Source organism: Buteo buteo, chromosome 2 (genome assembly GCF_964188355.1).
Source record: "Buteo buteo chromosome 2, bButBut1.hap1.1, whole genome shotgun sequence".
NCBI lineage: Eukaryota > Metazoa > Chordata > Aves > Accipitriformes > Accipitridae > Buteo > Buteo buteo.
In genome coordinates this window covers 68336772-68473701 of record NC_134172.1, presented here as the reverse complement: position 1 = coordinate 68473701, position 136930 = coordinate 68336772, and the positions used below count along the sequence as shown (strand labels likewise).

At 54.6% G+C, this 136930-nt stretch overlaps 7 protein-coding genes and 1 long non-coding RNA gene across 18 annotated transcripts in view; 5 read left to right on the top strand and 3 right to left on the bottom strand.

Annotated features, from left to right (window-relative positions):
* The first annotated feature begins 15525 nt into the window (after positions 1–15525).
* Positions 15526–16843, top strand: LOC142028705 (uncharacterized). The gene is made up of 3 exons (XR_012649664.1): positions 15526–15626; positions 16455–16592; positions 16749–16843. It is a non-coding gene; the product is annotated as an uncharacterized LOC142028705 (long non-coding RNA).
* Positions 16844–33681: 16838 nt separating this feature from the next.
* Positions 33682–41077, top strand: DBNDD2 (dysbindin domain containing 2). Its single transcript, XM_075018318.1, has 4 exons — positions 33682–34171; positions 38923–39081; positions 39553–39696; positions 40485–41077. Exons 1-4 carry the CDS (start codon positions 33697–33699, stop codon positions 40691–40693), a joined length of 987 nt encoding a protein of 328 aa, XP_074874419.1. The 5' UTR covers positions 33682–33696; the 3' UTR covers positions 40694–41077.
* Positions 41078–41275: 198 nt separating this feature from the next.
* Positions 41276–48127, top strand: PIGT (phosphatidylinositol glycan anchor biosynthesis class T). The gene is made up of 12 exons (XM_075018305.1): positions 41276–42835; positions 43207–43384; positions 44264–44391; positions 44872–44972; positions 45128–45214; positions 45477–45564; positions 45653–45750; positions 46049–46214; positions 46319–46519; positions 47054–47219; positions 47356–47439; positions 47575–48127. The coding sequence occupies exons 1-12, from the start codon at positions 42031–42033 to the stop codon at positions 47825–47827; spliced, it is 2355 nt and encodes a 784-aa protein (XP_074874406.1). The 5' UTR covers positions 41276–42030; the 3' UTR covers positions 47828–48127.
* Positions 48128–51255: 3128 nt separating this feature from the next.
* On the top strand, positions 51256–59844 carry BLCAP (BLCAP apoptosis inducing factor). Of its 6 annotated transcripts, none has more exons than XM_075018249.1 (2): positions 51256–51409; positions 58147–59844. In XM_075018249.1, exon 2 carries the CDS (start codon positions 58235–58237, stop codon positions 58496–58498), a length of 264 nt encoding a protein of 87 aa, XP_074874350.1. In that variant the 5' UTR covers positions 51256–51409; positions 58147–58234; the 3' UTR covers positions 58499–59844. The 6 variants fall into 6 exon arrangements, with proteins under 6 accessions (XP_074874350.1, XP_074874384.1, XP_074874377.1 ...); XM_075018283.1 differs by lacking the exon at positions 51256–51409 and adding an exon at positions 52496–52961; XM_075018276.1 differs by lacking the exon at positions 51256–51409 and adding an exon at positions 53325–54724.
* A 5236-nt stretch (positions 59845–65080) lies between these two features.
* SRC (SRC proto-oncogene, non-receptor tyrosine kinase) lies at positions 65081–96424 on the bottom strand. Of its 3 annotated transcripts, XM_075018213.1 has the most exons (14): positions 96219–96424; positions 81813–81888; positions 77734–77983; positions 77384–77483; positions 76898–76915; positions 73230–73328; positions 72377–72480; positions 70668–70817; positions 70237–70392; positions 69895–70074; positions 69738–69814; positions 69201–69354; positions 68853–68984; positions 65081–68391 (listed from the first exon to the last, which is right to left on the bottom strand). In XM_075018213.1, exons 3-14 carry the CDS (start codon positions 77972–77974, stop codon positions 68183–68185), a joined length of 1620 nt encoding a protein of 539 aa, XP_074874314.1. In that variant the 5' UTR covers positions 77975–77983; positions 81813–81888; positions 96219–96424; the 3' UTR covers positions 65081–68182. The 3 variants fall into 3 exon arrangements, with proteins under 3 accessions (XP_074874314.1, XP_074874324.1, XP_074874335.1); XM_075018223.1 differs by lacking the exon at positions 81813–81888; XM_075018234.1 differs by lacking the exon at positions 76898–76915 and having other exon boundaries at positions 96219–96423.
* An 8376-nt stretch (positions 96425–104800) lies between these two features.
* On the bottom strand, positions 104801–113930 carry MANBAL (mannosidase beta like). Of its 3 annotated transcripts, none has more exons than XM_075059481.1 (4): positions 113882–113930; positions 110462–110541; positions 109907–110104; positions 104801–107317 (listed from the first exon to the last, which is right to left on the bottom strand). In XM_075059481.1, the coding sequence occupies exons 3-4, from the start codon at positions 110054–110056 to the stop codon at positions 107210–107212; spliced, it is 258 nt and encodes an 85-aa protein (XP_074915582.1). In that variant the 5' UTR covers positions 110057–110104; positions 110462–110541; positions 113882–113930; the 3' UTR covers positions 104801–107209. The 3 variants fall into 3 exon arrangements, with proteins under 3 accessions (XP_074915582.1, XP_074915601.1, XP_074915591.1); XM_075059500.1 differs by having other exon boundaries at positions 113874–113895; XM_075059490.1 differs by lacking the exon at positions 113882–113930 and adding an exon at positions 112499–112653.
* Positions 113931–120991: 7061 nt separating this feature from the next.
* Positions 120992–127551, top strand: GHRH (growth hormone releasing hormone). The gene is made up of 6 exons (XM_075022550.1): positions 120992–121070; positions 124365–124464; positions 125289–125420; positions 126328–126432; positions 127043–127180; positions 127488–127551. Exons 2-6 carry the CDS (start codon positions 124385–124387, stop codon positions 127549–127551), a joined length of 519 nt encoding a protein of 172 aa, XP_074878651.1. The 5' UTR covers positions 120992–121070; positions 124365–124384.
* A 4207-nt stretch (positions 127552–131758) lies between these two features.
* Positions 131759–136930, bottom strand: part of RPN2 (ribophorin II) — a 20130-nt gene continuing 14958 nt past the window's right edge. The window contains exons 16-18 of one of the 2 annotated variants that reach the window (XM_075059460.1): positions 136055–136184; positions 134134–134219; positions 131759–132108 (exon numbers count right to left, since the gene is read on the bottom strand). In XM_075059460.1, the coding sequence (XP_074915561.1) occupies positions 134168–134219; positions 136055–136184 (182 nt within the window). In that variant the 3' untranslated portion in view covers positions 131759–132108; positions 134134–134167. The remainder of the gene's footprint in view (positions 132109–134133; positions 134220–136054; positions 136185–136930) is intronic. The other variant, XM_075059470.1, reaches the window with a different exon arrangement.

Genomic DNA, 136930 nt, shown 5'->3' with positions numbered 1-136930 from the left:
TGGGGAAGACCGTGGTGAGGCAGGCTGTCCCCCCGCAGCCCATGGAGGTCCACGGTGGAGCAGATCTCCACCTGCAGCCCGGGGAGGACCCCACGCCGGAGCAGGGGGGTTCCCGAAGGAGGCTGTGACCCCGTGGGAACCCCGCGCTGGAGCAGGCTCCTGGCAGGACCTGCGGATCTGTGGAGAGAGGAGCCCACGGAGCAGGTTTTCTGGCAGGACTTGTGAGCCCGTGGGGGACCCACGCGGGAGCAGTGTGCTCCTGAAGGACTGCACGCTGTGGAAAGGACCCACGCTGGAGCAGTTTGTGCAGGACTGTAGCCCGTGGGAAGGACCCACGTTGGAGAAGTTCGTGGAGGACTGTCTCCCGTGGGTGGGACCCCACGTTGGAGCAGGGGAAGAGTGTGATGAGCCCTCTCCCTGAGGAGGATGAAGCGGCAGAAAATAACGTGTGATGACCGTAAACCCCATTCCCCATCCCCCTGTGCCGCTGGGGGGGTTTGGCAGAGAATCCGGGAGTGAAGTTGTGCCCGGGAAGAAGGGAGGGGTGGAGGGAAGGTGTTCTGAGATTTGGTTTTATTTCTCATTACCCTACTCTGGTTGATTTGTAATAAATTGAGTTAATTTTCCCCAAACTGAGTCTGTTTTGCCCCTGACAGTAATTGGTGAGTGATCTCTCCTGTCCTTATCACGACCCACAAGCTCTTTGTTATATTTTCTCTCCCCTGTCCACTTGAGGAGGGGGAGTGATAGAACGGCTTTGGTGGGCACCTGGCATCTAGCCAGGGTCAACTCACCACAACTTAATATACTGAAATCACAATATAGTGAAATGACAACAGAAAAAGAACGGAGGGATGGTATTATACAGCTGCATCAGAAGGCAAATATGATTCCCATTACCTATCATCTCTCCACGCTTAGCGCCAGGATGCTGGGTGTCCCCAGTTGCCTGGCAGGAGTACATGGGTTGAGCTAAGGGCCATTTCTCTCTTCCAAGTACATTTTTCTGTGTGTACTGTAAAATTTTCTGGTACTGTAAAATACTGTCTTCCAAAGAGAAATTTAAAATCTTCCGTCTTTTTTTTTTTTTTTATGACTAGCTGACAAATGAATAGCTGACATGACAGCTGAAGCAGCGCGTATGCCAAAGACAGAGAAGAACAGTGGCTCAAGCAAAATCTGTTTTCACTGCATGCTGCGATCCCTCGAGCTGCTTGCTGAGGAGCATGAAAGCAGTCTTACAGCAAACCTCCACGCACGGGCATCTGTCCACAGACCTGGTCGGGGAAAGCCGAAACATGGTTCTTTTGGCACTAGTCCAGGCTGCGGTCTTCTCCTTACTTCATGGCCTCAGAGGTTCAGGGAACGTGGATGATCTGACGGAGTCACTGGGAACCGTGCTATCCACCGAGAAATGTGAAAATGGCCGAGGTTTTCCTGGATCACGTAATTCAGACGGAGAGCCCCACAGTCAGTGGAAGAACGTGCAGTGGCTGGCGACTTCAGGACTTTCTTTCCTTATTTTTTTCCTTCTTTCTTTCCTTCTTTTTTTCCTTCTTTCCTTCCTTCTTTCCTTCCTTCTTTCCTTCTTTCTTTCCTTCTTTCCTTCCTTCTTTCCTTCTTTCTTTCTTTCCTTCTTTCCTTCCTTCTTTCTTTCTTTCTTTCCGTCTTTCCTTCCTTCTTTCCTTCTGTCTTCCTTTCCTTCTTTCTTTCCTTCTTTCTTTCTTTCTTTCCTTCTTTCCTTCTTTCCTTTCTTCTTTCCTTCTTTCCTTCTTTCTTTCTTTCCTTCTTTCCTTCCTTCTTTCCTTCTTTCCTTCTTTCTTTCTTTCTTTCCTTCTTTCCTTCTTTCTTTCCTTCTTAGTTTCTTTCTTTCTCTCTTTCCTTCTTTCTTTCTCTCTTTCCTTCTTTCTTTCTTTCCTTCTTTCCTTCTTTCCTTCTTTCCTTTCTTCTTTCCTTCTTTCTTTCTTCTTTCCTTCTTTCCTACTTTCCTTCTTTCCTTCTTTCCTTCTTTCTGTCTTTCCTTTTTTCTTTCCTTCTTTCTGTCTTTCCTTCTTTCTTGCCTTCTTTCCTTCCTTGTTTCTTTCTCTCCTTCTTTCTTTCTTTCTTTCCTTCTTTCCTTCTTTCTTTCCTTCTTAGTTTCTTTCCTTCTTTCCTTCTTTCTTTCTTTCTCTCTTTCCTTCTTTCTTTCTTTCCTTCTTTCCTTCTTTCCTTCCTTCTTTCCTTCTTTCTTTCCTTCTTAGTTTCTTTCCTTCTTTCATTCTTTCCTTCTGTCTTTCTTTCTTTCTTTCTCTCCTTCTTTCCTTCTTTCTTTCCTTCTTTCTTTCCTTCTTTCTTTCCTTCTTTCCTTCTTTCTTTCTTTCTTCCTTTCTTTCTTTCATTCTTTCTTTCTGCCTTTCTGTCTTTCTGTCTTTCTTTCTTTCTTTCTGTCTGCTTTCCCGGCCACTCACAGTTATCTGCGTTAGTGTTTAGACAGCTTTGTGTGTAAAATAAGACACATAATGGGTTGTGTGATGAGAACAGTCTAATATGCTTTAACCCTGTCTGTTCCCTTCCAGCCGTGGCCCTCATGGTCGGAATAATGGATCCTTACCCTACAAGTCCAGAGGCAGCCCACTTGCTTCCCGTGAAAAGCACCCTTTGTCAACACTGTGCAAAGAACAGCCGAGTCCTGCTAACATCTGTCAGAATTTTGGGGCTTCTTCAGCCAGCAGCGGCAACTCAGCCTCGTGCAAAGGAAGCGGCAGCGGTCCAGCGATGAGGCTAGTCTTGATTTCAGCATCCCCGGGTCCAGCACACTGACTTATCTTTTCCGCACTGTAATGTGGCATCAGCTGTCTGGGTTGCCGAGCGGGTCACTGTGCTTCTCAGCATAGGTGTGACTCCTCGTATTGGTGGCTCGACAGTCAGCAGCGTGCTCCAACCCATGCAAAAACCTTTCTTGTTTCAGCACTGTGAAATTCAAGGTTACTTCTAGTCAAAGCCCTTTGTAGTTGGTTTTCGCTCCAAGGCAGCAAGCTCCTTCCTGTGGTTTCACGCCATCAGTTCTCGTGTGGATTTACTGGTTCTTTCGTATGAGGGTCCTTTCACTTTGGAGAGAGTTGGGTGGGGGAGTATAGAAAATATTACACATTCGGGTGAAACCGACCCTGCCCAGCCATAGGCACCTCCCTGTGCAGTTTCCCGTGCAGGAAAGAAAACCCGCCAGAGCACGCGACACATATTGCGGAGAAGAAATTGCCTCCACGCTGCTGCTGTTTCCCTCTCTCGGGCAAGTCAACAGCCAAGGCCGTCAGATACGCACCTAAAGCGAGGTAGGGTGAACCTAGGTGTCAGGGTGCTCAGCCTCATGACTCACGCGTGGAGCTGAACTCACTCCGTACGCTACCTCCCGTGGCTGTGTCTGCAGCCGGGCCACTGGCTGAGGCAAACCTGCGCTCCTCTTCTCCTCTGGCTAATGAAGCCTGGTCCCTGTCCCCAGCGGCTCTTAATGAATCCAGTGGCTTTAAATGTAAAGGTCCAAGGAGGCACCCTCAGACCCTGTACAGGGTTGGGCTTTTCTTGTTCCTCTGTGTCTCCTTCCCCCAAGAGTGGGGCTTTAAGGTTAGGCTTAGTCTTCCTCAGCCTCTTCAGAAGAGGCCTGACCCTGTTTATCAGACTGGTGGTTTTCTGCTTGTGGATTCTGAGACGGAGTTCATGGATTGTCAGCTTGTCAGCAGATGCTCTGGAGGCAAAGATTAACTGAGCAGCAGCACCGGTGCTGGAGGGCAGCCGTCCCAGACTATCATCTCCCTCCTCTTCTGGAGGTTTCTCCACTGGTTTTCTCTCCCTCTGCTGCACCGTTTCCCCAGAGGCGGACACCGCAGTCCCTCCCTGTGCTTTTTGCTGGTTTTCCCTTCCTACGGCCGCCTCGCCTGGTCCCAGCGGTCACTGCTCACAGCCCCCCCCGAGCCATGGGACCAGCGACGGCAGTGTCTCTGTCTCTACACCCGCCTGCCCCTCCCGGTGCCGGTGCTCTCCGCAGAGCAGCCCTGGACAGGCAGGGTCCCCGGCAGCAACAGGCACCATCAGGGGTGTGGGGGGGACACCCACGCTCGCGGCCCCACCAGTGGTGGTGGTGGAGCAGTGCCAGAACCCACAAGAACCCCGCAACCTCGGGGGCCGTGGGGCAAAGGGGCCACAGGACCGCAGGGCTGTGACGTGAGCGAGGCACACGCAGGGGGATCTGGTTATAAGGGGAAAAATACCGACCAGAAGAAGATGTTTGCGGAAATACCGGCAGGGACAATGCCTGCCAGCCTGGGAACCGTGATCCTGTGCACGCCGCTGGGGACGAGAAGCATCCTTGAGCAGCGCGGCTGGTATCTCTGAAGCGCAGCTCAGCACCGAGAAACCAAAGGCATCCTGGCATACTTTAATAGTGAGTCCAGCCATCCTCAGGGTACTCCGCCCCCTGAGCTGGAAGGCGAGGATGAAGAGCAGAACATACCCCCCTCAATCCAGGAGGAATTAGTTAGGGACCTGCTACGCCATCTGGACACTCACAAATCTGTGGGACCTGATGGGATCCATCCAAGAGTACTGAGGGAACTGGCAGAGGTCCTTGCCAAGCCACTCTCTGTCGTCTATCAGCGATCCTGGTCAGCAGGGGAGGTCCCAGAGGACTGGAGGCTTGCCAGCGTGACGCCCATTTATAAGAAGGGTCGGAGGGAGGATCCGGGGAACTACAGGCCTGTCAGCCTGACCTCGGTGCCGGGGAAGATTATGGAACGGTTTGTCTTGAGAGCGCTCACATGGCAAGCCCAGGATAAGGAGGGGATCAGGCCCAGTCAGCCTGGGTTTACGACAGGCAGGTCCTGCTTGACCGGCCTGATCTCCTTCTGTGACCAGGTGACCCGCCTAGTGGATGAGGGAAAGGCTGTGGATGTTGTCTACCTCGACTTCAGCAAGGCCTTTGACACTGTCTCTCATGGCACACTCCTTGAGCAGCTGGCGTCTCGCGGCCTGGACAAGTGCACCCTTCACTGGCTGAAAAACTGGCTGGCTGGCCGGGCCCAGAGGGTTGTGGTGAATGGGGTGAAATCCAGTGGGCGGCGGGTCACAAGTGGTGTTCCTCAGGGCTCGGTGTTAGGCCCCGTTCCGTTTAATATCTCTATCGATGATTTGGACGAGGGGATCGAGGGCACCCTCAGCAAGTTTGCAGACGACACCAAGCTGGGAGGCAGGGTCGATCTGCTGGAGGGTAGGGAGGCCCTACAGAGAGACCTGGACAGGCTGGATCGATGGGCCGAGGCCAACTGTATGAGGTTCAAGAGGGCCAAGTGCCGGGTCCTGCACTTGGGTCACGGCAACCCCGTGCAGCGCTACGGGCTTGGGGAAGAGCGGCTGGAAAGCTGCCCGGCAGAGAAAGACCTGGGGGTGCTGGTTGGCAGCCGGCCGAATGTGAGCCAGCAGTGTGCCCGGGTGGCCAAGGAGGCCAACGGCCTCCTGGCCTGCATCAGAAATAGTGTGGCCAGCCGGAGCAGGGAGGTGGTTGTTCCCCTGTACTGGGCACTGGTGAGGCCGCCCCTCGAGTCCTGTGTTCAGTTTTGGGCCCCTCACTACAGGAAAGACGTGGAGGTGCTGGAGCGTGTCCAGAGGAGGGCAACCAAGCTGGTGAGGGGCCTGGAGCACAAGTCTGATGAGGAGCGGCTGAGGGAGCCGGGGCTGTTGAGTCTGGAGAAAAGGAGGCTGAGGGGAGACCTGATCGCTCCCTACAACTACCTGCAGGGGGGCTGTAGTGAGGTGGGTGCTGGTCTCTTCTGTCAGGTGGCTGGAGATAGGACGAGAGGAAATGGCCTCAAGGTGAGGCAAGGGAGATTTAGGTTAGATATGAGGAAAAAATTTTTTACTGAGGGGGTTGTCAAACGTTGGAATGGGCTGCCCAGGGAAGTGGTTGAGTCACCATCCCTGAAGATATTGAAAAAGCGAGCGGACAGGGTACTTCAGGACATGGTTTAGGGGGCATGGTTGATGGTTGGACTCGGTGATCTTGAAGGCCTTTTCCAGCCTAAATGATTCTATGATTCTGTACTATCAATAAGCACAAAACCAAGGAACTGTGACGGTAACTTTATCATCTGAAAAGGTGAAAAATAGTCTGGAAAAAGGGGAAAAACATCCCGAGATAAAAACAGTGCTTGCAACTTGATTTTGCTCAAGTATTGCTGGGTTTCTCCTGGTCAAGGCACTGCCATGACATCAGCGCTCTGCTCAGCTTTAGGAAAGGCTTCCTTAGTGTTGCAGAAGTCCGGGCATAGCAGAATTACCAAACCCACCTCGGCTCACGACAGCCAACGGTCCTCGCTGTCTAAGCCCTTCTCTCCACGCCCAGGTGTGGACACATATTTAGCTAACGGTCGCAAGAGCATTCCACACGCCTTTAGAAGGCCTCGAACAGAATAAACAAGAAGACAAAAAAAGAAAGATGCCAATTAGAAGAACACAGGTGCGCATTCCACGATAAAGGGAACTTGGCACAAAGAACCTCAATTCGGCAGTTTGTCTTGACCAATTAGACTGAGACAAGTTTCGCATGTTTTAGTAAGCATAACCAATTATGTCTCATGTTTATGTGCGTGTACAGTGTGGATATAACCAATCACTAAGTGTAACTAGGCACGTGGACAGCGCATGGAGAATGTGTGTAACCAATAGTAAAATAGCTAAACGCATGTACGGATGTAAACAATGTATAAAATGATGTCTGATGCTCTAGTAAAGGGTCTTCAACTATGATCATATTGATCTGTCCTTGACTCCACGATTATGCTCTCGCACCCAGGCCTGTGTGGGTAAAGGCAATGACGTGCTGGCTGCTATAATGTGCTGTGGTTGGAAACATGCACGTTAGCAGTGGCGCTGGCAAGGTTGTGACCGATATATCCTTCTGTTTTGGTGTTTTTGCCAGCTTCGAGCTGGCGTTCTGTTCTAGACTGTCCTCATTCTGTTCTAGACAGGGGAGAGTGGCGCTCGATGTTCTCTCTGCTGATCAGCTTTGTCTCAGCCTACCATTTTCTATCCTAATATAGAGGGAAAAGACACCTTTAGGGAGAGAGAGAGAGACGGCGTCATTTGCCTGGACCAAAATTACATCAGTGATTATCAACGGAAAGGTGTCTGCAGGGAAAAGGGGGAGGTCTCCCGCAGGTAACACAGAAGAATAGCAGCTCCTGGAGCGAACCCAGCCGCTATCAGAAAGGAACGAGCAGGGATTTAAAGTATTGATGAGTAACCACAACTCCAGCTAAACTCGGTGGGAAGTGGCAGCTACTCTTTCCCCCGAGCCCACAAAGGGCTGCAGTGACACGGGGCCAGGGGCCATGCTGCGGGGCCCTGCAGCGCAGGGTTTCCCCGTTCCCTACGGCTTGAATTTGCCTGTAGCCCGCAAATGGTTTTGAGCAATAGCTTTCTCGAAAGGCCCATCCTCGCCCCGGGTCCGTGCTGTTCCCCCTTGCAGGGACCCAAGGTGAAGTGTTGTCTGAGGGACAGCCGGGTTACGTGATGATGTCACAATGTTCGGTTCTGATGTTCCATTCTGATGTTGCGGCTCCAGCGTCCCTCCCTGGGCCAGTTGCTCCCAGCTTTCACAGGAGGAAGACCTGGAGAGACCAGTCTGTCCATCCAGGGAATCCTGCTGCGATGAGGAGGCTGAGAGTGCTTGAAGGTGAGGGGCTGGCAGGGGGCTAAAGCACGCTGGAGGCAGGACCCATCGCGGTGGTCTGCGGTGGACCGAGTCCCCTCGAGGTTTGAGCATCTCCAAGGACGGAGAGCCCACCGGTGGCCTCGCTGGCCTCTCGTGACTCTTGCTGCAAATGTCCGCCCTGGATGTCTAATGGGGATTGACCTCCAGCTTGTCTCCATCCACGCCGTCGCCGGGCCCCTCCGAAAGCTGTTGGATTCTTCCCTTCCAGGTTGCTGCCCGTGTGTAGGTCCCCCGTCAAGACCTACGCATCCCGGGGGCAGAAGCAGGGCGATGGGTTCCCTCCCTGCGGCTGGCCCCACCGTTGCTGCCGTTGCGACTTCTCTGTTGGAGCGTCTACAGGACAACGAGGTGAGACGGGGGCATCCCACTGTGCTGCCAGAGGCTTGAGGGCTTCCCCCCCCGAGCCCTGCCTTCCCTGCCCAGGAGAGGGCAAGTGCCGCACGTCCCGCGTGCGAACGTTCCCTCTGGCGCTGGGCTGTGTCCATAGGAGTGGTGGGTTTGGGGAGGACCTGGCCTGGCGTCGGTATGACCTCGGGTTGGGTGGCTGGTGCTCGGACACCGTCTGCAGGGCAGCTGCTCCCTCCGCTCCTTTCTGTCGCAGACACGAGCTGGGGGCACGAGGCCATGGTGCCGTTCGCAGGCTCTCCGGAGAGCAAGGGCTGGCAGCTCGCAGCTCCCCGGGAACGAGGGCAAAGTAAGTCTTAATTTCTCCCTTCCGTGGTCTGTCCTCAGGGTGACCGAGTGCAGAATTACCGCCAGCTGGAGAGCGCCTTGCAGGGAGGTGACGGCCGTTTGCCGAGCGGTCTCTTGAACCGCCTGATAGCTGAAGCGTCTGGCGACGTAAGAGCCGCCCAGGTGAGCTTGTTCTCTTTGAAGACGGAGGTTCCCCAATGCCCCTGTGAGAGCTCCTTCTCCTGGGGAGCCCTCCCCGTAGAGGAGAGACCGTATCCAGTTCCGCGCTGGGGTGCGTGTAGAGCCAGCGAGCCCCTCTGTGCGAGGCGACTGATGAGCCGTGCTTGGAGGATGGAGCTGGGACACACAGGCTCCCAATTCCAGCTGCTGGCAAGTCTTGGCTTAGGGAGAGGCTCTGGGGACTCGTTCTTGTGGGGCACTTGGTGAGGGCCTGTCGAGAGCGCCGGAGAGGGGCGGACGTGGTCTGCCTGGGGAGAGTTGGGTTCAAGTCTCTGTTGCCCGCCCTGCTCGCCTTCCCCGGGGCACAAAAAGCGGCAGATGCCTGGCCTGGGGCGCAGAGGTCCCCGTGGGGTCTTGCTGGGGAGACGGGACTGTCTCTCGGCTAGCCCTGAGGTCATTGCTGGCCGGTTTATCCCCGTCCGAGCGCCTCAGCCTTTTTCCCGCGGAGCGTTTCACCTATGGTGCTTTTTTAGGGTGTGAGCGATGACGTGAGGACAGCCGCTAGTGACATCCTGGTGGCGCTGGCTGGCTCCCACTTCCATTTCGTGATGTCCGAGCTGCAGGGACACCTGAAAGCCGTGGGGGGAACCTCCGAGGAATTCCTCTTTGTCACCCTGGGCAAACTGGCCAGCAGCTATGGTATGGAACCCTGGCCTCCTGCTTTGAGTGATGGTCCGTGATAACCGGGAGAGGGATCCTTCCCCTCCCAGATGCTGTGTCCCGAACCGGAGGGCTATGGGCTTGCGGTGCCTCCTTGCCAGGCTCCATTGCCAGGGCTGGGGCTGAGCGGGAGCTCTGCCTCACAGCCTCAATCGTGGTGCTCTGAGGGCAGGAACGTGTCAGGGACCAAACCTTCAGGGGCTCTGCCCCACACCATCCTCCCCATGCCCGCCAAAGCCCTTCCCTGCTCCCTCTCAGGAAAGCAGGAGCCCTCCCCATTGTCGGGGGCCTCCCCCATCCCTCAGATATCACTCATGTCCCCCTGGCCCTGCAGCACGTCCCCCCCATCCCAACACTCCTGGCCCTCCTGCTGGGCAGTGCCGTTGAGGGCTGGACCCCAGGCCCCCCCACGGCTCCGGCTGACTGCGTCCACGCTCTAGCCCTCTGCCCTGCCCTCTCTGCAGCCCTGCGATGCATCCCTTTTGCCGGAATGACGCTGCTCGCCCTCCGCGCCGTCCTGAGCCGAGTGGGGAGCGGACCGGTCCGGCGTGCCGTCTGCGGTGGTGAGTGTCGGACCCTCAGCCGTGGCCCTGAAGGCAGGGGAAGGGTACGGGCTGGCTCGCTCCGATCTCGGCGCGTCCGAGCCCGACCTCGCTATTTCGGCAATGCCAAACCGCCGTGAGCGTGTAGGAACGGCGGGTGAAGCGTCAGAGGTTTCTGGTGGGCAGGACGTGGAGACGCTGGGTACCTGCACAGAGGAACTCAGGGGTGCCTTTGGGCTGCCTGGTCCTGAGCCTTTCGACCGGCTTCACGTGCCTGTGCTGAAGGGCAAATATTTGGGCAGGGGAGGGCGAGGGATGCAGCGGGTATAGGCTGGAGGGGAACAGGCACGTGAGGAGGAGAAGCTGTGGTGGGGAGGAGAAGAGAAAGAGTGCAGACACCTCGAGCGCAGGGTTTGCGCCCCTGAATCCAGATGTGGCCTCAAGCCAAAAGCTGGCAAGCTGGGGGCTGTGCTGAAAGCAGGCTTGGGTGAGAGTGCGAGGTACCCTTCCCGCCGCAGGCGCCCACGTGCCCCTTTTTCCCTTCTTTTGGTGCAGTTCTGGAGCAATGGTCGGAAGGGGTGAAGACTTACTTCTGCTCCTGGGACAAATGCCCCTTCCCTCGCGTCAGGGAAGCGCAGCTCTGCAAACACGTTTACCCCCTCTATTGCTACGTGGTGCAAAACTGGCTGGGCTGCGAGGAGGAAGAGGTGAGGGCAGCTGCCTTTCCAGCCCAGGGACTGAGAAAGCCCCCCCCCAGGCCAGGAGTCTGCCAGTACCATGCCCAGGGCTGGTAGTATTTGGCTGACAAGAAGCAGCCAAATCCTGGGACCTTTTAGCAGCGGGGCGTTGGGTGCCAGCACGGGGAATTGCTTTTCGTCCTCCGGAGTGAGCCCTTCTCTCTGGGAGGGGTAGGACTCGTGGGCAGGGCTTGCTGAGCGCTCGGCAGATCTTCAGCCCTCCCTTCCCTCTCCAGGACAAGCAAGCTGTCCTCAGGGCGGTGGCTGCCATGATTGGCGTCCTCCTGCGCGAGGAGCAGCACCGGGAATATGCCTGGGATCAGCTCCTCCTGCACCAAGACGTGTTCTGGGCGACCAAGGTCAGGCATGGCCGTGGGGTCTGTGCAAGTACCGCAAGGTGTCGGGGAGCTGCTGGGTGCCAGAGGAGCTAGGGAGCCTTTACTGAAGGAACAGGGAGAGCAGAGGAGCCCTGAGGCTTCTTTCAGGCAAGAGAAGAGCAACCCAGGAGGGAGCCAAGAGGCACTGGGGCTTCTCTCCTGTGGAGGGGATGCTCTGCCATCTCCCTGGGGCTCTGGTGTGCCTGAGAAGCTCTGCCCTGGTGCCCAGGGCCATGTCCAGCCCTGTCAGACACGGGGAGAGGTCTCACGGGTGGGAAGCCACGGCAGGTGATGAGGGCAGTTCTGGATTTCCTCAAGGAGCTGCTCAGCGCCAGTGCCTGCGGCCGCTCAGCGTGGGATATACATGTGCTGCCTGTCTGCTCTGGGCCCACAAAACATGACCAGCCCCGCCAGTAGAAGCGTGCAAGCGTTTCTACGCAGGTCTGGCAGCAGAGCCTGTCCCCCGCAAAAAGCCTGTCCCCACCGCCCACTTTGTGTGTGTCTCTTGAACTTGCAGGAAGAGACAATGGAGGAGCCCTGGGACTCTGCGGTGTCCCAACTGTTTCTCGGTCTGGTGCAGTTGAGGTAAGGTCCTCAGCCCAGACCCTCAGACTCACTCTGTTTCCCCACCCAGAGCCCTGTGACCTTAACCGTAGTTCTGGGAGTAGCAGGGTCTGCGGGGTGGGACGGCGTTTCCCGTTTCTGATGTCTCTCCATGAGGACAAACCCAGTTGTCATTTGAGCCGCTCTGGAGACAGCTAGTGAGTCCCCATGTTGTTTTTCTCTTCCTTTTTTTTCTCTGGCCAGGATGCTGAAGCCATCTTTGAGCAGGAAGGAAAGTTGCAGCCTGCTGGCTGAGTGCTGCCTCATCTTCTTGTCCTTTCCTTCCAAGGAGGAGATGGAAGGGAGAGGGAAGATAGCGAGGCAAACTGGGAACATACAGGTACCCGCCATCCTGGCGCTGCCCACCTCTTGGCCAGGATCCCCCCTCAGCGTGCCCTGGCAGCCCCCCGTGGTGCCAAACCTCAGTCCTCCTTGTCTTGCTTTCAGACCCTGCACACGCTGTGCTTGGAAGGTCTGGGCCGGATTTTAGCAGTCCTTCTCGAGGCGGAGGTGACCTCTACCTTCTTCAAGGATGTGGTCCATGTGAGCAGCCATGGGGTGATGGGGAAAGAGTCGCTCCGAAGCTGGGGCGGAGATTTGGGGGGGCTTAGAGAGCGGGGCTGCGAAGGCAGCACTGCCAGTGCTCGGTGGGTCTGGGGGCCGTGCCGAGCCACAGGGCAGGCTGTCGAGGAAGGGTCCAGAGGAGGGAGACGGAGGGATGTCGGGGAGAGAAAGATGCTCGTCATGAGACAGGATAACCCCCTGCGCCAGGTCCTGCAGTGCTGGCTCACCTCGGCCAAAGCGTGGGAGCGGGAGAGGGCCTTGCAGGTCTGCGCCCAGCTGCTGGGTGACTGCGAGGAGCGATTCGAGGTCACGGTGAGTAGGGAGCTCCTGTGTGCCCCATGCCTCTCCCAGAAGAGAGCCCTGCTTGGCTGGGCGCTGGGTTTCAGGTCTTGCGGAGTGGCAGGGCAGCACCCCTGCCCTCTCCTCTGCCCGATCCCTGCTCCGGGCAGCATGGCCGGGAGAGGTGAGCGGGCACCGGGTCTCCCTGCGACCCTTTTGCCGCCTCTTGCCCCCGCAGAGAGGATGCGCTTGCAAGCAGTTTGGCTTCTTGGTGGGGCTGCTGGGACCTCTGACTACCGAATCCCTGGCCACGTCCCGCCGCTGGGCAGGGGTCTGCCTGGGTCACCTTCTGCAAATGCAAGGTGAGGACAGAGGGGGCTTGCCAGGCTTGGTCAGGAAAATCTGCCCAGGACCAGAGGGGAAATCAGTTAGCTGCCCAGAGTTTTGGAGCAGGGACTTCAGCTGCTGGCCCAGAGCGTGAGGTTGGGGAGGGGGTTCTGGTTAAACCCCTCTCCAGCCAGCCAAGAAATGCTCTCCGCAAGGGAGGAAGGTTGTAGACGGGGTGTTCTGTGGCCGTACAAAATCACTGTCCCCGCAAAGAAACTGGTTAGAAGTGAGTTCTTGCCTGCGCTTCAGGGAGCAGCATCCCTCTGTGCTGAGGACGTTTCCTCCCTCCCAGAGCCATCCCCGTCACATCCCGCTGCGCCGAATTCCTGGCCCTTGCTGCCCCAACCCCGGGTCCTGCTTTTTCGATAGCTGGGGCTGATGGTTGGGTTCCTGTAAATGTGACTCTCCTTTTTACCTGGTGCTTCTCCCAGCCAAGACCAGGAAGGTGGCACCCGAGGCGGGTGACATTGCGTGCCTGCGTAAAGGGCTGGACACCACCGACGACGTGCCTCTGCTGGAGACCTCTTACGAAATAGCAAAGGTAACCGGCCCCGGTACGGGGCTTGGCGACTGGGCTCCTGCACATCCCCCTGCTCCCTCCAGGCTCCCACGCCATTTCCAGAGGGAGCTGTCATGCCAGCACCTCCGTTGTTGGCAAGTGGCAGGAGGCTCCGAGACGTGCCTGGCCTTTAGGCACGCTGTCAAAGGAGCGGATACCACGGCGTGTTTGTGTGTGTGTGTGTGTGCACGAGAGAGTGCTGTTGTCGGAAGACGAGCTTTGCAGATAAGCAAACGTGAGGGGAGGCACTTCTAAATCTCTTGGCTCCATAAAACAGAAATGGCAGGAGTGTACTGTGATTGCCCCTTCCATGACAGGCGACCCGCTGAACTTAAGAGTCCCTTCAAGGCTCCTTCCCGTTCTGCAGAGATGCAGAGTTGTGACCGGGTCTCTCCTCTTTCTGATTTCACTCCAGACTGTCTGCAAGTATTTCCCCCCACCAGAGGCCGCAGACTTCATGAGCACCATCACGGAAGGCCTGACGTGTACCAGAGAGGAGTGTGCATGGGCCGCTGAGATGTGGATGATAACCTTTCTGGAAAAATGTGGACAGCGAATATATCAGGAGGTAAGAGGGACATTTTTTGCGGCTCGGCTTTGACTTTTCTCTGTGGGCTGTTGCGCTACACCTCGCACAGTTGACGCAAGCTAAAGAAACGCAGCCTGTGTGCCGAGACGAAGGGTATCACCGGTCCGAGCTGCGTGTTAGCACCTCCTGCCACATTCTGCTCTGTGGAGCGGGGGGGCATGGGCACGGGCAGTCCAAAGTCTCCTGCTGGAGCAGGTCCTTGCCGTGAGACAGTTACCCCTGGGATGCACCGACCTTCCCGTTCCTGTCCTTTCACTGTGAGGCTTCTTCATGGGCTTGGAGCGTGGTTTTGGTTTTGATCTTGCATTGCCACAGCCCGCTGGGCGGTCAGGGTTACCCAGGCTGTTCGGTGAGAAACTTCTCCATCTCTTGGGTGTACGCAAAGTGCTCAGCCCCTGGCACTGCTGGGCCCAGGCAAGTGCAGCAACCGAGGGCACGTGCGTGTTTGCGTGCCAAGGGCACGCTCGCCCCGACCTGTGAGCCAGGGCTTGGGCAGAGCGGCACGGTGAAGTTTAGGAAGTTTAGGACTAGACCCTGACAGCGTGTCAAGGGAGCAGGCATTGCTCGTGAACTAATTGACCGTGCTTGCGTTCTGTAGAAGTACGGGGAAAGGACGCGTTGTGGCATTCTTTCTCGTCTTCTTCCTTTCAGGTGCCAGAAGTCCTGCACGTCCTTTACAGCCGCATGCAGACCGTGAAAAAGGACACCCACAGGCGCCTCCTGCTCCACGCAGTGTATCTCCTGGCCTGCTTTCACCACGAGCCTGTGGTCGAGAGCCTCCTCCAGAAGCGTCTGCCCATGGACAGGTCCGTGCACTCCCATCTTGCCCCTCTGTGATTAAACGTGGCTTGCCCGTGTTAAGAGGAATCCAAAGAAGAACAAAAAGTCGCTCGTCTCCCAAAAGGTCTGAGCATTGCAAGGCCATGTGCTCCCATCTCTGGAAAAAACCAGGCATCATAAGCCCCACTGCTGACAAGGAGAGAGTCTGGGCTCTGGTGAGGGCACCGCAGGTACCAAGGGCATGAGCTCAAGGGTGAATGTCTCTTGCCCTGCAGGGACACGATGGAGCTGTGGAGGATCCTGGGGAGAAGCAGCCTTGGGGTTCAGGTCCTGAAGTACTTAACACAGAAGTTGGAGGCAGCGGGAGAGAACAGCCCTGGGCCCCACTCCTCCGCTCACGAACCGGACCACAGCCAGGCTGCTCTGGAGCCCCTCATGGTACGCTCGATGGCAGAGGCGTTCCTGCAGCTTTGTGTCTGCTTTCAAGCAAATGCCTGGGGAGACTGCACAGGGGTAACGTGCTGGGGCATCTCAGCATTGGGGCTGTGAGGGGCCGGGACACATTTTTCTGGTCCTGGACCGCAAGGCTGTCCCTGGCATGAGACCTGCAGGCAGCAAAAGCTCCCCAAGGGAGGCAGCGGGAGTGCACTGGTGGGCAAAGCCCTTGTTTAATGGGTGTTTCTTGGCCGAATTTCCCTGCAGCTCCCCTGTGCCATCTCCGAGGTGGTGTTTGTGCTGCCAGCCAAGGAAAGGGTCCAGTGCCTGCTTCCCCGTCTGCTTCCTGGCCTCCTGGGTGAGATCAGCAAGGCGCTGGGTGAGGTGATGCTGCCTGCCCCTCTCAGATACCAGAGAGGGCTCTTCTTCAGCGCATCAAGGAGGGAAGACAAGCTGCGCAGGTAAGGAGCAGGAGGGGCAGGGAAGTTGGGGAGCTTTACTTCCCCAGCCAGCTGTGTTCATTTGTGGCGCTGAGGGAGCGCTTGGGCCTGCCCTGTTTCCTACGCGTGGCAGCAGGTTGCCAGGGCTGGCTCGACTTCTCTTCTTTCCTGGAGAAATGTCCGTTCCCAGAGAGGAAGGAGTCACGGGGTTGGCATCGCCGGTTGCTCTCGTCCTGCCTGGTGTGCAACCCCGGTGGCAGGGCGTCCTTCTTCTCCCTCCGCGGACTGGGGAGAGACCCTGCGTGGGAATGGTCGGGCCGAGCAGCCTGCGGATGGGGGAGAAGACCCTTCCCGGCCCGGGGGCTGTGGCCCAGCTCTGGCCATGGCCGTCTGTGGTTTGGCATGGTGGAGACTTAGCTCGTGTAATCTGTGGCCTGGCAGCGTGTGGCCGCAGGGCTTGGCTGCAGCAGTGGTGTTCCTGCCTTTAAAATTTATAGGCGGACGGAGCCGTTGTGTCGCGTCCTCGTAGCGCCAGGCAGGCTCTGCCCCTGCTCCTGGTCCTCCAGGGTTGGGGGAAACTGGGGCTGTCTCATAGAATGCTGGTAAGAAGAGCCCTTAGGGAGCACCTTGGGCATCTGGCATCGAGGGAGCACGGGGACCCTGGGTTTCCTCCTGCTGTCAGTGGCCTGAGGCATGGCAAAGGATGAAAATGTCCATTTTCATGGGCGTGGAGTTTGGGATGAGTGAACCAACACCTGCCGAGGCAGCGGAGCCTTTTAGCTCTGCTACAGACAAATCTTCCCTGGACGTGCTGCAACCTGAGATGTCTTTGGGCTTGCTTTTTCCCAGCCCTTACTGTGAGGCTCTAGAGCTGGTGCTGAGCAGATGCATGGAGAAGAGATGGCTGCTGCTGCTATGGAGGCAGGGAGCGTGGGTATTCCTCAGAAACCCACAGGCTCACGCTGATGGCGTGTGTCTCCTGACGAGGTGAGGTCCTCTTCTTGCGTCTCACCTTCTTGTGGGTGTCTGTGCCCGGGGAAATGGCTGCCAGGGCCATTCCCATGTGTGCAGGGAGCTGGGGAAGTTTGGGGTCGTGGCCGGCGTCCTTGCCGCGTGACCGTGAGTTGCCTTCTCTGTGTGCAGTGTCCTGCTTCGCAACCAGCTGGTCACAAGGGGTGTGATATGGGCCCTCTCCCAGTGGCTGAACTCCCCCTCGGAAAACCTGCAGCTCACAGCGACAGCTTTCTTTGCTGAGGTGAGGCAACAGGAGGGGAAGGAAGGGTGCAGAGGGCTTCTCTCAGAAAACTGCTGCTTGGGACGCCTCTTTCTGAAGGAAGAAGGTGCCAGAAGAGAGCGTCACCATCCAAGGGATCCAACGGATCCTCGTTTCTACGAAGCCCGTTCGCGTGGAGTGCCTCGACTTAGGTGGCACTCACGGGCATATTGCTTTATTGCAGCTGATGGAGGATCCGGCAGTCATGGAGAAGTCGTCCCTGGAAAGGGTCCTAGGTGTCTTGCTGGAGAAATCCCAGCACGGAATCGGCGCCGTGCGGCAGATGGCAGTGAGAGGCCTGGGCAACGCCGTCAGGGGAGCACCCAAGGAGGTGAGACCAACTTTTGCCCTTTCTGACTGCAGCCCCTCACCGGCAAGAGCCTGGTGAAGAGCGGCAAGGGGCTTCGGCAGCTTGGGCAGGCTAGTAAAGGCAAACGGGGCTCTTTCCTGAGACCACACTCCTTCGCCTGATGTCAACAGGGTGGCAAGGGGGAAACCTGGTGCCCAACAAGGCTTGCTGGGCTGAGATGGCCTCTGAGCGGGTTTCTAGCCACTGCAGCCCTTGGCTGCTGAAGGGATCCTGACCAAAGCCCATTGCCCGCCGAGGAGTTTAGAGAGCCACCTAACAGTTGACCTGAGGAGACCCAAGCCTGTGCTGCTCTGTGCACATCCCGTCCCTTGGCCTCAGGAGGAGCTTAGCAAGCTCGCTGCGACCGAGGAGCCTGCGGGCAGCTCCCCCATGTACCAGCGACTATGCCGCCTGCATGGCCTCGTAGGAAAATCCTGTAACAGCTCAAATGGCCAAAATGGCCTTACCCTTCCCATAGGCGGTGTCTGCACAGCACCCTGCGTCGGGATTGGAGGGGCATTCGGTGCTGTTTTGCAGGGTTCCTAGCATCTGAAGGGACTATCTATATTAGTCTTTCTTTCTAGCGCTAGCTCTGATAAATATCGATGTTGAGAGGTATTTCACAGAGTCTGAGTGCCTTTGTGAGGGGCTCATGACGGGACAGCACCTCCTGGTGCAAAACATCAGCCATGGTAAAGAGAAGCCATTCGGGTCAGGACTAGCGAGAAGCCTGTGGGTGTCTTTGGCTTTGCAGGTGCAGAAGCACAAGGCGGCCATCCTGGAGGTGCTGCAGAGGGGCCTGGAGAACACCACGTGTCCTGTGGTGGCTGCCGAGAGCATGCTGGCGCTGGCGGAGGCGGTGAGGAAGCTGAAGGCAGAGGGCTTGGGGTCTGCCTTCAAAGATATTGCCAGGTCCACCAAGATGTTCTTTGAGGCGGTGAGTGAAATAACTTTCTCCTGCTTGTCTGAGAGGTAGTGGGGTGGGCTGGGACCTCCCCATGCTGCGGGGAGGGTCTCTGCTGGCGGAATGTCTGCTTCGAGCCTTTTTCCCCAGTGTTGCGCGGGTAGGGTGGGTTGTGCTGTGAAGTGCCCGTGTTTCCCCCAGGACAACAGGGTCTCTCACGTGCCCCTGTGGTTTCTCGGGCTTTAGACAGCTCCCCTGCCAGAAAGGATGCTCGGGTGCCCTGAGACTCCCCGTAGATTGGGAGTCACACTCGGACTCACGACCTACGTGGCAGGGAAGGAGTCTGGATGAGGCAACCTTCTTTCCAAACCTGGGTCCCGAAACATAGTTTTCCAAAGAACTGTATTCAAGCGCACTGACTTAGTGATCAGTGATTCTTGTTTCGGTTCTTTACATACTGGCTTCTTGAGGGTGGGAATGCGCGGACGACAGCTATTTCTTGGGCTGCCATCCGCCACGGGCAGCGCGCGATTGTTGATGTGGTAGGAGGTGCCCTCGTTACCCAGCTGACAGATGGGGTCTGTGAATTGCAGGAGCCAGATGTCCTTCGCTTCTCAGCCTTCAGCCTCTACGCTGCCCTGGCCGCCGCCGCCTCCGCCTCCGGGAGAAGATCCTTCTTCACCAGAGAAGTGGGGGAAACCTGGGTCAGCCTTCTCTTGCACCTCCGGGATCCCGTCCCTGAAGTTTCCAATGTAAGAGCCGCCAGCTCTTCTTTGCAAAACTGTCGAAAGCCACAGAAAGCTGCCTGGCGAACTGCTGCAGGCAGTGCCCTCCCCGCCTGGAGACTGCGCCTGGGGCAGCCCCCTCTGCTAGGGAGAGCTCAGCAGCGCTCGGCTGGATGAGCTTCCTGGGAAGGACCCCGGCCACTCCAGCGGGGGAGGAACAACGTGGCACGACTCTCTTTTTTCAGGTGTGCAGGACCACCCTCTACCTCTGCGCTCCGTTCCTGGTGCCGGCGCAGGTGCAGGAGACCGTCGTCACCTCCATCGGGCTGAGCGCAGCCCAGCTGCAGGACGAGGTTGGCCATTGCCTGGTGAGTGAGCTGTGTCCCGGGGGGGAGACGTCGCAGCCGCAGGGCTGTTCCCCCGAACCGAGAAGGGAGCGTGAGGTGACACGCCAAGGGTGGGCAGGATGGGAGCCGGGCAGGATGGGAGCCGGGCAGCTGGTGCTGAGACACGGCCTGCCCTCCTGGCTACCTGCTCGCTCTTTCTCCTTCCCCTCGTGGCCGAGCCAGCTCGACCGGCCGTGGGTCAGCGGAGCGACCTTTTTGGCCAGCGAAGAAATCGTGCCGCTTTGCTTCCCCCAAGGTCAGAGATGCCCCTGCTATGTTGGAGAGGCTCCACGGCATCGCCAGGAGCCGCCGCCTGGAGAACGGCCGAGCGCTGCACTCTGCCGCCAGCGCAGTCCTAGGTGAGAGTCAGGGCTGGAGCCCGAAGCTGCGCTCCCCGCAGAGACAGCCGCAGGGGACTGCGCTTTCCCCGTCCGCCCAGGGAGACCGGGGCCAGCCTTGGCAGGGCAGCCGCAGAAGGGTTCGCTCAGGGCTCGGCGCGAGCGGAGGAGAAGGCGACAGCGTGCAGAGCCGGCGCCGGTGGGGTGGCCGGGCCCCGCACGAAGCGATGCTCGGCTCTGCCTGCTGCTACGTCCCGACTGTAAAGTTCTGATCTTTCCAGCCTTCCCCTCCAGCTCCCCGAGCATGTCCCAGGCGTAGGGGAGGGCCGCGAGACAGGGCTGGAGGGCAACGCTCTGACCTTTGCCTCTTTGCCTTAGGAGACATCCTGGAAAAAACAAGAGGCTTTGGCGGCTCTTGGCAGCAGCAGCAGGAATGAGGCTCCTCTCCTCAGGTAGGTTGGAGCGGAGCTGAGCTCTGGCTCTGCAGGTCAGGGAGGAGGTCAGAGGCTTGGCAGCCAAAAGCCTGGCTTGGAGCAGAAGGGGAGCACGCAGCAAGGCCAGCTCCTCATCACCCCTCCTGTGTCACTGCAGCTTTCCATCATCGCCTGCGGCCGGGGGCAGACAGCATCTTCTGCGACTGCGGACCACGACGGGCACGGGGTTCTGGTGGCAATAAATTTGCTTTCACGGTCACACCGATGGAGAGTTGATCTTTCTTTCCTAGAGACGGGGGGGCCGGGATGGGGCCATGCCAAGGCCTGAGGGCATCCACCCACGGGTGCTGAGGGAGCTGGCTGACGGGACCATGAGGCTGCTCTCAATGATCTCGGAAGTGTTGCAGCAATGGGGAAAGGTTCCCGAGGACTGGGAGAAAGCAAATGTGGCTCCTGTCTTGGGGAAGGGCCAGAAAGGAGATCGGAGGCAGCACAGGCTGGTCGGCCTTGCTTTGGTCCTTTGGAAGAGGATGGAGCAGAACATGCTGGGAACAGGGGAGACCAAAGGATGTTGTTTACTTTGGGTTTAGTTAGCATTTTGACACCATCTCCCATTAACGCCCTGGCTGACGAGGTGACAAAGACTGAGTCCAATAAGAGGCTGCAGAGGGCCACCGAAAACAGTTCTCATGCCTGCTGTATTGGCTTTGTGTGGCAAGGTTTTGGTAGTGGGGGGGGGTTACAGGGGTGGCTTCTGGAAGAAGCTGCTGGAAGCTTCCCCTGTGTTCGAGAGAGAGCCCATACCAGCCGGCTCTAAGACGGACCCGCTGCCGGCCAAGGCCGAGCCCATCAGCGATAGTGGTAACGCCTCTGTGATAACATTTTTAAGAAGGAAAAAAAACGTTGGGACAGACGGAAAACGGCAGCCGGAGAGAGGAGTGAGAACATGTAAGAGAAACAACCCTGCGGACACCAAGGTCAGTGCAGAAGGAGGGGGAGGAGATGCTCCAGGTGCCGGAGCAGAGATTCCCCTGCAGCCCGTGGGGAAGACCGTGGTGAGGCAGGCTGTCCCCCCGCAGCCCATGGAGGTCCACGGTGGAGCAGATCTCCACCTGCAGCCCGGGGAGGACCCCACGCCGGAGCAGGGGGGTTCCCGAAGGAGGCTGTGACCCCGTGGGAACCCCGCGCTGGAGCAGGCTCCTGGCAGGACCTGCGGATCTGTGGAGAGAGGAGCCCACGGAGCAGGTTTTCTGGCAGGACTTGTGAGCCCGTGGGGGACCCACGCGGGAGCAGTGTGCTCCTGAAGGACTGCACGCTGTGGAAAGGACCCACGCTGGAGCAGTTTGTGCAGGACTGTAGCCCGTGGGAAGGACCCACGTTGGAGAAGTTCGTGGAGGACTGTCTCCCGTGGGTGGGACCCCACGTTGGAGCAGGGGAAGAGTGTGATGAGCCCTCTCCCTGAGGAGGATGAAGCGGCAGAAAATAACGTGTGATGACCGTAAACCCCATTCCCCATCCCCCTGTGCCGCTGGGGGGGTTTGGCAGAGAATCCGGGAGTGAAGTTGTGCCCGGGAAGAAGGGAGGGGTGGAGGGAAGGTGTTCTGAGATTTGGTTTTATTTCTCATTACCCTACTCTGGTTGATTTGTAATAAATTGAGTTAATTTTCCCCAAACTGAGTCTGTTTTGCCCCTGACAGTAATTGGTGAGTGATCTCTCCTGTCCTTATCACGACCCACAAGCTCTTTGTTATATTTTCTCTCCCCTGTCCACTTGAGGAGGGGGAGTGATAGAATGGCTTTGGTGGGCACCTGGCATCTGGCCAGGGTCACCCCATCACACGGCGGCAGCAATCCGGGCAGGGAAAGGATTGCCTTGCTTTCCGTCTAGTCTCTCTCCGTGCACCCACGCTTTCCACACTCCTGACGGCGCGGGGCAGAGCGAAGCAGGACACCAAACAAAGCCCTGAGAGGGTGTAGGTTCGTTCAAAGCCTCCGAGATCTTGCGCTTTACGGCCTGACCCTGGCTCTTACCCCGGGAGTCCCTTTTCTTTTCCTCCGGCAGGAAGGGGAGCAGAAGGGCTCCCACCTGCTTTGGTGGCATCGCTGCAGGGGTCGGTCACCTCCGAGCTCACTCTTTGCTGGGGACAGCTTTGCTGCTTCCTGGTGACACCGCTCTCCACCAGCCCCTGAACCTCCTTGGTGCCCAGTGCCGTGACCCCCGTGAGTGGGAGGGACCCCCTCTCTACACAGGTACCCCCTGCCCCCGGGGCGGCCGTGCCAGCAGCCCCAGCCGCCTCCAGCCCTGGGAACCCAGTGCAAGCGGAAACTGCAGCTCTGCAGATGCCACCTGTGCCCAAAGCAAAGAAAGGCAAAGAGAGCTGGGGTCTGAAAGACCTAAGTAAAACTCTTTATTCACAAAACAGCGGCTCGCTACAACAAACTATGAATCTTTCTCTCGCACGCTGCCCTCCAGCCCCGCCAAGCCCCACATCTCCGTTGGGGAGAGCAGGACTCTGCCGCCAGGGTTAAGCCCTGGCTGGGGCTGGGGGCCGGGCACTACCCGGTGAGGCTTGGGTTGCCCGGCCCAAAGAAAGCGCAGGGCAGCGCGGTGGTGGCGGTTGTGCCGCCGGGACAAGGGGACCAGGCGCCGAGTCCCTGCAGCGGGGCCCCCCAGCCCCAGCCCGGCAGCAGGCAGCCCACGGTGACTGCGGGCAGTGGGTGGGGAGCAGGTGCCTGTCCTGCTGCTGGTGGGTCCGTCGCTGCCTCCCACTCCATCTCCTCCTCCATCTCTGCCTCCGCTTCCACGCTGCTGGCAGCCGGCTCCAGAGCCTCCAGCGCGAGGCGGAAAAGCCTAAGGCAAAAGCCAAGCAGAACAGTGCGTTGGTCCTGCCCTGGCCAGCCGAGCGGACCCGTGGGACGGGGCTCTCGGCACCCCTGCCCCCTCTCACCGCCTGGGGAGAGCCGTGGGGCGATGGGGCCCCTGGGCACGTCCCCAGCGGGAGCTGGCTGGAGGCTGGGCAGCTCCTTCGCCACCAGCACCCACCAGCACTGACGGGCCAGCGCTCGCAGCCGGACCATCCTGCGCTTCACACCCTTCAGCAGCTTGGGAAGCGGCAACGTCCTCTGGATCTGCCGGAGCAGAGAGGGCAGGGGTGAGCGGCCCTGCTCCCTGCTCCCTGCCCCGTGGGGCCCCAGGCACAGACCCCAGCCCCGTGCCTGCCTCGGCACCCAGAAGCTCCTTACTCTGCGCAGACGGCTTTTCGGCTCCGTGCCGCTCCATGGGCAGGGCTGAGCTCCCTTGGCTCCAGCCTGGAAAGGGGCAGAGGAGGCACCGGCTCAGGCTCCGGGCAGGACCCGGCTGCTCCCGGCCAGCATCTCTCCCTCCGGCAGGAGCCCAGGGTGCTCGCTCGGGCCTCCCCTGCTGACATGTCCCCCCAGGCAGGGATGCTCGATGATTTCAGCAGGGGACGAGCAGCCCAGAAGGACTTCTCCCAGCCCTTGGCCTTGCAGGGAGGGGTGGCAAGGGCAAGCCAAGCTCCCGGCCCCCCGAGCTTCCCACAGCGGGGTCCCCAGCCCACACCACCCCCGCAGTGCCTGCTCCAGCCTGCCCAGGCAGTGCGGGGCTGCCCGCCTCCGCGGAGCGGGGCTGTACCTCCAGCGGCACAAGCGTCCTCTTCCTCCAGGCCTTCACCATGCCACCGAGGTGGCAGCACCCAGATGGGGAGCGAGGCGCTGGGAGAGGCGAGAAGGGCTGACTCATGACTCCGAGGCACCGCGACCACAGGAGAAGGAGCTGGGCTGGGAGCAGGGCAGAAGGGCTGCGTCGGGAGCAGGGGAGAAGAAGGTCGTCTGCCTTGTGCTCGTCGCCGGGCACTGGCAGTTGCAGCTGGAACGCGGGCTGTGACATCACACCTCTGTGACACGGGAGCTCCGGTGCCGGCTGCGCAGCGGGGGACTGGGGACAAGCCCTTGAGGGGCGGCAGCCTCACGGGGAACGCCGGGGACTTTTTGTGTTGCCCCTCGAGATGAACGAAGCACGCTTTTGCGCTTCGGTAGAACCTAAAACGAAGGAACGCCGCGCTGGGCAGAGTCCTGCTGCCGCCAGCGGTTCTCCAAGGAGTCTGCAGAGGTGCGTCACGAGGAGATCCCTCGTAGCCGCTTGCCCCAGCACCCAGCCCTGAGCAGTCGCACGGGGCACCTCAGCCCGGCTGGGGGTCCATCCCCCAGCCCAGCTCCGCTGCCCAAAGGCGGCCCCTGAGCGCTCCCATCCCAGGACGGCTGCAGGACGACGCCGCGGCTGCTTCTGCTCTCCTCCCCAAGGGCAACCCCCTTCCCTCGCAGGGAGTCCTGCTGGTCCTGGCATCCCTGCTGCCAGCCAGCTCAAGCCCTTTGTCACGACCCAGACTGGACAGACCGGGGAGTCGTGTTTAATTCGAAATTCCCTCGGGCTAAATTACGGTGAAACGACACCAAACGATCAGTTAAAGATTTTATTCATGACAGAAGCAAACTGAACTGGGGAGGCGTGGTAGTAGATGGCAAGGTTTCTCACAACAGGAATTGGCACGAGACTACTTCTGTAAACCAGGTAACCCAGGGTAACCATGCACATCAATTCAGGGAATAAGGAGATCCCTCCCGTTGAGCCACGAGGTTCAGAGCAGACCCCCTTGCCTTCTAGAGTCCTCCTCAGAGAAGGGTCCAGGGACGGCTGAATCCACTCTTAGTCTCAGACTTGGTCAACGGTTTATGTCTCAAAACGGATGAGGTGTAGGGATTGTGGAAAAGGAAAAGGAAAGGGAGGAGAAGACAGAGAGATGGAGAAAGGAAGAGAGAGCGATTTCACCGGCCCTGGGTCCAGCGTTGGTTCAGTCAGCCGAGGGGCCCAGCTCCAGTGGGCTTGCGCGACCGGGGCTTTAGTTTGCGTCCTTTTATCATCCTTGCCCCTCCTTCGGGCGGGCACCTGAACTCGTCGGGCTAACGAGCAGTTTGCGAGCCTTTGGGCTTGGGGGTCCTTTGTGGAGTAACTTCTCCTTCCCTGCAGACGTGGCCATTGTTTGATCTTTGTATCAGAAGAGCTTATCAGAACAGGGAGCTGGGCACCCTCCCGCACCACCAGCACGCCCTCCCCCTCCTGCCTGAGCTGCTGATGTCTGAGCGGATGGGTTACCCACCTTGGTTCCTTGCTCTGCAGGGTTTGTCTTTAAGCTGAACTTGCCCCACCACAACGCTGGAGACGTTCACTCTTTCAGTCTCTCACACCCTTCTGCAGCTGCGCCATCTTGTCCTCCATGCCAGGTCATTCCTCGCTCACAAATGCCCACCGCTGAGATTCGGTTGCAATCTGAATTGCCCCTTCAGGGATCAGCCTGGGAGGGTGACGCAGCTCGAGGCTCAGCTGGGAGTGGGGTTCCCCCCCCGGAGCCCAGCACCCAGCCCTGCAGTCCCGAGGGGGCAGCTCTGGCTTCCCCTTCTCCTGAGCTCCCGGCACCCCCCTGTCTCTGGGCATCTCTCCTCGCCTTTGAGCTGAGGGTGAGTGCTCGCTGCCAGCCATGCTTCCCCCCAGTCTGGCAGCCTATCCTACGTCACTGTCTCGGTGTGCTTCCCCACCACCATCCCCTTCTCGATGTACCGAGATGACTGTGAGCAGCGCTTTGCCAAGACGGGGAAGGTGTTTTCACACAGCAGTGTTTAACCACAAAACAGAGGCAGAGCGTGTGCCTTCAATGTCAGGGGCTGGAGGAGGTGGTTTTGGCTCTGCTCCTCCTCCCACCTCCCCCGTCAGTGAGCAGGGCCCAGGGGGGGGTCTCAGGACCCCAGGCTGCCAGGACTGCTGCAGGGCCAAGGCCATGCCAGGATGCCCAGCACTCGAGTGGCACCGGCTCCATGGGCAATTTCCCAGTGCCACCCTCTGCCCTGCCGGGTCCCTGCATGGTAGTGCTGGTGGGGTCACCCCGTGAGGGCTGCCACCCACCAGCCCTTGTGTCCCCATTCACTTCCAACCTCAGACCCTCTTCCCACCCTGCAGGCTCGGGTTTCCCGGGGGACGTGGGGCTGCAGCGCGGCAGCGGGGAGATCGGGAACACGTGTGCGAGCAGCCTCCCACGCCACCCCGCGGGGTGACCTTTCCTGCCGGTGCTCAGTGCCTGCAGCACAGCACAGGAGACAGGGCGAGATTCCACACCCTCCGGCTCAGCCTGGCGAGGAGGTAAGGGCTGCACCATCCCCTTGCCCAGGCGGGAAGTGTCCGGCCATGCTGGTGAGGGACTCCAGGTGTGGGGCAGGGTGCAGGGAGCACATGGCTTGGCTGCTTGCTCACAGAGTTGGGAGGCAATGGGGTGTGCATCCTCTGTGGGAGGGAATAATGGGCATTTGGGGAAAGCCCAGAGCTCAGCAGGACTGTTCCAGGGGTGAGCAGGAGGGAGAGGCAATGCCACTACCTCTGCAGCAGGCTTGGCTCTGTGGCTTTGCACCCATTTGAGTGCCCAGGGTGGCAATCCCTGCTCCAGGCTTTGCCAGGGCCAGGCACACAGAGCTCCCGTCCCACAGGGAAGGGGTGTCCTGCCTTCAGAGACCCCTCCAGACAAGCAGGGAGGTTGCAGACCCCATTCAAGGGCTGATTCTGCACACCCAGTGTTACAAATATTCTGATAAGTTAAAATTTTATATATAAGCTGGGTTTGATCAAAAGGTAAAGACTGTAGAATATAGGGGTTTGAAGCTCGCAATGTAGTCATCGAAACTTAGGAACATACAAAATGTGCTGTATACAGTCATAAGAAAATAAGTATTGTCTAAAATTAGTTAACCATAGAAACTTCGACCGATTTGTTAGTTTGTAGTGTTTTGTCCTAAGAAACTAAGAGAGATCGTTATGGACCTTAGTTCTGTTGCTTAGAAACCCCACTTTGATCAAGATTCCAGTTAGTGGAATTAAGTAAGATTAACCAATGAATGTTTTAGTATAAGAATATTGATAAGGTGGTGTGACTGAGGGCCAATCACTAGAAACGTTAAATTCAAGAATTAACATTGAATGTACTTTTATGTAAAACTAATACATGATGGCGAAAATCATACTGCGCAGAATCACATAAGAGAGGTCAACTATTGGACAAAGTGAGGAAGACTATAGAAGACCACCAGAGGGCTTCTGAAGACCACCAGAGACATCACCACGCCTGCGTAAAAGGGACATTTACATATGCTAATGATTTATCGGACAGTTGATGATTATGTATGACATTCCCCAGATATTTAGTGAATATGTATAACAGGTGTGTATTTAACCTGCATGATTAAACCAGACAGGTGCACACACTAGGTGGAGTGATCCCCTGTGTGCCCAGCGCTGCAATAAAGAAGTGCCTGCTTCTTAACTTCTCATTGCTGTTAAGGAGTTTTATTCCGGATTTCGGCAACACCAGGATGGTGCTGCAGAGCAGGGCCATGGCACAGCCCTGCTTGGGGCTGGCTCACACTGTTACTGATTTGTCATTGATTTGTTATTAGTTAGAATTAATCATATTTAATTTTAATATTTTAGCAAAATTATATGTATGTTGTATTTTATATATTTAACCAACAACCAGTGTTGTTGTGAAATCCCCTGTATAGCCCTGTACCAAGGCCGGAGAAATTGGCTAAGATCATCTAGTAGGAACATTTAGAACTTAGATAACAAGATAAAAGAAATTAAAACCTGATTATAAAAGAGTTTGGTTTGACTAAAAAGTAGAAAATTGTGAAGTATAAGTATGGGAGTGTTAAGTTTGAAATGTAGCCTTAGGAACTTAGGAGCTTAGAAAATGTGTAATGTGTAACCATAAGAATTTAAGTATTGTTCAAAATCATTCAACCACAGAAGTTTTGACAAAGATTGGTAGTCTTACAGTGTTTGTTTTAAAGGCTAAGGAAACCGTTATGGACACCAGCTTGCTGCTTGGAAACACCTGAGAGGTCAAGAAGCGGACGAGTGAGGAAGACTACGAAAGACCACCAGAGGACTCTAGAAGACCACCAGAGACCTTTAGTGCGCCTGCGTGATGGACATTAACATATGCAAATGATTTCCTGGAAATCTGATGAATATGCAAATGACGTCTTTGTAATCTTATGAATATGCATAAGTGAGTTCAATATAAGGTGTGTTGTTTTGGTTACAGGTGTGCGTGGTTTGGGAGAGGACTCGCCCACGCACCCGGCCGTCAATAAAGAAGTGTCTGCTTATCTACACTAAATTGGTGTTGATAAGTTTTTATTCCGAGATTTCGGTAACAACACTGCCTTTCCGTTAAAGCCAAAGGAGTTTTAAAGCTGATGGGGGAAAAAAGTCATGGCAGAAAAGAGCATCCTGCATGACAGGGCTCTGGCATTAACCCTCACTGCATTTGTAACGCTTGTGGCAGTAAAAAGAGCTGGTGGGATTTCCCCGGTGTGGGGAGCATCCACAGGGCAGCCAGGGCCAGGACCTCATTGAGAAGAGATGGGAGGCAAAACCCGCAGGGGTGGTGGGAACTGCAGCCAAAGCTCAGAAAGCCAGATGGGTAACGCAGCACCCGGCAAACCTCTGCAACAGCCAGGGCCTCCCTGCGACACCATGGCTTCACCCCCCCTCCCACAGCTGGAGAAGCAGCCTCAGCCTCTCCTCCTCTCTCCTCTGTCCCCTCCTTGCTGTACCTCTGTACAAGGGGGTTCGACCCCTTGTCCTTGCATTCGTTCTGCCTCCTGGTGCTCTGGCCTGATCTGGCCATGGGTCACATCAGCCCCAACCCCTATAAGAGGTTTTTCTTACCCCTCATTACCCCTCCCCACATTCCCCACGGTGGCCTTGATCTGTCCCAGTGAGATGGGGGCAGGAGCCAGCCCAGCCTGGCCCTGCTCCCCTTCCCCTGTGGATGGGCACCAGCCTGGCCCGGAGGTGCCACTGCATCCCCACAGCATCTGCAACCCTTAAAGGCTGCAGGGACAAGCCAGCCCCGAGGGTGCTTCCTCCCAATGCTATATGTGCCTAATGCTCTCCTGTCATGGGGAATGATGATGCCAGCCCAGGATCCCTGCCATCATCGCAGCCACTGAGCACCCAGTGTTCCCCATCCCCTGTAACTCTCTGCTCAGTGCTCTCCTAGATGTTGCTGCTCTCGGGGGCTGGATGGGTGAAGCAGCATTTCTGGGACCTGCTCACAGCCCGTGCAATGCCCCAGGACACAGGGCTCCCTGACAGCAGCAAGAGTAGACCCCTCACGGGACAGCTCAGCCTGCCCCCGAAGAAACGGGAGCTGATGGAGAGGGAAGCCCTCCCAGCCGAGGGCAGCCCCGAGCAGCTGGGCTCTGGCAGTGCCATGCCAGCCACCCTCTGCCAGCCCTGCCTGCCCGGGAGGCAGCAGGCAGCTGCCCGGGTGCTGCCCAGGGCTGCCTGGCTCTTGTCCAGCTGGGCAAAGCCAGCGGCTCCTGTGGGGATCCGGCAGCCACAGGTGAGATCCACTCTGCCAGGGCACGTGAGGGATGCTGACGGCATGGTGGGCACTGCTGATGGGGCAGCACTGGGTTGTGGGCAGGCTCCAGGCACAGCCGCTGCTTGCAGAATGGCCTGGGGCACCTCCGACCCTGAGGGCTCCCCCCAAAACTATCACAGAGACGGGAGCTGCCTGCACACCTGGACATCATTCAGTAGGCAGCATACAGGCAGGCAAGCCAGAGGGCTGGGGACAGTGGTGGCCCTGCCAGGGCACTGGTCTCCAGCAAGCCCTATTGCACCAGCAGGAGCTGAGCCTGGGGGGGGACACAGAGCCGGGTGGGGGGCTCCCCCTGGCCACACCACTGCCCACAGCCTGTATTATGCAGGCACAGGTGTATTATGGACTGCCTGCCCCCAATTTGGCAGTGGCTACAAACGAGCTGGACAGGGAGGGGGCCAGCTTGCAGGATGCTGGGACTGCCCCAGCCACGCTGCCTGTGCCCTGCTTGGCAGCCAGGGCTCCCCCCCCCCCCAGCCCCTCAGAGCCCCCCAGCCCCACACCTCAGCCTTCAGCTGGCGCTGCCCCTCTGCAGCCATGTCCCAGGGCTGCTTCCCTACACGGGAAGGGCGAGAAGAAGCCACTTGCCAACACAAGGGACGTCCCCACGGTGCCCACACCCGTCCCTAGCCACCTTTCTGCCTCCATCATGCTGTCTCCCACGGGACCATCCTACGCATTGGTCTATTCCCAGCCTCTCTGCCCCGCGGTCACGTACTGGCAGCGTCAAGCCCGTCCTGTGCTGGTGGGCTCTGGTCCCTGCTGCTGCCGACAGCGAGCATGGCCTTCGCGCTGCCCCATTTCCAGTGGGGCTCCCTGACGGTGCTGCCCGGGGACTGGCAGAAGAGGGTAGAAGAGCTGCAGGCAGAGGATTTCCTGGGGTGCATAGCAAGTACGGAGCTGCGCCTCGGCCTCTGTCTGGTGCAGGGCATCTGGAAGAGCCCACACGCTGGCTTCGCCTGCCTGCAGGTCTGCCTCGGGGACCAGGACAGGCAGGTGCGTAAGGTATCGTCCTACAGAAAGAAGGGAACGCTAGGGAAGCCGGGCACCCCCTGCTCACCCTGCCCAAACACGCATGGTACGTGGCAGTCACCAACACAAGCAACCATCCTTTGCACTCCTGCAGCTCTTGTTACCCAAATCGACTCCATGGGCTCTGCAAATGTTATTGTAGGGTGGGACTGGCCAGCCCTGAGTGGCTCCTGGCTTCCTGCTGGCTGGATCAGTACCATTTCTCAAGGCCAGGCTGCCCCTGTGCCTTCAGTGGAGGGCGTCAATGGTCGGGGAGGGCTGGAGCGGGTGAACCCCAGCTCTGCCGCTGGTGTGCTGCATGGCCTCAATCACCTCTTTTAATGCAGGAGGATAAAAAGGAGCTGTGGGACCCAGTGAGGCTGGTGGGTTTACTGGGGGCAAACACACCACAGCTGAGCGCAGCTGCCGGCGCAGCTGGGAAGGAGACAGCCTGCCCAAACTGCAGGGCAAGCAGGCGAGAGTGGATGGCCGGGGGGCTGCCCCCGCTCCAGCCTGATGCAGGACCTCTCCTGGCTCTGCTCAGGTGTCTGCTGAGGTGGTCCACCCCTTCTTCACCCTGGGCCGGGGCTGGGTGTCCTGCTGCCCGCACACGACCTTCCAGCTCTACCAGCTCCCGTGCCAGCAGTTGGCCGTCGGGGATGTCTGCATAGTGTGGAGCCCGAGGACGTGGGGACATGACATCCCTGGGGCTTGGCAGGAGCCTCCCCCAGCACCACACAGGGCCCGCTAGCACCGGGGCTGGGCTCCCCTCCCTCGGGGCAGGACATGGCCAAGGAGCCAGCTCCTGGCACAGAGCGGTGCTGCAAACCCCGGCCAGGCAGCTCCTTGGCACAGCCCGGCTCCCCCCGCCTCGCCTCCTCGGCCCTGCAGAGATGCTCGTTTCTCAGCAGCCACATTCCTTCGAGGGTGTTTATGGCTTTTCTGTCTCCCCACTGTCCCAAGCTAAAATCGCCCCTTTTAAGGGAGCCGCAGGACCACGGGTTGCTGGAGCCTTGCCGGCTGCAGGCTGCTCCCTTGCAGTGTATCGCCTCATTTACTGGGAAAGCAGCCTTGCCTTGTGTTTCTCTTGACTCCACAGTTTACTGATCGAGTCAAGCTGCAGCTCATTCCCAGCCCCATCCACGCACGCCTTCTAGAGAATAAGATCTATTTTCATCAGCAAGTGATTCACCTGCCTGGCACTGGTTCACCTTTCCCTTAGCAGCTGACTCCTTCCCAGCTCCATCCTTGCCCCGCAGCTCCCTGACTCACCTCCCAAACCTCTAATAGAGGGGAGAAACCTGAGCAGGAAGGGCAGGAGGAACAAGTCATGTTACATTTTCTCCTGATGACCGGTGCACTTTGATGCTGGCTCCCCTGGGGACTTTTGGCAGGACCTGAACTCTGCCTGGTGGAGAAAAGAGGCGTCATTCCTACCTGGGCTTGTGACCTGGATCTCCAGGGAACAACTCCGAAGGACCTGGGCATTTGCAGTTAGGGTGAGGGCTGTTGACACAAGACAGTTCCATCAGCTTGTGCTGGAGGCACAAGGGAGGCAGGGATGCTGCGGCGGCTGAGGCAGACCCTGCAGGTATATGGCAAGGCTTATTCTTAGGGCTCCTTACCAGAAGTGGAGACTCTCCACCGACTTCAGTGTCACCTCTGTCCCCTCTCACCTTTTGGCCAGGGGCAGGCACACTTGGCTACAAGCAAAAAAAATCATTATGTGGAGCTGGCTTGCCTGCGTTGGTTTAATTGAAATAAAATGTGTGCCCTGCTGAGCAGCACGGCTTGTGCTGAAGAGCTGGGATGAGTCAGGCTCCGTGCTGATGATATCACTGCATTTCCAACCCCCTCCCAACGAGGCAGGACGGAGGGGCCACAGCAGTGGGGGGCCTGGGTGTCACTCTGCTCAGGCAGCACCCGCATGTGCCATCCTCACAGCGGGGACTTGGGCTGCAGTGAGCCCTAAGGAACTCGGGGTGCTCGGGGGGGACTCGTGTACACAGAAACAGGCTCCACGCCTCTCAGTAGTAACTGGTGCCAATCGACACAGACATGTCACATAGCAGAGACCTGAGCTAATTCCCCAGCCCTGCCTCCTCGCCTCCCCGCTAGCAGGGCAGGGCAGGGGGTCAGCAGGGATGCTGATGAATGGCTGATGCTGCCCAGATGGCGTGCCAGACCACACAGAGCTGCGAGCAAGCCAGAATCGGCAGGTACCCAGCAGAGATTTGCTCCTGTGGCTCCTTGGAGAACATAAGCCCCGCTGTCTTGCTACACCAGCCTGCCCCCTCGCCCCTCCAGGGCCAAGTCACAGGGCTGGCATCCCACACTCAGGTGGAAACCATCAGGCAGGACTGAGGGTGCTTTTTGGATACAGATATACCTTCACATGGACAAAGTTCATCCCTCGTAACCACCGTGTGAGCTGAAGCCAGCAGCTACAGGCAAAGTGCACAGGATGTGGGCACTGGGTCCCCAGCACAAAGCCAGTTTTTGGCAGCAGGAACTCCCAGGAGACATGGAGGGGACAGCAAAGCAACAGTAGCCAAAACAGAGCTGGGACACAAACAATACCCAGTTATCTTTAGTCACCCAGACAGTGAGAGAAACACAGTGAGAACGGGGCAGGCGGGACACGCCACAGACACTGGAAACTCCCTCTCAGCCAGAGAAAAGGGCAGAGTGGATGCCTCCCCGTCCCGGCTCGGCAGTGACCAGGCTGCGGGCAGAGCTGGCGCTGGGCACGACGAGGCACTGACTCACCCTGCTGAGATAGAGGAAGGAGGCGGGCGGCCAAGTCCGCTTCTCTGCCAAGGAGCAGCCCTGATGTGCAGGGCTGAACGTGGGAGAAAACACTCCAGAGCGGGATCTGCTGGGGAATGAGGGTCTCAGAAGGCCGGGGGTGAGCTGGGGAGGGAGCCCACGGCCCATCCACGCAGCGTGCTGTTGTGATCGCGTGCGCGGGGCATTTAGAGAAGAAGAGCAAAAAAACCAAAAAGCAAGCACGAATGGTAACTGCGCTCCTTGCCCAGGCACAGAGACCCCCGCCTCCAGCCCTGCCCACCGCCACCCGTGGCAGAGCTCCCGCCGGAGCAGAGCACCTGCAGCCGGGCGCTGCGGGGCACAGGGCTCTGCCTGGGGCGGCCGTGGATGGCGGGGGGGACCCTCTGCAGGGACGCTCCCTGGGGACCACGGACCCTGCGTGGGGACTCTCTACGTGTCCCGGGGACGCAGAGACCCTCCCTGAGGACCGGGGACCCTGCAGGGGGACCCTCCCTGGGGACCGCAGACCCCCCTCCCCAGGACTCCCGCGGCCCGGCCCACCCCAGGCCCCCCCCTCCCCAGCAGCGGCGAGCAGCCGTGGGGCCGGGACCCCGGCAGGGGCAGCGGCCGGCAGGCGCCGCCGCGATGCCGCGGGGCTGGGCGCGCTGGCACCGCCCCGCGCAGCGCCGAGCACCGCCCCGCAGCGCGCAGCATGGGCGAACGGCGACCGGCGGCGGCGGGAGGGGGGGCGGCCGCCCCGCGCTGAGCCCGGCCGCCCCGACCCCATCCCGACCCCGGTCGCAGCAGCCGCTCCGCCGCATGTCCGGGCCCGGGGCGCAGAGCCGCAGCCGGCGGCTGCCCGGTAAGTGCCGGCCGCGGGGTGCGCTTGGTGGGAGGGGAGCGGGGCACCGGCACCGGGCGGGCGGGCAGGGTTCGGGCTGCCCGCATCCCTTCTCCCCCGCAGCACCCACCCGATGCCCCTTGCAAAGCAGCCGTGCCCCCCCCCCTCAGCTTCCACCCCCGAGCTCCCGCTGCAACAACCTGCTACGCCGGCACCGCTCCCGGGGTGCTTTGGGCAGGGGCTGCCCGGGAAGCTCCGTGCCTGGGATAGGGATGCTCGGGGCCGGGGCGGGGGGGGCACCTGCCTGGGAAGCGGCTAAGCTCGGGGACCTGTTGAGCCACGGGCTCGCTGCGGAGTGGCACCGGTAGCCCTCGGAGCCCCGAGGCCCCCCGGGAGGAGCGGATCGCCCTGCACCCTCGGGGTTTAGGGGAAGAGGAGGCTGAGCAGAGCAAACACATCAGCGAGCGTGGCAGGGTGAGCGGCAGCCGGGGTGACTGGGGGCTCGCAAGGGGACAGCCTGCCACGGATCCGTGCCCGGGGCTTGGATGCCGTGCCTGGGGCACCGCGCTGCCCTCCTGGCTTTCTTGTCCTCACGCTTCTTCCTGCACGAACCGAAACAGGGCCCTGTAAATAGCAGGGTCTTATGACACAGCCTCTGCTGGGGAAGGAGCTCTGGGCGGCAGGGATATTTTTAGAGCCGAGACGCAAGGGATTTGGAGATTGCTCGGAGGAGTGCAGGCAATGAAACCGCAGCACAGACAGGGGTTACAAGGTGCCATGTCCTCCCTTTCCAGTTCCATCCCCCCGCTTTTCCCAGCAAGCGGCTCTGCCAAAACCACTGCCTCCCTCGCACTCGCCTGGTGCATTTCCTCTCACCGGGGCTATGGTTATTTTTTGCTGTGCTGCAACACGAGGTCAGATGTACCAATCGAGAAAAGACCACGCAGGGAATTAACGCTCAGGCAGCCGGCGTGTCCAGGCATCCCGTCTCCGCATGGCCTGCCCCTGCACGATTCTCCGGAGTGTTCCCTGCTCTCCACACCAGCTGCTTCTCCCAAGGCTAAAGGAGCAGAAAGCCCTTGGGATTTACCCTTGTCCCGCAGCAGTTTTGCTGGGGCAGGGTGATAGGGAAAGCCTTGCGATCTCTGCAGAGCCTCCTGGAAGATGCTGTGGCAGCTGAGGAGCTGTATCTTCCCCCCACCCGATCTCCTCGCTAGGGACTGGGAGCACAAGCTGCAGTCCAGCAAGCTGGGCAGCGGTGGGATGCCCTGAGCCTCTCTGGAGGAACAGTGTCAGGGGATCGGGCTCTGGGAAAGTGTCGGAAGGAGAGCAAAATCTGGCTGGGCCAGCCTGCCCCAGCTCTTTCATTCACCAGGGAACTGGCCCATGCTTGGAATGACCCCTCGCTTAAACTCTGCTCACCTCCACATCAGACTCTGTCCCCTTCCACAGCCCAGATTATTTTTCAGGGCCTTCTTTAAGTCCCTCAAAATCTCTGCAAGGTATCACAGAGCCATAGCCTCAAGAAAAGGCCATCCCCATCCTCTCTTGGCCTTGTGCCTCCACTAACAAGCCTTCTCCCACCCTCAAATACACCCCTCCTATTCACCAGCACAGAGCAGGGGTTGTACCGGCATCCCACGGGCCAAGGAGGAATGAAAAACGCATCCACTCCCAGCAGAAACGCAGCCAGAGAATTGAACTGTGCTCCGCTCCCGGCCTGGACGTTGGGTCGGAGAACACTCTAAGCTGGTGCTCCCAGCACCCTCAAGCCCTGTCTGGCCCTCCCCCCATGCTAAGTGCACCCCAGGAATTGCTCCTCTCCCAGCCCACTTTGGCGAGGGCGCGGACGGGAGAGCTCGCAGCAGTTTGCTTCGCAGCCAGCCCTCCTGCACCTTTCCCCACCACGGCAGTGGCCACAAGCCCACACTGTGCAAGGTGGCTCTTTGGCATGCCCTGGCAGCGTCCTCGCCCACAGCCCACCCTATGGGCAGCTGCCCAGGAGCAGGTGAGTAGGAAATCCTTGCCTGCACCTGCTAGGTGAGGAAAAGCAACCTCTGTACCAGTGTTTGGCCCCGGTTCCTCCTCAAGCCACGCTGGCTAATAAGCTGTGAGAGCCGGAAGGATTTGAAGGCAGCGGGGTGCCTGGTGCCATCGCAGCCGTGCTGGGCGGTTCAGCCAGTGGGGAAGAGCCTGGCTCTGAATGCTGATAAGCCTCCAGCCCCTTGGCTGAGTGGGCTGTAGTAATAACCATGACAATTGTAATAAAAGCCAGGCCACCAGCAGGTACCGACAGATCCCCCACGGTGCACAGGGGCTGCATTGTGTGTGCGAACGTGTCCCGCGGTGGGAACATGCCAGCCGGATGAGACAATCCCCACGACTGACAGCCGGGGAGTGTGACCGGCCGTCACATGGGGAAGGGCCGCGGCAGGGAATGCCGCTCTCCTTTATTTCCCTGTCGAGGGTTGCTGAGGAGCAGCTACACTAGCAGGGCTGTTCGTTCCCCCCAGGCCCGGAAGAGCCCCGGGAGGGGGGAAGGCTCCATCCCCGACTCTCACCGCGGTCACGGGTCAGGCAGGGCCAAGCACAGCCCAGCTGCCGTCTCCCGCTGCCGGCATTCCTTACATAATGGGATCTCAGTGCTCATGCCTGACTCGCCAGCGAGAGCTCAAAAACAAGTTCATAAACAGGTCCTGCTAATTTCTCCCACAAGAGAAATCCCAGCACCCACAGGAATGCTGCCACCAGCACTCGTCCTGACTCTCCCCAAGCACCCTTACCCTGAGTATCGGTCACGTGCCAGGGAGAGATGGGCAGTGAGAACATTAATGTCACAGATCAGCCACACTCAGGGAAGCGCCCGCTAGCATTTTGGTTTATTTTGTATTTGCACTGCAAACTCTCCCCCTTACCTCCACACTGGGGTCCCTTTGGCAAGATGCCGCAGAGAGAGCCACTCTGTCACCCTGAATCTGGGAGCCAGCGCAGCCTCTGCCCTGAGCCCAGCCTCCCTGCAGCTAGAGCCTGATGGGCTCTCCTCGGTGTGGTGAACTGCGGCAGTTTGCCATGGATTTGGCACAGCTGGGCTGGGTGGCAGAGCTCTGCGTGGGACAGACAGGACAGGGCTGGCTCCAGCTGCTGAAGGGAGCCAGCTCCATAATCAGTGCCCTGCTCACCCCCTCCTTGTCCCTGGCTCCATTCTCTTTTGCAGATAGCACAGGGGAGGCAGGAGGTTTTTGCCTTACCCCAGCAGCGCTGTGCTGCAGCCACTGGTCAGCCTTGCAAGGAAAGCTTCACCGGCACAGTGCGTCCACCACCGCAGCTGTTAGCCTGGGCACTGCACAGCACACCGAGCCTCTGCACCAGAGCAGGCACCCAGTGCTTAGGTCAGACATACCAAGGCAAAGGCCCCTTCAGGCAGCCAGGGTTGCCACCCCGGGCATCGCAGAAAGACGCTGAGCAGCCAGAAGAGGTCCAGAGCCTCTTCCAGAAAGTGCATGGTGACTGGCCCTGAGTCATGGTGCATCCCTGCGCTGTGCTGCAGGCACCACCCAGCCTCCTGGGGCAGGCGCCCGCAGACGATGGGGTTTAGCTGAAGGATGCCCCAGAAGCGGGGTGCAGAGGAGTCCTGGAAGAGCTCTCAGGAAGATGTGACACTGATCTCCAGGACATCTCATCAGGCCCATGGCCTCTCTCCCATTTGGGTCCTATGCTGCTACATATTGCTGACAGCCAGCCCCCCCCTGCTGTCCTCGCCCCCACTCCTGCCAGACAGGGTGGGGATGCTGCTCACTCTGTTCCCTCCTCCCCAGCCTGGAGGAGCGGAGGGTTTGGGCAGGCAGAGGATGTTTGTTTGGTTTCCCTGGTTACTGCACTGCCTGCTCCAGTAATCACATTTTCCTCATGCTGGCTGGGCCAAGAGCAGTAAGAGATGAAATCTGGAATGGCTGAGGTCAAACACCAGCCTGGGAGCAGCTGAGGCCACAGCCTCTCTGTGCCATTTGGGTCCTTGCTGTTTTGGGTACCCAGCCTGAAAGGGAGGTACCAGGCCCAGGGATGCAGCAACAAGCTCCTTCAACAACAGCCTGAGGGCTCCCATCGCTCCCTCCCGTGTAAGCCAAGGACACAGGCACTGGTGCTGGACTGCGGGAGGAATTAGAAGAATGAAAATGTTTGTGCAGGCAGAAGCCAAGCTGGCTGTGCAAGCGGGGGATGCGAACGAGGGAGCCTGCGAGCGTGGGTGCGGCTGTATTTATAGCGACGGTGGTGGCAGGGGTGCGCATGTGCAGGGGTGACAGGGTTGCTGATGCCTTTTATACCTTATGCATCCCTCAGCCCAGAAAGCCTGGAGCACTAATGCCAGTTCTTGTCCCTGGGAGTTTCCCCTGCTTGTTAGCATTCAGAGACAGACCTCTGTTTTGTAGCAAGGAAACTGAAACTTGAACACTTGAACCGTGGCTGATCTCATAACAACACCCTTTCCCCCCTCAATAATTCAGTTCAGCAGTAGTGAACGCAGCATATGAGCTCCCCACTCCTGGCTGCCCTGCATTTCGGAAGTGAGATCTGAGGCTCCAGCACAGCAAGTGCTGGTGACGCTGCCGTTCCAGCATTTAACATCTATTCATAGTGACTAAATCAATGCGTGCTGGTAAAGCGGAGCAGAAGGGAATTGCCTACCCTCCAGCACAGCCATACCACATGAGCTGGGTAGGCTGAAGGGCTTGGACAGCCCTGCCTGGTCCGACCCTCCTCACCTTTCTCCCCAGGTGACATGGAGCAGGCACAGAGGAGCCTGGACACAGAGCAGATGCAGCAGCAGCAGCAGCTGAAACTACGGGACCGGCAGAAGTTCTTTGAGGAGGTTTTCCAGCATGACGTGGATTTCTTCTTCCCTATGTCTCACCTGCAGATAGAGCATCGGAGACGTAAGTGCTGCGGGCACCAGCACGGGGCTGGGGGCATTTCAGGCAACAGTGACACAGGCGTTAGAGATCAGTGGGACATCCACAGTCTAAAGGCGGCCGGCGACATGCATGTCCTGCACTGAGGCAGGACCACACACGCTGCATGTGGGTGTGCTGTGGATTACTCACATCACTTAACTGAAGTCACTGCACATGGGTACCCAGGCTGGCGCCCTGCATAGTCACTGGCTTCAGGCAGGCTCCTCCAGACAGCAGTTTGGGGCAGGGACAAGGACTGCAAGGAGACAGCAGGGGCTTCCAGAGGGATGTTTTAAGGAAACACGATTTTCCTGGGGACCTCTTACCAGCAGGTAGAATTCCGTTCCCCATGGCAAGGCTGGCCTCCCTCCTCGGGGTCCTGCCTGCACAGGGCTCACAGTGCCCTTTGCCTGGCACTAGCACTCACCTTTTCACTGACCTCTGTTTCTGCAGCCCCCTTAGGCAGCATTTCCTCCATGGAGGTGAACGTGGACATGCTGGAGCAGATGGACATGATGGACCTGTCAGACCAGGACACCGTGGACGTGTTTCTGGGCTGTGGGACAGAGGAAAGCAGTGTTGCTGGGCCCCTGCCAGGTATGTGCAGTCCCAAGCCTTTTGTGGGCCACGCTGGGAGGCCTTCCTGCCCCCAGTGCCCACACTGGCTTGTTCCTCAGCCCTGGCCACCCTGTGTGCAGATCTACATGCACCCATACAAAGACAGACACGTGGTGCTGGGGTTGGTGAGGTTGGAGGGACTTCACCCTGGGCTGGTCCATGTCAGTATCCACCTCCACAGCCCAGAGGTGCAGACCCCTGTAAATACCTTATGCTGCAGAACACAGGAGAGCCCAGGCACTTTCCAGAGTCCGTGGGGCAAATCCTCTTGTCCTGAAGCTCCTCTGGAGTGGCCAGTGTCTTGTCACGATTTCCCAGGTCCCCACTGCGCTGCAGAGCTCACTGTGCTGAGCAGGAAGGCTGCAGGACCCCTCCACCTCCCAGCCAGACCCCAGAGAGCTGGCCTTGGGTCCTGCAGGGAAAGCCTGGAGCACCAGCACCTTCCTCCCCATCCACACATGCTGTAGTGATTCACTGAGGCCAAGCCAAATGTCTCCTTGCCTGCTACAGCCAATGGCCTCACACAGCATGGCTCCAAGCCATGTTTCAGGCAAGATGGAAAAGGCTCCACTGCCAAAAACGGGGAAGGAATGTGCGGCACTGCCCAGAGCCAAGCCGGGGGTGTGAGGTAGGGAACAGCCACAGCAGCCACATGGGGAGCAGCCAGGAAAGCATAGCCGGCCAAGGAATAGGACATGTGTGTTGGAGCTTAGGGAGCAATAAACCTCCAGAAGCCTTTTTTTTTCTCTTACCGCTCTCTCTTCCAGGAGCAGACACCCACCAGTGCCCAGAGGAAATCACCCTGCAAGTGCCCAGTGCAGCCGAGAGCAAGTCACGCATTTCCTCCACGTCTTCTGTCTCCACGGATCTGAATAGCCTGGACACCAGCGAGGAGGGGGCCGAGACCCCCGTGGTGCAGTCAGATGAGGAGGACCTGCAGGAGGACAGTCCCAAAGAGCAGGTGGCAAGAAGCTAGCAGCCAGCTCAGCCCTGCTCCCAGCCTCCTCCATACAGACCTACCAGCCCAGAGGAAGGAAAGCCGCTGGCACTCAGTAAATCCCATCCTGGACTGCTGCCCTGCAGGAAGGGAGAGATGGTTTTCCCCTCCTCTCCCTCCACAGGTTCTACTGGCAGCCAAAGGAAAAGGAAGGGGGTATTGTAGGCTCCCAAAATTAACTCTTCAGGCTTTGCTGCTAACACTCCCTGCTTCATTCCCCAAAATGCTCAGCATCCCACTGCCCCACCATTCCCAGAAAGCCATCCCTTGGGATCCCAGTTCCCCCCGTCCTACTGACAAAGGTCCTGTCCAGACAAGCATTTAACGATGGCATACAAAGAAATAACACTCCAGTCTAAACAAGCAGTGGGTGTGTGTGTTATTGGGAGAAAACAGCGCTGGGGGTGAGGGTTAGGTGGGGATTGCAGGAGGAAGAGTGGTATAAAGCCCATGTGCTAAGGGTGCGAACAAAACCTCCTGTTGCACAGCCCACCTCAAGTGCAGGGACGGTTCCTGCGCCCAGGGTGGGGGCAGACAGCACAGACCTTGGCAGATAAGGGTGGCTGTTAGCAGAGCAGGTCACCATACTGAGCAACTTGGGTGCTGCCTCCAGGAGGGACAGAGCCAGCAGCTGCAGTACAGATATAGCTGACGTAATCAGAGCTGCTGGTGACCTGTAACTACCCTCCATGAGTACACTGAGGGATTTCTCATGCAAATCGGCTGAGTGAAGAACATCAGCACAGGCAGCACCAGCAGCCACGGCTCCCCCAGCACAGCATGATGGCATCAGCCCTGGCTGGAGGCTGCTTTAGAGGAGCAAAGGAAGAGCCATCAGAATGAAGCCACTTTGCAGCCCGCTACGCTTGCTCCCTGCACGACAGGTCAAGAGGAGTCAGGCACAAAGCCAGCCAGAGCTCTGCTGCCGCTATCAGTGGCTGCAGGCCAGGAAAGCGCTATCCCTGCTTGGGTTGTGTCAGCACAACCACGGTCACCCCCACAAGGAAAGGAGCCTGGGAGATAAGCGACAGGAGCCAAGGAACGCTCCTCATCCCGGCTGCATCCCAGGGGGCATTCGGACCTTACTGCACACTCTCCGGCGTCAGCCAACCCTTTGTGAGACTGGCTGGAGCACCCCAGTTATCCGGGAACGACTGGCCGGGAGCGGGAGGCGTCGTAAGCTCCGTCGGAGTGCCACCCCTAGTGCTGCCTTGCTGCGGCTGCAGTTTGCTTCCTCCTGGGGTGGCCCCAGGCTGGCCTGGGCTGGCAGCCGGTGGAAGCAGGGCGCTTCCGGACGGCTCTGCGCCCGGAGATAGATGCCGCCCTCCGGAAAGGAGACGTCAAGGAGAGAGGGAGAGCAGACAACAGCGGGAAGAGCTGAGAGAGGAAGTCACGCCGGGGACGGGCACAGTCCTTGCAGAGTCCTGGTGCACGGCAAAGCCTTGCAGGGAACCCCCCGAGAGGGGCTGTGGCTGGTGGCCCCAGCTGTTCGCAGGCTGGTAGCCCCAGCTGTTCGCAGGCTGGTGTGTGGCCCCGGCCGTTCCCGATTCCCTCTCTTGCCGCTCTTGGCCCAGCCGGCGCAAGGAGAACGCGGTTGCTGGAGCAGGCAGCGCAGAAACCACGAGGAGCCTTCGGGGAGCCCTCCACAAAATGGACGCCCTCGCTCCCAGGCTGGGGGCAGCCGCTGCCAGGCGCTCGCCCTCGGCCGGGCGCGGGCACGGGCACGGCCAGGCAGGCGCTTCCCCCGCTCCCGCCGCGGGGCAGGCTCCAGACCTGCTCCTCGCAGCCGCTCCTCGGCTCGCAGACCCCGCCAGAGGAAGACCCTCCGGCCGCGGGCCGGGCCGGGGCTGCGGCGCCGCGTCTCCATGGCGACGCCGGAAGCGGCCGCCATCGGCCGGAAGCGGAAGCCGGCGGAGGGGCGGGCGGGCGGCGGGATGGCGGCGGTGCTGCCGCTGCTGCTGCCGCCGCTGCTGCTGCTGCTGGCGGCGGCGGCGGCGCCCGGGCGGGCGCGGCGGGACGCGCTGCGGGAGGAGCTGCTGCTGAGCCCGCTGCCCGCCGGCGACGTGGCCGCCACCTTCCAGTTCCGCACGCGATGGGACGCCGACCTGCCGCGGGGCGCGGGTAGGGCGGGGCGGGGCGGGGCCGGCGGCGGGGCGGGGCCGGCGGCGGGGCGGGGCCGGCGGCGGGGCGGGCCGCTATTGGCTGGGGCGCGGCGCAGGGGGCGGAGGCGTTTGGCGGGGCGGCGTGGTGGCACGCACTGGGGTGACGTCAGGGGAGGGGCGGGGCCGTCGCCCATGTGGGGCGCTGAGGCGGTGGGGAACCGGGTGGAGGGAGACGACGCGGGGGTGAGGGTTGCGGTGACGTCAGCACGGGGGGGCTCGGCGCAGCGACGCCAGCAGGGGCAGCGCCGGGGGCTGACGTCCCGTTTGGCCGGGCCCTGGCGTGAGGTCAGGAGAAGGGGCCGCCGGGGCGGGAGCTAACGCCGCCTGCAGTCTCTCACTACAGGCTCTTCCCGAAGGCGCTGGGGCGGCTGGTGGCGGCGCTGGGCGTGCGGGAGCTCCACCTGGCCCTCACGCAGGGCTTCTGGCGTACCCGGGCCTGGGGGCAGCCGCCCCTCCAGGCACCCGCCGGCGCCGAGCTGTGGGTCTGGTTCCAGCCCACCGTCACCGAGTAGGTACCCCGGCCGTGGGTCCGTCCCCTCCGCGGCCACCGCTCCCGGGAGCCGTCACCCCTCTTGCGCGAGGCAGCCCGTGGCGTGCGTGGGGGCCTCCTGGGTTGGAAAACGTCTGCTGGAATAAAGGGCCCGCGACCCCAGGAGCAGCTCTAAGGAAAAGCAGAGCGTAGCCCCGCTCAGCGGGCAGGGCAGGATGCGGTGCTGAGGGCAAACCCTTGTTCGCTGAAGGAGCAAGTAGTTCCCTTGCGGGCTCTGTGATGACAAGCCCCTCGCTGCACTAATACTACGGGGCTGTACCTTGACCTCTCATCCGTGACTCGCTTCCCTTGGCTCCTGTCCGATACCCGTCACCATCTCCCTTAGCACACAGCCCCCGGCTGAGCCACAGCAGCTCTGTATGGACTCGCGGAGCTCTCTCCTCCCTACAAATGGCCTGTTCCACGTCTGCCGGTTGGGTCAGCCTTCAGAGCTGCACCAAGGTGTTGCTTTAGGTCTCACAGCCTCTTCCCCGTGAACTACATGTCACCTCCCACATGCTCCCTGCTCTGCCAGCCCCTCTCCTTACGTACCAGCTGCACCTATCACCAGATCCCCAGCTGTGTGAAGCATTGACACCCCGGGGGGGCTGCCCCTGCAGTGAATGTCCCCCAGATCTCACGCATTAGAATAAAATACCAGGAGAGCTGAACAGTGCTAGAATAAAATACCAGGAGAGCTGAACAGTGCATGACCAGCAGCCTCTGCCTACACGCTCCTTGCAGCTTCTGAAAGCCAGCGTGGTCACCCCAGTGTATTTATTGAATGTTACTGACTTAATGCTTGTTGTTCTGAGGATTTGAGCTGCTGAGTAATCCCTGGTATCTGTTCTCACACAGTGTTGACAAAGCCTGGAAAGAACTGAGTAACATCCTCTCGGGAATTTTCTGTGCTTCTCTCAACTTCATTGATTCGACCAACACAGTCACTCCGACAGCATCCTTCAAACCCCTGGGCTTAGCCAATGGTGAGCCCGGCCTGCACTTGGCTGCCCAGCTCTGCCCTCTCACTCTTGCCTCTAGCTTTAGTTCTGCCCCATGCCACTACAGGGAGTCGGGGCACAGGTCCTGGGTCTGGGTGCGTACAACAGGGTCTTTTAACCTCCTCCTGGAAGCACTTCCTCTCCCTACAAATGAGGCTTAGATTTGAACAGAGGAAACCCACAAGGAGTACATGGCAGATGCTCCCAGGCCATCGTCTGTCTCTCTGAAAAGTATTTTATGAAGCAGTGACGGCTAGAGGATTTAAGGCACTCATGAAAAAAATCTGCTAGAATATACCCTTACTTACTCTTTCCAAATCACTCTGAACAGAATGCGATCTATTCCTGATTGAGCTCGTGGCATTTCAGGCATATTGAGAGGGTGGTGGGCTGTGGGGTACGTTGGGGGGTGGAACAGGTCTGCTTCTGTTTTCGTGCCTGTTGACCTTCCACCTCCCTGCCCAGGGACAGATCACCATCTCCTGCGATATGCTGTCCTGCCCCGGGAGGTTGTCTGCACAGAGAACCTCACTCCTTGGAAGAAGCTGCTGCCATGTGGCTCAAAGGTAACGGCAAGTCCTGTTGCCTTGTTGGGCCACTCCCGATAGAGCTGGGCTCCCGACAGCAATCCGTGAGCGTGCACTGGGAAGTCTTAGCAGGGTCTTTTTCTGTGGGAGCAGAGAACAGACCTGGGGCTGAGTTTCTCCTTTTCTCCCTGCAGGCTGGGCTTGCTGTGCTGCTGAAGGCTGAGCGCTTGTTCCACAGCAGCTACCACTCGCAGGCAGTGCACATCCGCCCCATCTGCAGGGTAAGTGCGAGGCTCAGAGCTCCCTCCTTTAACACCCCCAAGAGAAAATCCAAAGCCTTCTTGTGACACTGCAAGGTGACACACCGGTCTGCCCAGCTCCCCTGTGGTGGGTTCACTGTGTCTTAACAGCTGTCATCCTGCTTCTCTGGTCTCACCTGCATCCCGATGGGATTCTTGCAGTCCCAGTGGAATTCCAGCTCCATCCTTGTGTCCTTCCCCTCCACAAGGTGTGATCAGAGCCACCTGTCTCTCTCTTGTCCAGGATGCCTCCTGCCTGGCTGTGTCCTGGGAGCTCAGACAGACCCTCACTGTGGTCTTTGACACCTTTTCCAGCGGCCAAGGAAAGAAAGGTAAGCTCGGCAGCAGTGCGCTGCGGTCCTCGAGTGCCCCCAGCCTGCAGCACTTCACTCCACCTGCCACTGACTTTGCTTCCCACAGACTGGTCCCTCTTTAAGATGTTCTCTCGCACACTTACTGATGCATGTCCTCTGGCATCGCAGAGCAAAGTCTACGTTGACGTCTCCCCTAAGAACAAGGTAATGCTCACGGACCAGAGAACATCCTGCTCCCTCAGTTCAGCCACTTCATGTGACTCTGAAACATCCTCACCTCCACCCCTGCATGGCTGGGCCCCCCAGGAACCCTCCACGGCTAACAAAGGGAGGTGGTTTCCTTCCCCTGAGCAGGTGTGCAGGGATGAGTGTGGTGGTGTTAATAAAAGTGCTGAGCTGGCTGTTGGGTGGGAAAGCTGCGGGCCAGCCAGAAGGGCTTTGCCCAGCACTGCCAGTTACTTCAAGGCGCACTTTTCCTTTCGTGGTCCATTTGCTTTCTCAGGAAAAGGAGTTACTGGAAGTGACTCCCCCTCCGACATCTGTACACGAAGCTATTGTCCAGGGAGACAAGAGAACCTATGCTGTCTATGACCTGCTGAGCCCCTCGCTCTTCAATACATCTCGCAGCCTCAATGTGCAGCTGAAGTGGAAGCGGCCCCAAGACAGCTGTGAGTGACCAGAACTTCACTCCACCTGCACCACTGGTCAGTGCTCCAGGCCTAAAAATCACCTGGCATGACCCTCCATTCCTATGTCCTTTTCCCTTCCGCAGCGGAGCTGCCGACACCCATACTCCATGCTCAGCGCTATGTGAGTGGCTATGGTCTGCAGACTGGAGAGATCAGCACGCTCATCTACAACACTCACCCGTACCGGGCATTCCCCGTGATCCTGCTGGAGACTGTGCCGTGGTATCTGCGACTGTATGTGCACACTCTGACTATCATCACGAAGGGGAAGGAAAACAAGCCAAGTAAGTAAACTCTCCCGGGAGCACATGCCACACGATTCCCTTGGCTCAAGCAGCTCGTTCCAGAGATGGCTTGGTCCCTCCCTTGGGCCTCAGTGATCAGTGGGAAACTGGACTGGAAATAAAACATCTTGGGATGTTTTCCTAGCCTTCAGTTCAGTGCTCACAGCAGATGAGACTTTATTAAGTCTCTTTTGTAAGAGGCACATGGATGGTGTTTCATAATCCAACAAGGGTCTAAACCAAAGTGAATTGATTTTTGTAGTAAAGGAGGCTCAATGTAAAACTGATGACTGGGTCTTATTTTGGATTTGTACCTTTCCTTATGAACACCCAAGTTTCACAGGTCATCAGCTCTAAAGACCAACCAGATTTAGCTTTAACACATGATCTTTGTTACCTGTGCATCTTTACTTGCCCAGAAAACCTCTCCCAGGACAGTGGAAGCAGGAGCACCCACCCCATGGGAGATGTCCGGGTAACGTGAGATTAGACACGGGTCGCCCCAGTGTCACTGACGCATCTCTTTGGGGTTAGGTTATATCCACTACCAGCCAGCCCAGGACCGGAGACGGCCTCACCTCTTAGAAATGCTGATCCAGCTGCCAGCCAACTCTGTCACCAAGATCACAATCCAGTTTGAGAGGGCCTTATTGAAGTGGACAGAGTACACGCCTGACCCCAATCATGGCTTTTACGTCAGGTAACGACATACCTCAGCTCCTCATCCCCTCCTGGGCCTTGTGTAGGACTTGCTGCCCAGGTCTCTGGGGACAGGAAAAACTCTTGCCATCTCTTTGCTGGCAGGACTGACACTAGCGTGTCCTTTGTCTCCTTAGTTCATCTGTGCTTAGTGCCCTGGTGCCCAGCGTCATTGCGATGAAGGAAGTGGATGTGGAGCAGAGCCCTCTCTTCACCTCACTGTGAGTGTGCCTGTGCTGGGGAGCGGGGCTATACCACAGTGCCAGCGGGCTGCCGGCTGCAGCTATCCTGTCTGGTGAGCATGAAGCAGTGGTCCTGTGTGGGCTGACACACCCTTCCCTGCTTCCACTCTCCAGGTTTCCTTCCTCTGATGGCTCCAGCTATTTTGTGCGCCTGTACACGGAGCCGCTGCTGGTGAACTTGCCGACGCCAGACTTCAGCATGCCTTATAATGTCATCTGCCTGACCTGCACCGTGGTGGCAGTGTGCTACGGCTCCTTCTACAACCTGCTGACCAGAACGTTTCACGTGGAAGAGCCAAGCCGGGGAGGGCTGGCCAAGCGGCTGGCCAACATCATCCGCAAATTCAGGGGGGTGCCTCCCCTCTGAGAGAAACCAGGGCAGCCAGTGCTGGCCGCAGGGCTCTGTGGGGAGACCCAGGGAGCAGAACGCTGCTGCCTCTTGTCTTTGCTGGAAGCAGTCTGCTCTGTTTTGCTGCCTGCATCTCTCTTTGGGATCCAACAGGCTGAGGGGTTGCTTCCATCATTAAGATGGGAAACGGCTCTAAGCCCAATGACTACTGAACTCAGTGCTACGGGATTGGGAAAGGTGTAAGACTTATGTTTGGGAGAGGGGTTACTTATGTGCTGGGAATGATGCTAGCAGTAAACTTGAGCTGTTTTGTACATTTGTGCTGCTCCTGGTTGGTTTTACTTTCTCAACCTCAGAGGCAGAGTTGACCCTGTAAGACTCTGTGAGCTGCTAAGCCTCTAGCACGCTACCCGAGTCAGCTGGGAGGAGGTGCAGGCATGGGAAGGGGAAGGGGTGTGATGTGCAGCGAAGAGATGGGTTCATCTGCTCTACCATCTCACCTTCCACAGCTCCCTCCTGCCACACTTCACCACATTTGAGCCAGTTTGCAAATTAATTGTTGGCCATAGTGTATGTCTGTCCCCACAGCCATGGCAAGGGTTTATTTTCTTTCTCAGTAAAAAGCTTCTCTTGCTTCCAGCTTCTATTTGCAGCGTTTTGAAACCCCTCCACCTGCTTACCCCTCTGCTGCAGCACAAGATTCTCCTCTGCCTCCTCAGTATCATTTCTGCACATCTGCCCAATGGCTCACCTGCACCCACAGTGACCCAAAAGCTTCAGGGAGCCTCTGGGCTCAGCAGACCCCAAGTGCTGAGTTGTGGCCACATGGGCTCTGCTGGTGGGCAGCAGTCTTAGTTTTCCCTGGAGTGGGAATGCAGGAACGCTGGCACCACTGCGATCTTCAGTTATTTTCATAAAATACAAGGTACTGCCTCTGCTGTGGTTCACAGAGAGCACCGAGAGGACCCTAGTGGTGCTGCTCAGCCTCCGATGGTGCTGTTTTCAGGGATACGTCCTTTGCATCTCAGATGTGGCTTTTGTGACAGGAATGGCGAACCGGCTACAAGCAGTTAAACAAAGCCCAAGGAAATCTTTAGAAGAAGTCTTCCCCACAATCAAAGCAAAGCCCAGCCCGAGGTCCTTTAAAAGCTTCCACTTGAACAGGAAGACCATAAAAACTCCATTGCCTCCTGTCCTGCATAGAACAGTCTGTTCCCACTGGCCTCGGATTACCTTTCCTTTCCCTACTGGAGGTGCCCTTCTCTCTGCAGCTCCTTATGGATGTACTCCACTGGATGGCTCCACGCAGCCTGCAGAACTGCTGAAATACATGAGTTTGGGACAATCCCTCTCTATCCCTGCTTGCTGAGAAGGATGCTTGCTGGAAGCTCATGCTGCTTCCAGCCACAGGACTGCTGCTGCAGCTCTGCCAGCCAGGCTTCAAGTGCAAAACAGAATTTCTTTATAGAAAGCTAGAACTACAACCAAATGAAACGCAAGCGAGCGCACAGCTCCCACAGCAGTGCAGGGGCAGGGGGACGTGGCCAGGAGTCTCAGGTACGAGGGTCCACACTGCAGTTTGCAAAAGGATTTGGAGACCTCAAGTTGTTTCAGGCTGGGTCCAGGATAAATTCTGCAGACTGCAACCATCAGCACGTGCCAGAGCAGCTCAGAGGGGCCAAGGTCCTCCCCCAGCCTGGCTCCCCAGACGAAGCCTGTGTGCCACCGGGGTTATGTGGGATCCAGAAAAGCCCCCCCGAGCGCCAAGGCCAGTGCCCACGGTCACAGCTGGCACTGCAAGTCAAACTAGCCAAAAATAGCGCAAGAAACATGGCACTGCTGCAAACCCAACCGTCACTTCTGCAGGAAAAAAGGTCCCCATGCTGAGGATGATGAGGGCAGCCTGTGCCAGGGCCAGCTGGGAGCTGCCACAGGCAAAGGATGCCGCAGCTGGCATCAGCCAAAGGCTTTAGGGCCATTCCCATGCGGTGCCATAAACCAGGAATTTAAACAGCCCGTAAAGAGTTCAGCCCAGAATAACGGCAGAGCAGGAGGGAAACTGTCCCTGGCCAGATTCATGCCTGCCGGGCCATTGAGGTAGTCAGTCTTATCACATCCATCAAACGCATGGGTCAGCCAAGTGGAAAATCCTGTGGGGAAAAGCGGGCAGCCCCTGCAACCACAGCTGGGTGGGTTTTAAATTGCTGGGAAAACCCCAAATCTTAAGTGTTTAGGGGTTTTTTTCCTAGGCTTTTTCCCTCTCTTCCCTGCATGGCCTCCTTGGGAACCCAGCTGGAGCGGAGCATGGCTGAGCTGTGCTTGGTAACCCGCTGCTGGGTGTCTGCAGAGAGAAGGGCTGGAGCTGGGCTGCTTGCAGCAGCCCAGGCTTTGCTGCCAGCCCAGTGACGCTTGGCCAGAGGGCTGCCAGCAAGTGACATCAAAAATAAAAGTGTTTAAGGGAAGAGGCCATGGAGCTGTCTGTGCTCTACGTCCCAGAGGTAGCGCCAGGCAGGGCCTGGGCAGCGGGTGGTGCACAGGGCTGCAGGTGCCCACCTACTGCAGCACAGAAAACTGGGGCCCCTTGGGGCTCGACAGGGCCAAGTCGGCAACAAAAGCGCACTGCCACGTATGAAAAGCAGCGTGCAAGCAAGCCTAAAAATAGTATGCAATGGAACACAAGAAAGCATGGACTCGGCGTGCCACACGAACTCTGTGAGCACGTGAACGGCATGCAATGGCGTGCAAGGACAAATGCCAACTGCATGAAAAGAAAACCCTGCAAACAGCACGCAAGGACACGTAAGAAAGCATGCCAAAAGCCGGCCACCCTGCAGAGGATCGTGCAAGCCGCACGCAAAACTGCGGTGCCCTGCAACGCGCTAGGAAGCAGGCAAACAGGACGCCGCCAAGTGCGAAGCGGCACGCAAAAAACCTGCGCGAAGAGCGTGCCACGGAGCAAGGCAAGCCAGCAGGACGCTGCACCGCGCCGGCAGCCCGCAACGGCGCGCAGGCAAGAGCGCAGTGCAGAGCGCGCCGGCTGCACGCCCACGCGAGACAAGCCTGCAAGAAGCATGCCACGCGGCGCAAAGAAGCGCGCAAGCGGTACTTTACGTAAAAAAAACCCAACCAACCAACCAAACAACAAAAAAAAACCCAAATGCGTGTAGTCTTTAGAAGAGCAAGAATGCGCTCAAGAAACACCACGCGAGGCGCGCTCCCCGCCGCGCAGGCGCACTGCCCGCCCTCCGGGGCTGCCCGCGCCGCCGCCTGACGGAGCGGCGCTCCCCCACTCGCGTGTCCGTCCCCCCCTCCCCATCCCCACCGGCGGCGGCGCGCGGGCCCGCGGCGGAGCTGCCCCGCGGAGGGGCCGGTCCGGTCCGGTGCGGTCCGGTGCGGTCCGGTGCGGGCCCCGCGGACAGGCGGGCGGCGGGTCAGCCGCGGCGGGGCCCTGGTGGGACGGCGGCGCCGTGTCGGGGCGCGCAGGCGGGGGGGGCGTCCCCCGGGCGGCGCGGCCGGCTCCGCGGGCGGCCTCTCCCTTCCCTCCTCAGGGCGCGACGCGGGCGGGCCCGCGATGGCGGCGTGAGGCGGCGGCACCGCGCCGTGAGTACGGGCCGGGGGGCGGGCGGAGGGGAGCGAGCGGGCGGGGGGGCCCCAGCCTGCCTGCGGGCCGGCGGCGGGCGGGGAGAGGACACCACCCACCCCCCCCCCGCCGCCCCGAAGCCATCCGCGTCCCGCCCGGCCTCGGCGCGGCGTTCGCCCTGTCAGCGGGCAAGCGGGGGGGTGTCTGCCGGAGCCGGGGGTGACAACTGGCTGACTTGGGGGACCGGGGCGAAGCGCTCGGGGGGGTTCCCAGTGCCGTGGCGGCGGGAGAGCCGCGCTCCCGTGGCCAAGCGTGCGCGGGTTATAAAAGAGCCGGTTTCAGCCGCCCGCGAGCATGCTCAGAGTCTTGCCGACCTAACCCGAAAACGACAACCGTATGCTTCCCCCCACATCGCCGGGGCTCTCTTTCCACCCCGCTGTGCCTCTGTTCTCAGTCAGCAACGTCTCGCAGCTCGCTTTAGCGCCTTCCAAAAGCAAACTCGGGCCCGTTTCTCCCCAGAGCAAGGCAGCTCCCTGACATCCTTTTGTCCAGCACCCCGCAGTGCTGCTGTGCCCGGCCAGGCACTCTCCCTGCGACCCCGTGGACCCCTTGAGCCAGTTGCAAAGCGAGTTTAGAAGCCGTTCTGCTGTACGAACATCGGTCATTACGTACCAAACGTGCAGGTGCAAGAGAAGACGAAAAACTAAGCTCTTAGATGCAGTCCACAACACACTGAACCCTTCTATACTTCATTACCCCTGTACTGAAACGTTACAGTTGATCTTGCAAATGCTGTCATAGCATAGTAACCTTTGCCTTCCCAACCTATACGTCATAACTCCCCAGAACTCCTTGCCAATACTGCATTTTTGCCTCTTTTTTACCTGAGACACAGAAAACTGGCCTTAATCAAGCTGTATTCAGAACTCTGAAGCCTGTCGAAGGCACAAAAGGTAGAGAAGAGACCCAAATTAAAACTCAAAATAATTATGTTTTTCAGGGAACTTGGAATGGGCTTGGAATTCGTGACCTTTGGCAATTAAACAAAGGCAGAGGGTGAGAATAAGGACCACTGAGAATTAATAAATTAGTACAAATGAAAGTAGTGATACTTCAGATGACAACTGTTGATGTTGACATCTCTTCCCACCACAGAGCTGGCTGACTTAAGGTTCTGCTCCTGTGATTCACTGTTCAGAGAAACAAGGATCTTACTGCTGCCTTCATGCTCACAGGTGGAGGTTTATTCACCCTGGTGCTGTGAGTGCACTGCAGCCCAAATGGAGCGGGCACTGCTGTACCTCTGGACACAGGCTAATCAATCCCCCAATCGGTAACAAAGCTTGGGGAGCAGCTATGGAAGTGATGAAAAGAGTGGCTCAACAGAAAACCTCCTCTTTTCATGAAATGAGTTGCTTTGGCTTGTCTCTAGCTTGAGAAATCAGAACACTTTGTAACCCAAGGCTTGGTTAGTCAAGGATTTGCTGCTCTTTTGGAAACTGTTTGCAATTATATTGCACCGTTTCTGAGTCTACATCAAGTGTTCAAGGCATCAACTTATCAAAGACTGGGGTAAGGCCTTTGCAAAAATTGAAGGCTCACTTTTTCCAGCTGAGTCATACCAGCAGATAAAGCTTTAAAAAAATAGAAAAGACAGCAGCAAAGCCAAAAAAAACCCTGAAGAAGTTAATTCACTGATACTGCAAATACGTCTTAAAAGTTTGAACAGCTAATGGTTCTTGGTTTGGTTTTTTATTTATTTTTTTTTTAAGAGGGAGGGTTGGCATCTAGAAAGCTGGTCTACTGTTGCTTTTCTTAGCTGAACTCCTCAAACTCATCACTTGGTAGCTCTTTTGCCTCCGCCCCCCCCCCCCCCCCCCCCCGTGCTTTGGATACTGTGTATTTTTTAGCAGCTGTTTTGGGTACTACATGGTATTTGGGAGCTGGTTTTGAACACATGCTGGCAACGTGAAGCACTGCCCACACACATCAGTTCAAGTTACGTGGCTGTGACAGGGTTTTTGATTTAAACAATTTTAAGCAAACCGTACTACAGGTGAGCCTTATCGGTAAGAAACTCAGTGCAAGTCCCTGAGGCTTACTCGTGAGTTTATGTGCACTGTGTAACTTGGGAGATTTTTATCTAGACAATGTGGCTTTTCATTCCCAAGCAGAAACTTTGGCTTCTGGAAAAGGGGGAGATTGGCACCACCAACACCACCCAATAAAAAGGGTGCTTGGTCTTTTATTGCAGACTGTTCGGCTGCCAGCCTGGGTGACTGTTTCTGGAGCACCTGCTGGGGAAGTTCCTTGTGGACAGTACTGGCTTAATAGCTGCCTTAATAAGGTCTGAACAAGCTTACCTTTTAAGTGCTTAGTGAAAGCAGGCTGATTATTCTCCCCTGTTAGGGTAGATGGACTGTTAAGGAATTAAGACATTCTTGAGAAGGGTACAGGCTTGGTGTTGGCATACTGATGTATAGAACCTATGGTGTAGGAAAATGTCTCAGCTGCTCAATTGCTGAATTAGCTTCTAGAATATCAAGGAAGAGCTTGCTGGCTCCTCAGATGGATTTATTCTAAAACATGACTGATCCATTGCAAAGCACTATGGACTTGCACTGTGATACTCACTTTTGACTTGTCGTAATTAAAGTTTTGTTTCTGGCTGGGAAAGGTGTGCCGCTGCCCTCACACTGGAATTTGAAAATCCTCCCTACAAACATATGCCAGTAGGACCTGCTGGTTTTGAATGGTCTTGGGAGGGAAGATGACAGAAGGAAGGGCTGTGAACACGATGGAAGGCAATTAATAAGCATGTGGAGAAGTATTGGTGTTTGCTTACTAATGAGGTGCGCGGGGAACCTCCCCAGGCTGCTCCTCTGCCTGCAGGACCTGGCAAGGAGGAGGCTCTGGTAGCACGTGGAGTTCAGATGGAGCTGCCAAGCACTGACTGCAGGGAGAACAGCGGGAGCATGGCCTGTGCTATGCTAAGGAGGTGTCTGAAGCAAGTTCAAGTGGCTAAGAGCTGCAGAGGAGCGAGAGGAGGCAGTGGTGGTGCGATGAAAAGGAGCTGTCTGGTAAACATGAGTGGCCGCCAAGTCAGATGACTGGGGCAGGAGCATGAAAGCAGTCTTGAGGATAGCAAGACACCAGGCTGGCTAAGGAAACAGATGAGTCAGGCAGGGGAGAACAAGAGCAACTGGTTGAGGAAAAGCAGGATGCGGTTGTGAAACAGGGAGCTGGTAGAAATACTGTTGGGTGACAGGTTCTTATTTGCTCTGGGACGTGGTAATCTTTAGCTTGGATCATGAGGAGGGGACAAAGACAACAAGGTAGGAATTTTTCATTTGCAAGTTTCACCTTGCTTGAGAATCTAGGCAAAACTGAATATTGCTATGGCTTCAAGAAGGGACTGCCTATCCTGGGCACCAAGGTGAGTGATAGTTCCCTGCTTGTTAAAGAGTTGATAGCAAGAGATGCTGTTTCTCTTTGATCGATAGCGTGGAAAGAGAGCTTGGTCTCATTGCCAGCTGTATAAAGGAATCTCCTGTGAAGAGCTAGGAAGAGTATGTATCTTACTAGTGGAAAGTTCCTTGAGGAAGATAGAGCTGCAGAAGTCTCAAGTAGTAGCGACTTCATCTAGGATCAGCTGTGGGATACAGCAGACAAAGGGTCTTTAACCTTTAACTGGTGGATAGCAAATGGGCACATGAAAATACAAGCAAACTGACTACAGATACAAGACTGTTTGAACATCTGCATTTGTTAGAAGTCCAAGAGGTTTGCAGATTGAAGAGGATTGACACTGAAACTTCATAGTAAAAATAACCACTATTAAATGGTTCTTTATTCTGCAGAGTGGTTGCATTGATTGCTTCAAGCAACTGGCTTTTGCAGGAAATACCAATATTTAAAAGTGGGTAACTTGTTCTGAGATGGATTTGTGTTTGTAGGAAGCATTTAGGTAATGCTTACACGCTTAGAATCAACTTGCTGTTTAGAGCATTATCGCTTAAGTCTTTGCTGTGGTGAGGAGGCCAGACCATGGAGTGAAATGCAGCTACATCACAAATTATAATTATACTCTTAAACTGCAGTCAGTTGTAAAGTTTGGAGGCTAAAGGCTCAATAGTGACACGTGGCCTTATTAAAGCTGAGAGATTGATGATGTTAGTCCTGGAAGATTCTAAAGCTTTGTTCCAGCCTTGTGCTCTTCTGACAGACGCATCATCTGAGGTTGGTTTTTATTCATTTCTTTACTCTAGAAACAGAAAGCCCAAAGCTATTGTCCGTAGGCACTTCAAACTAAAGCTTCAAGAACAGGTGACCCAAAGACTGCCGCACACGTCCAGCTACAGAAGTCAAGCTGATGTGACTGCTGGATGCAGTGATTTGTACTACTCAGTGTTTGGAGCACTTAGGGAAGACTGTAGGAAAATTCAAGGAAGGAACATTTCAGGAGGATTAAGGTGGCTGCAGATCATTGATTTGGTACAACTTTGTTGTATTCAGTGCAATCTGAACTAAATAGTTGGGTGGTGGGGTTGAATTACCTTTCTGTTCAAATATTTGTTGCTAAATCTTTTCTCTCCATTCTTCCCCTTGGAAAAAAGTTATCTAATACTTCTGCAGTACTTTTACTCCAGAAACATGTAAGCAATTCACAAAGGCTAGCAGACAGCATGTTTTGTTATGAAATAAGTAATCCTTATTTCCAGTTTATAGAAGAGGGAAACAGGCTTGGGACTAGACTTGCCCTTACAGATACGAGTGAGTGACCTGCATAAAACAGGACTAACACTGGGAGTTTTATTCCTTTAACTTTACTTTATCCATATTGCAATGTAAAATAACTTCTTCCTTATTCTTTGCCTGCCTAACTGCAGCTTGTTTTACTAATTGAACCCCAGCTGCCCTCTCTGTGCTGGAGAACACTGTCTTGCAGAAGCACCAGCACAACATACTTTCCCCAAATATTCTTAATCTCTTTGCCCTGGTGGAGATTTTGGCCTGCATTCTCTCTCACTAACATTAAAATAGATCCTGCTGCTAAGAACACAGTGGATGGCAGCATGCTTCCTGCTTTTGACAACAGAGCTGGTCGGTACCTACAAGCTTACAGAGCTGTAAGACAAGTCTGACCTCAGTGGTTTTTTGGAAGAGAACCATGTGTGGTTTTCTCTTGGCTTTTCTGTGCAATCCCTCATTCTCCCTCCCTTCGCCAGGAAATCCCTTCTCCTGCCAACAGGAGCCAGCGGAATGTGCTGTTTGTTTACCTTCTCACTCCTTCATCCTACTGACCTTCCAACCCCCCCAGTTGTAATCCTAACAGGCTCGGCTCAGCCCTTCATCCTTCTGACAGAGCACTACTCAGTTGAGTATTTTCAGATAAAAGGATTGCTGCAAGAAGCTGTTCTGACCAGGCTCTGCTTAGTGGGGGTGAGGCTGTGGCATTCTGCAAGGCTGGGGTTGTCCTCTCGCCTGTCTTTCTGTACCCTGGCTGGCAGCTGCTTTGTTCAGTGTTGCTGCATGTCATCATGATGTGCTGCAGGATAGCAGGGAAGAGCATGCTTCCCAAGCTCTTCCCTTTTCCAGCATTCCCCTGCATGGTTTTGCCTTTTTGGGGTAATAAGCTAGGAGTACCCTCTTCTCATGGTTTCTTTACTGCATGAGCTGAAGGAAAACTTCCAGTTATTCCCTCCCAACAGTACTGGTATCTTCTAGCCTGACCTGCTATTGCTATCCTAGGCTGCTAAACTCCACTCTTCTGCCCCCTTTCAGCAGTTCTGGCTCTGTAAAAACACCTGTGAGGAATTTATTATTTTTAAAGCCATCTGAAATTCTTGGATGAAGATGTTTGTACTGCTTAGAAAGGAAAAAAAACCCTACACAGTACAGTTGATGTGGTTGCTAAAGGTAGAAGCATCTTTTCTGGACTTGTAGTGTGCTGTCATCCCTGGTTGGAGAAGCCCTTAAAGCTCACTGTTTCCACAGGGTTTTATAATAATCCAAGTGAGGAAATCCTGTGTTTACAGCACTTATGAAAATTGCCATTTTGAGACTGTCCCCTCTTTGATCTATTCACATACTTTGTCTTATCTGACTTTAGCTGATTGGCAAGGATTATAAATCCGTTAAGCAGGGACCGTCCTCACCTTTGTTTTGAAACCTGGACACTGTTGGGGCTTTCTTGAATAGCTACATGTATAGATTGAATGTTATGTTGTCCTGCTGGAAGACTTTATAATGGGTCTGTGCCTGGGGAGGAAGCAGTTTGTGCACTTAACACTTCCTAGACACTTCTTACACTAATGCTTCCTTAACACTTCTTTGTAGCACCTAATAGTTTACCTCTCAGTTGCGTGCATTTGTACCATCACTCAAGTCTTTGGACAGTCTTGGATAAATACATGTGTAGGGAAGGCTGTGGCAGCTTGTATTCCTTTCTGTTTCCCCTTGTCCCTTTCTGTTCCTGCACTATGCTAAAGAAAAGGGTCTTACAACTGTTAGCCTGGGTAAAGCCTGAGAAACAGAGTACACAAGGGATACACTTCTACATCAGCAATAGATAATCATGTCCCCAGCTGAGTGGTTCAGAAGGCAGCAAACTTCCCACCAGCTCTGAGACACACCAGAATTTAGTACTGGGAATTCAAGCATCAGCATACAGTGCTTGGGAGCAAATGAAGCTGTATGAGAAGAATGTTGATTTTTTGCTGTTTCTGACAGTCTGACATTTTACCCCTCCCTACAGAACAGCTTTCCTGCCGGAGGAGTTGCTGGAGACTGTTCCGGAGTACATCTGATTGCTGCTGCGACAAGGCCCTAGCCAGCCAGCCACAATGTACTGCCTTCAGTGGTTGCTACCTGTCCTGCTCATACCCAAGCCCCTCAACCCAGCGTTGTGGTTCAGTCACTCAATGTTCATGGGCTTCTACCTGCTCAGTTTCCTCCTGGAACGGAAACCTTGCACGATCTGTGCCTTGGTCTTCCTGGCAGCTCTATTCCTCATCTGCTACAGCTGCTGGGGGAACTGCTTCTTGTATCACTGCACAGGATCCCAGTTACCAGAATCAGCTCACGATCCCAGCATAGTGGGCACCTAGAAAACAATAATCTTCCAGTCTGCTGAGGGCTCTTGTTTTGCTTTTAAAAAGGGGGTGGGCTAGGGAGGAGGGAGGGTGTGTTAGGCATGTGACTGGAGTAAAAACAGCCTGTTTCCTGTAACTGTGTGTGGACTAGAGTGGTAAATTTCTCCCACTCTGCCTGTGAAATTTGACTTGTTTACTGTGTGAACTCTGGCAGCACCACCTGCTTTTTTAGAAGCAGAAATCTCTTTTCCTTCCCGTATCACTGGGAATGGACACCAGCCCTCCTAACTGAGAACTGGTGGAGGACCGAGCTGCTGGCCTCTGCCCAGCTGTTGCACAGTGGTGGAGTTGTATGTCACTCACTTGTCTGCATTAGGCCACGGTGGTCTAACTCAGGGCTCTTGGCCCACTGATTCTGCTCAAGTAGCTACAAGATTCTCTCCGTCTTTCTCTTTGTGGGGAGCCAGCCTTCCCACCTTGCTGATCAGGGGCAAGCTCAACAGCTCACAGATGCACTTGGCCAAAAGCTGCTGGAGCCAGAGGCAGTTGAGTCACCTCCACCTGCTCAGCCTGCCAAAGAGATGCGTGCACTGCCGAAGTGCTTTCTGAACTACTTACGCTCCAAGATCATAGACTGAAAGCCTCAGTTATGCTGCTGCTTTTATAAAGCCTCACAGGTAGTGGAGACTGTCTTTTCCCCTCCTCCTAGATTTCCAGGGCTTATGAAGGTATTGACTGTTGGGATAAAGAACCAGTGTGCTGCAAGATGTGGGGTTTTGAAAGCCACTGTGAACCTCACCCTATAAAACTCATGCTAGCCCAAAAAGCCAGGTGTGGACAGCGCAGGAGAGGATCCTGAGGTGGAGGCATGTCTTGAAGCAGTAAATGCTTCAGCCATTTTCAGTGATAATGTTTCTGGGCCAGGGGTGACAGAAGGTGCTGGTGCTACTGACTGGAGAAGGGAGGAGTCTAGAGGAGTGCCTGGTGTCTCCACCTCCCCTGGCAGAAGGATGTCAAGAAGCCTAGGTGGTGGTTCAGTCCTACAGCCACAGCTGTGTAGAGCTCCATGCTGCACACATTACTCTGTGCAGCCATGGCTCTTGAGGCCCCCAACCTGGGACAGAGGTTTGTTTGTGAGAAGCCTTAGAGGTTAACACAAAATACTGTCTCTAAACTTTAAAGGTTTCCCTTCCCTTTGCCATCAGATTGTCTTTACTTCAGTCTCATAGTGGAGAGCAGCAGAAGTGGCTGTTGCTGTCCCAAGGAAGTTCAAGCTATGAGGTTGTGAAACTTCCAGAGTATTGTTTGTTCATTGCACAGCTGTTCAAAATGTTTAATAAAGCTTTATAAACTTTGGTCTACGGCCTCCTGCCCAGCATGATGCATTGGCTGCTCATTGCAGATGCCTTAGCCCAGCAATCATGTGTCTCTGTATTGTTCTGTTCTCAGCACAGTAACCCGAGAGAGTCTCCAGCAAGAGGCAGAGCCTGTTTGCCCTGTACTCACTCTTCTCATTAACTGTTTAGCTTGACCATGAACAGACTGAGAACCATACTGGTGATTCCTAAACAGACTCGTTTTACACACAACACAGGAAGTCACTTCTGGTCGTATCTCTTCCTTCACATGACAGATTCCCCCTTTCCTTACCACTTATGAAATTAAACCACAGAGCAGTGTCCTGAAAGCTGCTAATCCCCAATGCCGGCAGTAAAAGTGTTATCTGCTGGGCACCTACGCCATGCAAGCCCGTCCCACGACACCTCATCTGCCTAACCTGTCCCCTGTACCCCTGCTGTGAGCAGAGACCAGGCTGCAACTCAGCTGCCACGAACCATCCAGGCAGAGGTTTTGGTTGCGTTGGCCCTTCTGCAGCTTTGGCCATGATGCTGTGTAGTACTTGGGGGGAAAAGGGGCACACACGCTGCAGTCAGACATAGGACTATTGACTGACGGAGCCCAGGAACACCTTGGAGAGTTAAAGGGTGCAGGAGCTGCGTGCTGCTGCAGCTGAAACCAGCTTCCTCTACCCTTGCTCCAAGCCCTGAAGACCAAGTCCAAGCTGGAAAGGCTTCAAGGCATATCAGTGTTTACATGTTTTAAAAAAAAAAAAAAAAAAAAAAAAAAAAAAAAAGCATGTGCTGCATCACCAAGAATAGATATGACAGCTCTGTCACCTGTCAAGCCGAGGGAAATCCCAGTAGCTGTCATATCAGCCACAGCATAAATAACGAACAGAAAGGAGAGGGGAGGGCATCTCATTTGCAAGCTGTGGCAAGACTGTTGTCTGTGCTCTGAGCACCTTTTAAGTTTAAATTTATTTAAGCTAATGCAGTCAGTTCTTTTAAGAGTACATTTTTGTTGCTAACTAGCCAAGTTGCACTGTACAGCAATTTAGATGAACCCTATCCACAAAACCAGACAGTCCTTTGGACAAGAGCAAGCCCTAGCTTTGTACATGGGGTTCAAGACAAGGTGCAGCTGCAGGCTTTCACTTCTGTGAGACCCAACTTGGAGAAAAAAAGCACTTCAAAAGAGGGAGGCTGCCAGTGTAGCGACAGGAGAGATCTCAGCAGACTGATGGGGATGAAACCTACTTTTTGCAGCCCTCCCACCCCAAATGTAGATAAAGAGCACCCTTTGATATGTACGCAGCCCTCCTCAGCACACTGTCTTACCCTCTTTAGGGCACTGAGATACTATCTTCATTTTAAAGATAGAAAATTAAAGCAACTTCATCATGGTCAGACACAAAGCCTCAGGCAGAGTGAGGAACCCAACTAGGTCTCACATCCCATGCTAATGCCCTGCTCATCCTTCTCTATAAAGAGACCATGAAAAACCAGCCTGTGACTGCAGAACAGGTTGAACCCGATGGCTTTTGAAAAGCATCATCACAGCTTCCCTGTTTGTGCACCGCAGATTGGACTGAGCCCGTACAGACGAAGCACCTGTGCTCTTGGGCAGGCATTTGCTGCCTACATGGAAGAAAGCTCAGAGGAGGTGTTTTGCCCTGGTCTCAAGGAGCTTCTCTGCCAGAAAAGCAGTGGGGTGGCTCTGTCCCCTGGTATCCTGGAGGCACCGAGGGGGTCTCTGCATGGGGACCACACCAGTGGCAGGCACTGCAGGGGGTAGCTACACTAGTGACTCTGAAAGCAGTGGGGTTTAAAACACAACCACTGTGTTGTGCCAGGTCCCGTTGAGCCTGGACACTGCCCGCAAGGGCTTTGGCACAGAGTGAGTCTCATCACCTTGCTGTACTATAAAGTGTCCATCTGCCTGGTGCTCCCTAGATACAGGGAGCAGGAGCCTTAAGCTGTTCCTTTGTCTTTCCATTTGAAGGAGAGATCATTTTGTTTTCTAGGTCACATAACAGATCAGTGACACAGCAGGGTCAGGAAAGAAAAAAAACCACAACCCCAAACCCAGGCTCAGATCCCTAGAAACAGAGATGCAGCTTAGCTCAGGCAGTCCTCAGGCTCCTCACTGCAGCCTCGGGGTCCGGGGACTTCTCACTCTTCTCCTCACCACTCATCGGGGAGAGGCAGCATTCCCAGGAAGAGCAACTGGGACACCACAAGACTTCCCATGGAGAAGGTTTGGCCATGACTACCAGGCTGGTATGGCTTTTTGAACCCTAGATCTGCCAGACATCCATGTTGGTGCATCTCATCTCAAGGGCTGATGTTTGGCAGTTGAGCTTCCTGGCACCACTTGCGGTGCAGGTAGGGAACCAGCTCTCTGGGGCCACCATGGCTACCAGCCCTCTCTCCCAGCATCTGCCTGTCCATCCCTAGATCTTGCCCAGCAATTAGTGCCTCCTGCCTGAATGCTCTCCCTGCTTACCCCAAGACAAGCCTGTAACATGGCCTTACTAACTTAGCAGCAGGCAGAGGAGAGAGGTTGATCCCACTGAGGAGCTGTTTGGGCTGAAAGCACCCACTGGCCAGCTCAGAGAGGCAGCTAAGTCCAAAAGTGCAGCCCCACTGCTGACAGCACCGGGCTCCCACAGCTTCCAACCTTGTCCCCTCCTGGTGTTGCCCTGGGGCTGGTCCAGCCAAACCCCCTGAGCCAGGGAAGCCACAAACATCACTCAGGGCCGGAGAGCCCTGCCCTGCTAGTGCTCTTTGGTCTTGCCTGTCTCTTGCTCCTTGCACCAGAGCAGTTTCCTAGCCCTCAGCCACCGAGGGAGGTAAGCTACTCCTCAGGTAAGGACTTTAGCCCTTCCCTCGGGAGCCTGGAGATTAACCCGTGGCAAGAGAGTTTTACTACTCCTCCAAGCAAAGGCAAATCTGCTGGTAGCAGGGCAAGGGAGGACAGATGGCTCAGGTGCCACCCAGACCTGCTGCTGGGAGGGATGAGAGCTGAGTGGCAGAGTCCACAGGGGACAGAGACAGGCTTTGTCATCTGACTTGACATGTGCCAGCAGCTTCCCATTCATGCCTTGCTACCAGTGAGCAGCAGGCACAGTGGGGGCTGGAGTGGCACAGCCAGTGAGACCCAAGCGCCTGGCACTGGGGCACAGCCCCGCCATGAGCCAGCCCTTTAACAAACACCCTGCTCCTGCCCCAAGAGCCCTTCTGCTGCATCTGGGCTGTAGGAGAGACCCCAGACCTGCAGCACAGCCCAGGATTTGCTCCGGGGGATCCTCAGCACACGGAGCAGTTCAGGGCTGCCCCCCACCTGCTCGCGAGTGTTTTCCCCCTTTATCCTCTGGGAGCCTGCATCAAGAGCCAGGACTTGATGTGCTTTGGGGGTGCTACCACTGAGCTTTGGGGACAGTGAAGGGGATGTTCAGGCCAAACAACCCATCCTTGCTGTTTTAGAAACCCATTACCAACACAAACTGCCCAGCACAGGACTCCCACCTCCTCACCAGTCCTGCTGCGGGGGCAGCCACAGCCCCCGCCCTAACACCCAAATCCTCTCTCGGGCTTACAGGACAAAACACGAGTGTGAAGCAAACAGCGAGATTAAGTCCAGTAAAGGAGGCATGTGGTGTAATCCCCAGGCACATCTGCCTGGCTCAGGCTGGGGACGCCTGGCTGGCAGGGGCTCCCGCTGGTCTGAGTGAACTGAGGGGAGTGACTCCGTGGGAAGACAGGCACCGAGCACAGCCAGGAAGGGCTGCGGGTGCTGCCAAGTCCCCCAACCATCTTTTTAAGATGCCTCAGCTGCCTCCAAAGCTGACAGCCGTACACAGAGTGAAGGGGACAGGCAGAGGAGGAAGCGAGCTGTGCCATAGGCAGTGCTTGGAAGTATTGAATCCAGCCCCCTCATCCCCTGGGCACAATCCACTGCAGACACCCTCGCTGCCCCAGGGCTCAGGCTGGAGCGCAGCACCTCTTTCTCTGTATGCCATCCCCTCGGCCACCCTGCTCCGGAGTAGTGATGCTGAAGGGGCAAAGCTGAGGGCTGGCAGAGCCCTGGCCCCAGATCCCCCCGCCCGGGGATGACCCCACTGACCTACCCCCAACCCACACATTGCACACAGACCAAGGGACTTGCCCAGAGATAATCCCTCAATCACTTAATTGCTTTAAAGAGAAGCAAAACATAAAGCATTAAACATTTAAGGTGATAAGACTGAGTCACTTGCCACCCCGAGGAGGAAGGAGCAGCCGCGTGTCAGCACTGAGCAGCCAGACCCAGGGGGCTCGGGAGCACTAAAGCCACCCCAGCCCACGGCGGTGGTGAAGGACCACCAGCAGCAGCCACCCTGCTTTCAGAGGGCCTCCTCCCCCCAGTGCTGTGCTATATATCAATTACTTAATCACCGAGCGAGGGATCCCAATCAGCACCCACTGATTAGCCCAACAAAGCAGGCCTGCTTCTTGTCAGCTTGCTGATGAAGCAGATTCTGCTGAAGGGAGGGCTGCCCCCCATCTTGTCCCCCCCCAGCCCAGCCCATGGGGGTTGGCAGTCAGGTCTCCTGCCTGCTGGGCTTGGGGCAGCTCTGCTGGCCCTGGCTTTGGCAAGATCAATGTGCGCGAGGGTCACCGTGCCGCTTGCAGCCCCGTGGGGGCTAGTGCTCCCTGTGTGTGGGCAGAGACCCCGGTGTCCCCGCACGCAGAGGCTGGGAAGCAGCGATGGACGCAGCGGAGGAGCCCGTGGGGTCCCTCGTGGCTAACACCGCGTGCCGGTGGCATGCGTCGCAGCCCTCTGCTCGGCATCAGCGGCTGCAGCTGGGATCCCACCAGCGATGCAGGCTGCATCCCAGCTCAGCTCAGAGCACGCTGGCCTCATTCTGCACCCACCATGGCAGTGCTTCCCCACCAGAGCGGTGCGGGCATGGGGAGCTTGCCTGCCACCGCCAGCCGGCTGGCCCTGGCCCTCGGAGCAGGAGGGACACACGATGGATGAGGCTCCTCTTGCAGGAGCAGGCGCTGGGGCTGTGCTGGACCACGAGCCCGCATGGGGACACAGGAATAGCTTCAGCAGCACAGAAGTGGCACAAGATCCCAGAAGCATCGGCCAGAAAAAAAGTCTGAAGCACCTGGAGCCACGCATGGGCATTGCACATGCTCCAGGAACCACCAACTCCTGTAACAGGGGTGCAAAGGAGTCCTCTCATACATGAGCTACGCTTTTTTTTTTTGTGAGGTCTGTTTGTATTTAATTATCAAATTGCAAAGTATTTACATCAACATTAGAGTTTCAAAGCATCTCCACCCCCCACCACCCACAAAGCTGGACCTTTTCAGGTTTTTTTTCCAAAGTTTTATTATTATCCAAAAAAAAAAAAAAAAAAGCTAAATATTTTACTTCAACACTGAAAAAGGCAGGTGGAGGGAGAGGGCAGCTGGGGAGAGAGAGACACAGATCCACATGTTCTCTGCATAGTTGGTTGGAGATCTTACAAAACACTGTTTAAAAAAATGATAACAGCAGAGGAGCATAACTTGTAGGGCGTTATTGACCTTGGGAAGCCAAAGAGCATCCTTAGGTGGGGCTTCCCCTCTAGAGTTTATTGGCTTAAAAAATAAAGTGGCAGACAACAGTGGTGATGGATGAGAGGCTCTTGATCTGCAGGGCCTCTGGGTTGTGCCGGCTGCAGTGGCGAGTCTGGAGATGCTGAGTCCAACCAAAACTGCTGCACAGGAACACGGATGGACACACGGACATGCAGACACACAGCCCCAGCCCTGTGCAGGAGGGCTCCTCCGGGATTGCTCTACTGTCTTCTGCCCTGAAATGTCCCCAGCACATCTCCTTCGTCAGAGCTTGCCAAAAGCCATGGGGAATTAAGCCAGCCCGGGGCGTTCCTTGCGCCAAGGCTGCGTTCCCGCTCTGCCGCTTGCCAGAAAGAGCCAGAAAATGAAAGCGCTGGGTTAAGCCCCTTCCCGTCCCGCTGCGCTCGCTCAAGACCCTCTACGTGCTGCAGACAACCGAAGGCCAAACCTTAACATGCGCGCTTGCCTTCTCTCTCCCCAGCTTTCAGATCAAATCTGGCTTCCACACATTACAGTTTTAAGAGGTTTCTCCTGGGGATGGGGATTTTATATAACTTAGGCAGAGCTATGGCACAGGCCACCCCTTGGACCGGCTGCTGCGGGACGGGGCTTCTCTGGCAGCGCCGACGGGGATGCAGCAGCCACCTGTCCCAGGGATGCAAACAGAGAAAGACCCAGAACATTTTGCTTTGGAGGGTCCCTGCCCAAACACAGAAATGCAGGCACAGCAAATCTGCTAGGAAGGGGGATCAAAGGCTCCAAGTCCCAAAAAGATTTAAAAAAAAATCCATTAAACCAGTCACTGTTCTCCAAGCCAGCAGGATCTCTCCATACTGAAGAGCCGATTTTGAAGGTTTTCAAGCTGATTTTGAAGGTTTTACTCATTAAAAAGGAGCCACCAGCCAACCAAGTGAGCACTTGGTTCATAAATAAGCGGCCAGGGAGCTGCGAGAGCAAGCAGAAAGCAGCGGCATGCCCAGGCCCTGCTCTGGCAGAGGTTTGGGTAGGGGGTTTTGGCCACCCCCCCGCCCATGCTCAGCTCCCACCTGGCTTTCATGGGACACTGGCACCACAGCAGGGGCTGGCAAGAGGTGGTTTGGGTCTGCTGGCTGCACGGAGGCTGTGCTGGAGGGAAACCACATCCCACAAGCGCGGGGAAGCAAAGCAAGCCCACCGATTTGAGAACCAAGAGGTGGGCAAAGCTGCTGGCTCCCCTCTCCAGGTCCTTCCCACTGGTGCATGCCAGTACCCCTGCCCACAGCACCCCCTCGAGCCCCCATCCCACCCCTCCTCCAGGAAAGCATCCAAAGAGCCTCCAGGTCTTTCTGAGTAAGGGTGCCCGGGACCCGAGAGGTGAGGGAGCAAAACCTTGCGAGCCACCACAACAAAGGGTTTCCAGCTGGGTACAGCTGCAGGAGGGGGGGAAAACCAACACATGCAACTAAGTCAATGTTTGGGAGGGCGAAAGGACCGCTTGAGGGCTATGTACAAGCAGATGCTGGGCGGGAGAGCGCAGGGGCTGGGTGCCACCCCACCATTCAGCCCCACGGGATGTGTGCGGGGGCAAAACTGGGCATGGATAGCCACTCACAGCCAAAACACGGCTGAGGCATTTGGGAGCAAGCAGCGGGGGAGATGAGGATGCGAATGTCTCCTCTGCAGCACAGCGCTTCCCAGGACTCTTCTCCAGGATGGTGGCCCATGGCCCGGGATGCTCCCACTGCATGGAGACGGCAGCCCAGCAGTTGAGATGTGAGTGGTGTGGGGAAGACAGCTAAAAACGTACTGGGTGGACAAAAGCATCTGTGAAAGATTAGTATTTCCCCCAAAATACTCCCACACCCTGAAAAGCCGCATGTGCTATGCACTCAAGCCCTGTGGTGGCACCGGGTTTGGTGGTGGGGCAGCCCAGGGGAATCTGCCGGTGGGAGAGCTGGCAGCGGAGCCAGGGAAGGCGGCTGCGGGGGCTGTAGTGCACTTCCCAGGGGGCCGGCTGGAAGACCAGGAGTGCTCGGTGGGAGAAAGCACAGCCAGGGTGGCAGGGCTGGCCGCAGGCAGGGCGAGGGCTCTGCCGGCAATCCCTGGGTGCTGCTCCCAGGAGAGACGAGATGGGTCCCTTGTGGGGGGACGGATGCAGCTGGAAGACTCAAACGTGTGCCTCGGTGCTCCCATGGGATGGTGTCGGTCACTGGAGCCACAAGCAGCCACATTTCACGCTCCCAGCACCTGCTAGCCTGTGTGAACCAGCCGGGGACTGTGCCTTCCCCATGGTGAAACGTCTCTGCCAGCGCACTCAGGAGAACCAGAGCCAAAGGGGGGGAGGGCGAAGGGTCAGGGAAATTTGTGCTGATTTAGAAAGGGGGTGAAGGAGACCGGGGCCGTGTGTCCGACATGGGGTGATGCTGTCCCCCAATTCCTCCAGGCTCACCCCAGAGCTGCTGGGGGGGAAAGGTCTCCTGAAAGCCAAGTCTCTCAGTGGGAGATGCTCTGCTCACCCTCCCAAGACAGCTCCGCCAGCGCCCGCAGGCTCCTCTCGCCAGCGGGACGGCGCCACTTCGTTAAACATGGGCCAGAAGTCTTAATGAGTGATGAGGGGACCCAGCACCTCCCCTGGCCGCATCCGGAGACGATGCCCCGTCCCACTCCGGGGCTGCTCCACAAAAAACGGCCCCTTGGTGGGGAGGCCAGCCCTCGGCGCCCCGCGGCGAGGACGGCAGTGTCCCTGGTGCCAGGAGGAGCTCCGGGTCTATAGGTTCTCGCCAGGCTGGTACTGGGGCTCTGTCGAGGTGAAGTAGTCCTCCAGGAAAGCCTGCAGGTACTCGAAGGTGGGTCGCTCCTCTGGGTCCTTCCGCCAGCACTGGCACATGAGGTCGTGCAGGGACTCGGGGCACTCGGGCGGGCAGGGCATGCGGTACCCCCGCTCCACCTGGTCCAGCACCTCCCGGTTCACCATCCCTGCGTGCAGCCAGAGGAGACATGGCGTTGATTAGAGCTGGGCCAGATCCTGCACCATGCCTTTTCCGGAGTGGACACCGAGGGCATTATGCTGGGACGAGCCTTACGAGCATCCCCCGTGACCCAGGGAGAGAGGGACCCCCCGGCCCAACAGCGCTTGTCCCTGCCAGCCTGTCACCTTGCTCGGTGACTAAAGCAGGACAGGGTGGCTGTGACCCTGCATCCCGGCTGGGCTCTGCTCGCCCTACCCCAGCAGGGCAGGATCCGACCTGGGCAGGGGTATCTTATCTCTGAGCCCACCCTCCCTGCCCAAATTGCAGGAGAAAATTTGCATCGGTTTGCTCCTCTGCAAAGATGGCTCTGGCGGCCATGGAGTGCCAGGGGCAAGCGCTGGGCACAGGCAGCCAGCGTTGTGGCACTGCAGTGGGGACGGGGCTTTGCTGGCGGGTGCCATCCCTCACCTGGGTACGGCACTCTGCCCTTGGTGGTCAGCTCGGTCAAGAGGATGCCAAAGGACCAGACGTCTGATTTGATGGTAAACCTGCCGTACAGAGCAGCTTCAGGGGCCGTCCACTTGATGGGGAACTTTGCACCTGGATGGAAAGGCAGGATGAGAGGCTGATCCCGGCCTCGTGCTACCCAGGGGGTGCATGGGGTTGTGAGTGCCTCCGGAACCCCCACGCAACCAGGGCCACAGGCCGGCTCCAGATGCAATGCACACCCCTGGGGACCAGGGACGAGCGGCCAGTGCTCCGGTGCCGCCTGCCTGGGCACGGTGCCGGCAGCCCTGGGAAGTGCCGGGCACGCACCTTGCCGAGCGGTGTACTCGTTGTCCTCGATGAGGCGTGCCAAGCCAAAGTCGGCCACTTTGCACACCAGGTTCTCTCCCACGAGGATGTTGGCCGCCCGGAGGTCTCGGTGGACGTAGTTCATCCTCTCCACGTAGGCCATGCCGGAGGCGATCTGTGGGGACCAGCACATGGGGCACCGAGGCTGGCGGGGTGACACGAGGGTCCCCGGGGAGTGCCTGGCACTGCCGAGGGGAACAGCTCTGCAGCAGGATCCTACCCAGCGTGCGGGAACAGCCGGTTGCTCAAGAAAACCCACACAGACGCAGGTTTGCTGGCCAGAGGGAGCCAGCAGCAATGGGAATGGGCAAAATGACTGTCTCTGACCGCAACCCAGCTCTGGAAAGCGCACCCAGCGGGGATGGTGGCACCCACCCAAGTGAGGCTGCGGAGCACCCCATCACCCAACAGGCGACAGCCACAACAGCCCAGCAAGGTGCTCGGGCAGCCAGTGCCCTCAGAAGGGGACACGGGAGGCCCCGGGATACACAAACCCACCTGAGCCGCCATATCCACGAGCTGGGGCAGCCGCAGGTACTTGCCCATCTCACCCTTCAGGAAGTCCAGGAGGCTCCCTGCGAGGAAGACCATGGTCACAGCAATCCAGAGGAGCAGAGCCCCTTGGCCAGCCCCCTGGCATCCCTCTCACGCTTACCCTTGCTCATGTACTCAGTGACAATGTAAATGGGCTCCTCCGAAACCACCGCGTAGAGCTGAACCAGCTTCTCGTGCCGGAGCTTCTTCATGACCTGGGCTTCCTGCAGGAAGGCCTCCGGGGACATGGTGCCAGGCTTCAGCGTCTTGATCGCCACCCGGGTGGTGCCGTTCCAGGTCCCTGTGGCACAGGACACGCTGCTCAGGACACATTTACGGGGCAGGGGGCTGTGTCCCTCGCCTGCTCCCCCACCCCACTGCAGGCTCTGGGCACCTGCAGATGGCTGGGGAGAGGAGGCAGGTGGTGACACGGGGGGGACAGCGGGGTGGGAATGGTCCTTACCCATCCACACCTCTCCGAAGCAGCCCTGTCCCAGCTTGACCTCCAGCCGCAGCGATTCCCGGGGGATTTCCCAGGCATCCTTGGCGAGGCCTTGGGTCTGGGGCTTGGACGTGGGGCAGACGTTGGTAAGACGGTGGCACAAGCCGTCGGCGTGTTCTAGCACAGGAGGGGACAACACCAGGGTGACGCTTGGCCATCTAGGCACGTGACGTCTTTACCCCGCATCTTCCCCCGCAAAACACCTCGGGGACCCACACCCAGACCCTCACCCTCTTCCCCAAAACCCAAGCAGCTTTTCACCAGGGTTCCCCCCCCAACTGGTTTGGGGTCCCCCAGCACTGGCTTCCCAGCAGCCCCTGTCCTGCAGCGAGGGCAGGCACAGCACCCAGGGTGTCACCCAGACCCCAAGGGGACCCCAAGTGGCTACTCACTGGAGTAATAGGCCACCAGCTGCTGCAGGCTGTTGAACTGGGTGCGGGAGGTGATGTAGAAGCCGCCACTGTCCAGCTTGCGGATCTTGTAGTGCTTCACGTTGAGCCCCTTGGCGTTGTCAAAGTCAGAGACGGAGAGGCAGTAGGCACCTGCGGGCAGGACCGAGGGGCTGGGGGGGGAGATGCGCCGCAGACGGGTGCTCCCCATGGGGTCCCGCTGAGGGGTGGGTGTGGGGGAGCAGGATTGGGCATGCAGGATGCTGCTTTCACCCAAAAGCAGAGGAGGCAAAAGGAGGTGGCTGTCAGGTCCGTCATCTAGGCATCGGCGATCCCTGCTGCTCCTCCAGCCCCGGCAGCCGAGAGCGGACTCAGCATCCCCACGGGATGTGCTAACAAGGGGCACCACCCCCTCCAGCCCCCCCAACCCCGCTGGGTCCTTCTCTCCGGCAACACGCAGCATGCAGCACTGCTGCCGCTTCCTCTGCAACGAATGCCGCTTTTGGCCAGGGGACACCGCGGCCACCACGGCTCAGAGGAGCTGGCACCATGGGGATGGACTGTGCCCCCCAGGCTGGCACCGAGGAAGAGACCCCATTGGGTTTGGGAGGGCCCAGTGGGCAGGAGGGCAAGTAGCCCCCTGGGGTGCAGGGATGAACCCAGCTCTGGCAGCAAAGGGGGGATGCTGAAGCAGGGGAGAGGACTGGACAGGAGGCAGGCTGGGGAGAGCTGCTGACCCACAACCCCAGCACCTCAGCATCTCAGAGGGGAGCCAAGGGGCTGGTGGGCCCGATTCCCTCCTCCACAAATCCCACTGTGGGCATCGCTTTGGATGCCTGTCTCTGGTCCACCCACAAGAGAGCAACACTGTGCTGCTGGAGCCACAAATAACAGAAAGGAAGATTTATGCTGCTGCTTGAATGAGCTGTTTCCACCAGAATAAAATAAATAGTGGCAAGTTCAAGGCATCAAAACAGAAAGCAACATCAAGGAGCTTTTCCCAAAGGTGCATTTGGAGCCAAACTAAACGTTTCCAGGTAAGAAACAGCATCCTCAGGCAGCCGAACTTCGAAGATCACAACTTCCGCTTTCAGGAGGCACAAAACAAGTATAAAGAGTTGTTAGACTTGAAAGAAGGACCTAAAAATTCATCACTGCCTCTGCCTGGTTGCCCAGGAAGCACATATTCAAGATTTTGCCACTATATAGGGACCAGGAAAAAACAAAAATCATCTAATTGGGCGGTAAAAAAAAAACAGAAAAAAAGCAACAGAAAAATAGAGCATCCTGCCTCGTGGTCCTGCCGGAGCTGGTGAGGCAACCGGCTCCTACCCTGCCATGAGCTGAATCATCTCTTTGAAGGGTGACCACTGGGCAGGCAGCAGTGGGAGAGAAGTGTCCGTGTCCCTCCAGCCCTGCAGGCTCGATGGTGTAACGGCACATTCAGCATAGAAATGCCACCAGTGATTCAACGTCAGCACCTGCTCCCTGGGGACCTGCACCAGCAGGGGCTACCCCAGGAGGCTGCGCAACCCCGAACATTGGCTCCTGTCTACAAGGTACAACTCTTTTCTCCTTCTCCCTCCCCGTGAGCCTCAGCTGGGGGAACCGGGACCACAGAGAGTGACCGAGGGGACTGGGGTCCTCCCGTGGATGACCCCCTGCCCCCCAGAGAGGGGCTCCCCCAGGCTGCCCCCCCCAGCCCCACTCACCTTTCGTGGTCTCACTCTCCCGGACCAGGAAGGTCCCTCGGGGGTTTTCGGGGTTCAGCAGCAGCCGCTCGGACTCCCGGCGAGTGATCTTCCCAAAATACCACCTGCAAGAGCAAGGCAGTGGCTCAGTACCCAGCATTCGCCCGCCCCCTCCATTGCCTGTCCAAGCAGCGGGCTCAGTCCTGGCCGCCCCGCTGCGGACTTCAGAGACCACGGGCTGCGTCTCTGGGCTGGGGCACCTCGGGGTGCACCGTGCCCACGTGCAGCCCGGGCTGGGCATCACCTGAGGAGCAACCCTGCACCACGGACCATGAAATGCCTTCACTCCAAAAGCCTCCCCAAATGAGCGGCTCCGGGGACCCCTGAAGCCCCCTAAGCTCTTACTGGGGAGGATGCCGTGCCACTGGCTGGGGACGGGCTGCAGGGACGTAGCTGGCACCTCCTGCTCTTGGACGTACGGCCAGCTTTGCCCCTGCCTGTTGTCCCCGTGTGATGGTCACCTCTGCGCTCAGCTTGATCGGCACAGGCAGAGCCGGCAGCATCCTCACGCACGGATGCGTGTCCGTGCAGAAAAGTAAAAACCAGACCAAAAGTGTCAGGTCCACTGCTGTCCCTGCTATGCCACCGCTCATCCCTCCACCGCGCAAGCATGCCGCACCTCCGCACTTGATGGGCCTCAAAGAAAGGCTGGGAAACATTTAAGAGGTTTGCAAATTCAAAGGGGAAAAATAACAAAAAGGAAAAACCCGGAGGCCTTGCAGGCTTTGCCCAGGAGAGGGGCAGGGGGAGGAAGGAGCGCTCAGGGTGCATTTGCTATCGCTCGTCTTTAAACTGTCTCAAAGATGGCAATTACTCTTCAGCCTGGATGGAGTCTGAGGGCGCGACATAGTTACTGGGGATGTAGCCCGTCTGTCCTGTAGTGAGGGAATGAGCCAGCCACCAGTCACCTTCCCTGCAAGAGAACCAAAACACACTCAGTGTGAAGCCAGGAGCCCCCCGGTCGGCCCCTCTCCTGCTCACAGGCGCCGGGGCCGGAGGGGGGCAATGAAGCGCAGAGCCCCGCCGGGAAGGAGTGCAGCCCCCGCAGCCCCCAGCCCTGCGGCCAGACCCCAGCCAGGAGGGCTCCTGCTGCCAGCCCCTGCCCGTGGCTCCTTTTGGGCAAACTCTTGGTATTGGGGCCACCCATCCGCATACGGGATGCTTTAAACTTAAATCGGGCAGGGCAGCCAGTGAGACAAAATACCATTGGAGCCACCTGAATGCGAACGGGGTCTGGCTGGAGGTTGAGAGGCATTGGGGATCCAAGGCAGCAGGGCAGCGGGGAGCGACAGGCGAGGGGGAGGGAGGGGAAATGGGAAAAAGCAACAGATTTATGGCAGTGATTAAAAAAAGCACCAGGGAAACCCAAGAGAGTTTGTTAAACACAGGCTGCAGAAAAGCAACGGAACAGAGCTGAGGTTTGGGCGGGGGGGGGGCGGTGAGTCCTGCCCCGCAGTGATGCCCAGCCTGGATGCAGCGGGCTCCGTCCAGCTCGGGTGCCCCGCTTGCAGCCCCAGGACGGGCACCCTGTACAGCTGCAGCCGCTGACCACAAGCTTCCCCGCAGCCCCAGCAAGAGCTGTGCCTGCACAACCACGAATGCAGCTCGCACGGAGCCACACACCCCCACGGTGCTGGCCCCATCGCCCCGAGCACGGCTCTGCCCTGCGGGAGCCCCCACGCTGTCCCCAAAAACCCAGGGCTGACCCGCTGCTCCTCCTGCCCCGGGCACAGTGGCCCTCAGCACGTCCCCAGGAGCTGGCAGGGCGCAGGAGCCTTCTCACTGCTCTGCCCTCCTCCCCGCAGGCTCCTGCACGGGATGGGGCAGGAAAGGACAATAAATAGAGACGAACAACAGGACGGCGGGAGGCGGCTTCCCCTTCCCCACAGACAGCAGGGCTTCCTCCCACCACCTGCATCTTCTCGCCCATCAAAGACGGAGTCACCTAATTTATCCTGACCACGAGGGAGACGAGGCTACGGGAAACCTGCAGATTCGTGGGAACAGCGCCGCAAGGATGCAAGAACTTGGCAGGATGACCTCCACAAACACTTTACAGAAAAACCTTTATAACCTCAATCACCACTAAAAGACCCATCAGACCATATCCAGACCCATCCCTGACCCCTGCAGACATATAAACCTCCATCCTTGCTCCAGACACACCAGCAGCTTGTGACTTTTGCTTGTCCCAGCTAAACCAGCGATGCTTTGAAATGGCCAGGAGAAGCTGGACACGGCCCCTGGCTCCCCACACTGTTGCCAGCAGGGCCAGGGAAAGTGGGGACCCTCGGGGCATCTCCTCCCAACCACACAGCCAGGCTCTGCTGCCCACCCGGAGCCCACCTCCAGCCTCACAGCAGCCCCGGCCAGTATTTTAATTTCTCCCGGTCCCAGCACATCTCATGGCAGGTATCTTGGGCTCCCCAGCCAGAGCTGCTGCCCCAGTCACCTTTACTGAGGTGGGTCCGAAGGGGACAGGAGGCTGGTTGGGCTCCTTTCCCACGGGCCCAGAGAAAACATCTGCTTGAGAAATGCCCAGCTTTTGACTTGTGGCTTTATTCCAGCTTGGGCTGCAAGGCTGCAAGCTGGGAATTCGGCAAAAACAAACTATTCCAAAAATGTCTCAGTGGGGAAAAAAATAATAATAATAATCATCATCATCAAAACAAAGCATTTCAACAATTCCCTGCACAATCTTACCCAAAATACCCCACCACACCCCCGCTGGCTGCCAGCTGGCTGGGACGAGACCTCCTCCCACTGGAAATGGTACCACGAGAGCCTTTTGGCACTGGGGTGGATGGATTTGGCCCGTCTGGGAGGCTGAGGGTCACCGCAGACAGCCTGGACTTTGCCAGGACACAAGAGCAGGGAGGCGAGGGACATGGAGGCTTCTCCTCTCGCCCCGCGCAACCCCAGCCCTGTTAGAGCAGCTGAAACCTGCAGCCACCCTGCAAAGCAGCTGGTGGCCAGTCGTCCCCATGGCCATGGGCTCCTGCTGCGCCCAGGACCTGCCAGCCCTTCCTGGGCTGACCCCAAGCCCCCTCTTGGTGCCCCAGGGCACCGACTGTGCCCTCCCAGGGAGCCCAGAGGAAGGGGACATCGCGTACCTGCCTTTTGCTGTCCCCAAAGCGTGGCAGCCTGAGCTGCTCCTGGACCGTCTGAGCATCTCTGGGCACTCAGCGAGAAGAGAGATTTACCCGCCGAGCACTGCACAAACTGCACAGCTTTCTCCACCGCCTCTCTCTCTGTGGACATCCCACCCATGCAGCCGCAGCAGACACTGGGAAGGTCAGCAGCTAGATCCTGCACAGTCCAGCCTGATGGGCTGCATCACGGAAAAAGAGCCCCTTTGCTCCCCTGGGTGCTGCAGAGCCCATCACATCCTGACCCTTCCCTCTGACCAAGCCTTTGATAAACAGCAGCAGAGGAAAAAAAGTATGGAAACCCCAGAGTGAAAGAAGGCATAAAGAAAAAACTCTCATATATGGGCCCAATCTGGACCCCCAACGGGCAGAGCTCACTTTGTAACAGCCCAAACCAGAACCCAAGCCTGGGGCTAGTACGCTGCTGAGGCTGTGAAAACAAGAAGCATCAAAACCCCCAAGTTCAGGCTTTTCCTGCAGCATTGAAGTCCTGCACATCCTGGACTTCATGGATTAAATGAATCACCATTAATAAACAGCGTTGGAACAAGGAGAACAAGGATCAATTTGAAAATGCATTTGTGCAACACCACCTGACCACTGCAGGAGAAATATCAGCCCCGCAACGTTCCCTTGACTTTCCACTCTTTGACTTTGCAAAGCTGTTTTGGGTACCCAGGTTGGAAGGCAGCAGCAGAGGGGTCAGCGGGAGCTGCAGACCCTAGGGACCCTATGGCAGCCCCATGGCTGGGGACATTGGCTCCACCAGCCAAGCTCCAGACCGTGTATGCCATGTGTCAGGACAGACCACATGTGGGTTTAATACAGGACCATGTTTAGAAGCATCTTCCAGCTGGTCATACTGCCCAGCTCTACGCAGCAAGCGATGGATATGCTGCTATGACCAGGTTGGAGGGCAAACAAGTGAGAGCCAGACACCTAAGGAAGTGTTTGAGTACCCTGAGCCACTCACAAAAAATAAAAATAAAATTTAAAAATGCAAAAATAAATGCAAAAAAGGCCAGGAGGGAGCAGAGAGCCAACTGAAATGGGACTGCAGAGGGGTGCCAGGCGCAGACAAGGAAAGTGAGCCAGGTTCAGAGCTCCTGCGTGCAGACACAGCTCCGGATGGAGCAGTTCCCCGGCATGGGAAAGGGTTCCCCGCTCTGCCCCAGTCACTTAGGGTGGACAAACCCAACTGACCACAGAACCATCGGGCAACCATCTTCTCCCAGCCCCGTTCCATGCAACCTCACCCTAACGTGGGCAGCAGACGGGCTTTTATCATTTAAGATTGTTAACAATAATAATAGTAATAATCTGCAATACACACCTGACGTCCACTTTTCTCCTAAATGGCAGCGTGGCACAGAGGAGAGAAAAATAGAGTCAGGAGAGAAGCTGAGATCAGAGACACCGTGCAAGCACAGGGGAAAGCACCCATGGGGTTGAGAAGATGTGTCCAGGCAAACAAGAGGGAGCTGAGCACTGATGGGGACAGGGGACCGGAGGGGACGCAGCCCTACGTTGGAGGGCACGGACTGGCCAGCAAGCAGAGGACATGGCTTGGTGACAAGGCTGCAAGGCAACGGTGCCCAGCAGCGGGACCGTGAGGACGCGGGAGTGGGCAAATGATCACCTCCAGCGCTGGTGTCTTTGGACAAGTCCCTGCGTCCGTGTGAGTTTTGGCACATCCCTCTTGGAGCACCCATCCCCAGGGGGAGCTGGCCCTGCCGGGGCTGGGCTCAGAGGCTCCGCAGGAGAGCTGAAGGTGGCAGCTCACCCATGTGGGCTTGGCTGCAGGGACAGGGACACTCACGTGTTGTTGACGATTTGCAGGCGCTCTCCTTTCTTGAAGGACAAGTCTGTTTCAGTCCGGGACTCGTAGTCGTAGAGGGCCACGAAGGTGGTGACTCCACCTGCGACAGAGAGCACTCAGGTCGGGCACTGCCACCGGCGCTGCCGCGGCACGGCGCTGGGTGCCCCTCGCCGGGGACCCTTCTCTCCCACCACCCTCCCACCAGCCGATAAGACACAGATCTGCTCCCCCTCCAGCTCAGAGTCCCTCAAAAGCAGGAGACCTCATCATCACAAGAAGAAGCTGGAACCAAACCCACAAAGACCCAACCGAGACCCTCCCCGCCCCACCGAGCCCCAGCCCACACCGACCAGCCAGTGCCCCAGCACGCTGCGGCGAGGTGACCGTGTCGGAGGTGTTGAAGCCTCCAAAGAGCTTGGACTCAGCGGCCATGGTCCCGAAGGAGCGGCTGGGAGTGCGATGGGCGTCGGGAGCTGCCGCCTTGCTGGGCGTCTGCGAGGCCGGGTAGCCCCCGTGGTGGGTGTTGTCGGTGGGCTCCAGGCTGCGCCGGCGCTGGCTGGGGTCTTTGGGCTTGCTCTTGCTGCTCCCCATGGTCCCGGGCTGGAGGAGACAGAGAGACATGCAGAGAGCTTCTATTATTACTATTATTATTACTATTATTATTACTACTATTATTATTACTATTATTATTACTATTATTATTACTATTCCCAGGGCTTGCATGACAGATGCCTGCCCACTAGGAAATGAAACAACCTCTGGAGTCTGTTCAAGCATCAGCTGCCGGAAAGTCTGGCCATCTTGCCCTTGCCCTGGGATAGCATCGCCCCTCATTAACACCGAGCCACCTCCCGCATGGCCGCAGCAGCCAGCAGAACACCGGGAACGGAGCTGCTAGGACACGCTTTGGGAGCAGAGGGAAGCACGCTTAGCTGCAGGATTGTGGGGTGAGGATGCTGAGCGCGGAGCCTGGACTGGTGCTTAGGAGCGTGGCTGTGGATGCCCCAGGGCCAGGCACCTGCCGTGGGCTGTAGCTCAGCACCCCACACAGCTACGTTTCCTTCTACATGAGGGTTTCTACCAGGGCATGGACAGGAGAAGACAAGACCCAGACAAATATTCACGAGTTTGCATTACTCTGACAGCAGAAATTTGGAGAACTCATAGCTGCATCACTCTGCTTGCTCAGGATGGGGATTTAAATGCTGAGGATGTTCCTGTGAAGTCCAAAACATGCAGCAAACAGGAGAAAAGTTTCAGTCAAGAGCTGTTTCAGGCAGTTAGCAGCTAAGGACCAAGGGATCTCCGCTTTATATAGTCATGCCTTCCTTTCCACTCAAGATCGTGCTCTATAAATACCTTCAAGGTAATGATATAAATGAAGGAAGGGAATTATTTGCAGTCTCCAAAGATGGCAGGATACCCAGCAGTGTCCTGAAGCTATGGAAGGAAATATTTAGGCTAGATCATGCATGGCAGAAGGGAAAAGGGAGGTGGAGACAACCAGGGAGAATATCTCTGATAAGAAAAAACAGGCAGGGAAGGAGCAGAGGAGGCAGCCGCTGCCTGCGGGGTGTGGACCTGGATGCAGCCACCTACAAGGCTTTGCCAAAGGCTCAGCCTCACCCAGCAGGTGGTTTTTCTAACCCAGCTTTTGAGAGAAGCTCAGGCCAGGCCTCCACGAGCAGGGCCAGAGCCACAGGGCAGCTCCAGCAGCCTGCACAGCCCCGGTGTCGGTGGGGCAGAGCGCCCCGGCTCCTGCTGCGGGGATGTTTAGGGGTGCCAGGCACAAGCTCTGCTCTCCTCCCAGCTCCCCTCCCCACGGCGAGGGCTTTGCCTGACGATCAGAGCTTATTTTCCAAAAGACCCAACCTCCACCTACTGTTTTCCAGCTCCTAAATTGCACAGAGGACCAGCAGCATCCCCTGTCCCGCTTCCATGTGTGTTTGCTTCAGCTGCAACCGTGCTGGTGGGATCAGACCCTGCCAGGGTTTGGGAGTTGGAATAAACTGATTTTTCAGGCTGGGTATGGCTACAGCAGCCACTCCGGTGGGGAGTGGAGCTGTCCTTCCTCCTACACATGCAGGCGATGAGGAGGGACCAATGCCTCATTCTGCCATGGGACTCGGCCCACACACGTCTGTGCCAGGCTTTGGGGACCTTGGCGCAAAGGAAGGTCAAATATAAGCTTTGCACATGCAAATCATCACCGCCGGCGATCCAGAGGCAGATCCCGCAGCGAAGGGGAGGGGGTCTGTCCCGTAAAGAAATGCACTTCTAAAAGCCTGGTGCAGAAGATGCTAAAGCAGAACTGCGGGGGAAAGCAGGACCTTAGAAATGACGAGAAAAAGCCCCCACCGCTAAGGAAAGTGAACCTCCCCGTCCCTCAGCCAGCCCTTTGCTCACCTCTGCCCGGGGGTCCGGCACCCGCTGGCACTCCCGAGGTGGCAGCAGCAGCGCGGGGAGGAAAGCGGGGGCACGGCGGGGCTGTGACCGCACGGCTTGTGACTGCCCACGCGACCGTGAGCAAGGGGCGCAGCCGCTCAGAGTTTCCCCTGGAAGCAGCACTTCCCCAGGCAGGAAAACACCCCAGCCGGGGCGGTGGATTTAGCAGCACTGTGGGGAGACGAGCGTCCCCTGAGCGCACCCTGTGGGGCTGCCAGCCTGGGTCGGCAACTGATGTATCAGCGTGCTGAGAAAAATCAGAGTGTAAAATAGTCAATATGCCTAGAGATTAGCTGGGAGCGGAGCACAGAAAGGGGAGGTTGGAACCCCCAGGCACTTCTCCAACGTCCCCAAAGCAGGAGGGGTCCTCGCCTTCACACCCGTTAGCCTGCGGGCACAGGACGTGTGTCTTCCAGGCAAGTTCCAGCCAGGGACACCGTGGACGGTGAGTTCACCGCTCCTTGCGCGGTGCTTTTGGGGAGGGAGAGCTCTCCAAACACACATCACGAGCTCCCAGCTCGCGCCTGGGTGCTAACCCTCTTTGGCAAGGGCTTTGCTGGGTCTGCGCTGCTCTGATGGCGCCCGATCCAGCCATCGGGGCTTTGGCTGCAGGAGCTGAAGATGGGAGAGGAGGAGGAGGAGGAGGCACAAGCCCATGGTCCTCTGAGGAAGGGGCTGCAGAGCAGTGAGGCCCACTCCAAGCTCTCCTGTTGCAAACAGCTTTGCACCTTAACACCTGCACACGCTTGCTTCGATATGGCTAGTGCAAAATGTAGGCTGGCAACCCCAAAACATAACATGCCCAGAGGCGCTGGCAGCCTCGCACTATCCCCTCTCCCAGCCCCAGGTAACTCAGCCAACATGACCATGTGGCTTCAGCTCTGTGGCCACCCTGGGGGGGACGTTCCCCACCTGCCCCCAGGGAGGAAAGGGGAGCCCGAGAAATCCCCTGCCACCCCACATCACTGCCTCGGCAGCCGGTGAGGAAAGGGTGCAGATTCCCCCGGGAGGATGCAGGGGGCTGTGCAAGAGCCAGGCAGAGGAGTTATTAATGATGGCAGGAATGTGCTGTGCACTCGGGTCTCCAGGAGAAGAGGGGCCACGCACCAGCCCTGCCGACACGGAGAGACCCCCCTGCCTCCAGCACAGCCGGCGACAAAACCCCCCCGGAGCCAAGGGGCAGAGAAGGGAAGCGGGTGAACCCACTGCCTGGCCATGACAGCACCCAGCACACCCCAGCAGCATTGCTGGGAGCTGTGGGACAGCATCACAGTGGCCAGATTACAAAAAATACCCACCGCCAGCAGCTACGCCGTATTTATCTCTAACGGATGGTATTTCTGCTCAGAGCCGCCAGCGCCCAGCCAGGGCAGCCCAGCTGATGCCCGGTGGGATATTTCCCCGCTCCTGTGCTTTTCCCAGCCGACAGCACTGGGATGGGGGGGGAGCTCAGCACCACTCCCCGTCCCGGCCGGTGCCTCAGCTTTTGGCAGGGCTTCCCCCCCCCAAGGCTTGTGCGGCAGCGGCAGGCTGGAGTGCGGCCAGCATTCCCGGTGCTCGCCTCCGACTGATGCGAGGCGGCGTACGGAGGCAGCTTTCCTGCGGCGGGGATTAGCACCCCGGGCACGTCGCAGCCTGCAGGAACTCCCCTGCTTTCCGCTCCGGGGGGTCAGCGCCGGCGGCAAATCGCAAACCACCGCGGTTCCGAGTTGCGAGGCCTCAGCTCTGCCCCCGTGGGCCGGCCACGCCGTGGGGAGCACCAGGGGGTGGGAAGGACGAAGGGAATATTCTGCCTTTTGCTCTTGCACCCAGCACCCTACCCACCCATGGATGCTCAAGGGCCAAATCCAGCTGTTGCAGAGCACCCGGTACCCCAGATCTGAGCCCCCCCCAGGGGGGTGGGAGATTTTTCCCTTCTCCCAGGCAGGTTCAATCAGCAAAGCAGCCTGGTCCCCCCTCTCCAGGGTTGTCGGAGATGCCTTACCAGCGCTTTCCGGCTACGGCCTCGCTGCGGGGTGGGGAGGGGCCGCCGGCGAAGTCAGCTCAGCTCCCGCCGCAGCCTGCGAGACAGAAGGGACGTCAGCACCCGCGGCAGCCGCCGCCGTCGTCCCCGCACCCCGCCACCCTCTCCCCCCCGTGCCACGGTCCGGTGCCCAGGGCTGCGGCTGCCTTCCTCCTCCTCCTCGCCATCCCTCCAGCGCAGGGCCGGCAGCTCACACTCGCTCGCTCTGATCTCTCATGTGTGAAGAGGGGACGATTCTCTGCTCCACTTCATCAAACCCACCCGGGGATGGGAGAGGAGGTGGCTGGAGCCACCCCGAGTGATGTCCCGGGGTGAGAGGGGAGTGCAAGGCACCCCCAGCCTGCCGAGGGATTTTTCGGGGGGGAAGAGAAGCTGGTTCCTCCAGATACACCAGCGTTTCCAGCCCTGCCGCTCCACCTCTGGACAGCTGGGACCGGTGGCAGGGAGGGTTGGCCACCAACCGGGGACCTTGTCCCCAGGGATGAGAGTCACCTTCTCCATCCCCAACAGCACAGATGTGCTACAGCATGAACCACGCACAAGGTCTGGGAGCACCTTGTGCTCCTCAAGCCCTGACTCAGCCAGAAAAGCACAGTTTGGCCAAATTTTTCAAAAGGGACAGTTTCCTGTCACAAGTGTGTGTGGTGGGGGGACATTTGTCAGCAGCAGTGGCTCAAGGCAGAGCTTCAGGTCAAACGCAGAGCAGGGCAGGGCCCCGCAGAGCTGGGGCGGTCACTCACCTGGCTCTGCCACCCCCTTCCAGCCCCCAGATCCTGCAGGAATTGCCCCTTCTCCCCCCCTCTCATACTGAAAAAGAAATCTCTCTCCAGCCGGCCCTGCCCACCCAGTGCCAGGCAGAGGCTTCAGCTACCCCCGAGGGGCTTCGGCTTGCCCAGCGCAGAGGGGATTGAGCCCCCGCAGCACCCCCAGCTTCGTGGCCCTAAGCAGCATCCCAACGGGCTCCTGTCTTGCTCCAAGGCTGGAGCCCAGGTTTCACATCTCATCCGGGGGGAACATCCCAGACTGACGGGGACAGGGCGGGCAGGTTTTTGCTGCCCTGCCATCTAATTGCTGGGAGCAAGGCTGGAAGAGAGACCAGCCGCAGCCTGCTGCCTTTAAGCAAGGACCATCAGCCACAAAGGCGTAGCGAGGAGAGGGCCCATACAGAGACGGCAGCAAAGAAGAAATCACTGCTGCTCCCCCAGCACTGCCGGCTGCCATCACAGCCTCTGCCGCCCCAGCTGCCCCGATCCACTCAGCCTGTGCATTACCTGGATTATGGCATGCGGCCCCACGGTATGCACACCAGGCTTGTTACGTTGCAAATGCCACGGCGTGATAGTGGAAACCACTGAGCAAACCTCCGTGGGGTCAGCGTAATGCCAGGCAGCCACCCCGTGTCCCTCTCGCTGGGTGGGCGCCTGGGGCAGTGGCTGTCAGGTAGAGGATGTGCCACACCACAGCTTTATTTTGATGGTCTCCCCCTTCCCCCTGCTAATAAGTTTTGTCACTATTTTTAGTGCATTTGATTAGGATAATAAGCAGCAGCTGATTGACAGCTCTTTAAGACTTTGAATGGTTTGTAATTTGTACTTGACTAATATTCACTAGCAATAATTGCACAGCGGGATGGAAGGTGGGGGAAGCTGCAGTCTCAACTCCAGGCTGCAGCACATACAAATAAGGCTGCGCCACGTACACACGTGGTGCCCGTGTCCCCGCCGCCCGTGCACGCCGTGCTGCTTGGGCTCCCGGGCACATGCTGTGGAGGCCATGGCTGTGTTTAGACAAAACAGGACCAAAAAAGCCACCAGGGAAACCCAAAGACGCCTCAGCCTGGCGTCAGCCAAGCGCTGGGGTGGTGAGGTGCAAGGTCCTCCGAAGGGGAAGGGACAGGTCCCTGCACAGCTGCCAGGCGGATGGATGCGCTTGCATCCCTCACGCTCCCAGGTTTGGGTATTCGGTGGCTGAAAGCGGCTGCTGTGGCAGCAGCCCTGCACAGCCCGGCACAGCCCTGCCACCCGTTCGGCAGCGGGGCTGCGTTCCTAACCAGCGTTATCGCTGGTCCGACCACAGCCAGGCTCGGGCAACCTGCCAGCACTGCCAACCCCACACATCTCTGCGTGCTGCCGGGTTCTGCATTCGGGGTCTTCCCGGCCCCCCATTCCACCCCCCAGGCCACGGCTGGGCTGAGCCGCAGCCGGAGGAGAGAGTGCCAGGGCTGAGCCCCGCCACGCACCCTGCCCGGGGCAGAGGCCGCAGCAAGGAGAGAGCCCCAGCAAGAGGCCACCCCCACCCTCCCCTCTCCAAAAGCAATTATAAATGAAGCACACTCAGCTGCACAACTCAGCTCGGATCAGATCACGGCACACGAGACAGCGGCGTCCCCGTCCTCCCCCGCCGGCACTGGAAATGCCGCCTGACCTGCCCAGCATCCCCGCTCCTCTGACACCCGCATCCCCAGGGCTTCTCTCCCCCCCACCCCCAAATTGACTGGCAAGTTGGGATGCAGGAAAAGGCTCGATCCTCTGCCCTACCTCCCCACGGCAGAGATGCCCTTGGAAGGAGAACAGCGAGGGGAACCACGGCCCTCCGGAGGTCCCGCTCTGGCTGTTTGCCGTTGTGTCCGGATTGCTCAAGGATACAATGGCCGTGGTAACGCCAGGCTGATAGCGGGTTGGCGGCGGAGGGGGAAGCGATCTTATCTTCTTTTCAAAGACACTAACAAAAGACACTGATTGGGAGCAGACAAAACACAGCAGTACGGCTTCTGCCAGGCAGAAGCAGAAGCCTTGGGAAACGCCGCGACAGGCTGGGGCCCAACACCAGACACCGAGCCTTGGGGAGGGAGACATCTCCGGCAAAACAGGCTCCGTCCTTGGGGCTGCTAAGGAGCCGGGTGGGTGCTGAGCAGCACCGCCGGCAGACGGGATGGGGCGGGTGCTGGGGGAGAGGTGGGCGAGGGGCCAGGGACACCAGCGCCCACCCGCTGCCTGAGCGAGCCGAGCCGTGTCCCCGGCTCGCGAAGCCCCAGCGAGATTAATAATGGCAACTGTCTCACGCCAGACTGAAAAATGAAGCACGCGGGACGGCGGGCGAGACAAAGCAGCCTCGCGGCACCCAGCCCACGGCAGCAGGCAGCGGGGATGGGAAGGAGCAGAGAGCGGCGATCCCAAACCCACCCCGACCCGCTCCATCCCCCTTTGCACACAACCGACCCTCTCCCAGCAGGACCGGGGTCCAGCCGGGCCGGATCCACGCAGGTCAAAACAGAAGCCGCCTACGAGGTGTGCCGTTAAAAACCGAGATCCCAGGTTGGAGGCAGGCAGGCAGCCAAGAGCCAAAGGGCGCTTCGCCGTCCCCCTGCGCAGGCAGCACGAAGATGGCGGCACCCGGACAGGGGGTCAGTGCCGCCGCACCGCGCCGCGGGGAGACGGTGGCCGCTGCGCCAGGGACGATGAATTGCCGCTTGGCCGGCGCTGCCGTAACCGCTGCGAGGGTGGTACCCGAACAGCCAGCGCCCCGGCACCCCGTTCCCCTCCCTGCATCACCCCCTGCTCCCTCCCTGCATTTTGGTTAGAAACGCAGCCCCGGACACGCTCTCACAGCATTTTCCCTCCCCTTTGGTCCCAGGGGATGCTACTGAAGTTTTGCCTTCTCCCATGGCAAGCATCAAGGCTGGGGGCCAGCAAACAGCAGCACAGCCCCCGGTGCTTTGGGGAAAGCCTTGCTGCCCCAGCTCAGCCCGCCGTCCCCTCCTGCCACCCGAATACAGCAGGTCACCACGTCCCCCATAGAAAAAGCAATTCCTGTCCCCTGTCCCATGCCATTGGGCTTTGCTCGGTACAAAGGGGCAACACAGGGGCACATCTCTGCCCGGCTGGGACCAGCCCTGCCGCAATGAGTCTGAAGGGCTGGTAAAAAGGGGGAGCTGCTCCCCCAGCCCTGCAAACGAGGGTTTGATGCTGTAGATCCTCTCCCTGCCCGCCTGACGCAGCGAGGGCACGCCTGGATTGTGCCTCCAGCCCTTCTCCTCCACAAGGACACTTGTTTCTCCCCTGCACTGATTCCTAAAGCAGGAGAGATGCAGAGATGCTCACTTCATCTCTCGGCTCCAATTCGGGGACCAGGGAAACCGTTGGCAGGTGCCCCCGATGCCCCCCCAGGACCCCCACTTTACCCAGCAACTTTATGTTGAAGGCAGCTGAGTTAAGGCACCGCAGCCCTCCCCTGCTTCCTCTGGCTGATGGAAAACTCGCCCAGATGAAAGGAATCGCTGGTGGAGGAGAGGGGAGGGCAGCATGGCTGCTGTGCGGGGGCCCGGCTACACACTCCCCACATATGTAAGTCCCAGCCCCTCCCATCTGACCCTGTCAACTCCCGTTAAATTTAAAACCATCTTAATTAAAGCTCCACAGCCCAAGCTAGCAGGGGCCAGTGGGTCACAAAAGGGGAAAGGATAATTAAATCAACCATCCAAATTCACCCCCCCTCAAGCATGGGTGAGAGTCACTGTCAGGAGCAATGCAAAATGCCTCCAAAAAGACATGTCAAAACAGGGAGTTTAAAAGACCAAAACAAAGCCCTGAGAAGCACAAAAGCAGGTTCTAGATGTTTACCTGGCCAAGAAACTGGGAAACACCAAATACACACACAGGGAGCCGTGCAGGGAGCTCGAGCTCTCCCCACTGTCACAGGGCCGGCCCCTCAACACGCAGATTTTGGTTTGCCAGGGCGATGGGCAGAGGATCTGCCAACACCAGCGGCTGCACACAGCTGCAGGCAGTGCCCCCTCGCTACCCCTGCAGCAGCCCTAAACCGGGCGAGGGCAGGGGCAGCCCGACAGTGGCCAGAGCAAGCACCATCTTGCGTAAGGCTGGCAAGAAAAAGTCACAAGCCTTATCTCCCCGAAATAATGCAACCGGCTGCCTGGAGTGAGCGGGATGTGTGGCAAATTATGCTTGCTGGTGCTGAGCTGCCAAGTGCTTGGTTTTAAGCCTTTTTCTCCCCCAACGGGTGGAAGAAGAGAAGGTGGCCATTGCTATGCCGTGTCACCTCGCCGTCACTGCACTGCAGCAGACCTGGGTACCGACGGGGCCACGTCTTCAGATCCCCCAGCGTGCGGATGCGGGCAGCCTGGGCTGACCCACCGCGATGCTCACCCACGGTCCCACGCACCAGGTCCCTGGGAGCCGGCAAAGCTGTGCACACTCAAAGCTTCCTCCAAGGCAGCGGGTTTTTAATGTCCATCACCGAGTGGCGCGGAGGGCTCCAGAGGGAGCCGGCAGCTGCTTTTCCTGACTGGCACGCCACCGAGCAAAGCTTGTGGGAGCTCCTGGCACATCACTCCTCAGCATCACACACAGCCGTGCTGTGCAGTGGGTGCTGGGAGCTGCAGCCTCTTGCAAAGGGCTGCATGGCGAGCCGCTGCTACGACAAGGGAGTGTGAGCAGCCCGCGGTGCCCCGCCACCCCTTTCCACCCCCGTGCAGCAACAAAGCCACCCCCAAAATCAGGGCTTGCACAGCTCTGCCAGCCCCATGCCCTGGTCCAAAGGAGAACCCCTGGGTTCAGGCCACTGCTAGGAAGTGTTCGGGGTCAGGGATGAAATGAAAGTCGATTCAAGGCTCCTGGAGCCCCCACTGCCTCCTGCTATCCATACATGAGCGCTCTGGGAGAGCTCTGGGACAGGCGGAGAACAAACACACAGGTGGTGCAAACCCAGCCCGAGTCTGCTCTTGCACACACAGAGGAAAGGGGAGCCACGGGGGGAGTGAGGAGCACCTCGCTTCCCGGCCAGCACGCATCCCCTGTCCCTTTCTGCGAGGGCATCCTGGCAATGAGAGACGGGAAAAAAAGCTGTCCCACCACAAGGGTGGTCCAGCACAGGAACAGGGGCTGGAGAGGCAGTGGGATCTCCAGCACGAGATGCTCAAAGCTGGCTGGGTGCTGTGCAGCCTGACCTCACTGGCACTGATCCGGGCCGGAGCAGGAATGCCTACCTGTGCCTCCCAGCCCGACTCAGCCTGTGCTTCCAGCATTCCCACCAGGACACCAGCCAAAGCCAGGAATTGCCCAACCAGCCCCAGTAAATGCTTTCCAAAGCCTTTGGCCTGCATTAACCTGAAGCTGGCTTCTCCCAGGCAGGTGATGAGGGCACCACTCTCCTGCCAAGACCAGGAGAAGAAAACAGAAAGGAAATGCTTCCAAGGGCGGGAGTGCCTGCGGGGCCGGGGAGCACGGATGTCAAGCCAGGCCAGCACTAGGAGCCGGAGCTCCCATCCACTGGGACTTTCTGCAGCCATGGTGTTATGCTTCCCCAAAACAGCCCTCTCGCTCAGCACTGGGGGTTCAATGCCCCCCAAAATGTACATTTTTAATACTAGCCCTCAGGCATGCCGGCATCCACGTACTCCCACCACCCGCCACCTAATTCCCCAGTTTCCCATGCCCCCATCACATCAACGCCGTTCCCACCCTCCTCCAGGCGAAGCACCAGGACGAGGGACCGGGCGGCCCCACTGCAGGGGGTGACGGAGATGCGGTGACACAAGCTAGCCTCTTGAGGAGGAGGGAAGATTTCTGTTCCCCATTTCTGCAGCGCCTCTCCCAGCGTGGCCAGCCTCAGGCTTCGGGAAACAAGAGTTTGCTTCTGCTTTCTGGAAGGGGACATCTGCCCTGGGTGCTCTCCGGGGATGGCCGTGCCGCAGCACCCAGCCCACCCTGTGCCCAGCTCCTGGGGAAGGGGCAGGTGGCAGCGAGAGGCTGATGTGACTCACGGGTGGCTCAGATCCGGCCAAAACGGTGCCGCCACCTGCCCGCAGCCATTTCACCCCCGGGCAAGGATGGCAGAGCAGGCAGGCGGCAAATCCCCAGGGCAGGGGGAGGGAAGGGGGCAAGGAACACGTAGGAGGCAGAAAAGCTCCGGATCTGAGCAAGTTACAACCACCCCTGGCCAGGCTGGCGTCACTGCTAAAACATTTCCACTTTCAGAGAAACCAGCCCATCCAGTCCAGCGAGGAAAGGAGCTCCCTGGGGCTCCACCGGCCCTCCGGGGCTGGAGCTGCAGCCCCACCGGCCCTGCAAAGGGGTCCTGCGGGACCCCCGTGGCAGGAAACCTTCTAGCAACCCTCCTGACATGGAATAGGAACTGAAACACTTGCTGGTAAAAAAGGGCAGATGCGGGGAGGGTATTTGCACCCTCAACACAAACCCCGTGGGGCCAGGCATCACCCCGCTCCTGGCCGGGAGCCACAGGGGCTTGGCAGGACACATGCAGGGTTCACCGCAACAGGAGGGTGTGAAGGAGAAGCCAAGCAGAGACCAAGGGTCCTCCTCACCGATTTCCAACACTTCCCACTTTGCAGACCCCTGAGCAGTTCCAAACAAATAAGCAGGATCCCACACAGCAAATTTATGCTGATTATTGGCTTATTTTCCTGGGTTACTTTGGGACTCTGGGGCATTCACCTGACACAAGCTGTGTGCTCTGGGGAACCACGGGGCCACCAGCCCTAATGCACACATGCTACAGGCGCAGTGGGCGGCTGCAGGTCAAGGCTGAGTGATCAGGATCAGCCTCCAGCAATGCACACTCAACTCCTGCTTTCACCTCCCCGGGCACGGATGGGACCGGGAGCAGCTCCCACAGCAATGGGCACAGCCCAGGACCGTGGCTCTGGTCTCGGCACCGTCAGACCCCACGCCAAAGCGTGCCCGGAGAGCCTGGACGTTGCTGGTGGCAGAGACCCGAGAGATGCTGGTCCCCACAGCCACTCCCATCTGCACCACCAAAACAAAGCAACTCGCTCAGGATGCGTCAGAGGAAGCAACGAGGGAGGGTCTCGGGGAGCAAAAGGAGAAGATCAGCCAGCGCCGGACAGCATTTCCATAGCCAAAAAGCCGCGTCAGATTCCCCAGCCGCTCCTGGGGTGAGCACGATGCTCAGCAGCTCCACTGGAGCCGCCGGGAGAGGAGCCGGCTGGGAGGTGCAGCTATGGTGCTCACTATAAACAGCCCGAGCAGATGAAAAACAAAGAAAAACGCTGAGCTGGTGTCTTTTATCCCTGCCTCTCCCGGAGGGGAGAGCCGGGCTCCGCGCACCTCTCAGCCCTGCACCGCTCACTGCAGCGGTGGTGGGGATCCGAGATGGGCTACAGGCGAGGTGGATGGGACCAGCCCGGAGCTGCCGACACCAGCCAGTGGTGTGGGACGAGCGGCTTGTGGACCTTGCACCCTCCCATGGCATCTCTCCAGCCCTCGCTCCCACTGCTCTTCCTACCCAAAATAACCACCCCCAGCTGGAGCTGCCCCCCTCCCTGCCCTCAGGCAGAGCCTGCAGGGACGGGATGAAGGGATGAAGGGACGAAGTGCATCTCCTCTGCTTTCCATAACCTGTGGCTCATGGTGGCTTTCAGCACAGCCCACCCAGACCACGGCACGAGAGCTATCCCCGTCCCCAAAGTACCAAGAAGAGCTCAGATCAGCGTATGTACACACACGTGCATGCACATCCACACACGGCTGTGCACGTGAGCAGGCAGCCGGGGTGGGCAGGCAGCTCCCTGCAGGTGCCCCCACATGCTGCTCTTCTTGCCCGGCCCCAGCCGCACACGCCGGTCCCAGCACCATGAGCCTTTCCACCCCACGCACTTCCAAACTCAACTGCCCGTGATGTTGGAGCATGAAACTCATTGTGGTCGCGGTGACTTCTGCAGCTACGTACGCACCCTTCCTCATCCCACGACACCCTCCTCGCCCGGCGCAGCAGGGTGCTCGCCAGCAGCTCCCCCTCAGCCATGCCAAGGCTTCCCGATCCTTTCCCTGGCACAGCAGGGCCCCGCCAACACTTGCCTGATGGGGAGGGAAGGAAAGGGCCCGGCCAAGCAGGGAGCGACTCTGACAGCCTTTTCGTGTTGGTTTTTAATTTTTGCAGAAGTCGCCAAGCGCACACTTCCGTCCCCGGAGCATCCAGAGCCCAGGATGGCACTGCCCAATCCCGCTGCCACCAGCACCGGCTGCAGCCTGGCGGCACCCCAAAACCACCAAGCTGTGAGGGCTGGTTTCGGCCGGGGAAGTTGGTGCCCAGCTGGGCCACGGTCTGGGGAGGAAGTCCTCAAAAACACTATCTGAGAGGCTGTAACCGAGTGGGTGAGGAAGGTGATGGTGCTTCATGAAGATCAAATTATATCTGCCCTGCCTAAGGAAGAGATTTGCCCATGGCGCAGGCATGGTGCAGGGCAGTGCAGCTGAGGTGAGGGAGGGGCGGGAGAGGGGGAAACTGAGGCACGCACCCGGTGTAAAACCTCACCAACCTCCGACGGCAGCTTCCCAGGCGCTCCTGGGGGAAACTGAGGCACGCAATGCTCCTTGCCAGGTGCAGAAGCAAGGTGGAGCAGTGTAACCCAGACACAGTGCTGCAACCCCAAACTCCTGCTAAAGTGTGCCCCAGGGTGAGACATTTTTAGGATCAATTTAGCACTGACCCAACCCCATTACGCTGCCCCCAAACTGGGGCACAGCCTGGGAAGGGGGACGCTGTGTGGGAAAGGGGGCACACGCCTCCGGACAGGCTGGACTTGTTAACCTCAAGGTGGAGGGGGCAATGGCAGCAGTGGGCTTTTACCCTCATTGCCCAGGTTTTTGCTAGCTGAGATTGCCAAACACGGTCGGGAAGGATGGGAGCAGCCACGCCAGGCGGAAGCTATTTTTGCAGCACGCAGTCAGGTTTTCCTCCGTTCATCCAGCCCTAACGCAGCGGGCTTAGGGCCAGCCGAAACCTCACGGTCACGGGAGCGAGACCAAAACAGGTAAAGCATGGGACGGGGCTGGGAAACTCCGGGGCAGCCTCTGAGACTTGCAGCGTGGGGAAGGAAGCGCAGCACAGCCCGAGTCACAAGTGTCCCCGCGTCACGCGTGGGCAGAGGCGCTGACCCAGCAAGGCTGCTCGCCCTCTGCTGCGGACCCCAAAGCCATCCTGGTGCCCTCCTGGCGTGGGGGCCCACGCGTGCCAGGCTGCACGCCTTGTCCAAACCTCCACCGGTTCCCTGGCTGCGAGGTGAGGGCAGGCTCACTACACACATGCCCCATTTCTTAGATTTTTGCCTTAAACAACCAGGGGCTTCTGTTCCCCAAATTCCTCCAGACGAGCCCGCAGATCCCGCACACCAGCCTACAGATATTTCGGATGCTGCATCTCCACTGAGACCACCTGGAGCCAAGGGGCTCGGGCAAATTTCTTTAAGGTCTGAATTAAAATCAACGACCGGCCCACCCTTTGCCCAGCGGCCAATACCCCGTGGCAGCCCTGCCAGCCCCCAGCCCTCACAAACACCTCCCCGCTCCGCAGCGAGGGCAGCCAGGAGATCTGTAGCCTGCAGGGAAGTCAGTGCAAGACGCAGATTTGCAGGTCCTGGTTCCTGGCCCAGGTTCAAACCACATTTGTTCCTGAAATCTGTTTCAGGGCTTTATTTTCAAAGCATGCGTGTGCAGAGGCATGTGCAAAGCAGCACTGGTTCCCGCTGCAGCCGGCGCCGAGGTCGCCTGTGCCAACACGGGGCCAAGTCGGGGGCCTGGGTGCACCCGAGCACCGACTGCAGCCCACACTGACGTAGCCATGCTCAGCCAATTAATTATTTTTTTTTCCCCCCCTCCTAAGCACACTATATACGGGACTATCTCAAAGCTTGCTGCCCATTTAAAAGATGAAGGACCAAAGGCATTATTATTTTTCTGAGGCCCACTTTAAAATAGCCCCACGACACACTGCACATTTTTTGCTGATGGGCGGAAACTTCAGCAAGACGCAAGCCCAGGGGAGTTAGTCCGCACCACCCGCAGCTACAGGCGGTCAAAAAGAGGAGTTTGGACTGGAAACAGCTACAGTCCCCGCTCCTGTCCCAGTAACAGCCATGCAAGGATGGTTATTTCCATCCAGAGGTTCAAGCTGCTCTCTGGGCATCGGATTAAAGGGATCTCTCCTGCACGGAGCAGCACGGGCCACGGGGACATGCCGCTGTCTGCCGAGGCCGTTTCCCGTGGCTGATGGGATGCACACTGGACGTGTCTCCAGGCGGACTCCGGGGTGAGATGTGGAGCGCTGCGGAAGCGAGCTCAGATGGGAAATTGTGCCGAGAGATAAAGGAACAAGTTGGAAACCGAGCTGTAAAATAGACAGTACAGGAAACAATAGCGCTTCAGATAGGCTTTCAAATTTCCCCCAGCGATGCCAGGAGTACGGCGCTTTGTCCCAGTGATGCTCAGGGTTTTTCTCCCCCCTTAGACACGGTGGGAGGAGGCGCAGACTGTTTGTTCACTCCTACCTTTTCTCTTTCAAAGATGTTACAGGCATTTGCTGGTCCTTAAAATGAGAGGTTACAGACCAAGTCCTTCAGGTCTCATCAGATAAGAGTTTTAGCTCTGTGATGACTTCAAAGGCCAGGCGTGATCCTGGCACCAGTAGCAGGAAGAGGCAGACAGGATTTTGGAGGCACAGCAGCCCCATGGTTCACCCCCTCCTCACCTCGGTGAGCCCAGCGAAACAGCTCTGCTATCTGGGAGCTGCCCGCACTGCTAAAGGCCATCCCCACCTCGGGACTGCTGATGTCCCCTCCGTGCCACCAAGGCAGCAAAGGAGCCTGTTGTCTCCACAGCAGAGCCTCTGCATAGGTCAGTCACCATCAACTGCAGCCCTCTCTTCGTCTCACCCCCCAGCTCCCTGGCCGGGGGCTGGGACAGCCCTTTCTGCCTCCCCACGGTACCTCTATGATTTTCCATCACTCAGGCACAAAGTCATTAAAGGGCAGAGCTATCGTTAGGGCATCTCCATCACACAGGGAGCACTGCAAGGCCACTAACGATCGAGACAGGGAACATTGGACTTCCCTTAGCTGCTGCTGCGCCAGCCCATAAATAACCCCGTCTCCAAAAAAAAAAAAAAAAAAAGAAGAAAAGAAAATCACTGGGTTGCGTTTTGGCAAAGCCACCAAGGCAAGGTGTTTGGAAGAGCCTCTGCCCTGCTGCTCCGGGGTCAAAGCTTGGAACCGGGAACCAACCCTCGATCTTTCAAGCAAAGGTGCCCTTCTCTGACAAACGAGCATTAACTGGCTAATGATTACAGAGATGCGGCTCCCCAGGGAGCCAGCACACGAGCCTCCTCTCAGAGACACCGAATGGCCAAGGTTTTGCTATGGGCCAGATCCTGAGCCAGCATGAAGTGGCGCAGAACAGCTGGCTTAGCGCAAGGCAGCCCAGGATCAGCCTCTCCGGCTGCAAAGATGCTGGGAGCAGTCCCACAGTGGAAATAACAAAAAGGATATTGCTTTAATGTGCAACATTTCTGATGTCCCCCTGCATGTCCCTATCCTCACACCTCCCCAGAGAGCCCTGCCAGCCCCTCACCCTTGTTTGACCAACACATGATGCACGGGGGGCCTGGGCACATGTTGAGCCACCGGGTGCTGAGGGGGGTCTCCAAGCCCGGCAGGGACAGACGGCTTCCGTCATTAACGGCTGGACCTCGGGAGGGTTTGTCATGACTCGGTTCTCCTACCCGTGCACCGGTCACTGCGGGCATCTCCTCGGCTGAGAGGAGAGGGACAAAGCCCTCCAGCTCCCTCCTGCCATACACCTCCTCCTCTGGGGAGCACCAGCAGGGCAGGGAGAAGAAAAAGAAAAATCAAGTCTTTTGTTGCCACCTTCCCACAGCTCAGTTTGCATACAGCACTGCTGGGTATGTGCTGTCCTGTCCCTGTCCCCGCTGCACAGGCAGCGCCGGCCCCAGGCAGGAGCTCGCGCCGGCAACCCCCCGGGCTCTGCACCCTCCACTGCCCCCAGCTCCTAATGCCACAGGCAGTGGGACCTGTCCTGGGGGGCCCCCCGGCTGCACTGAGCAGCCACATCATGTCCCTTCCTTTGCATTGCTCCTGGGGACCCAAGAGGACGAGCGAGCCCGTGGCACACACAGGATAGCACAAGCCGGTCACCTACGACCTTTATTGCTGCTCACCAGCACTGCGACCAGGACCAGGACCAGGACTGGGACTGGAACCAGGACCACGGTCACCTCCTGGCCCCAAGTCCAGGGGGCTGAGCCCTGGCAGACCACAGCAGCCGCCGGGGTGAGGAAGGGCCGGGGAAGGAGTGCGCTGTGCAGGGCCAACAAAACGCGGGGAGATGCGGCAGATCCCCACTTATTTCCAGTGAGTCTCGCAGGAGGCTGCGCAGCTCCCCGAGGTGATGCTCGGTACCAGCCTGGACCGCGCCAGGGTCAGCGCCACGAGATGCCACCCCTGCTCCAGCCGCTGTCCCCAGCGCACACGGTCCTGTGCGGTGGGCCCCATCCCCGCAGGCTGCCCCCCGTGCCCGTCCCAAACGGTACCAGGATGCAGCACAGCCTGCCCGAGCTCCCGCACAGCCCCCCGGACAGCGAGCAGGGATAAAAGCCCATCCCCACCCCAGTGTGGCTCAGGGCGAAACCCACGATGCTCTTCCGTGGCACTGGGGGCCGTGACAGGGACGGTGGGGACAGGCCAGTGCCACCGCTCGCAGCCATACATGGGGGTTGGATCGCCCAGGCTGTGACGGGGGAACGAACTTCCCGGCTGGATAAAGCTTTTCATCAGGCAACCCGGGGCTCTGCAGCCCCCCGGCAGGCTGGAGCCGGCCAGCCCCGGCGAGGGGCACAGTGAGGAGCCCGGCCGGCCACAGCTCTCCAGGCCCACCGGGGCTGGACACAAGCCCCAGAATTACCGGTGAGCAAACACGACGAGGGAAGCGGATCAGGAGACATCAAAGCAGGGGGGCGATGAATATTTCATGTCCTGGCCTACATACAGCCCGGCTCTCCCCGCCCTGTGCTCCCGGGGGTCCCCCACAGCCCCTGATCACAACAAAGGGGAGTTGCAGGCAGGCGGTGCCGCCCCGCCGGACCCCACGGCCGCCCCGCCGGACCCTCAGCATCCCCGGCTGGGGCCGTATCTGCCCCGCTAGACAGCGGCATCCCCAGCCAGACCCACAGCTGACCCACCAGAGCATGTGCACCCGCCGCTGGACCCACAGCCGCCCCACCGAAACCCATAGCCAGACCGCGACCATCCCCCGCCGGGACCCATAGCCAGCTCACTGGACTGCGGGCATCCCCCGCTGCCGGACCCACAGCCGCCCCACCGGAGCCCGGGCATCCTCGGCTGGACCCAAACTGCCGGCATCCCCCATCGGACCCACAACCAGCTCTACCCGACCGCGGGCATCGCCCCACCGGACCCCCCCCCCCCCGCACCCGGACCCCGGCCATCCCCTCGCCGGACCCCCCACAGCCGGACCCCGGCCATCCCCCCCCGCCGGACCCCCACGGCCGCCGCCCGCTCACCTCCCGCCTGTGCGCGCAGCGGGGCCGGCCCCGCCGCTCGCCTCCAGCGCTCGGCCCCGGCTTTGTCTCCGCGCCGGGGGCGCGGCCGCCGCCCCCTGCCGCCCCCGCCGCCGCCGCCGCCGCCGCCGCGCTGGGTGCCCGCACCGGGCCGAGCCGCGCCGGGCGCTCAGGGCTGCGCCGCCGGCAGCAGCAGCAGCAGCATCGCGCAGCGCCGCGGATCCGGCGCGCTGCTGCCTCGCCCGCCCCCGCTCACCCCTTCTCCGGGGCGGGGGGGGGGGGGGGCAACCCAGGGGAGGGGAAAAAGGGAAAAAAAAAAAAAAAAAGAGGAATATGGCAGCAAACCGGAAACGGCGGATGGGGGAAAAAAGCAGCAGCCCCTCCCCTCCGTGGGGTTTGTTGTTTTGTTTTTTTTTTTTAAAGGGAGAAGGCTCCGGCCAGCCGGGCTCCGCGGGGCGCGCAGCGGGCGAGGGGCCGCCCCCGCCGCGGGCTCTGCCGGCGCACCCCGGCCCGCGGCGGAGGGAACCGCCTGGTCGCGCCGGGGACACGCGTGGGAGCGGCGGGCTGGGTCCTCTGTGCGCGTCGCCCTGCGCGGCCCCGCGAGTGGGGGGCCGGGGGGGCTCTGGGCTCCCCGCGGCGCTGCGGTTCTCCCAGCCGAGCCCGGCGCTCCTCGCCCCGGCGGGCTGCGTTGTTGTGTTTACCTGGAAGCCAGAGCTGGGAACAGACGCGAGAAGTGATTTGCAGAGGGTTAAAACCCGGCTGGGTTGGGGTTTGCTTTATTGAACAGTTCTAACACACGGCGGACAGCAGGGAGAAACGCTCTTTTGTCAGATTCTGCACTTGAATCTGTGCATCTCCATCCCCAGGAGGGACACCTTGCCGTCCCAGGGGGCTGCAATCCACGTTGCCCCATCTCTGAAGTCAGAAGGAGGCAAAACTTCAGCGTTGAGAAAAGCAGAGAAAGATAAACCACGTCCTGGACCTCCCTGGGGAACCCGGGGTAGCTGTGAGGCCCTTTGGAGGCAATGCTGGCACGCAAAGGTGGCTGTGCCCCGCTGGGGCATCTGCCCCGGCTTTGGGTTAATACATCCCCAGGTCGTCCCTGCAGCCGGTGCCAGGCTCCGAAACGAGACGGCACGGAGCTGTGGGTGTTCCTGGGGTGCCCAGTCCCCGGCTGGCAGCATCACCCTGCGCAGGGCCAGGTGAGGTGCAGGTCCCCCCGAGTCCCGCTCGGGCAGGTGGGCACATGGGGAACGTTCCAGCCGTCCCTCCCCTCGCTTCTCAGCACCTTCCCCTTCCAGCGCCGGGAGGAGGTGGAAAATGCCCAGCTTTCCCCCGGCAGAGCAGTGCTGGGGCTCAGGGCTCAGCCGGGCACCCCGCCACCTGCCCTGAGCCCGTCGGGGCTGCCCGACCAGCTCAGCGGCGCTGGCAGCCCTCCCACCTCCCCCGTTAGCGATCCACTATGGTGTTCCCTGTCACTTTATCCTCCAGGAAGAACTGGAGTGAAGCAGCCCGCTCCTTTAAACCCCCATTTAGCTGGTTTATGAGGCACGCTCGGCTGCTGGCCGGCTCCGGTGACCCCTGGGCTGTATTTCCACAGCCAGCACTGCCTCCATCATTCCCTGCCCACCCCTCTCTCCAACCTTTGCAGCCACTCCTCAGGAATTTCTGAAAACTCCATTACTCTAAGAAAGACCTGACACTTCAGAAACAATTTGGGAAGTTAAGAAGTTTCAGAGAACTATGTGGCAGAGTTTTTCTTTCTGTTTCCCACCCCCCACCCCCCCGCCTTGTTCTTTTGAGTTATTAAAAAAATATTTCCCATGACACTGGCAAAGGCCAGCGAATCCATGAGTCACCAGGAACAAGGAGTCACGCACACACCGATCCATCACCCCTGGCCAGCACATCGTGGAGGGGCCCTTCCCTGGGAGGAGCCGCCCGCTGATAAGGTCCCTGTAGTCAGGCTGAGCCCCGGAGGGCCGTGGCTTTCCCTCCTGCCTCTCAGCTCCCTCCCAGGGCTGGGAGAGGGTGGCCGGGCTCCCCGCACACCCGTGGGGTGGCTGGTGCTGGAGACCAGCTGGGTTGGGGGTAGGAGCCCTGCTTGCGCCTTGACGGAGCATCAAACCGCAGCCCGGTTTGTAGTGAGGCTTTTTTGGGGTGTTAATTCATAGCCACCAACCCCTATCCGCTATCTGGCTGGCATGGGGATGTGTAGGGAGGGATTCCTCGACCTAACCTCAATGTGGGATTAAGGAATTAACTGCGTGGTGTGGGGCAGCCCCGGGGTACCACTCTGCTCGCTTACACGTTAATACTTGGGTCATACTGTAGGGCAAAGAGTGGGGGCACGTCGATGCCTGGGGTCCCCCACGCCTTCGCTCCACTGTGCCTGCACAGGGACACGGGGACGCTCCCCTCTCCTTCCTGATCCTAGGAGCACACGTTCCTGCAGTCCCGGAGCAGGCGTGAGCAGCTGCTGGAGGGGAGAATGCCCTGGGGGAGCAGGGACCCGGCCCCAGCCCCGGGTGAGCTGGTTAAGATGACTCAGCCTCTACTGGATCCAGACCCAAATCTAAGATGCAATTATGACTTATAAATATTTGAATTTTGTTTTCCTCTTTTGCAATCAACTCCATTTCTACAGGCTGTCCTACAATCGTAGTTTTCATCTCTGGCGGTGCTGGCCCGTTGCTGGAAGGCAAACAGCAAAGGCACTGTGCCTTTTTACACGCCAGACCAACTTCACGACATAATCTCTTCTTCGAAGAAGATGCCAATGTGCAAATTTAAAATGGCAAATAGATACTCTCTAAAACCAGCCTCTTATCTTTTGGGCTCAGATTCAGGAATGTGCCCTCACAGGACTCTGACATTAAACATGCAGTGCTGGCGATAATGCGATTTAAGACCATTTAAGTTTAAGCAACCCAGCACACCTCAGTGCGTCCCTGGCTCAGCTGTGAGCTCCTGAGCCTGACGGACACCCCCCGGCTGCCTGCTTCCCCTTCCCTCCTGCCCCACTCCAAGTATCTATCTTTAAACAGTCTAATCCACGTACCTTTTATTTTTACCCAACTAGGGATTTCAGTCTCTTCCCTGAAACTTATTTTCTTGAGATGATTCTTTCTCTTCACTTTTAAATAGCACTGATAAAACCCACTCTGGGAAGAGGAAGAGGGTTACAGAAACTGAAAACTAGGTACTTTCAAATTAAAAAAAGTAGCACTGAATATTTATGGTAGCTCAGTTATTACTGCACATCTTGAAATTATATTCTAACAAGAAATCAAGACGTGCTCAGGTATTTCTGTGCTTTCTTGCTGACCTTTACATGAGTTTCATCAGGAAAAAGAAGAATGAGAGTTATGACGGCCAGAGCGCTGTCACGCTCATGAGTAAGTATGTACGTGGCTCCTTCCCCCTCCAGGTGTGCAGATCAAACTGCTCCAGGGGGTCCTGAAATCTTCCTGCGAAGTAAGAGAGTGCTTTTTGGGTCCAGTAATTGATCCAAATCCTGACCTCTGCAACGTAGCTGTGGATTTACAACAAAACATCTATTCATCTCCAGCCAGATTTATTTTTAAGCATCCCCTTGGCAAGCGTGAATAAGTTTTGTCTAATGGGTTCTGTTCCTGAGGCTAGTTGCATTTTGTTCACTGCAAATTCCAAATATATTTGCACAAATTATTACTATTAATAATATAATGGTTGTGTTTGAGATGCTGGACAGACGCAGAAGCAGCCACGGCTCTTGCCCTGAGATTTTACGATCATTGAGCTTTACAGCCCTGCAAATAGTGAGCGTGTGATGGCAAATGATCGGCACCACCAGCCCCGCCAGGGAAGCTGCAGTTATGAGCTCATGAGCTGATTTACTAAGGGGGATTGACCAGAATAACTCCTGCAGTACGAGCCATTCGGCCATATTTCATGGCAGAAATGCTAATTCTGGCCATTCGCTCCCGCACTTGGCAACAGGGCTGCAGGAGCCGAGGGGCAAACGCCAGCGTCCCGCAGGTTGTAGAATAGAAGGGGCCAGCTGAGAAGTCACCAGGAGGACTCAGGACAGCTCAGGCCTCAGTCGTGTCCCTCAGTGCGGTGACAATCTGCTGTGCAAAAGGGGCCCTTAACCCCAGTACCGAGGTGGCCCCAGCCAGGAAGTGTCACTGCAAAATTCCCTGGGGGAAAGGACCGTGGGGAGGGGGGGAGAGCGGAGGGGGGGAAAACCACTGAGTCAGTGATGTGCAAATGTTTGATAAGGAGGCACCAAGTTCAACAGCTGTGGGGGGAAATTATCTGCATGTTCAATAGAGGCACAACATTTCCGTCAGGTTTTTGACTGATAAAATACGATGTTTTGATACAATCTGAATTACATATCTTGGAATAGCTCATTTGGGCAAAAATCCGACACCTCTGCTTCTTGCCTCAGCTCAGCAGAAAAGCCGCACACAAAATGCTAGCATTTCCCAGTGGTGGAAATTCTGCTTTTTGGCCAGTCTCAGTATCAATAGAAAAGAGCGGTTCAAAAAAGCCCAAGGAAACTTGTCCAGATGAGATTTATACCCCTTGTTCTGGCTTGCTTTGCTAACAGAGCAGCAGAGGGATGGCTGGCTAGTGCAAAGCTCTGGTAGCCACATCCAGGCAACCCTGCCCTGGGGGCTGTGGCATTCCCTCGGCGGCAGAGGAGTCCCAGGCAGCCTCCCTGCCAGCACCCGGCTGCTTACCGGCCCGCAAGCGGCTGCAGCCTGCGCCAAGCGGAGCCGGAGCAGACACAAGGGTGTTTCCCCTTAATCATCCAGTCTTGGTCCTTCGAGTGAGGGATGGGCTAAGGAGGCCAAAGTCTGAATCTGAAAAATTTAAACCATATGACATTTGGATCCATGCTCAGTTTGAAGTGAGCTAAGTAAGGGGGGAGGTAGGGAGCAGAAATGGTTGCAGCTTCTGCCCTTCTCTCAAAAACTGCTCCCCCTGCGATTCTCTTCACCACAGAGGTCTGACGCTTGGGAACATCTGCTTCAGCCACCCAAAGGAGCCACCGTGGCATCACAAGTAGCGCTCCGTGGGGACCACAGCCACGAGGACCCTCTCCCACACAGACCCCAGCAACCACGGTCCAGCCGTCCACTACAGCATGGGGCCACCCAGCAAACACTGATGTGCAAGAGCTGCCCTCAGGGAGCCAGAGGGACATAACCCTACAAGCCCCATGCCAGCAGCACGGCTCCAGCATGGCTCCTGCCCGTGCTGCTGGAGCAGAGGCACAAATAACAGCAGGAAGCGTCTGGAACTGGTTCCCTAAGTGGAGGGAGCGGCTTTGCTGTGTGAGAGCTCACGGGTGCCTGTCGTACTCTGGACTTTGGCTTCTGACGAGGTCAATTTGCAAGCTTGGGATGGCTTTTGCAGAAGCAGTGGCCAAAGGGAAGGCAGTAGGAACTAGCCTTGGAGCCAGGGACACCTGGGTTGTAGCCTCAGCTTGGGCAAAATATAAGACGTCTCAGGCCAGAGCTGATGTCTTCCATGGCCCCAGTCCATGAACTGGGACTGGCTTAACTTGATGCTTACAGGGATGGCACGTCAGACGCTCGGACAGCCTTCTGGCAAGAAACAAGGGGATCTCCAGAGTGCCGTTTTCACAAATAAGGAATACTGCATTTAGCATGTAAATAGGACTGCATGGTGCTAGGGACACAGGTCCTTATCTAGAACTGAAGACATGAAGAATCAAACCCCTCCACCCACAGCATCCCCCATTTGGGAGCTGAGTTCTTCAAGCGCGACGAGAGACATCAGCCAGGCAACAGCTGTTTTTAAAAAGCAAAGATGTGATCCAAAGCAGGTTTACCTTGTACCTACCAGCCAAAAATGCTGGACTCGAGCCATGGAGGAACCTGTCAGCCTCTCTGCTCCAACCACCCGCTCTGCGTCGCTGTGGTCCTCGGTGGGACTGTGGTTTCCCGGTGCGTGGCTGCTCATGGCTCCAGCAAAGCAGGGTGCAAGGAGCATCAAAGCCACACGGGCGCCTCCAGGCACTAAATGAAACCAAGGAAGCTGGGAGGAGGGAAGCAAGCACTGTGAGAGGTTGGGGATTGCACAAGACAAATCTGTGTGTGCTGGTGAAGAGCAAGATCTGAACGGGTGGTGTGGAGCATGCACAGCACTGTAGCACTCACTTATCACAAGAGCTAGGAAGCGTAATATTTGATCGTTTTAACTCCTCATGGCTCAGGGGTAGGCTGGTGTGGATGGCACAGCTTCCTGGGTATACCCGGGGCTTCCAAGGTGGAGAGCTGTCCTTCCCCAGCAGTTGCATCTGCTGGTTGAAAAAATCATCAGGGAAGAGAAACATGCTGATGAGGCTGATCACAAGGGGACATCCATCCTGGATAGTTCTCTACGTATTCTTTTTCTGTATCAGTCCTTGTAACAGCAGGTGATACCCACAGTCTGTCACTGATAGGTAAAATCTGGCTGCAAGGACAGAAGAATTGCAACAGACATGAGTCTACAGGGTGGAAGCAACAAGAGGGGGCATGGGGGTGAATCACAGTGGGTGAATTGGGAAGAATCAACATGAAATGGGAAAATCAGCTGAATTTCAAGGGAGAGTCAAGAAGATAAGTTCATTGCTCTGCAATTGCCAAGCAAGAGACATTTAGACCAGCTACTGCACACTGGCCTGAGTACCAAAAGCCAGAAAACGCCCCCACAAACAACCGCTCAAAAGCCACAAACTACCAGAGGAGAAGAGCAGGACCTTGGACCTGCAGTAACTGCCAATTTAAGGAGAAACACAAACATTGATTACAGCCCATGTCTCTTGCCAGAGAGAAAGAGTATGCTCCCCAACCGAATCATCCCTTCTGGTTGGATGAGGAAGAGGAGGAGGGTCAGATCCCTTCCCAGTGCCAAAGCTGGCAATCAACCTAATCATCAAACAAGCAGCCATGCTCTGTACTCCAGCATTCTCCATTCATCATCCCATTTTCTCGCTGTAGTCAGTCTCTGATGCCTCATGAGATTAATAAACAAACAACTAAATCAATACAGTCATCTCGATCCCCACAGGCCACAGACTGTGAACAACATAACTTCTGCCTGAAAGAAGTATCAGTGTGTAAGAGAGGCTCCCAAGAGAGAAGTCCAGCACCCCAGCTCTCAGCTGTCCAAAAATTCACACACATACACAGGGGAGCAGTTCAGCAGTGCCCTGGGAAACAGAGATACTGAGCAGGTCCTCCCCTCCTACAGCTTCCTCATTTTCTCCTCGAGCACCGTCACATGCAGCCTTGACCCTCCCTGAAATCCAAATGCTGAAGGAATATTTTCACATTCTTCATGACAGGCTGGGAAATAATCATAGCTTATTGACTCGGCAAGGGGGCTGCTCTGCAAACATCAGTCCTCTTCAAAGATGGCCTCAGGCTCTCCAGTTCCTGTCAGTAGGGAAGCTCACCAGAATCTCTCTGAAGCTGAGGGAAGTGTGTGTATGAGAATGAAAGTAAATTAGGTCTGAACAAGATTAACAGGGATTTAATTGAACTATGTGAACTGGAACTCCAGTCACGAGCTACTTATTAGCCTGTCTCAAGGGATTGTGCTGCTTGCACTGGAGGAGCACAAGGATGCATTGTGAGCGTGGGACAGCTCAAGGGGACGGCGATGGCCACAGCTCCAGATGAGCGTGGCCGGAGACGCAGAGCTGCTTGAACATGATCAAAAACGAAGCAAGGAATTCTCAACTCCCAGCCGTGTTTCTTCAGAGCTGAGGCTTGGCCTGTTGAAGGAAAGGAATTTCATAACAAATATTCGTAACAAACCCAGCTCTCAGCCCAGCTCCTGGCCTTTGGGTGGCAGAGCAAGGTGCTGTTCACAGAGGTGCTGCCTACTGGCTGGTATCTGGAGGCAGACCTTTGAAAAACTCCCCTTCAATAAAAGTGAGTTAATGAGGTCTTCAGCTCTCTTTGGGATGTTAATTGCTAAACGGCCTGGAGAAAAGTGCTTGGGAATTAAAGGACTCACCACACCAGTCCACTCGTTTTGGTTTTCTGGTGAGGGAACCAACAGACGCATGCCAGAGCTTGGCTACCACGCCTGCCTTAACCAAGCCAAGAAGAGCCACCAGACAGCTCCACGCTCCAGCCCTGCAAACCTGAGCTACAATCACACACTGAGGGGCTACTGAAAATTCCTATTACCAGTCTAGTGAATCCCCATCTAATCCTCTGCTCATATTATTAACAAATGATGCCTTTATTATTGCTACCTTCATGGGGGCTCTTGGTGCCAAAATCTCTCATGAGAGGCAAATTAATTTAGTCATCACGCTATTTCCTCCTTCCTTCTAGGAAGGTGAAGCTGTACTGGGAGATAGTTTGCTACTTCCAAGTCAAACACAGATACGCACATGCCTGACAGTATTAACTAACCAATTTCTCAGATTAAAGGATCTGAAAGACTTTCCCTTAATGGATCATTTTTATGAATAGGTTATTTATATCCCTGTGTTCCTATAGTCTTAAGAGTTCTGGCAACTTTCACAATGAATGCATGGAAAGAGGCAGCACAACTTCAAAAAGAGATTTCTTTTTAAACAAAGAGATTCCGATTGTATTTATTACATGTTTCAAGACAAACTAAAATACATGGGATATTGGTAATCTCTAAAAACATACTGTAAATTCAGCTAACGAGCATTCAAATAGGTATAAAGCTGCTAGGAACAGACTGGGAAATTTATCTTAATCCCTCTTCCCCCCAACAAAAACAACCCGCAATATCCAATATCATTAGCAGTGAGTAAGCCAGCCAGCAAATAGCTAGATGTAGATGTTGATGTAGTAGCCTGCTATTTCAGGTAACAACCACACAGTGCTCATTGCTAACTGGTTCTTAGCTGTAGAAGTGCTCCTGTATTTCAGGTAATGTGTGTGCTACTCTTTCAACAGTTGTAATTCCGTTAAAGCATTAAACCCCCCTTTTAGGTAACCTGCAGAAAGCCAGAGTTGTTAGATAAAGCCACTACCTTCTTCATTTATTAAAATGGAAGAAGTGATCTGCAGTACCTATCTAGGGCAGTGGCAATGCTTTTCTTTCCCCTGCAGATCATAGACAGGAACACAGGTCCGAAATGGAAACTCATAGCACAATATTGTTCTTTGTTATTTGCGTGGGAAGTTTTCATAATGTTTCCTTGTACTGAGAGCTTAAAGCAAAGTTAAGAGTGTCTGTGTCTCCCACGCTTTGTTCTGTCCTCCTAGTATTGCCTTTATGTAGCTCAAAAAAAAAAAAGAAGAAAATGCTGAATTTAAAGCAGAGCTCTAAGATGGATTTTAAGAAGTGCAACTTGGTGTCAGCACTCTGGTTAAGAGAAGCAGAGAGCCTGGAGCAGGGAAGCAGTGAGAGGTTAGAATCAAACTGGTACTGGGATCCATCGGTCTCACCCGCCTAAAGCAAGAGTGAGCAGAGAACGTGGCCGTTTCTCAGCACTGATGGTTTCTGTAAACGTGTTGTTCAACTCCTCTTAAAGAACATGCAGCACAACACTGCTACCATATCTGGGCTCATGAGGCATTTGTGAATCGAGGATGGGAGTCTATGTATGCAAAAAGGATCGCAGACTTGCAGCCCTGCCAAAGAGAACCCTTTCCTTCAAAGCTGCTCTGAATGCTGGGTGCGCCTAAAAGAGCAGGTTCTCCTCCCATTGACTCATTCGTGATCAAACAAACCAAGATGTGAGCTGGCATCAGGAAGCTCGAGCTGCCCTACAGAGACTCTGTGGCTACGTCACCACCTATTACTTTCCAGTCCTGTCTAGCCATATTTAAATCTAATACTAGATTGTCCCTGGGCCTGGAAAGCCAGAGCCTGAAGGAACATAGTGTATATGTCTCTTGCCATATAGTCATGCTACACAGCCAGCTTGCCATCCCTTGGATCTTAAAATACCACATCTCCTCAGGCTGAGATTGTATTTAACTTCAGGAAGAATTCAGCAAGAGGAGATGCAGCAAACTATAGCAGGTAAGGCTGGGAGGGAGTTTGCAAATGCAACAAACCCCAGCTGTGTTGAAACGGAGCACATGGTTAGGATGTGGCTAGCTGACAGGAGGGTTTATCAACAGTACAGCGAGACAGTGCTGTTCGATACATGACCAACGCAGCACTCTGAGACTCCCGCCTCAGAGCAGCTTTTCTCCAACGTGCAGTAATTGGTCTTCCCAAGTTTCCAAGAGCACCCCATTAGCACAGGCATTAAATTCCGCACCTTCCAGAATCACATCATTCCCTAATTCTTGTAGTCATTGCAGTCCCCACCACAGCCTCAATTCCCTGAAATGCACCTGCTTTCAAGGGTGGGAATGGAAAGGAAAAGTGCATGGGTGGGGAGTAAGAAAGAGGTAGCGACGCTGGGGAAATGAAAGCTTTCATCTACAGCAGTCTGGAATCTGATGAGTTATTACCTAAAGAATTAAAGAATATGACAAAGACATTATTATTAAACCATAAAATGCAGCTATGTATTTCAGACTAGATGACAACAGAGATGAATACAAAGCTGTGTAGTGTGGTATCCTTGATCCATTTGATCCCTCTGCCTTCAAAAAATACAACACAAACCAGTATCCAAAGTAGCAAACCCATGCTCCACCTTCCACCGGGACTTTACTACAAATCCTAGCCAGCGTGGAGGAGCTAGGACAACAGCCCTCTCTACCCATCAGAAATGACAGAATTCACTTTAATGGTGACTGACACATTAATGATGTCAAATGAAGTCCTGGACATGTGAAGTCCTCTTTGCTTGTAAGAAAACTATGGCAGAACCCCACCCCTTTCACTCTAGTAAGTTCCTTCTCCCTTGTCCCCAAAAGGTAAAGCATGGCAATGCTAGAAAACCATTTAATATAGCTAGTTGCCTTTGATGTCATCTCCGAGGAAGCATGATTACAGGTGATTATTTTGTCTTTTGAGGCTCATCGGTCATGCCTTTATCGTTTCTTTTTGGTTTCCTTCTTGGGTTTCTTGCTTATCTGTGGAGCAGTTGCCTTTGGCTTCTTCACTGTCTCTGAATTCTTAGGCTCAAAACTGTCCGAGTCCTACAAGAATCAATTAAGAAACAGTCAGTAACTTTTTTTTACAATTTGCTGACAGCTGACTTTAGGAATTTGAGCATAAGCCAAAGGAAGCAAGTGCTGGGTATCTCTGTTGGAACACATCTATATCAAACTGAGTCCACATTTAATGAGACTTGAGCAGCACCATCTCTGCTTCTTCCGCATGTGCTTTTTGATGAGTGTGAGTTTATGCACAGAAACAGCTTGTTACCAGAGAAGCTGTTAAAAGCTTAAGTGTCTAAAACAGGCTTTGGAGAAGAAAAACAAAACCAACTTTAAAGGCAAGAAGAAAATCAACACTAAGTGAAAACTATTCAAATTAGGAAAAGGAGAAGATACCATATAATCATCAGTGTGCATGGAAACATTCAGCAGGTATTTCTGCCAAATGTTAATCGTTATCATGTGCAAGACAAAAAGTATTCACCAAAACAGTAGTAAGAATGTAAAGTTCAGAGCCTCTAAACCAAGCCCCAAATCCATGGAGGGAATTGCAGGCAAAGCTTTCTTCACCTGGACTAGCAAGGAATGCTTAGATATGCTGCTTGTTTCCTTCAGGGGAGATGACAGATAATATTTCAGCCATGGGAAATAAAGTCTAGTTATCTTGTAAAAACACAAGGGAACAGCGCCAGTCTCATCTGAGAAAGCGCACACATGCAGATTGCCTCCTTTCATTAAATGCATTTGAGTATAAATATTGCTTTAGCATCTTGGTTTCTATCAGTCAGAGTGTGCCAACTGGAAAAGGACACACAAAAAATGGCTGAGCAAGACGTGCTAGTTTCAAGCTTCCAAGACAGTGCTCCAGATAATGGAGGGGGAGGCGAGCATCTGACAGTATCCTTTTAATCAAGGAGCTTGGTTCAAACGTCTCTCAAGTTACTGGGCTATTACAGTTCACATCTGTGTGGCTTTCCAAGGAAGGAGATTTGGCTGGCTTTCCAAAGGCTTTAATCGGTGCATGGGGAGCTGGCAGGCTCTGGAGAAATGGAGCAACATGCAGTTATTAGTCAGGGATGCAGTGTGTTGCTGCCGTAAAGTGAACACTGCTGCCTTCTAATGTTCAAACCAAGGTAGACTTCAAAGCCTGAAGCCTCCAAGACAGAGAGGTTCCTCAGTATCCTACCCAGACTCAAGCATCATTCCTGAGATCTGGAGGGGTAGCTGCTAGTGTTTACGGTCTTGTAAATTACTTATAAGGACAGTAAATCAAGAGGACAGTATACATATGGAGAAAATAAAAAGTAGAGCATGTTAACATCAAAGCATGCTTGCGAACTTAAACAGTAACAGGACCTTGAGCTTTATTGTTTTAACTGGGGGCCTGGTCTTCAGTTTCCTACTTCAAAATAAAGCTCTTGCTCTCTTCAGCTTTCAAGAATCAGGCTACTCAATTTCTCAAAAATTTATCAGGGGAAAGAAACCATGGACTCTGACAGATGGGTGCTGGTGGCTGCAGAATAACGGTGCAAGAGTTGCAATGCATTGTGACTGGCAGCCACCTGCTTCATCTCCCTGCTGGGAGCTGCAGCTCCTGCTGCAGGACTAGCGGGAGGGAGCATGCACCCATGCTGGGGCAGCATCACTAATCCAGTATGTCAACACAACTTCACAGCAGACCAGCAGTTAAAGGTGAAAGAGTTGGGTCATGAACTGTATACATCCCACTATACCTCACCCTCAGGCATTCCCTTCCTCAGATAGGCTGAAAATTTCCATGCTTCCTCTGCACAAGAGGGAGCAAACATGGCAATAAAGATAGCTTGAAAACAAAACTTCCCATGCTGAGTTGTTAGTGACAATATAGCACACACATTTAGACAAAATCCATATCAAACCACCAAACTTGCAGCCTGATCACCAACACCGAAATATCTGTCCTCAGCAGCACAGGCATTACCAAGCACATGCAGCTGTCTTATCGGAAAAGCCAGGTAGATGCAGGACGTCCCACTGTGGCCCACTCTAGAGGAATCAGTGTCCTGTAGCTCCCCTCAACCTTTCACTTTAACATTCTCCTGTACTAACTGCATCAAAGGACCCTCCTCTTGCTGCACGGGACTGGGTGCCGGTACTGAAAACTGCCTTCCTCACGTTAGAATATACTAGAAATTTCACCTGTATCTTGTTTCCAAAAATCACACGCAAACTAGAGCCTAAAGTCACTTCCTGAAAGGCAGGTCCTGCAAAGGGGACACCCTGCCTGGCAATTAATAGAGCAAATCAGCAGTAGGATGACAATATGGGGTTGGGACTAAAGCCTTCACAGTGCACCGAGGAACAGCATGTACATTTAGCACACCTTGCTAGTGCTTTACGTCACTTTTTTCACTGATATTCAGAGAGACCCTGGCTCAGGTATTTGTTCTTGACTTTCTGATCTGGGGGTAAATCATAAGACAAAAGCTGGAGGCGGAAAAGCTAGAAGGAAGGAAAGAGAATGAACAATGAAACTGTCATCAATCCCAGGGGCAGACCACTGTGTCTCCATTAGCTACCACAAGTCCCCTCCCATCCTATTTTCTCTGACTCTGCCCATCTGTATCAATATTAAAAAGCACTGCTTACTGTCTTATGGGACTTTGAAACTGGCAGGATTATGGCTAGCACACAGATAAGCTGGAAAATGGCTCCGAAGAAAAGTCCGTAGCGTAGCACATTCTCCATGAATGTGGGCTCAGGGATTTCAGGTGGGGAGAAATCCAACTCGGCAGCCATCGTGAGTGCACCCTTCTTCTCCTCTAATGCTCTCAAGAATACTGGTTACTACAAGGGGGAAAAAATAAAGAGCAATTATTTGCATCATGCTTTCTGGTATTCACTTTCTATTATCAAAAAATGACAGACTACCTCATGCAGGTTTTCTGAAGACACCCTTGACCTACAGACCCAATAACAAAGAGGGAAATTAAACTTGCATTTTATTTGGATGCTTTTCTTTCACCACCTGCCTAAGAAAATAGTCTTCTAATACTAGTATTAGTGCATTTGCAGGTGAGGGCAAGAGAAACAAAATAGGAACAATATTCATAAAAAAATAATGGAAAAGCTTAATAAGCAAGAATACACTTTTCCCTGAAGCTGATCATGCATGCAAGGGGACTATTATTCATTTTTACTTACATCGTATATGTGGTCACAGCCTTGTGGTTTTAGATGGTGTACAAAACCAACTGCTAAAATAAACCAGACAGAAGGTAGATCTGTTGAAGAGAGAGGAACAAGTTATGTTTTTAAAGTTAAGCATGGCTTTAGTAGCTGGTTAAACTAAGATCTATATACCTTGCGATGGTCACAGAGGTAGTTTGTGGCAGAGTTAAATATAGATCTCCTGGGTTCCAAGCTAGTTTCTCAGCCACGAGACCATCCCTTCTTCCTTCCTTTGTCTTTTGCTAATGGAGTTGTCAATTTATTCTATGAATGACTAATGGCTTTCTACAATAATGGAGAACTCTCCTGCCAGAACTGCTGGAGTACACCACAAAGTCCCAAAAGGGAAATTCAATTAGTCTGAGATGCCATCAGAACTCAGTTGTGATTACTGTCTTACTCAGTTTTCCTGACCTGGATGATCCTGGTGTGTACTTACTGAATCAGCACCCCTTATTGATACTTACAATTCTCTGTATTACTAAAGCTTGGGTCTGAGATTGTGCTGCATGCACGTTTCAGTTGAATGGTAATAATCTGCCTCCTAGAAATTATCTCCAAAGCAGGCTCTATACTTCTCAGGCTAGGAGGAGATTTCTACAATCTGCAGATGTGACCCAGTTCAGAAAGATGGTAAACTTAGAGTATAATTTGAGTAAAGTTATAGTTGATAAATTTGAGAATCAATCAACAACTCAATGCCATTGCGTAAGAGGCAAACGTCATTTGGGGACATACAAAAAGGAGTGGTATAAATTACAAGAAATAATTATTTTGTTTTAATTCAGCTGAAGTATGGGATATTATTCTGAATTTTAAAAGACAGGAAAAAATTCCCAACTGCACGGACTGCCAGCCAGTGGAATACAGGGACTGTGGAAGCCCTATTACTGGTAATTTGGAAGAGCAGATCAGATAAACATTTGCCTGGGATGGGGTGTGAGTATATATAATCCTGCCTTTGAATCAGGAGATAAGAATAGGTGACCTTTCGCAGTCCCTTCCAGGTCTGTACTTCAGTGAAAAAAATTTTTCAAATTCTGATTAAAATTCAATAAGCAAGGGCTGCATGGGACCCGTACATGAAGTCAGAATACATGCTGCGACACTCAGGCTCAGCAAGTCCCAACACAGACCCAAAGGCTGCACTGGACATGCAACAGTGTCAACAAAGCATGCATAAAAGTGGCTCATCCCTAACTGCTTTTAACTTTTAAAACACCGTCTCCTCCAATCCACTAAGGCAGCAGTTCCTAAGCAAGAAACAGAATCATGGGAAACTTCACCCCTGAGTTGTATTTTATCTTGACTTTATTTATTGGGATATCTTTTGAAAACGTTATTCTTGCCCACTCCCTTCCTCAAACAGGGCAGGAAGGGATGTTGCTTCATTCCTCGCCCAGAATTTTCTCAGGACAAACTCCTACTGATAATCCTGACTCATACACCTGAAACACAACATACAGAAATAAACCAGAAAAGGAAACCAATACAATGAGCACAAAAAAATCTCCATCCTCATCTTCCACAAGTCTCCCCTCCTTTCCCCTTTTCCATTTCACCTCCCTTGAGGGTAGTAGTAATTTTCTAACAAACCCCAGGTGACACAACCAGCATTGAGAGCTCTCACACAGGCTGGTAGCAGCTGCCACTATCATTTTAAGTACTAACCCATGAAATATGCTCAGAGAAGACCTGACATCATGGTCCAACTAGTCATAGTAGAGTGTCCTTGCTTGCACAGTAGCCACAGCAGGCAACCCACATTCGGACCATTAGTTTTCCTGCTATGAGTGGAGCTAAACTAATATTAGCAAAATTCTCCAATTTAAAAAAAAAACCTCCTCTGGTTAACACAATGCCCAAACCTGCACACGCAAGGAGGCTAAACCTTACACAAACAAGCAGGCCAAAGTTGAACACTGGGGAACCAGGGCACAGCGTCAGGCACGCCGCCTTCCGCACTGAATGCAAAACTTGCAAAGTGAGTTTTCTCACTGAGAGCACTACCTCCTTGCACGTTGCCTTGCAGCTAATCCAACACGTCCCTGGAGGATAATGGAGTCTTCCTCCCTGTTCCCGAGAAGCTAACAGTTTCACCACCTCTTCCTTAGCTAACATTTCTTCTTCTCCACAGGTCATCAACCACCTTTTTCCTCAGACCACCTCACCTATTAACATGGTTACACAAAGTAATTGTTCTTAAATTGCACTTAAAGATCAGTACTCCTATTTCAGACCCTGAGAGGAAGCTTCCCCCCCACCCCTCCAGCTTACTCATTTAGTTTAAGAGCAGCTACCACCTCTCCCCACAAGCCTAGCCATCTCATTGGAACATAACAGCAGAAATAGGTCACAAACAGTTGCACTGCACTACAGGAATTGATTTTGACTATTTTTTAAAAAATATTCAGTCTTGCCTCTATTAGGGTTTTACAGCAAGCTAGCTATCCCCCCCCCTCAAAGGACTCGGTCCTGTAACAAAGCCAGAGTTGTACCACTGAACCAGTGAGGGCCTACTCAGGGCTGCAGGCTCACACTTTTGCTCAGCGACACCTCTGGAAGATGATGCAGCTGCCCCCCTGGGCACAGATCAGGCCCTATGATAAATAACCATGTGTTTTCAGGGCCATGGCCATAAACTAGCCATCTCAATAGAGCCAGGACAGACTCAAACCTTTCTTTTTGCTGTCCTGTGTTTCCCAGCTGGCATCTTCAAGACTATATAAATGATTAGTGTAGGACAAAGCCACAGGAGCACTTCAAGTAATATATATTAGCTTGCTCTTGGGGTGGGAATAAGGAGCAACAGTATCGGTGCAGAACACAAAAGCTTCCATCAAAGGATGAGGCAAAAAAACCCTCGCGCTGCATTTCTGAAATGACTTTGTAGGTGTTGGGATGGAGACTCGCCAATTCATATTGACTTCGGGGGGGCTTGCGTGTGCTTAACACCGCTGAAAACATGACAATTAGTGAGGCCGAGGAGCCCGTCTGTAGGCTGACGGGCCAGGCAGCCGTGTTCGCCGGCCGTGCCCGGGGGCTGTAAGGAAAAGCAGCTGTGCAGCCTCAGAGCGGTGGACAGCCAGAGTTCCTCCTCCCTTCTCGAGAGAACAGCTCTGTGCCGTTTCTTCCCTCAAGCCCTGGCTGCAGCAGGAGGAGCGGGCCGCCACGGAGCTAGCGAGGCTCCCCTGCACCCGAGGCTCTCCCACCCGCTTCCCCGGGGAGAGAGGGGGGGCAGCGCCATGCTGAGGCCACCGCTCCACCCTTCCCAACAGAGACCTTTCCAGCAGATCCCCGCGCCGCTCCAGACCTCTCCTGCCGCTCCAGACCCCGACCCCCGCGCCCCCAAGACCCCCCGACCTCCCCTTCGCCGCGGCCCGACCCGCTCACCGCCCCGCTCGGCCAGGCCTCGCCGCCCCGGAAGTGGTTCCCGCCCGGCAGGAAGTGCACCCCGGCCCGCCCCTAGCAACCGCCCGGGGCACCGCGTTGCTACAGGCGGCCTGTGGGGCCGTGGCGGGCGGGAGGGCTCCGCCGCCGGGTTCCTCCCGAAAGGCCCCTGAGGCCGCTCGGCTTCACGCTGCCGCGGGCCCCGCCCCGGCTGTGAGCGCCCGTGGGTGCCCACCCCGCGGTGGGTGCCCACGGCCAGGCCCGGTCGGCCCCTCTGCCAGCGAGACACCGCGGGCCTTTATGCCTCAGCGTTAATGTACTCGCCCCCTAAATCAGTGCCCGCATTTTAATTCCCGCCTTCAGTAGCGTGGCCTTTCAGTCCTGGCGGGTTTCTCTTTATCCGTGAGGTTTTGATCTCCTCCCTTGAAGCGCTCTGGCAGCAACAATTAAGATGCGTGCTTCTGGCTTTGCTCTTGCTGGGGATTTTTTTTTTTTTAAATTTTTAATGTCCCGATTCAGTATCCAGCTCTGAAATTGAGATGTCTCGATAAGATGGCCTACAAAGGGAAAAAATGGCTTGTGCTCCGTTTTGCTCGTTTGTGGTATTTAAAGAATCTGATTTGTTTTGCCCTTTTCGTAACCCTAAAATATCAGTAGTGCCAGGTTAGTTTTGCTGCAGGCTTTATTATCAGAGAGCCTAAATACTTTGGGGAAAACCTAATCGGTTACTTATCTACTGAGGGACTAAGGTATGGCATTTGTAATAAAAGGATTTTCTAGGCTGTTACCAAGCATTTGAATTAAATGGGTATTAATGAAAACAATTTCAAAGGTTTTGAGCAATTGGATTAAAAACCTTTCATCTTTTTTAGTGCAGAAGACTTCACAGTCAACTGGAGAATGCACATGGCTGCGAGTTGCAGAGGCCAGAGACACTTGTACAAAGAAATTCTAGCATAAAAATCCTAAGAAAAAAATTACTCTCAAATAATTACCAGAGCTTTCACTGCCCCCAGTGAGTGGCTGTACTGGCTAAGAGATAAACCCAGAGCTCAGGAAAGGCAGTAAATTCTGCCCTTTCAGCTCCCAAACACTGACTGTTTAGGACACAAAAACACTGAGGAGGGAGAAATAATTCTTGTGAATGTCAGGAGAGATCCTATCAGTCTGGGTGAAACGGCCAGCTTAAATTCTTCCCAATACTATCAGTACACTGAATTTGGTGGTGGTGCTGTCCACACACACCTTCTCGTGGGCTCTGATCCTCGCAGTTTGAAGTTTGCAGGTGACGGGGAAAATACACACTTAGGTTGCAACCAACACTGTACATTTTCTTCCTTTCTCCTCCTGTCCCCCAACAGAAACAGCACTATGTATTCTAAGTAGAAATAAACAGGTGAAATTTGCAGCTTTTATACAACTCCTACCCATTCCCTCTACGAGACCATCAAACACTTCCACTGCAATGCCAGGCTCTGCACAGGAGACACTCAGCCTTTGAACCACAAGCAGGTGGTGCCATTAGCCCGCTTTGGCTGCCTGCCTTTCACCAGCACCACACTGACCCATTCGTTTCAGCTGATTGTGAAATGATAAAAAAGGAAGCTATTTATAAAATAAGGGAAGATTTTTCCAAAGCCTACTAGATGTGAGTCTGTTTCAAAGCTAAAATTGATTCAACAAGCGGAAATGGCAATTTTGTCAGCACCCAATTCTAAGTAGAGACAGAGCTCAGGCATGAAGTCTTTCTCCAAATCCAAATCATCCTTAGCTTTTTCAGTTCTTTCTACATTTGTTTTTTTGGTTTGCACTGCAGTATTTCCTCATGTCTTTGCAGTGAGATATATTTATTACCATTCATTGTACATGTACCATACCCCTGTGCACCAAGGTCTTCTCAGGTTGCATATTATTATTCATCCCAGAAAAAAATTAGTAATAACTGCTTTCATTTTTCAGCCCTTACTGGAAACGTGGCCTTCCTCACTCCTTCTCCATAAACTACGTTTCACTTTCTTGATACCAGTAACACATCTCACTCAAATTCTGTTTTTTTGTCAGAAGCTTTCAAAACACTTTCCCAAGGTGAGGATTAGTAGCAGTGTTTGGATTCTGATGGGAAACAAAGTCACAGAAAATACGCAGACCAACACCCAGCCTGCCCTGATGGGAAAGGGGTGTCACTGGGGTAGTCACTAGAGCCCTCTGCGCAGAGGGTCGGGGTTCACAGACCCTCTCCTAGACTGCCTCTGCATCCCAGAGTATGAAGGTCTCAGTGCTTCCAAAAATTAGGAGTAGGGTCCTCAAGTGAGGCACCGGCACCCAAGAACTAGCAGCCGAAGGACCTTTGTAAGCCTGGTCACTGCGAGTCGGTGGCAGGGCTAGGACTGAAGCCCTGTTCACCGATTCTGCTGTAACGTGCTGTGTAACCTCCTAGCCAAGGCTCCTTTCCAAACTGAAATGAGAGTGGTAAGACCAAAGACGAACTCCTTAATTACTGAGATTCACTGCTGGCATCCAAGCTTTGTCTGCCGGGGTTGGAAGAGGCAGGAGATGGTATTCAGAGCCAGAAATTCAGGAACCAGTAACTCTCAAGCCTACAGCTGAGTGTAACATGCTGACATCTGGCTGAAGCTCTTGGCAGTTCACTTGGGTGATGCTGAAACGCTCCAGCAGCTCTGCTAGGAAATAAACAGAGCCAGACAGGTATGGACTCTATAAATGGATCTCACCCGCAGAGCTCATCAGGCCTCCTGACAGATACACATCTTGCAGGCTGATGCCATTTGTTCTATTGTAGTCTCAGTGATACGTTAACGTTTGAAGATTAAGTAGGCTTTTCAAGCAGGCTTTTAACACTATGAGACAGTCCTTTCTGATAGCACTTCTTGCACATTTTGAATTACTGATTTATTTTGTCTATTTTTAATCTGATCCCTTGCTTCAGACTCATTCTCATAGTGCAAACTGTGCTCTCATCCAGAGGGAGTCCTTCCCTGAGATTATTTTGATAAATGTTTGTATTCAGCTTCCTACCAATCTGAGTTCCTCAAGGGAAAATTCTCCTTGGGAAATCTATTGATGTTCAAAGGATTGAGTCTGGAGGATATTCAGATCCAAATCCCAGCACTTTATCCTTCCAAGTTGGAGAAAAAAAAGTCTTGTATGATTTTCTAATGGCAAGTCTCACCATACCTGCTGCCTTTAAGTTTTGGGCCCCCTGCTTCTTCCTTAGAAGAAACTGGCAACATGGGCCAAATCTCATCTTTCTCATCTCATTTTTATTTGCTTGCCTTCCACAGCAGTGATTGCATTTTTGCAAAGAACTTAGGAGTGAAAGTTACTGTGTATGTACCAGTAATGGACAATGTAATTAAATGATTGATGATCAGCTTACTTACAATGTGTGTCCTGCCACTTGGAATAAGACATTTGAACCAAAATGTGTCCCATACTACCTCTAAGATGGCAAACCTAGGCAAAAATTATAACTTTTAATCTTAGGCAGTTCTGTTCAATTTACCATTAGGGCATTTGTGATGAGTTAGTCACCACCACACCTCTCAAGTAAAAGAAAACCAGAGAGAACAGTTGTGTGGGGCTCTCTCAGGAGTGGTGGAGATTGGAGAATCTGGGGACCAACAGCCACCGTCTGTGCCATTTTGGAGAAGTGCAGAAAAGCTTTTGACAGCTGAGAATATAGGGCCTTTTTTTGACATTTGATGAGTTACTTCTTACTGTCATTAGTTTCAACCTCACAAGGTGAGCAGGACCATTTCACATGCTGCTCAGCTTATCTGAAGCTATATGTTGTGCACCTGGAATAGACAGGGGTGATTTTTTAAAGCATGGCATGGAGACCGGCAGAGGTAAAGCTAAGAGGAAATCAATACCTAGGAAATTGCTGCAGAATCCTAACACTGTGTCCTTTGTCAGCGAAGGATTGGCACTGAAATAAAACTAGCTGGCATGTGCTTCACCAAAGGACCCTAGGGAGGTTAGGTCTGCATGGATGTGACTCTGAAATCCAGCAGTTCCAGCTGCAGAAGGTACCTGTGGCAGCTTGTACCTGGCTGTAGACACCATTACTCATGTTTTGGGAGCCAGTGGATGCTAACAACACTACGTGCGGTAGGGAGGAGAGGTGGGGAGAAACTGGGAAGGTTCTAGGGACAAAGCAAGAGATATTGTAAAGAGAGAAAGCTGTTCATTTTGCCGAACAAGTTTGTCATCTGCTGTGCCAAATTATTATTGATACTACCCCTAAAATGAAGTTCCCATGAGGAATGCTGTCACACAACTAGTACATTTAGACTTTGAATGCCACTGATAGGCACAGAGCAGCTCTCAGGCTGTGAGAAGTGCAGAACTGCAGCCAGAGCCACCCTCCTGCGTGTGCAGGGGGTACCAGCTCTACCTGCGTGAATACCCTACTACAAAAATGCCATGAGAACAAAGGCCATAGTTACCAGCTCAAATATACACTGCAACACAGATGGATGCAAAACTGGCTCCAAACAACACTGGATCCTACCACAGTCTGTACAGCATCTTCATCCAGAGATGTTAGCAGCCAGAGCACCCATAATAGGACTCAAGCTGAGGCTGAACTCAAGCCAAGGCTGAACTGCTGGCAGCAGTGGGGATCACAGCCATTTCTGCTGCAGCAGAAGTAGCCTCACTAGCCAGAGGGAGAGCTGGTGGAAGAGCTCCACAAATGAGCCTTCTGGGTCCTGGAAAGATATGAAGATTTTGACTAAAGCTGGAATGGGAAATCCCAGGGACAGAAAAGCTGCTCTATTTATGCTATTTCAGAACTCCTAAGCTGGATACACCCAACAGAGCCTAGAGGGGTTTTAGAAATTTCTGCTGCCTCCTGCAACTAATCCGAAGTCATAAAAAGAGCTTGTTGTTGTGTGAGTCTTGCTGGGTCCAGCTGTGTATGACAGGAACCCAACCCAGGCAGTGCAAGGAAACCCCTAGGATGATGGAGCTTTATATAGCCTTCTTTGAAAGCAGCTCACTTGAGATATGAATGCAGATCACAGCCCTCCTAATCCAAGCTAGGCAGCAGGCAGATACAAACGAGTCAATTACAGACTGATTCTCCTTGATCTGACAGATATTGCCCGGAATCTTACAGCAGCAGTGTGTAAGGCAATGGGCCAGGCGGATAGAGAATTAGCTCAAAACCATGCTATAGGATAATACTTTGAAATAGTGTTGGCTCTCGACTGGTTTAACAACATGGTCTGATTCATCTGTTCAGCCAGTGTAGCACCAAGACAGTGGAAGAAAAATAAGTCATGCTGAAAAATTGGTGCAACCGGCCTCACACATGAAAGAACATGAACAGATTGTTTCAAAAAAGCAAACAAAAATTCCTTTCCAGTTTGCAGAGACAGCACACCGCTGTGTGTGCCAGTACAGGGATTTTGGAAAACCTGCTCAGTGCTACCCAGAAATCCCCTTCTCCAGTGTTCACGAGTAGATGATACAAATGATATGCCTGCCTGATATGCACAGCAGATCCTCTCCCCATGAACAGGCTGTTGCCATTTCTTTTTACAACTGGAGGAAGGCAGTAGTTCTTGCTTCTCTTCACATTTCTGTGCTGTTTCTGGATTCCACTTATAAGGGCCTTGGTAAGCTGCTCAGTTCAGGGTCAGCTCGAGCTCCTGCTTTGGTTTGTTCAATCCTTTTTCATGATTTCTCTGCAAAGTGGCCTGGTCCTGATTTGATACCAAAGGGAACATAAGCCATTGGAGTACTCAAAGCAGGGAGAGCCCAAAGGCATCAGTACACATCTGTCTAGGTATAGGGGCAACTGTTATTTGACACCAGAGTCATTTGGCATGCTGAGCTCACTCAAGCCTTTCTGACAGTTGGGTTACTGCTTACTGAGAGCCCACCATTTGGAAGTAGGATATTGCTTCACTAAGAAGTGAGCCATAATCACAGTGCTGGTTTCTCACCTTGGCAAGAAGCAAAGGGGCAATGGCAGAGTTAGACCAGCACTGAATGCTTTTGAGCCCCTGCACACACAGGCACCCACATGCACACCAAATGCACCATCCTTTCCTACGATCCATCTCTGCCACCGATAGCTGCGATGAGTGCTCTGGTGCAAGGTAAAGGTATTCAGCAGCAGGCAGAAATGAGTCATCTCACCTGCTGAAACTTCTTCCCAGCATCGAGTCATACAAGCCCCAAGACAGGAAGGTCTGGGTCCCCATCAATTCTGGGCATTATAAAGTCAATACGAAAAATCTGGCAGGTGGAGCTCATGCTGGCACCTCATTTTTAACTCCTCTGAACTGTCCTGGTCTTCCTGGCACCAAGGCTACGTGTTCTTTTTAATGGGGCTTTCATAAACCTTGTTCCAGGAACGCAAACAGCTGCCAGCGCATGCAGCACCCCAGGGAAGACCCTTGCCTTTTTCCAGAGCACATGAACGGAGCAAGGGTCTCCAGCTGCTTTGTGTGCTTGATGTGAAGCTGTGATGTTTGCGAGAGACTGAAGCATGAACTGCCCTGCTAACGCTAGCAGGTGTGAGTAACAAAGGAGAAGGAGGAAAAGGCTGATAATCAAAGAAAAAGAGAAGAGCAAAAAGATAAACCCTCCTGAGAAGGCAGTGTGAGAAAGTATTAATGGTTAACTCACTCTCATTGTGGAGTAGAAGGAAAAAATGCAATTGCAAAGGGAAAGAGAAGTTAACCTTGCAAAGCAAATTTGTCATTCACTCTGCCAGATTATTGTTATTATTTGCTCTTCACTCTTTGAACGATAAAGAGAAAGCATAAAAATGACCCTCGACAATGGGCATAACACTCTCCCTGCAACCTCCCTGCCTGCGTCCTTGCACACACAAAAAAAGAGGATGCTAAACACAGCCTTTGAAATTCAGGAGGATAATTGATTCTCTGACGCGTAGAAGCCCACAGGACTCCTGAGGGAGCACAGGTATAAAAAGAGGAGATGCACCTCCCTGGCAGCCAGAGGACAGCTGGGGGGAGATCCGAGAGTGCCCTCCTTGCTCAGCACGCGTCCCGAGTCCTGCCCAGGCACCGTGCGGAGGGGACAGACCCAGCAAGGCTCACAGAAGCAGCTCTAGAGAAGAAGTATTTGCAACAGGGGAAGTAAACATCTGGGCAGGAGCCAATCTAGGAAGCACTTGTTTTCTAAGGGAACGGTAAGTTTAAGTCTCTATATGTGCATTTAACAAGGTAACGTGTATTCAGAAATTGGAGACGATTAAATTACACTGAAATGCAATCAAAGCTGGCATCAGTAATTAGCTTTGCCAGGTACAATATCCTTTATACCATACAAGATTTTTTTGTACCAAGTTATAGAATGAAACAATAATTGAACTATAGGATAAATGCAAATCAATAGAATTATAATATAGATGAGCCTTGTAAAAACATGTTAGACGTTTACTAGCTGTAGCACAGTTTTCCTCTTTTGCGATACTGATGTGAGTTCCTTTTTTACCCTGGAAAATGAACACTGTTTTACTCACCCATCAATAAAACTGTGTTTGAGCCAAATCAAAGTGCGAGGAGAAACGCAATGGTGTGTTACAGGTAACGTAAAACCAGCTACAATGAGGCAGAGTAAGGCACTTAAAAGGATTTCTGCTTTTCTAATGTAGTATAAAAGTCTGAACTTTATAAAACAGCAGGCATGGTGAAAGCTTCGTTTCATCTACATAGTGGTATTTTTAAGACTGATCAGGTTAAGGTTTCAGAAACAGTAAGACTATTATCCCATCTCTCCAACATCATTTTCACAATGCTGCTGTTAGCGTTGCACAGGATGGAATGAAGCTATTATGCTTTATCTGCTGGAATGGTGCTAAAAGCTCTTCATCTTAAGGGGAATTTATTTATTAATCATTTTTTCACATGCTGCCAGAATGGAAAGTAAGGTGTCCCTCACCTCAGGAGAATTTTGAAGGCGACAAGGTTTTGCAGAGCTGTCAAGCTGCCTGTATGCAGGGTGACACTTCAGTTCCCCAGCTTCTCCTCTGAAATAACAGACACTTCTGGGAAGGGGCATAGGACTTTCATTTCAGACTCCTTCCTGAGGGAGAAAAGGAGTCAGAAATACCCAAAAAGCTGGGATAAGAAGCAGACTGTAATTAAGGGAGAGAAGACAAAGAAAGATAGGAGAAGAAAGTAAAAGCCAGAAATAAGCAAAAAAAAAAACAGTGCAAAGAAACTAATAGTAGAGAAAGAAAAAAAAAATCTTAAAGGGACAAAAAGTGATTCTGGAGAAAACCCCAGCATTCAAAGAAGAGAAACCAGATACAGAAAGAAAGTGGTAATCAAGGCTGTATCCTAGGAAGAAAAAATGGAAGCAAACAGCATTGGGCTAGGTTTTCATTTACACTGGTACTTCTCAGCTCACATAGCAGATTTCCTGGTACTGATTAAATCTCCTGGCTGGCACTTTCTGTAGATGCTGGTGCCACAGTCTCCTGGTACCCTCCTGACAGATGCTTTAGATCATTTCCTCTATCTAAAAAGATCTGATCTGGGATTTGTCTTGGAGATATTTACGGGAGAGGCACAAAAGAGGCATGCTTTTCAAGTTCAAATGAAAAAAGAAAAAAAAAAAAAAGCAAGCAGGAAATTTGCTCCAATACCAGAAGCGCTGTAAGTCTCTCAAAGTCACTTTTTTTGCTTCTTCTGAGCATTCCTCAGCTCTCTGAGGGGCCAAAGCGATTCCATAAGAGACCAGGTATCAGAGGTAGGGGAAGCCACCCATGAGTTCATAAGAAGCTCTGCTGGAGCCAGGAGCAACGGCACTACTCCCAGGGGAACAGATGGGGAAGCTGCTGGTCCCCTGGCTGGGAGCAGGAGCAGCTGGAAACAGGGACCGGGCTGAGAATGAGTTTCTGATAGGAAACCCCATTTCTTATTGCACTACCTTTTCCCATGTCCATCCATGCACTTCTGACACTGCCACTAATTCTGTTAACTTCCACGGTATCAAGATTGGACCCACTTGCAAGACCACCGGTCCTTAATTAGCTCTCCCCTCACTTACGTTGATCTACAATCAGGAGAGTGGGCAGCTACATCCAAGCAGTAAAAGAGAGCTCAGTGCTGACGCTTTCCATCAGAAAGGGCCCTATCCTACCACCACTGTCAGTAAAACCCACTGCTGGGAAAGTGCGTTTGGGCAATTAGAAGCCCAGCCAAACCCTTTCCATTTGGAACTGCTCCTTTTGCGAGAAAGTATTGTTATACATTTGGAAGGTTTTTTTTCCTCTTACGGAGATCAAACATCTTTCTGCTCTTTTCTTGTGTAAAATAAGACAGGGAACAGGGAAATTTGATATTTTAAAGATTTCTATCCACATTCTTAAAGAATCTTTTTTGAGCAAAAGATCAATCACTTTCAATCAAAACTCAGGAAGAGCATTCACTGAAATACCTTTCTACTGTCCCTCGCTTCCAATGACAAAAGCATCGCATTCAGCTCCGGAGGGTGTGCGACCTCAGACAGCTCTGTCCTGAGTCATTTGCAGCACTTCAGCCAGCCCCAGGACGCGGACGCAAAGCACCGCAGCTGTCTGTTGGAGGGCAGACACACGTGGCTCAAGCCCATCTCACCTTCCACCAAAGCCGGTGCTCAGAGCTGCATAGGCACCTCACTGAGCAGAGTGGGGGGCTCCTCTTGACACAGCAGCAGTTCAGCTCTCCCGAAGGGACGTATTTTGGTCCAGACCCCATTCTCCCCAAGCATGACAACTGAAGGAACGGTGCATTTTGGTTGCCTAACCAAGCTCAGCGCTGTTGCCTTCAATAAATGGGTTTGCCAGGGTTACCTCCAGGCCAGTATTACCCCTCTGCCCAGGAATTTTATTTGGACTTCCCTGTTTCTCCCTGATCTCTGGACAGCCAGCAAGGCAGCCCACTCAGTTGTTATGCACGGACCTGTGCTGTACAGCCATGTGAGCAGACACACATCCCCAGGAAAGCGTAGGGCAGGAGGGGTCCCAGGAGCTGGTCACAGATGGTCCTGTGCAGGCAGTGAGGTTGCTTTTGGCAGCCCCTGCTAACTGCTGCCTTCCAGCATCTAGGTGCTTTTACAGCCCGTGCAGCAGTCCCTGGGGCTCACCCCAGCCTGAGAGCTTTCCTTCAACCACAGTAGCAGGACAGGTCAATAAGGGGGTCCCACAGGGTGAAACCCTGCTGATCAGCCCTGCCTCCCGACCCAAGGGAGACACCAGCTCCCCGAGGGGTCACACACAGCCACTGCCTCCAGGAACTGCACTCCCCGGGGAAGACTTTGCCACATCCAAGACATTTCTGCATTGGGAAACACCATAACCACAAACACAGAGGCACGTTTCCAGTCCCTTCATGCTGATAAGTGAGCAGGGGGATTGAGAACACAAAGGTGGCACTTGGCCTCCCCTCCTGGCCCTGAGCATCTCACTGCCTCTGACTCAGACTGCTCTGCATTTCAGGTGACTCCAAAGGGTAGAAGATGCTGGATAAGGCCACCCTGCTCCTATTCATGCATTTAGTTGCATGCTCCATCTCCTCTCCTCTATACCCAGCTCTCAGGTAAGCTGCTGAATGTTTTATCCACGTTGTCACTCCCTGTCTCATCTCTGACCTTGTGCAAAATAAGCACATGCCAAATTAAGGTTGCCAGCACTTCGGAAAGCCAGATGAACTGTATGTGCGTTGGTAAGCCTATTTCTTTGCTCTGGCTTAATTTTTTGGGGTACACTGCTAGCCTAGGGGTGGTTTCCAAAGAAGGCAGACACCTGACAGAATATTTCAGCCCAAACAGTTGGTTTTAGAATTGAATGCTGGGTTCTATAAATGGAAATCTGGCAATCTCCAGAGCAGGCAGCACCTCCAGCTCCATCACTGAGTAAAACTTGTGCCTGCAGGCCACCTGCATTGAAGTCAGAACTGCAGATATTCTAGTACGTGAACTCAACAGCTGCCTATTAATATTTCAAGTCGACTGTTATAAGTTCTAATATTACTTCCCACCATAACAAATTGATGGAAGCACAAAATTGAGCATTGGGTTCTACAATGTGGATTTGCAACATCCCATAGAAAATGCTTTAGCCTTGTGCCAAAGCCAAGGTATAACGATACCAGAATCGCTGGAATTTTGCTCGAGAATGTTGGAAGCTCAGCGAGGGGGAATTGTGTTTGAGGTAGCTCTATCAACCATCTTTTCACTGCTGAAATAGCTTCAGGGCAGTTTCTAGCTGGGGACAGTGACGGACAACACTTGCGTTACTGATGAGATGGGTATGGCAAAAGGAGAAAAAAAAAGCAGGAGAACAGGGAGCAGTGGTCAGGAAGACTGATCCCTGACTGGCAATTGAGCACGTCTCGCAGTATGCCTTGGGTTTGTCTTGCAGGTACAATCCAGGGCCAGTTGCTGGCAAGGCCGTGAACTTCCAGCTACAGCACAGCAGCCCATTGCAGAGCCATAATCCCTTAGCAGAGGAACAGAAGGAGGAGGGTTTGTTAACAGACCCCACTGAGAAAAGGTTTGTACCTCACCTCTCAGCCCTGCTGCAGCAAGAGTATGGTGGTTACGATCTTCCCCCAGCCCAGGAGCAGACCAGCAGGTCACTTAGTCCCACCAGCACCACAAAATCCAAGCTCCAGGGGGAGAACCCAGCTGAGCCTTGCAACCAGACCAGAAGGCTGGGACTGTGCCAGCTTTCACCACTACCCATGTTCACAGCCATGTCCTGCTGTCCCTCAGCAGCAGGAATGTATTGATAGAGGCAGTGTCACAGACCCAGGGCTCCTGCAGGGAACATAATTTCCCACCAAGCTCTGCGGATCCCTCTGCATGGTTGTTAGAGCCTTTCCTTTCCAACCCTGCCAGGAGATGGAGGATGGTTATTTCTGTCTGAAGCACAGAGGACTCATCCTTACAACAGTGGGAGCAGCCAAGTGGCTCGTGCTTCCCTTACCTGTGGATTTTTGGGAGCCTGGGTCTAACCACAGGCTAAAGACCTGGAGGCTCCTGTCACCCTGTCCCAGACACAGCCCTCCCAGGAGGTGACAGTGTTGCTGCAGAGCACAGGAATGTCCCAGCCCCAGCTCTGCCCTCTCCCAGCCTGTGGCTCTCCTCCTCCTTCCCACTGGTTCTCTGACATCACCTTTGGTTTGCAGGCACTCTTCCTTACTTGTTTTACTGTGGATACTGATTAATGGACATTTTATTTTGCCTCCTGCCTCCACATCAGGACTGAGCTCCCTCAAATCCTTTTACCCTCCAACACTAATGCAGTCCAATACCAAAAGGCATTTGCTATAGTTACCTGCCCCTGATACCAGCAGTGTTACATCTGGTGTATTTTGTCATCTGAAACACCCATTTCTCAGGTAGACGGTTCATTGCTACCTCAGAGAGCACACCTTATGCTTGTCTTTCACCCCTAGGATGCAGCGCCATGCTGATGCTATATTCACCGACAACTACCGGAAATTCCTGGGGCAGATTTCCGCCCGCAAATTCTTACAGACCATCATTGGCAAGCGGCTTGGGTAAGCTACAGTGTTTTGCTGTCCTAGGGCTGTTTTGCTTATTACACTGGGCAGTTTTTCACGCACATAGTGGAAGTAGCTGCTTTCCACTGCAACAGAAGCGATCTCTCCTGCTGTTCCACATCTCAAAGGGCATCCTGCATCCCTCTGTCTCGGATCCCCCTAATCAGAACTATCATTAAGCAGCCTAATTAACCCTTTCCTCCAAGGCTACAAGTGTCAGATCAGCTGAGAGCAATACCATAATATCAACAAGCAATAGTATTTCCATATAGTAGTTGCAATGATCATTCACTGGTAGGGAACAGTTATCCCCGTCCTGGTTTGAATACTGAAACAGCCCCTCCACTACCACCCAGGTAGCTTTGGCTAGATAGATCAGTGACTGCCACTAAATAAGACCAACTAGTTGGATGCGAGCCGGCTCCTATCCCTCTTCTAACACAGAAGCAAATACAGCTGACCAATTTTCTTACTGGAATTAAGCAGAATGGCCCTAGGCTCAGACCCAGCAGGTTCCCTTGCTGTGCTGCTCAGCCTGAGCCAAACTTTGAGCAAGGGACTTAAAAGCATCTCTGAAACAAAGATGTTTCTCATCTTTGTGTAACAGAAGCAGTGAGAGCAGCCCAGGAGAAGGGGTGCATGAATTTCTGACAAGGCGCCAGTCTGACAGCATTCTGATGGACAGCCGCTACCACCAACAGATGGTACTAAGGGACTTCCTGGGAGCCATTCTGCAGAATCAAAGGTAGGTGGGAATCAGTTCATTATCTGCTCACTGCAGAAGTAAGACAAGGTCCTTATTGCTGCCTGGCTTCCAGATGTGAAGCTACTGGATTAAGCATCATCTTTCAGGTACACTCAGGGAAAGAATGAAGCTCTTACCTGACCCCATAAACCAGCCCTTCCCTTATGTGGGCAAGTAGGGTGCAGATAAGGAACAGCCTGTCCTGAGGCAGCCCGCACCACACACAGTAGTAAAAGAGTAGTGTAAAAAAAGAATTTCTCTCTCAATCCCAATTATGCCACCACTACCCTATTCTCTTCTTTCACAGGCCTCAGGACATCACCAGCAGTCGGTTAGAAGGCTTTCCCAGCACCTTGGCTAAACTCATGTAAATACTTTTCCCTTTTTCATCTCCCCATGCTCTGGTAAGTACCATTCCCTGCTCAATTCTGTATAATACACTGCTTCTGCACTGCTCAAGCGGTTTGAAGGCTCTTCTTCAGTGAAGCCAACTCCCACTGCTGTCCATGAAAAAGGGTGCTTGCTGCAATTTAAGGCAAAAAAACTCCCAGTCAATTTTGTCAAGTACCTAAAGTCCTGTTAGTCTGAACACATAGACCATGAGTGTTGTGAAGCTGCATGCAAATGTCTGGGAACAGGCTTGCAGCAGCCAAAAGCAGCCTTGTAAAGCTATCTGAGACGGTGTGCCCAAGTGTCTAAGCTAGGCTAAAGGCAGACGAAAGTCTTTCCCCAGGAGCAGAACCTGCCTCTAGATCCCTGGGACATTTCAGGTTTTCCCTGCACTGAATAGGAGAGAAAGTCTTACTGTTTTCCGTACACCTCACTCCTGAAATTAGTCACCTGGAACTTGAATTACACTCTAAATCTTGCCAGCCCTGGGGGACTGAGAGCCAGCAAACAGTCCATCCTTGGGAATATCTTTACTTGTACAAACATCAGTTGTCCTGTTTGAAGCAGCCTAATCTACTCCTCTGTTGCATAGAAATTAGGCCTGTCCAACCCTAGCCAGCACAATATAAAGGGGTGTGGAGAGACCTGTGTACATACTAAACAAAAAGGGCGCTGGGGGGGGCAGGGGGGAAGATCAGAATGTTACATAAATTGTGCCTATGGATTCAGCTGGGAGAGCATGGCATTTCAGCAACTCTCTTGTCATGCTTGACTTGGTTACCTTTCCACAAATAAGGTCATCCAGGAAAAGCCTCAAAAGAATGAAAAAATTTCTGTATGCACTCACAAAGTTTTCTCATAATTCTCTTTTCCTCCCACTTATGTCTAGAATAATTCAGAGCTCACGAATCTAACTGTACAGTAAGCCCTTCACAGCAATGAAGACATTCCTGGACGTGACCAGCTGGAAACTGATGCATACACTCCTCAGATCTGTTCAAAGTAACACAGTTCTGATGCACTACTTAATTTACTTCAGTCTTTACAGTTTAACTCCCCTCTCTAAATACTGGTCTGTGTATTGAAGCAGAAAAAAATACCTCCGTGGTTTAACCTCAGGCTGCTTTACATACAAAGACTAAAACAACCAGTACACTTGTAATCCTGGGGACATACTGCCTACTAATTAAGACTTTCAAATCACAAAGCATAGCAGAATTTCTGCCAAGTCATCATTCTGTTTGAGGGCCTGATTAATAAACATGAGGCCACCAAAAGGCACCTTTAGGCAACTTAGTAAATTGATTACAGCCTCCTCTAAATAGATGCTGATGGCACAACCACACAAGCAGCTCTGATCAGGGTGAGGCAAGACATGAATCCACACATCTACCACCCATAAGAAAGGCTGCTGTGGGCTGCTGCTGTCTAGCTCCTTGATACAGAGCCCTGGCAGAAAACTGAACTCCAAAAAGCTCAACTACAGTTACTGCTCAGCCTTGAGGTGTTCAAACCGAAGCTACACCTCTGCAAGAGCTAAAGGAGATCTCTGTGCATCAGATTGGGCTGTCACTATGTTTTAATTTAACATGCCATCCAGTGGCTCTGAACTCCACCGTGGCTAGACATAAAACTGTAAATGTTTTCAAAGCAAGTTATTAACCCAGTGATCTCATACAGCTACTTCCTTCTCTGTCACCCCAATTCTCCTATTGTTTGTGTAATAATTATGTCTTCAGAAATGTAAATAACATCAGGATGGGGTCTGCTTTCCCATCATTAGCAGGAAATAAAAGTTGTTCTAAATAAACCTGTCCAACAGCAGGTCAAGATGGCTTTTTGTCTGTTGAGAAGTTAGTTTCTTGATTCTGGGCCCAGAATGGAAGATGTCGCTCAAAGACAGCAGTCAAGTGCACAGAGGATGACTCAGAGCTGTGCTAACAAAGGCACGGGGTCCGGTACCAATAACTCAATACCAGGCTGGAAATACAGTGGCATACAAACACCTATTAAAGCCTCTGAAATCATCCCTCCTTGCACCTGAACAATTCCTTGATAGTCTGCAGTAGATACCATCTCATTTTTCCTCAGGTGACCATGTTTAGGACAGTAGGCTTCAGTATGCACGGAAATTAGTTCATACTTGCACTGAATCCCTACAGCCTGTTCAGGTTTTACAGTTCCGGCACTATGAAAATATTATGAACTGCCCAGCAGGATGGGAAGCAATGAGGGGATGTTGAGGGAGATCAGTGAACCTGTGACAGCAGCAAGCACACTAATGGGTATCTGTTACCCTTCTTGCAGGCAGGCAGCTGTCACAGTGAGACATAAGGCATCCTTCTGCTTCACGGTACAGCTGGACAGAGAACCCGCAAAAGAAAAAACAACCTGAGCAGGCCTGGTTCAAAATCTGTTTGTAAACCTGTTCTATAACAACACACTTGAAGCCGTTAGGAATTACACGCTCCAAGGAAAGGAATTACAAAAAATGAAGCAGCTTCCTAAAGTAGTAAGTAAACATGGTAGCAAAAAAAAATCACAAATCTGTTAAGTGGCATAAAAGCTATATGCAAGCACCAGATTGGATACTCCCAATAAAATCAAAAGACCTATCAAAAACACTTTGGAAAGACCTAAGTCTGCATGATTAAACAGCTGGGCAAGTAGAGCTATTTGGAATAAAAGGGACTCCTTTGAATGTTCAGTTTACATCAAAATGGGAAAACAAATGCTCAAACTCTGGGAGATTAACTATAAAACCAAATAAATCAAACCAGAAAACATCTGAGGAATAAAAGGCCAAAACAATAAAAACAATCTTTCCTAACACATAGCTAAGGAGGTAGAAAATCAATAGCAACATGCACAGCTTAGATAAGATACATCACAGTAGCACTCCATGGTTTTCTTTTTGCATCTGTGCTCTCCTTGGATAACATGCCAGAGCTCTAGAGGCACAGGGAAAGTACTATCCTAACATGAAGTATCAGTAGAAAAAAATTAGTTATAAAACAAAGCTGATAAGCAAGTAGTAACAAAATGAGTTCTTTTTGAGCCTGACAACAGAGTGAAAAGGACTTCCAGGGTAAACTACTACAAATAGTAGCTTAACTATTTCTTGCTTAAAACTCCTGTAGTCTCAGGGGACTTGAATGCAGCATGAGATCAGGTTTTTGAAGGAATGCGGAGGAGGTCAAAGGAATTAAGCCTCTATGGTGTCCAGTATAATGTCCACAATGAACAAATGGGTAGGAACTATTACAAAGAACAGAAACGGTGAGCTAAGTGTGAACAACTGCAGTGGGCAAGAGGCAAGATGGCTTTTATAAAGTGGAGTCATGTCTCACACATGTGAAGTTCTTTGGAGGATTTGGCTCCACAACCTTTATCCACATACTTGCTGGTTGATATAATTTTCTTGGATCTCCAAAAGACATTTGATAAAGTTCCTTTGCCAAAAGGCCTTTAAAGAAACTAGTCTGACATGGGACAAACAGGAGCCAACACATAGATGCAGGGGAGGGAGCAACTGTTAAGTTTCCCATGTGAAAGTTGCTCATCAGGAGGTTTTGGCCTTTGGTTATTACTATCAACATGTCTGCTGCCTCAACATTGCTTAGTGGTCTTGAAGGTAGTAATTAAGTTAGAGCTCAAGTAACTCAAACATGGCCACACAGCAACCAGCAGATTCCTGGCATTCGGTTTCATAGAAGAACAGAGGCAATAACCTCAAACTCATATTTGGAGTGAAAAGGTTACTTCCAGAGGCTGGAAAGAAAGTGAACCCACTCCAGGGACCCAGCAAACCTGTCAGGGTCAGACACAGCCAGGCACACCAGCACCACAGCTGGCTCCCTGCAAGGGGGCCAGGCTCCGAGGACTCCTCCTGCCTGAGCCCTGAGGGCACACAGCAACTCAGCACAGCCCAGCCTAGTACCATCCTGGAGTCCCAGAGAACAGCCACTAGCAGAGAAATGCAGACGACAGTGTCACACAAGGGACAGGGAGGAACAGGAAGCTCCCCCCAATAAACATGTCCCTCTGGAAAAGGACATGAAAGAACAGGAACCTTCACACAGCAATGACTCATACACAAAATTACCCACCAAAAAAAGCTCTTTTCATTCTCATGTGACCCCAACTTCCAATCACAGTCTCCAAGACAGCCAAAAAAACAAAATTCAGGACCATTCTTTCCTCTTTATTCACAAATCATTTAGGATGAGGGAAAAGGCAGAATTTTTTTCCTTTTTTTCTAAAGGAAATTCAAATGTCCTGGGAGAAAAAGGGGGGAGGATCCAGGGAAAAAAGGGTTTTCCGGGTTCATATGAAAAGCACTCAAGTAGCATGAACACAACAATGAAAATCAAATTTTTAAAAAAGTATAACTGGCACCCTTTTGACTTAATATATATATAAAAAAAATCTGCTTCTGCCTTCCTTCTTCTGGTCTTTCAGTTATTTATTCACTTCTGTTCTGAAGGCATTTGCTTTGTTTTTCCCCATTTCTTCCATTCTTCTGGTACTAGTGTGTCCTGGAAAGAAAAATCCAAAAAAATTAACTCTTCCAGGCAACAAAGCACTTCCTTGCACAGTAAAAGTGTCCCAAGACCCCTCATTCTCTCAAAGGAAGCTTATTAGAGTGATAAAACCAGTACTGCAATGGAACGGAGGACTGAATTCGAGGAGGATGGAAACGGTCAGTCAAAATGAAGGTTAGTTTCTGGTGCAAAAGGGATGAATGAGCCTTGTAAATTACAGAACTGAACAAAAAAGCAGGGCTGAATACAAAGTCTGCAGGTACCTTAACTGCTCTTCTACTTTAGAAAGGGCCAATCCACCCATTTGGAATCAGGTGGCCCATGTAAACACAAAGAAAAGATCTTCATGTCCCCAAGAAGACGAAGTGGTCTAATGTGGGCACAGCAGACCCATCTTTTTGGGGTCCTTTTCCTTTCGAAGATGCCAGACACAGGCATAATGATGAATGCTGAGCACCTGACAGTCCAGCCCTAGAAGCTGGTAACAATAGTCTTAACTGATGTATCTGGGGCATTAGAAAACCCAGCAGTAAGGACAAATGCTTGTGACTGCACATGGCAGCAAAACCTAACTTATGGTTTGTGGATAATAAGTTATTTGCAAGATCTTCCAGGATTACTCACAGCCCATGGGGAATTAAGCAGTTAAAATACCAGGCTGAGAAACAGAAAACATGCAAGCTATTGAGAACACACTCGTGAGGCATTTGGTAACAGGCCACTAAAAACATGAAAACCACTGGCCCAAAGCTATGGTAAAAAGAAGTGTCCGGAGACCAGAACAGCACCAGCAAACACAGCCAGGATGCAGCCAGCATTCATCTACTAGAACAAGTGACAGCCATCTCCCATTCCTCTCCAGTTACTTGTCATGGCTTGTTCTGTGCTCAAATACCTCAAAACATTCCAGGGAGAGAAGAGATAGTAACAGGGTGTTTTTCTATGGGACATGATGCCAGGTAATTTTCATGAAACCATCCACCATACTATCTGATCTGCAGACAGAGGCTTATACCACAGTGCACATTGTTTCTGTGACACAACCACCCACGCTGGTTTTGTATTGCACCACACTGAGCTCCGTTCAATGCATTGTCTGTGTGTGTGCCTGGAGCACTGACTATGAACATGAGAGAAAGCAGACGCTCATGAGATGTACCAGTACAGCATGTTGCACAGTGATTTCAGTCTCATCACAGGACTTGTCCCAGATGCTCTCTCCCTTCCCCAAAACAAAACAGTGCACTCAATGAGAAATGAAGCCACACACACATTCAGAGTTGGGCAGCATACAGAACGACAGGCAGTCCTGCCTCCTACGCCACTGTGGATATAGCAAACTGGGACCTTACCTGCTCAGAATGAAAGGAAACAAAGGGCTTTGCACTAGTAAATTATAATGGAGACCTATCAGATGACTGTATTGAATGGAGGGAGCTGGCTACTGCTGCTGCCTGAGCCATCATGACCAGTTCAGTCTAACAGGAGGGTGAACCCTGGATTGGGTCATGTTACCAGCTGAAGGAGGTGGTGCTGACCTGGCTCTGGGGCACACAGAGCTCTCACCACCCCAAGTGAGGACATAATTCAGCAGTCAGAGTGGCTGGCAGCTGAATAACCAGAATACTGCAGATGGGGATAGGGAGTACCAACAGCAGGATGGGAACAGCAGACATAACTAATAATTTATTTACAGGAACAATACTGCTTAAACTAGGTTTATTTTGTCACCTGATTGCTTGCCGTCCCAGACAGCATATTCACATGTGCACATATTACCATACAGACTTCAGATGATTAAGGAAATCACACAAAGGCAATTTAGTCTCAGAGGACATGTACTGCTAATATGCAAACCCGGCGGTAGCCAAGGACACACAAGGACTGATTTAAAGCCCAGTAAGTGATGTCGGAAGGAAGCAGCTTCAGCTCAGTATCTTTTTGTACAAGGAGTGAGTGATGAAGTGAAATGAAACAGGCAGCATGCCCAGGAAAGGCCAATTCCAAAAAGGCCCTTACTTCTAGAAGAGCTGGTCACTAGCAAAACCCCCTTTTACCGCAGCGTTCTATACTTTGCCAACCTACTGCTCTGCTCTGCAGCGATCCTGCCAAAAGGAGAGAGGAAGAAAGGTTCAGAGAAGATAGTAAGGAGGAAAGCAGCCTTGCTCCAGGAACCAGAGCCAGTGACAGAAATGCAAAAAACAAAACCAGGCCTTCTGGTAACTTCTGTAAAAAGATGGTTTATACAGTCCCCTTCCCACACCCGCCAGCGGTCTCCATAGTGGAACAGCAGCTCTGCCTCAAAGTGCAATCTAGTTAATTATCACTGCACTTCAACATCTGAGACAAGCTAGCAGCGTGTTAACAAAAAGATGTCTTTTTGAACTTTAAAGTCATGTACAAAGGGTTTAACTTTAGCCTAAGGTAGAAGTTTTACTTTCAAATTTGCCATTGTAGTTGCAGCTTCATATCATTTACAATGAAAAAGCATGCAGACACCCCCTGCAGTGTTTTGAAGTAGGAACCAACCACTTGCATTTATGTGCTAACAGAAGCCCTGGTTGAGCAAAGACGCTTAGAAGTAAGCTTCATTGTATTATTTTTCCCCAAATCTGTATCCTAGGCAATCTGTAATTAATAATGATTTTATCATTACTCTTTAAATTAAAAAGGAAATATTATTAAATGACATAACATAGCCCCATTGGCAACAAAATCCCAGTAGAAACTGTTATGCTAACAAGATAAAGTGCCACAGTGGAGAGGGCTGGACATCCAAGGGAGCAAGGCTTGAGAAAGCTGGGAGGATGGTATTGAAAGGGTTAATTACAATAATCATCCTTCCTGCTACAGCCATGCAAGTAGAGATGTTTTAAAGACAACGAATCAATGCAAACCCCCTGAAAATTATATTCTTGTGGTTTTTTACAGCTCTTGTCCTGGTTTTAATACAGTGTAATCAAAAAAAGCGAGAACCCAGGGATATCTATGCAAATAGGTATGCAAGGATAAACAACTCCTAGTGGCTCAAAAAGGGGAAAGTAAGAAAAGCACAGGTTTCATGGCAAAGCAGGTCAGTAAGATCATCTTCAAAGCCAAACTCTACATCAGTACAAAAGGGCTAAAACTTAAGTCTCACATGTAAACCCCACATGGCATAAGTGATGGAGAGGGAACAGTTCGACCTCTAATTAATGCACTGTATTGGAAGCTGGGGTCAACAAACTGCCTGCAGGCTACCTAAGCTATGGCACATTCACGAGACACTGTGTGGCAGAAGGCATAAGTGTGAAGAATCAGTCCAATGCGAGTACAGAAATGATCGTTGTATCCCTAATGTTTATGAGAATTCTCCCTGGTTTTGCCTGCATGTGTTGCCCTTTGTCTGTTGCTGCACACCTCCAATAGGCATCTGCTTCCCTTTTCTCTAGAATCCTCCTTTAGGTAGGGGAAGACAGCAGTAAGATAACCCTGCCTTACCTTCTTCCTCTCAAAACTTATCTCACAAGCAGAGCTACAGAAGAGTTGGGCCTCTTCTGCACTTACGGTGGCTTTCATTATCTAACAATATTCTAAGAGCTTGATGTATCATGTACTACAACAAATTTGTCAGTGAATGGGTTTCCCCCTGTCAAAGTGAACATACTTACACCCTTTGCTTTCTCCATGTGCCTGATCGCTTCAGCAAGTGGCCATGTGGACCATTCTCTCTGAAGGATCAGTTAGCTGCATCTCACTAGCAGCACCTCAACGCCTTAGGCAGTTCAAGCCCTTATTCTGAAAACAGGCATGAAACTGGGACTGAGCAGCCCATCCCCACACACAAGATCTAAGAACCAAAAGCAGCGTTCATTACTGTATTAGTTACTGACACACGATAGCATCGATGTGATCCCCTCCCCACCGATTTCTCCCACCAACGCATCCATCCCTGACTTACCGTTTTACTGCTTTCTGAGCCAGCATCCTATTGCCTGCCAGGAATGTGATGCCACCCAAAATGGCCAAGTACTTCAGAGTCTGGAACATGTTGAGCTGAGTCCAGTAGACATACATGAGTCCCAACATTGCTGTGAAAAAAAGACAGAACCCATGTCTGAAATTGCGTTTCGAAGACCAAGCATTCATCCTCAGAACTATTGTTATGTTGTACTGCCAGGCCTAAGCATTTGGTTTCTATCTTGTCTCTGAAGATCTGAAATGGCAGATCTAAAGACTATACGTTGTTGCCAGGGAAAGAAGACATCTGGGTCTCCATACTGGAGGAAATGTGACACTGATGGCTCACAACCAATCCTCTTGTGGCAGAATTATGGATGTATTATAGACATTAAGGGCTATTAAAAGGAGGAGGATACTCTGGATTTCAACAGAGGATATTAACCTTTGCACATCCGTAGGAGCTTACAGCTTTTTAAAGCTTCCAGGGAAAGTGGCTTGGATTAAGCAACACACTCTCATTTGGGAAACAGCAGATCCAATGTTCTCCCAGCCTGCTATGTTTTTGAAATTCTACCAAGACAGTAAATAACTGTGCAACCAAGGGCACAATAAAATTGATGAAAAAAAATTGGTCCAGCCAAAGAACAAGAGCAGCTTTCACAGGAAGAGCTTTAAAGAAAAGATGTAGTCTTTCACTGTAGACAGCAGTCCCACAGGTTTCAATCCTCACAGAAACTCCCTGCTTACAAAGGATAAACATGCAATAAAGAAAGTGTGACCTTTGGAAATAAGTTCTATTAAGTACAGATAAATGGTGTGAGAAAGGAGCCCAGATAATGATGGCTGTTATAAGCTGATGGCCAAAACAGGTTTA

Coding starts and splice junctions, on each gene's coding strand:
- DBNDD2 (XM_075018318.1), top strand. CDS start 33,697: ATGGCGGGGGGGACCCTCTGCAGGGACGCTCCCTGGGGACCACGGACC. Junction 34,172..38,922: donor CCGCAGCCGGCGGCTGCCCG/GTAAGTGCCGGC, acceptor CTTTCTCCCCAG/GTGACATGGAGCAGGCACAG. Junction 39,082..39,552: donor GCAGATAGAGCATCGGAGAC/GTAAGTGCTGCG, acceptor CTGTTTCTGCAG/CCCCCTTAGGCAGCATTTCC.
- PIGT (XM_075018305.1), top strand. CDS start 42,031: ATGCCGCCCTCCGGAAAGGAGACGTCAAGGAGAGAGGGAGAGCAGACA. Junction 47,220..47,355: donor AATCATGGCTTTTACGTCAG/GTAACGACATAC, acceptor TTGTCTCCTTAG/TTCATCTGTGCTTAGTGCCC. Junction 47,440..47,574: donor AGCCCTCTCTTCACCTCACT/GTGAGTGTGCCT, acceptor TCCACTCTCCAG/GTTTCCTTCCTCTGATGGCT.
- BLCAP (XM_075018249.1), top strand. CDS start 58,235: ATGTACTGCCTTCAGTGGTTGCTACCTGTCCTGCTCATACCCAAGCCC.
- SRC (XM_075018213.1), bottom strand. CDS start 77,974: ATGGGGAGCAGCAAGAGCAAGCCCAAAGACCCCAGCCAGCGCCGGCGC. Junction 69,355..69,737: donor TCGTGGATATGGCGGCTCAG/GTGGGTTTGTGT, acceptor TGGTCCCCACAG/ATCGCCTCCGGCATGGCCTA. Junction 68,392..68,852: donor GGGCAGAGTGCCGTACCCAG/GTGAGGGATGGC, acceptor GGCTGCACGCAG/GGATGGTGAACCGGGAGGTG.
- MANBAL (XM_075059481.1), bottom strand. CDS start 110,056: ATGGCTGCCGAGTTGGATTTCTCCCCACCTGAAATCCCTGAGCCCACA. Junction 107,318..109,906: donor TTTCAAAGTCCCATAAGACA/GTAAGCAGTGCT, acceptor TGATTCTTGTAG/GACTCGGACAGTTTTGAGCC.
- GHRH (XM_075022550.1), top strand. CDS start 124,385: ATGCTGGATAAGGCCACCCTGCTCCTATTCATGCATTTAGTTGCATGC. Junction 125,421..126,327: donor ACAGACCCCACTGAGAAAAG/GTTTGTACCTCA, acceptor TTTCACCCCTAG/GATGCAGCGCCATGCTGATG. Junction 127,181..127,487: donor GCCATTCTGCAGAATCAAAG/GTAGGTGGGAAT, acceptor CTTCTTTCACAG/GCCTCAGGACATCACCAGCA.